A 103,779-nucleotide genomic window follows, 5' to 3' on the forward strand; every position below is an offset into this window, starting at 1 on the left:
AAGCTCTTTACAGAGTCTACAAAAAAATTGTGACTTCAGCTCTGCCAGGGAAAGAATGCCCAGGCGACCCGCCGTGGCGGGCTTCCCCAGGGACAGCCCAGGTGTGACCCATGTGGGCTCGAGGCCACCGTATTTGAGGCCACCTGCAGAGCTGAGGGCAGCTGTCTCCTGTTAAGCCGAGGCTGTACCAACCAAGCCACGTTCCCACATAATATTGGTTTCCAAAGTACCTTTTTCCCCAGAAGAGAAGAGACGTGGACTTACTAACCTTCAATATGTGTAATTCCTCCCAGGTGGCAAAACCAGTGTAACAGAGAACACCGCGATTCTGCCACTGTATCCTAATCTCACGTGCCTGTACACAAACTCCCAAGCATTTTAGCAAGCTTTTGGACATGGAGCTCAAAAGAATGACCTATAAATATTTTCCAATACATACAGCATCTTAATGTGTTTTTCTTTCTTTTTTTATTTTTTGTAGACACAGAGTCTCACTATGTTGTCCAGGCTGCTCTGGAACTCCTGGGCTCAAGCGATCCTACGGCCTCGGCCTCCAAATGCACTGGAATGACAAGCATGAGCCACCGTGCAGGAAGCACAGCACCTAAATTCCAAAATAACCTTGAACCCCTGACCTTCCGCCCGCCCTGGTGACTTCCAGAGATCGGTTCTTCTTCCCGTGCCAAAGGTTTCTTGTCTTTCGCGGCCCTTGCCACATCCACTTCGCCCTGTTCTCCCCTTCTCCGTCCGTCCCTCCCTCGCCGCCGGTAGGGGCGCGCGCACCTTGAACATCCCCGCCGCTGGTCAGCATGCCCATGGCCTTGCGGGCCCCGGAGAGGTGCTCCAGAAACTTCCGCAAGGAGCCCTTGGGGGCCCGGGAGTCGTCCGCGTCCATGGCGAGAAGGCCGAGGGCAGCCGCTAGTCCGGCTGCGCAGCAGGCAGTGGGGACCCTGCCCGCGCGCGCCCGACTCGGAACCGCCGCCAGGCCCGCGCCCCTGCTCCGCCCCAGCGCCAATGGGCGGGGCCCGAGCGCACTGGAGGGGCTGCGGGGGCGGGAGAGCGGCTAGGGGCAGGGGCACGGCTAGGGGCAGGGGTAGGGGCAGGGGCTGGCGGGGGGACACGTGTGGGCAGGAGAACCTACGCGGGGGTCGTCGTAGGTGGGGGCCGCGCTAGCGGTGGGGAAGGCCGCAGAGGCGGGGGTAGAGCCACAGGTGGGCGAGGTCCATGCGGGTGGGGCCGCGTTGCTGGTGCGCGACGCTCGCGGGTGGGTTGGAGGACTCTGGTTGGGGGCTTTAGAGATGCCCCGAGCACCACAAGTGGGGGCAGGGGCAGCGTCCTGGGGAGGGGAGACTGCAGGGGGGCGGGGTCACATCGTTTACCTGGCGCGCCAGGGCGGGGCGGGATAGAACGCGGGGAGCATCTCCCGGGGGGGCGAGGGAGACCCTGAGTGGGCGCGAACGCCAGGACGGGTGGAAACCCCGCACTTGCGGGGGGCGCCGATGGCGGGGCGGGGTGGAATTGGGGCGCGGAGACCCCACCTGGACGCGGAGGCTCGCGCCCGGCCGCGCGCACAGCTTTTGGTTGCCGGCAGGATTCCTCCTGTGGCTGCGCTGGGAGCCTCGGGGCGCGGCTTCCTTGATCCCCGCCCCCAAGTTTTCTGTGCAGCCTGAGGTCGGGAAGGACGGACGGAGAGTGGATCCTCCAGGTGGTGGGAAAAGCTGAGCACGGCGGGCTTAGCTTTGACGAAGCTGCGATTTCCCGGGCCTACGGAGGCTGTGGCGCTCCTGGGCCCCCAACCTGGCCCCTGGGGAGAAGAAGCCTTGGGGTGGAGGAGGGTATCGGGGCGCGACCCTCAGAGACGCCTGGGTGCGCGAAAGTCAGAGTGAGGCAGGAGGAGGCGCAACAGGACTAGCCTGGAGGGGAGGCGGGACGACCCTTCCTCCCCACGGACAGGCCCGCTGCTGTACGCTGTGCCGACTTCGGCCAGCTTCAATGACCAACTCCACGTGCTGAAATACGCACACCCAATGGGATGTGCGGTTGCCCATCCGCAGCTTAACAGCCTGGTGCCAGTTACCCTGCGATGGGAGAGGGGGCAACCCCCACAAAAGCACGGGCTTATGGGGCCCCGGTTCCTTCAGGGCTCACCCCACGAAGACGGGCTCCCAAACGGCCCCACTCGACGGCTTACCGGAGGATGGTCCTGCGCAGTGGGTGTTTGTTGAACAGATAAGAGACAACAAAAGAGACTAAGAAGAGGTTTGTTCTATGAACCGGGGAAAGTGAAGCAGTCGCAAAGGAGAGTCTCGCCAAAGGGCAATCCTGGGGAAAAGATGGAGAGGCATGGATTTTTCTTGGATGTGTGCCTCATCCTGGGGCTCATCCCGCTGACAATCAAATATTCATTGCAAAAGAGGGAAAAGAAATATGCTGCGGACTATGCTGGATGGTCTGATCTCTCCCTTGGCCAGAATTAACGGGGCAATTCCTAACCCCTTGTGGTCCTCAGAATCACCTGGCCTATGCACACCCCCACTAAACCACTGAAGTCCAGTTTCTGCGAGCGCAGCCAGGGAATGTGTATTTTTAAACAGGCCACCTAGGTTACTCTGATGAATGCAAAGTCGGAGAGCGCTGCTCTCATGGACTGAGCCTGAGCATTATTCTATTAATAAAAAAGAAGAGGAGAATCCTGGGTGTCTTAAGGTGGCAGTTGAGTGGCCTTTGCCTTCTGGCGGGTAGGAGAGGAGACCGGTGCTCTAAGCACCCGCACCCACCGCTGGGCTCAGGATCTGTGCTGGAGAATAGAAGGGGTAATTTAATTACTCACGCCTTTTTAGAGCATAGTACATGTGGAGAAGGTGGGGCACGCTAAATTTTATTTTAGCCAAATACCCCTTATCTCCTTATATAATTGATATTTTATATTGAACATTAGGGGATGGGTCATTTGTCATCAAATTGCCTGTATTACAAAAAACGATAGATACAACCTAACAGTTCAAACATGATGAGTTAAATAAATGATGGTAAAAATAGACACTGTAATAATATTTAATTGCTGTTACTGCTACGAGGATAAATGTCTACTGACGTGGAAATATGTTCAGGACATAGAAATAAGTGAAAAGGCAGTCCTAGACACAGTGTGAGCCTGTGCGTGTGTGTGTGAGTGTGTGTGTGAGAGTCTGCATACATATGTAAATGTTTCTGAGCATTTTATTTCCTTTCTTTTGCTTAGTATAGGTAATGCTATTTTTCTCTCCGATGAACAGGTATTGTTTAGGGAATAGAAATAGTTAATTAAAAACAATAAAATTTAGAGTGTCAAGACCCCCAAGGTTACGGCTTATGTTGAAAAGTTTGTCTGTGTATAAGGGCTGGGGTCAGGGCGGTCACTGACGGTCCTCACACATCTGTGCTCATGAGTTTGGCCCATTGCTCAGTCAGTCAAGGAATTAACATATATTAATATATTCCTGTAGCTAAGATGGAAGAGAATAGCTATGGCTCTTTTTTAGTCTTTGTGTTTTGTTTTGTTTTTTGCAAGTCATGTATTTTAATGGTGCTACAACTAGAGGTATTTTTTTTTTAATCGTTGGCCTTAGCAATGAATCTTCTAATTCAAGAGGAAGATATTACATGCCGTGCTGACCGTACAGCTTCCACCCAGTAGGACCTGAGGTGTGTGTTTGTTCTTTATTGTCCCTTGACAGATTACTCCAAACTGTGGCCCACACCAGCACACAGTTATACCACAGGAATGATTACTCCTGGGGCCAGGAGTGCAGGCTTCACTGAGCCCTCTGCCCCAGGGGCTCTCCGCGGCTGCAGCAGGTGTCTGCCCAGGGCTGCCGTGTCTTCTGAAGGCTCAGGCTCATCAGGGGAGGAGCTGCTTCCACGCTCGCTTCTGTGTTGCTGGCAGGATTCTGTTGCTTACAAGCTGTTGGACTGAAGGCCCCAGTCTCTCCGTGGCATCAGCTTCAGGCCACCCTCTGCCCTGGGCAGGTGACTGGCTTTGCCAGAACTAGCAACTATCAAGAGCCAGGGGGAGAGTTCCAGTGGACGGAACTTGCAGCGCCCCCCCCCCAGTTCAATCTCAGGAGAGACCGCCATCTCTTTTGCCTGGTTCTATTCATTAGAAGTGAGCCGCTGAGTCCAGCCCTCTTCGAGAGTCTGTCTGTGAACACTAGGGGCAGGGGCCAAGGGGAGCCACTTGGGAGGGGAGGTGCTGCCTGGGACCTGCCTAGGACAAGGTGAAGGAGAACATGCATAGGCACAGATGCCTTTCCCACTTCCCCTCTGTGGTGGGCACAGGAGCTGCAGATGTGCCCTAAAGGAGTTGTGGCATCCCAGGAGGGAAGCAGCTCCCAGCCATGAGGGCACCAGGACCCAGTGCCCCAGCATGTCGGGCTGCCCATTCCAGGGCTACCTGAGCTGCAGCCTCTTCCCCTCCCCTGCCGTCTCTGCCTGTGCACGGAGTGGGCGTCTCAAATCTGCAGGGGCCAAACTGAGCTCAGGCCTCTGCACCCCCGCACAACCCCCCACCGCTCAGTCTTCCTCACCTCAGCTCCTGGTGACTCCATTCTCCGGGGACTCAGGCTGAAACCTTGCAGTGCTCCTCCACCCCGGCATCTAAGTCCCTCAGGAAAGTCCCTCTTGGCTCTTCATTGCATCTGGAGCCACTGGGGCCAAGCCACCACCTCTGACCTGGACCGGCACAGGCTCCCTCCCCATCCCCTGCTCTGCCCCCACCTCCACCCCACCTCCATGCCTTAGGTGTCCTCAGCTTCAAAGTCAGGGTGCATCTATCAGGATGTAATTCAGGCATATTCTCTGCTGACTCAGAGTCACAGGCCCCACACGGCCCACTGGCCTGTCCTTTGGTCCCATCAGATCCTGGTGCTGTCCAGAGGCCCATGCGGGCACCCGACAACCTCAGGCCCCCGACAACCTCAGGCCCAGCCTGCTCTTTCCTCAGGCCAGGCCCTCCTCTCCCTACCCACTCTGCCCACCTGCCTCAGGTCTGTCCTGAAAGGTCTCCGGCATGACGAGGCTGAAGCCTGTCCCCTAGTGGCTGACATACAGTGGTGACACTCTCTGTGTGGGGGAAAGAAAGAGATCAGACTGTTATTGTGTCTATGTGGAAAGATGAAGACATAAGAAAGTCCATTTGGATCTGTACTAGGAAAAATTCTTCTGCCTTGAGATGCTGTTAATCTGTAACCCCAGCCCCAACCCTGTGCTCACAGAAGCACGTGCTGTATTGCCTCAAGTTTTAATGGATTTAGGGCTGTGCAGGATGTGCCTCAGTAAAAATGTGTTTGCACCTCCTGGGCTCCAGGCTGCCGGCTGCCTGCCCAGGGTCTGAATGTCCTACTGTGACCTGTTTCCTCACCTGGCCCAGAGGACATATAGGGAAAGCTTGTTTTGAGGATTAGGCAGGGTAATCCCAGTCAGCCCTCATTGGCTTGCCTATCCTCCTGGTCTTTTTGATTTCTTTTTTCTCTTCTTTGTTATGAAACTCAGAGAATTGTCCTCCAGCATGTCTTCAGCTGGGGAGGTGGAAAGACTGGACCATGCCCTTGACTTCAGGGCCCTTTGTGTTCCCCTCCTCCTAGGGTTTTTAAAACCATATACTTAGCAACACACTCTGTACCTGAGGGAGCTGCAGAGAACATCCTGCGTGTCCAAACCAGAACACTTTTTTCCCTGACCCCAGGCCCTCATCACACCCCAAAGCCCAAATACGTTCATGTGGCCAGCTTCAGACAAGAGTCTGAACTCAATGCTTGTTTTCTGGGGTCTACACAGGACCATATGATGGGGCTACCTCCATTCTACCCCTGTGCCTCCCCCAATCCATTAGGGACCTCAGCTCCAGTGATTCCTAACTGGGAGCAAGGTTCCCCAGGCAAGGAATGCAGTCCTCCCCAGGATGCTGGCCTGCCCGTGTCCCAATGGACATCAGTCCTGAAGCAAGAAGTCCAAGGCAGGGAGTTTCACCCCCCATTTCACCAGGTGTGGTGACCTTTCTGGGTTCCTAGCCTTTAAGATGGGATTTTTACAGTGTGCCACAGTGGGGGAAACCGAGGCCCAGGGCCAGGAGCGGTAAAGAAAGAAAACCTCTGTGACTAGGAAACGTGTCACTTGCCCAGCACAGCCGCTCCAGGATAGCACCCTTTGGGATGTACCGCTGAGCTGTTCCTGGCACGTGGCATGGCACTGTGGTGGAGGTCAGCAGCTGGTGGAGTTGGGGGTGGGGGTACTGGCAGGAGCGGGTAACTTTGGACCCACCATGGGGAGGAAGGGGACATTGCCCCTTTCCCCACACCTTGAGCACAGCAGTAATTTTCTTCTCTGATGTGTGTGGGCACCAATGCCTATATGGGTGTGGGTGCGTCCTCCCCTTTTGTTGGTGAGGAACCTTCCTGCAGCCATTGGGGTGGGTATGGGCACCACACGTGCCTGACAGCAGGGTGGTGCCTGCGGAGGCTTGGCTACTCTATGTCTCACTGCCACCTCTCCAGGGGAAGCAGACCCTGTGCCCTAGTGCCCCTCATACCCAGTCCCTCACATTCTTCACTTGGCATCTCCCTGCCTGATTCTCCCAACTCAGCCCCTGCCAGGTTTCTCCAGGCCCTGTGGGCCCTAGGATGGGATCAAAGGAGACAGCAACTGTGCTGTCTGCCTCTGCCTGAAGTCAGGGATCCCTGGCCGCTACTGGCATCTGGTGGGCAGGGTAGGTGGGGAGGTCAGGGCTCAGCTTTTCCACTCCCCAGCCTGCACTGGCGAAGTCACCAGGTGTAACTGGCCTGGAGGCTGATCTGTGTCCTCCACAGTCCCTTGATGCGTTATATTGAAGCCAATCCTTGTGTGAATGACTTGACCTGTTGTTACCGCCCAGATCAAACCAGAAGCGAAAGACTCTTGCACTTGGGCCCAGAGCCTGGGGCTGAGGCCGCCATGACCACCCTGTTCTCTTCCTTCTGGGGTCCCTAGGAAGCTCCCAGGACTGAATGATCCCCACAAAACACAGTGACCAGGAAGGGAGGGCTGGAGGTCAACTCCCCCCACCTCTACCACCACAACCAAGAGTCCCCATGGAGGTTGGCCCTGAGCTGTGGGTCCCTGTGGGATGCAGGTTCCCACGGATACTTCGGGGGACAGCACTGGGCCTAGCCAGGGAGCCGGGGACTGGTGTGGCCAAAGTGGGTAGCAATATGTTGCCAGAACAAAACTACAGTGCAACCAGCCCAGCTGGTAGGGAGAAGGTGGCCTGCCTAGCAGGACCGTCCACCCCTGTCCTGGCCCCAAGCCCAGACTGCCTGCCTGTATTGGACATTGCCTGGTCCAGGAGGCCTGGGCATGAGGGTCAGGTGGTGTGTCCCTGGTTTCGAGACTTTGGTGGTCCCTTGGGAGCTGAGTATCCTCTGGGCAGGAGGAGGGCCAGCGGTCCACTGTTTGCATCGGCCCCTGGGGCTGTGCGCCTACCCCAGCTTCTGAGCCTGCACAGGGACGTGGCCAGGGCTCCTCCCCTGCTCTATGGCTCCAGCTCTGAACAGCTCACTGATGACTCTGACAGCTTCCTCCCCAAAGCTTGGGTCCTCGTCTGTGGGAATGGGGTGTCCCAGGCCCCCTGCAGGCAGGAACCCACCCCCAGCCCCTCTGGTGGGCCCTCCTGGGTTTTCTTACCTACTGGCTTGTGAGACCCGGTTGGCCAAACTTGGTGTCCTATTTTTATTTTGGCCTTTTTCTTAGTGTGTGTTTTCTGTAACTATTGCTGTGTAGATCTTCTATTTGAGTTTTAGGTAGAGAATCTTGCCCACCCAGAGAGCCCCCACCCCAGAGAGCCTCCACTTCAGCCCCCCCTGGGCTGGTCCTGCCTGTGCTCCGCTTGGTGTGAATGTTGAGTGTGATGGATCCACACGGCTGCTTGACCCTGCATCTCCTTCCTTCTTGTTGCTGAGGCCGGTTCTGTTCTCTCTTTCTCCACCTGAGCTGCACTTGAAGCCAAGATGAAGGATGAGAAGTGGTTGCTACGCCGGACCCTCCTGCAGCGAATCTGCTGTGAGGAGGCTGCACTGGCCCAGCCTGTCATTTCCTTCTCTAAGCTCATTCCAGAGGTCGGCCAGGGGCAGCCCGTACCTGCCTGCTCTTGTGGCCCGTGAATCAAGAATGGATTTTACATTTCCAAATGGCTGAACAAATAAAAAAAATAACAATTCATGACACTGAGAAGGTTCCATGTCCATAAGTAAAGTTTGATGTGGGTGCAGTCATGCCCATCTCTTCACAGGCCACCTGCAGAAGGCTGCTGTGGTGTAGCCATGGCAGAGTTGCATTCTTGAGGCAAAGATCAGTTGGCAAAGCTGAAAATACTGACTCCTGGCTCTTTAGGGAAACAGTTTCCAGTCCCTGGTTTAAAGGCTGTGTGGCAGGACCCCAGGATCTTGGTCAGCTTGTTCCTCCCTCAGGGCCTGCTGTGGCCTTCGCTAGTATGTCTGCAAAGTCTGCGTGCTATGGGGTCTCTCATGGGGGCATTGAGCTCTGTCGTGCTAGATTTCAGGGTATCTGCCTCATGGTCACCTGTCTCACCAACAGAGACCCTGTGGCCAGATTCAAACTAGCAGGAGCAGTTGGTCTTTGGCAGCAGGGATACCTTCAAACTGAGCTGCCACCCGCCCTGAGGTGGTCCCATGACACTCACTGTCTTGGTCAAGGTTGGGGCAGGGGTGGTGTCCTGGACTGCCCTGCGATGTGGATCGTAATAGCCAAGGGGGAGAGGGGGTTGCTATTACTCCCCATATCATGGGGAGTGCCTCACCCCCTGCGATGTGGATCGTAATAGCCAATTACTCCCCCCTGCAACGTGTGTCCATTATTAGCAGTCTCTTTTATTCAGGATATTAGGAACAATTTCACAGGTTGTGTATACACAGCCTGCGACAGGAGAACGAACACCATCCTCTGCACCTCCGGATATTAGGAACCATATCACACAATGAGGGTACACTTTTTGGGAGATTTGGGGTAATGTCGCCCTGTGTTTCCCTGAATATTCGGAGACATATCACAGGGTAGTTGTACACCCACTACTCTCTTGGCAGGAACATCATACTTTACCTACTGGAAATTAGGAGAAATATCACAGACTGGGTATCAAGCCACTGTCATACTGGAAGTAATATCATGCTCTCCCCCACAAGTTATGAGGAATAATATCACAGGGGGGTGTGTACCTTCTCCGGTAGTGGGAGTAGTAATATCATGTCTTCCTTTAGATGACAGGAACAATATTGTCCATCCCTTCAATATTGGTACTAATACCATCTTCTCCTTTCCTGGACATAAGAAATAATATCACAGGAGGGGTGTACACCCCTTGCAACGTTGGTAGTAATATCACCTCTTCCCTGTGGTTATTAAGGATAAAAATCCCAGGGTGGCTGTACGGTTCCTACTTTATTGCGAGTAATATCATCCGTTCACCCCCTGGATAAGAGGAACCATACCACTGAAGAGGTGTCCACCCCCTTCGATATTGTCAGCCATGTCATCTTCTTCCTGCCTGGATATTAGGAACGATACCCCAGGGTTGGTGGCCGTGTATACCCCCTGCGATATCGAAAGTAAAATCATCCTCTTTCCCGCTGGATATTAGGAACTATATCACAGGTGTATGTGCACCTTCTGGGATATTGGGAGTACTCTCAGCCTCCACCCCGCTGCATATTAGGAGCAATATACAGGGGGCAGGGTGGTCACACCCCCTGCGATATTGAGAGCAATATTCTTCTCTTTCTCCTGTACATTAGGAACTACATCACAGGGGCCTGTACACCTTCAGCGGTATTGGGATTCATGTTATCCTCTCCCCCACTGAAAGTGAAAAACCAAATCACAGAAGGGTGCACACCCCCTGCGATATTGCCACTGGTATCATCGTCTCCTTCCCAGGATATAGGGAACAATATCCCAAGCGGGTGTACATCCCCTGCAATATTGGGAGTAATGTCTTCCTCTCCCCCGCTGGCTATTACGAACAATGTCACAGAAGGAGTGTACACCCCCTGCTCTATTGGGGGTGATATCCTCTCCATCCCTGGATATTAGGAACAATATCACTAGGCAGTGTACATCTCCTGCAATACTGAGACTAATCCTCTCGCCCCCTGGATATTAGGAATCATATCACAGGGGTGGTGTACATCCACCGCGAAATTGGAAGAAATATCATCCTCTCCACCTTTGGATGTTAGGGAAAATATCACGGGGGAGGTCTACAACCCCTGTGATATTGGGAGTCATATCATCCTCTCCATCCCAGGATATAAGAAACAAGATGACCGAGGAGATATACACCCACTGTGATAGTTTCAATAATGTTATCCTCTACCCGATGGCTATTAGGAATAACATCATAGAGGGGTGTACACTCTCTTCGATATTGGGACTAATATCATCCTCTCCCCGCCGGATATCAGGAACAAATCTATTAATTATTAATATTAATAAATATAATAAAAATTAATAATAATCATCAATATTAATAATCATAATAAAGATAGTAAAAATTAATACTGGTTAAAATGTTAACAAATAGTATTAATAATTAATAATAATATCACTATTAATAATTAATGATATCAGCAATTAATATTGCTTAAGTCAATAGTAAGAGATGTTGGTAATAAAATAATGATTAATATTAAGAACTAATAATATTGTTAAATGACATTAATATTAATAATTAATTTTAAGTGTGCATAATCATGTATGTAAAATAATTATCCGTAAGTAATAATGGTATCCAATTAATTAATAGTGTCATTGATAATTATTAAAATCAATCATTGATGTTTAATAATTAATCATATTATTACTCCTAATACCGCAAGGGGTGTACACTTACCTATGATGTCGTTCCTAATATTCAGGGACGGACAGCATGATATTAGTTTTAATATCATAGTATGTGTACACTCACGCTGTGACACCGATCCTAATATCTAGGGTGATACAGTATGACATGACTCCCAACATAGCAACGAATGGACAGCCACCTGGTGATATTGCTCCTAATATTCACGGAAGAAGCATATGATATCACTCCCAATATCGCAGGGAGTGTACAACTCTTCTGGGATATTGTTGCTGGTATCTGGAGGGGGAGAGGATGATAATAATTCCAGTATCGCAGGCTGTGTTCATCCGCCCTGTGATATTGTTATTAACATCCTGGAAGGGAGAGGATGATATGACTCCCCATAGAGCAGGAGGCGTACACCCAGCCTGGCATATTGTTCTTAATATCCATGGAGTGGAGAGGCTGATATTACTCCCAATATGGCAGGGGTGAACATTCACCCTGTGATATTCTTCTTAACATCTCAAGGCCGAGAGGTTCATATTACTCCCAGTATCGCAGACACTGTACATCCCCGTGTGATACTCTTCCTGATATCCGGAAGGGGAGAAGATGGCATTAATCCCCATATCGCAGGAGGTGAACACTCACTCTGTGATATCTTTCCTAATTTGCAGGGGGAGAGAGGATAATTTCATTCCCAATATTGCAAAAGGTGTACACGCTCACCCCGTGATATTGTCCTTAATATTCCAAGGCAGAGAACATGATGTTACACCCAATATTACAGAAAGTGTACACCCCCAGTGATGTTGTTCCCATGACCCGGGAGGGAAGAGGATGATATTATTTTCAATATCGCCGGGGGTGTACAGGCCACTGGTGATACTGTTCATAATTTCCACCTGGGAGAGGATGATATTACTCAGAATATTCCAGGAGTTATAAACACTACTTTGATTTTGCTACTAATAGCCAGGCAGAGAGAGGATGATATTCCTCCCTATATTGGAGAGGGTATACACCCGTCTTTGATACTGTTCGTGATGTCTAGAGGAGGACATGACATTACTCACAAAATCGTAAAAACGCTGTGGATCCATCGTGGATTCTAATATCCAGGCAGAGATATTACACCTCAAGTCGAGGGGAGTGACTACCGCGGCTGTCATATTGTTTCCTATACCCAGTGAGGAGAGGATGACTTCGCGACGAATATCGAGGAAGCCAAAAGGCCCTCTGTGATATAGTTCCAAATACCTACCAGGGACAGGATGATACTACCTTCAATAAAAGGGGTTGTCCAACTCGCCGGACATATTTTTTCAACTATCCAGAAGAAGAGAAAATGATACTACTCCCAATATTGCTGGGGGTGTCCTCCGTCATGTGATATTGTTCTCAGGGCTAAAGGGAGAGAAGATAACGTCATTCATTGAACTACAGGTGGTGCACACGCAACGGTGATATTGTCCGCAGGGGGGTGAGCCACCCCCCGCGAGGTGGGGACCAATAGCCACCCCCTCTCCCCCCCTTGGCTATTGGGAGCCACCTCGCAGGGGGGTGAGCCACCCCCCGCGAGGTGGGGACCAATAGCCACCCCCTCTCCCCCCCTTGGCTATTGGGAGCCACCTCGCAGGGGGGTGAGCCACCCCCCGCGAGGTGGGGACCAATAGCCACCCCCTCTCCCCCCCTTGGCTATTGGGAGCCACCTCGCAGGGGGGTGAGCCACCCCCCGCGAGGTGGGGACCAATAGCCACCCCCTCTCCCCCCCTTGGCTATTGGGAGCCACCTCGCAGGGGGGTGAGCCACCCCCCGCGAGGTGGGGACCAATAGCCACCCCCTCTCCCCCCCTTGGCTATTGGGAGCCACCTCGCAGGGGGGTGAGCCACCCCCCGCGAGGTGGGGACCAATAGCCACCCCCTCTCCCCCCTTGGCTATTGGGAGCCACCTCGCAGGGGGGTGAGCCACCCCCCACCCCCCGCGAGGTGGGGACCAATAGCCACCCCCTCTCCCCCCTTGGCTATTGGGAGCCACCTCGCAGGGGGGTGAGCCACCCCCCACCCCCCGCGAGGTGGGGACCAATAGCCACCCCCTCTCCCCCCTTGGCTATTGGGAGCCACCTCGCAGGGGGGTGAGCCACCCCCCACCCCCCGCGAGGTGGGGACCAATAGCCACCCCCTCTCCCCCCCTTGGCTATTGGGAGCCACCTCGCAGGGGGGTGAGCCACCCCCCACCCCCCGCGAGGTGGGGACCAATAGCCACCCCCTCTCCCCCCCTTGGCTATTGGGAGCCACCTCGCAGGGGGGTGAGCCACCCCCCACCCCCCGCGAGGTGGGGACCAATAGCCACCCCCTCTCCCCCCCTTGGCTATTGGGAGCCACCTCGCAGGGGGGTGAGCCACCCCCCACCCCCCGCGAGGTGGGGACCAATAGCCACCCCCTCTCCCCCCCTTGGCTATTGGGAGCCACCTCGCAGGGGGGTGAGCCACCCCCCACCCCCCGCGAGGTGGGGACCAATAGCCACCCCCTCTCCCCCCCTTGGCTATTGGGAGCCACCTCGCAGGGGGGTGAGCCACCCCCCACCCCCCGCGAGGTGGGGACCAATAGCCACCCCCTCTCCCCCCTTGGCTATTGGGAGCCACCTCGCAGGGGGGTGAGCCACCCCCCACCCCCCGCGAGGTGGGGACCAATAGCCACCCCCTCTCCCCCCCTTGGCTATTGGGAGCCACCTCGCAGGGGGGTGAGCCACCCCCCACCCCCCGCGAGGTGGGGACCAATAGCCACCCCCTCTCCCCCCCTTGGCTATTGGGAGCCACCTCGCAGGGGGGTGAGCCACCCCCCACCCCCCGCGAGGTGGGGACCAATAGCCACCCCCTCTCCCCCCCTTGGCTATTGGGAGCCACCTCGCAGGGGGGTGAGCCACCCCCCACCCCCCGCGAGGTGGGGACCAATAGCCACCCCCTCTCCCCCCCTTGGCTATTGGGAGCCACCTCGCAGGGGGGTGAGCCACCCCCCACCCCCCGCGAGGTGGGGACCAATAGCCACCCCCTCTCCCCCCCTTGGCTATTGGGAGCCACCTCGCAGGGGGGTGAGCCACCCCCCACCCCCCGCGAGGTGGGGACCAATAGCCACCCCCTCTCCCCCCCTTGGCTATTGGGAGCCACCTCGCAGGGGGGTGAGCCACCCCCCACCCCCCGCGAGGTGGGGACCAATAGCCACCCCCTCTCCCCCCCTTGGCTATTGGGAGCCACCTCGCAGGGGGGTGAGCCACCCCCCACCCCCCGCGAGGTGGGGACCAATAGCCACCCCCTCTCCCCCCCTTGGCTATTGGGAGCCACCTCGCAGGGGGGTGAGCCACCCCCCACCCCCCGCGAGGTGGGGACCAATAGCCACCCCCTCTCCCCCCCTTGGCTATTGGGAGCCACCTCGCAGGGGGGTGAGCCACCCCCCACCCCCCGCGAGGTGGGGACCAATAGCCACCCCCTCTCCCCCCCTTGGCTATTGGGAGCCACCTCGCAGGGGGGTGAGCCACCCCCCACCCCCCGCGAGGTGGGGACCAATAGCCACCCCCTCTCCCCCCCTTGGCTATTGGGAGCCACCTCGCAGGGGGGTGAGCCACCCCCCACCCCCCGCGAGGTGGGGACCAATAGCCACCCCCTCTCCCCCCCTTGGCTATTGGGAGCCACCTCGCAGGGGGGTGAGCCACCCCCCACCCCCCGCGAGGTGGGGACCAATAGCCACCCCCTCTCCCCCCCTTGGCTATTGGGAGCCACCTCGCAGGGGGGTGAGCCACCCCCCACCCCCCGCGAGGTGGGGACCAATAGCCACCCCCTCTCCCCCCCTTGGCTATTGGGAGCCACCTCGCAGGGGGGTGAGCCACCCCCCACCCCCCGCGAGGTGGGGACCAATAGCCACCCCCTCTCCCCCCCTTGGCTATTGGGAGCCACCTCGCAGGGGGGTGAGCCACCCCCCACCCCCCGCGAGGTGGGGACCAATAGCCACCCCCTCTCCCCCCCTTGGCTATTGGGAGCCACCTCGCAGGGGGGTGAGCCACCCCCCGCGAGGTGGGGACCAATAGCCACCCCCTCTCCCCCCCTTGGCTATTGGGAGCCACCTCGCAGGGGGGTGAGCCACCCCCCGCGAGGTGGGGACCAATAGCCACCCCCTCTCCCCCCCTTGGCTATTGGGAGCCACCTCGCAGGGGGGTGAGCCACCCCCCGCGAGGTGGGGACCAATAGCCACCCCCTCTCCCCCCTTGGCTATTGGGAGCCACCTCGCAGGGGGGTGAGCCACCCCCCGCGAGGTGGGGACCAATAGCCACCCCCTCTCCCCCCTTGGCTATTGGGAGCCACCTCGCAGGGGGGTGAGCCACCCCCCGCGAGGTGGGGACCAATAGCCACCCCCTCTCCCCCCCTTGGCTATTGGGAGCCACCTCGCAGGGGGGTGAGCCACCCCCCGCGAGGTGGGGACCAATAGCCACCCCCTCTCCCCCCCTTGGCTATTGGGAGCCACCTCGCAGGGAGGTGAGCCACCCCCCGCGAGGTGGGGACCAATAGCCACCCCCTCTCCCCCCCTTGGCTATTGGGAGCCACCTCGCAGGGGGGTGAGCCACCCCCCGCGAGGTGGGGACCAATAGCCACCCCCTCTCCCCCCCTTGGCTATTGGGAGCCACCTCGCAGGGGGGTGAGCCACCCCCCACCCCCCGCGAGGTGGGGACCAATAGCCACCCCCTCTCCCCCCCTTGGCTATTGGGAGCCACCTCGCAGGGGGGTGAGCCACCCCCCACCCCCCGCGAGGTGGGGACCAATAGCCACCCCCTCTCCCCCCCTTGGCTATTGGGAGCCACCTCGCAGGGGGGTGAGCCACCCCCCACCCCCCGCGAGGTGGGGACCAATAGCCACCCCCTCTCCCCCCCTTGGCTATTGGGAGCCACCTCGCAGGGGGGTGAGCCACCCCCCACCCCCCGCGAGGTGGGGACCAATAGCCACCCCCTCTCCCCCCCTTGGCTATTGGGAGCCACCTCGCAGGGGGGTGAGCCACCCCCCACCCCCCGCGAGGTGGGGACCAATAGCCACCCCCTCTCCCCCCCTTGGCTATTGGGAGCCACCTCGCAGGGGGGTGAGCCACCCCCCACCCCCCGCGAGGTGGGGACCAATAGCCACCCCCTCTCCCCCCCTTGGCTATTGGGAGCCACCTCGCAGGGGGGTGAGCCACCCCCCACCCCCCGCGAGGTGGGGACCAATAGCCACCCCCTCTCCCCCCCTTGGCTATTGGGAGCCACCTCGCAGGGGGGTGAGCCACCCCCCACCCCCCGCGAGGTGGGGACCAATAGCCACCCCCTCTCCCCCCCTTGGCTATTGGGAGCCACCTCGCAGGGGGGTGAGCCACCCCCCACCCCCCGCGAGGTGGGGACCAATAGCCACCCCCTCTCCCCCCCTTGGCTATTGGGAGCCACCTCGCAGGGGGGTGAGCCACCCCCCACCCCCCGCGAGGTGGGGACCAATAGCCACCCCCTCTCCCCCCCTTGGCTATTGGGAGCCACCTCGCAGGGGGGTGAGCCACCCCCCACCCCCCGCGAGGTGGGGACCAATAGCCACCCCCTCTCCCCCCCTTGGCTATTGGGAGCCACCTCGCAGGGGGGTGAGCCACCCCCCACCCCCCGCGAGGTGGGGACCAATAGCCACCCCCTCTCCCCCCCTTGGCTATTGGGAGCCACCTCGCAGGGGGGTGAGCCACCCCCCACCCCCCGCGAGGTGGGGACCAATAGCCACCCCCTCTCCCCCCCTTGGCTATTGGGAGCCACCTCGCAGGGGGGTGAGCCACCCCCCACCCCCCGCGAGGTGGGGACCAATAGCCACCCCCTCTCCCCCCCTTGGCTATTGGGAGCCACCTCGCAGGGGGGTGAGCCACCCACCACCCCCCGCGAGGTGGGGACCAATAGCCACCCCCTCTCCCCCCCTTGGCTATTGGGAGCCACCTCGCAGGGGGGTGAGCCACCCCCCACCCCCCGCGAGGTGGGGACCAATAGCCACCCCCTCTCCCCCCCTTGGCTATTGGGAGCCACCTCGCAGGGGGGTGAGCCACCCCCCACCCCCCGCGAGGTGGGGACCAATAGCCACCCCCTCTCCCCCCCTTGGCTATTGGGAGCCACCTCGCAGGGGGGTGAGCCACCCCCCACCCCCCGCGAGGTGGGGACCAATAGCCACCCCCTCTCCCCCCCTTGGCTATTGGGAGCCACCTCGCAGGGGGGTGAGCCACCCCCCACCCCCCGCGAGGTGGGGACCAATAGCCACCCCCTCTCCCCCCCTTGGCTATTGGGAGCCACCTCGCAGGGGGGTGAGCCACCCCCCACCCCCCGCGAGGTGGGGACCAATAGCCACCCCCTCTCCCCCCCTTGGCTATTGGGAGCCACCTCGCAGGGGGGTGAGCCACCCCCCACCCCCCGCGAGGTGGGGACCAATAGCCACCCCCTCTCCCCCCCTTGGCTATTGGGAGCCACCTCGCAGGGGGGTGAGCCACCCCCCACCCCCCGCGAGGTGGGGACCAATAGCCACCCCCTCTCCCCCCCTTGGCTATTGGGAGCCACCTCGCAGGGGGGTGAGCCACCCCCCACCCCCCGCGAGGTGGGGACCAATAGCCACCCCCTCTCCCCCCCTTGGCTATTGGGAGCCACCTCGCAGGGGGGTGAGCCACCCCCCACCCCCCGCGAGGTGGGGACCAATAGCCACCCCCTCTCCCCCCCTTGGCTATTGGGAGCCACCTCGCAGGGGGGTGAGCCACCCCCCACCCCCCGCGAGGTGGGGACCAATAGCCACCCCCTCTCCCCCCCTTGGCTATTGGGAGCCACCTCGCAGGGGGGTGAGCCACCCCCCACCCCCCGCGAGGTGGGGACCAATAGCCACCCCCTCTCCCCCCCTTGGCTATTGGGAGCCACCTCGCAGGGGGGTGAGCCACCCCCCACCCCCCGCGAGGTGGGGACCAATAGCCACCCCCTCTCCCCCCCTTGGCTATTGGGAGCCACCTCGCAGGGGGGTGAGCCACCCCCCACCCCCCGCGAGGTGGGGACCAATAGCCACCCCCTCTCCCCCCCTTGGCTATTGGGAGCCACCTCGCAGGGGGGTGAGCCACCCCCCACCCCCCGCGAGGTGGGGACCAATAGCCACCCCCTCTCCCCCCCTTGGCTATTGGGAGCCACCTCGCAGGGGGGTGAGCCACCCCCCACCCCCCGCGAGGTGGGGACCAATAGCCACCCCCTCTCCCCCCCTTGGCTATTGGGAGCCACCTCGCAGGGGGGTGAGCCACCCCCCACCCCCCGCGAGGTGGGGACCAATAGCCACCCCCTCTCCCCCCCTTGGCTATTGGGAGCCACCTCGCAGGGGGGTGAGCCACCCCCCACCCCCCGCGAGGTGGGGACCAATAGCCACCCCCTCTCCCCCCCTTGGCTATTGGGAGCCACCTCGCAGGGGGGTGAGCCACCCCCCACCCCCCGCGAGGTGGGGACCAATAGCCACCCCCTCTCCCCCCCTTGGCTATTGGGAGCCACCTCGCAGGGGGGTGAGCCACCCCCCACCCCCCGCGAGGTGGGGACCAATAGCCACCCCCTCTCCCCCCCTTGGCTATTGGGAGCCACCTCGCAGGGGGGTGAGCCACCCCCCACCCCCCGCGAGGTGGGGACCAATAGCCACCCCCTCTCCCCCCCTTGGCTATTGGGAGCCACCTCGCAGGGGGGTGAGCCACCCCCCACCCCCCGCGAGGTGGGGACCAATAGCCACCCCCTCTCCCCCCCTTGGCTATTGGGAGCCACCTCGCAGGGGGGTGAGCCACCCCCCACCCCCCGCGAGGTGGGGACCAATAGCCACCCCCTCTCCCCCCCTTGGCTATTGGGAGCCACCTCGCAGGGGGGTGAGCCACCCCCCACCCCCCGCGAGGTGGGGACCAATAGCCACCCCCTCTCCCCCCCTTGGCTATTGGGAGCCACCTCGCAGGGGGGTGAGCCACCCCCCACCCCCCGCGAGGTGGGGACCAATAGCCACCCCCTCTCCCCCCCTTGGCTATTGGGAGCCACCTCGCAGGGGGGTGAGCCACCCCCCGCGAGGTGGGGACCAATAGCCACCCCCTCTCCCCCCCTTGGCTATTGGGAGCCACCTCGCAGGGGGGTGAGCCACCCCCCGCGAGGTGGGGACCAATAGCCACCCCCTCTCCCCCCCTTGGCTATTGGGAGCCACCTCGCAGGGGGGTGAGCCACCCCCCGCGAGGTGGGGACCAATAGCCACCCCCTCTCCCCCCCTTGGCTATTGGGAGCCACCTCGCAGGGGGGTGAGCCACCCCCCGCGAGGTGGGGACCAATAGCCACCCCCTCTCCCCCCCTTGGCTATTGGGAGCCACCTCGCAGGGGGGTGAGCCACCCCCCGCGAGGTGGGGACCAATAGCCACCCCCTCTCCCCCCCTTGGCTATTGGGAGCCACCTCGCAGGGGGGTGAGCCACCCCCCGCGAGGTGGGGACCAATAGCCACCCCCTCTCCCCCCCTTGGCTATTGGGAGCCACCTCGCAGGGGGGTGAGCCACCCCCCGCGAGGTGGGGACCAATAGCCACCCCCTCTCCCCCCCTTGGCTATTGGGAGCCACCTCGCAGGGGGGTGAGCCACCCCCCGCGAGGTGGGGACCAATAGCCACCCCCTCTCCCCCCCTTGGCTATTGGGAGCCACCTCGCAGGGGGGTGAGCCACCCCCCGCGAGGTGGGGACCAATAGCCACCCCCTCTCCCCCCCTTGGCTATTGGGAGCCACCTCGCAGGGGGGTGAGCCACCCCCCGCGAGGTGGGGACCAATAGCCACCCCCTCTCCCCCCCTTGGCTATTGGGAGCCACCTCGCAGGGGGGTGAGCCACCCCCCACCCCCCGCGAGGTGGGGACCAATAGCCACCCCCTCTCCCCCCCTTGGCTATTGGGAGCCACCTCGCAGGGGGGTGAGCCACCCCCCACCCCCCGCGAGGTGGGGACCAATAGCCACCCCCTCTCCCCCCCTTGGCTATTGGGAGCCACCTCGCAGGGGGGTGAGCCACCCCCCACCCCCCGCGAGGTGGGGACCAATAGCCACCCCCTCTCCCCCCCTTGGCTATTGGGAGCCACCTCGCAGGGGGGTGAGCCACCCCCCACCCCCCGCGAGGTGGGGACCAATAGCCACCCCCTCTCCCCCCCTTGGCTATTGGGAGCCACCTCGCAGGGGGGTGAGCCACCCCCCACCCCCCGCGAGGTGGGGACCAATAGCCACCCCCTCTCCCCCCCTTGGCTATTGGGAGCCACCTCGCAGGGGGGTGAGCCACCCCCCACCCCCCGCGAGGTGGGGACCAATAGCCACCCCCTCTCCCCCCCTTGGCTATTGGGAGCCACCTCGCAGGGGGGTGAGCCACCCCCCACCCCCCGCGAGGTGGGGACCAATAGCCACCCCCTCTCCCCCCCTTGGCTATTGGGAGCCACCTCGCAGGGGGGTGAGCCACCCCCCACCCCCCGCGAGGTGGGGACCAATAGCCACCCCCTCTCCCCCCCTTGGCTATTGGGAGCCACCTCGCAGGGGGGTGAGCCACCCCCCACCCCCCGCGAGGTGGGGACCAATAGCCACCCCCTCTCCCCCCCTTGGCTATTGGGAGCCACCTCGCAGGGGGGTGAGCCACCCCCCACCCCCCGCGAGGTGGGGACCAATAGCCACCCCCTCTCCCCCCCTTGGCTATTGGGAGCCACCTCGCAGGGGGGTGAGCCACCCCCCACCCCCCGCGAGGTGGGGACCAATAGCCACCCCCTCTCCCCCCCTTGGCTATTGGGAGCCACCTCGCAGGGGGGTGAGCCACCCCCCACCCCCCGCGAGGTGGGGACCAATAGCCACCCCCTCTCCCCCCCTTGGCTATTGGGAGCCACCTCGCAGGGGGGTGAGCCACCCCCCACCCCCCGCGAGGTGGGGACCAATAGCCACCCCCTCTCCCCCCCTTGGCTATTGGGAGCCACCTCGCAGGGGGGTGAGCCACCCCCCACCCCCCGCGAGGTGGGGACCAATAGCCACCCCCTCTCCCCCCCTTGGCTATTGGGAGCCACCTCGCAGGGGGGTGAGCCACCCCCCACCCCCCGCGAGGTGGGGACCAATAGCCACCCCCTCTCCCCCCCTTGGCTATTGGGAGCCACCTCGCAGGGGGGTGAGCCACCCCCCACCCCCCGCGAGGTGGGGACCAATAGCCACCCCCTCTCCCCCCCTTGGCTATTGGGAGCCACCTCGCAGGGGGGTGAGCCACCCCCCACCCCCCGCGAGGTGGGGACCAATAGCCACCCCCTCTCCCCCCCTTGGCTATTGGGAGCCACCTCGCAGGGGGGTGAGCCACCCCCCACCCCCCGCGAGGTGGGGACCAATAGCCACCCCCTCTCCCCCCCTTGGCTATTGGGAGCCACCTCGCAGGGGGGTGAGCCACCCCCCACCCCCCGCGAGGTGGGGACCAATAGCCACCCCCTCTCCCCCCCTTGGCTATTGGGAGCCACCTCGCAGGGGGGTGAGCCACCCCCCACCCCCCGCGAGGTGGGGACCAATAGCCACCCCCTCTCCCCCCCTTGGCTATTGGGAGCCACCTCGCAGGGGGGTGAGCCACCCCCCACCCCCCGCGAGGTGGGGACCAATAGCCACCCCCTCTCCCCCCCTTGGCTATTGGGAGCCACCTCGCAGGGGGGTGAGCCACCCCCCACCCCCCGCGAGGTGGGGACCAATAGCCACCCCCTCTCCCCCCCTTGGCTATTGGGAGCCACCTCGCAGGGGGGTGAGCCACCCCCCACCCCCCGCGAGGTGGGGACCAATAGCCACCCCCTCTCCCCCCCTTGGCTATTGGGAGCCACCTCGCAGGGGGGTGAGCCACCCCCCGCGAGGTGGGGACCAATAGCCACCCCCTCTCCCCCCCTTGGCTATTGGGAGCCACCTCGCAGGGGGGTGAGCCACCCCCCGCGAGGTGGGGACCAATAGCCACCCCCTCTCCCCCCCTTGGCTATTGGGAGCCACCTCGCAGGGGGGTGAGCCACCCCCCGCGAGGTGGGGACCAATAGCCACCCCCTCTCCCCCCCTTGGCTATTGGGAGCCACCTCGCAGGGGGGTGAGCCACCCCCCGCGAGGTGGGGACCAATAGCCACCCCCTCTCCCCCCCTTGGCTATTGGGAGCCACCTCGCAGGGGGGTGAGCCACCCCCCGCGAGGTGGGGACCAATAGCCACCCCCTCTCCCCCCCTTGGCTATTGGGAGCCACCTCGCAGGGGGGTGAGCCACCCCCCGCGAGGTGGGGACCAATAGCCACCCCCTCTCCCCCCCTTGGCTATTGGGAGCCACCTCGCAGGGGGGTGAGCCACCCCCCGCGAGGTGGGGACCAATAGCCACCCCCTCTCCCCCCCTTGGCTATTGGGAGCCACCTCGCAGGGGGGTGAGCCACCCCCCGCGAGGTGGGGACCAATAGCCACCCCCTCTCCCCCCCTTGGCTATTGGGAGCCACCTCGCAGGGGGGTGAGCCACCCCCCGCGAGGTGGGGACCAATAGCCACCCCCTCTCCCCCCCTTGGCTATTGGGAGCCACCTCGCAGGGGGGTGAGCCACCCCCCGCGAGGTGGGGACCAATAGCCACCCCCTCTCCCCCCCTTGGCTATTGGGAGCCACCTCGCAGGGGGGTGAGCCACCCCCCGCGAGGTGGGGACCAATAGCCACCCCCTCTCCCCCCCTTGGCTATTGGGAGCCACCTCGCAGGGGGGTGAGCCACCCCCCGCGAGGTGGGGACCAATAGCCACCCCCTCTCCCCCCCTTGGCTATTGGGAGCCACCTCGCAGGGGGGTGAGCCACCCCCCGCGAGGTGGGGACCAATAGCCACCCCCTCTCCCCCCCTTGGCTATTGGGAGCCACCTCGCAGGGGGGTGAGCCACCCCCCGCGAGGTGGGGACCAATAGCCACCCCCTCTCCCCCCCTTGGCTATTGGGAGCCACCTCGCAGGGGGGTGAGCCACCCCCCGCGAGGTGGGGACCAATAGCCACCCCCTCTCCCCCCCTTGGCTATTGGGAGCCACCTCGCAGGGGGGTGAGCCACCCCCCGCGAGGTGGGGACCAATAGCCACCCCCTCTCCCCCCCTTGGCTATTGGGAGCCACCTCGCAGGGGGGTGAGCCACCCCCCGCGAGGTGGGGACCAATAGCCACCCCCTCTCCCCCCCTTGGCTATTGGGAGCCACCTCGCAGGGGGGTGAGCCACCCCCCGCGAGGTGGGGACCAATAGCCACCCCCTCTCCCCCCCTTGGCTATTGGGAGCCACCTCGCAGGGGGGTGAGCCACCCCCCGCGAGGTGGGGACCAATAGCCACCCCCTCTCCCCCCCTTGGCTATTGGGAGCCACCTCGCAGGGGGGTGAGCCACCCCCCGCGAGGTGGGGACCAATAGCCACCCCCTCTCCCCCCCTTGGCTATTGGGAGCCACCTCGCAGGGGGGTGAGCCACCCCCCGCGAGGTGGGGACCAATAGCCACCCCCTCTCCCCCCCTTGGCTATTGGGAGCCACCTCGCAGGGGGGTGAGCCACCCCCCGCGAGGTGGGGACCAATAGCCACCCCCTCTCCCCCCCTTGGCTATTGGGAGCCACCTCGCAGGGGGGTGAGCCACCCCCCGCGAGGTGGGGACCAATAGCCACCCCCTCTCCCCCCCTTGGCTATTGGGAGCCACCTCGCAGGGGGGTGAGCCACCCCCCGCGAGGTGGGGACCAATAGCCACCCCCTCTCCCCCCCTTGGCTATTGGGAGCCACCTCGCAGGGGGGTGAGCCACCCCCCGCGAGGTGGGGACCAATAGCCACCCCCTCTCCCCCCTTGGCTATTGGGAGCCACCTCGCAGGGGGGTGAGCCACCCCCCGCGAGGTGGGGACCAATAGCCACCCCCTCTCCCCCCCTTGGCTATTGGGAGCCACCTCGCAGGGGGGTGAGCCACCCCCCGCGAGGTGGGGACCAATAGCCACCCCCTCTCCCCCCCTTGGCTATTGGGAGCCACCTCGCAGGGGGGTGAGCCACCCCCCGCGAGGTGGGGACCAATAGCCACCCCCTCTCCCCCCCTTGGCTATTGGGAGCCACCTCGCAGGGGGGTGAGCCACCCCCCGCGAGGTGGGGACCAATAGCCACCCCCTCTCCCCCCCTTGGCTATTGGGAGCCACCTCGCAGGGGGGTGAGCCACCCCCCGCGAGGTGGGGACCAATAGCCACCCCCTCTCCCCCCCTTGGCTATTGGGAGCCACCTCGCAGGGGGGTGAGCCACCCCCCGCGAGGTGGGGACCAATAGCCACCCCCTCTCCCCCCCTTGGCTATTGGGAGCCACCTCGCAGGGGGGTGAGCCACCCCCCGCGAGGTGGGGACCAATAGCCACCCCCTCTCCCCCCCTTGGCTATTGGGAGCCACCTCGCAGGGGGGTGAGCCACCCCCCGCGAGGTGGGGACCAATAGCCACCCCCTCTCCCCCCCTTGGCTATTGGGAGCCACCTCGCAGGGGGGTGAGCCACCCCCCGCGAGGTGGGGACCAATAGCCACCCCCTCTCCCCCCCTTGGCTATTGGGAGCCACCTCGCAGGGGGGTGAGCCACCCCCCGCGAGGTGGGGACCAATAGCCACCCCCTCTCCCCCCCTTGGCTATTGGGAGCCACCTCGCAGGGGGGTGAGCCACCCCCCGCGAGGTGGGGACCAATAGCCACCCCCTCTCCCCCCCTTGGCTATTGGGAGCCACCTCGCAGGGGGGTGAGCCACCCCCCGCGAGGTGGGGACCAATAGCCACCCCCTCTCCCCCCCTTGGCTATTGGGAGCCACCTCGCAGGGGGGTGAGCCACCCCCCGCGAGGTGGGGACCAATAGCCACCCCCTCTCCCCCCCTTGGCTATTGGGAGCCACCTCGCAGGGGGGTGAGCCACCCCCCGCGAGGTGGGGACCAATAGCCACCCCCTCTCCCCCCCTTGGCTATTGGGAGCCACCTCGCAGGGGGGTGAGCCACCCCCCGCGAGGTGGGGACCAATAGCCACCCCCTCTCCCCCCCTTGGCTATTGGGAGCCACCTCGCAGGGGGGTGAGCCACCCCCCGCGAGGTGGGGACCAATAGCCACCCCCTCTCCCCCCCTTGGCTATTGGGAGCCACCTCGCAGGGGGGTGAGCCACCCCCCGCGAGGTGGGGACCAATAGCCACCCCCTCTCCCCCCCTTGGCTATTGGGAGCCACCTCGCAGGGGGGTGAGCCACCCCCCGCGAGGTGGGGACCAATAGCCACCCCCTCTCCCCCCCTTGGCTATTGGGAGCCACCTCGCAGGGGGGTGAGCCACCCCCCGCGAGGTGGGGACCAATAGCCACCCCCTCTCCCCCCCTTGGCTATTGGGAGCCACCTCGCAGGGGGGTGAGCCACCCCCCGCGAGGTGGGGACCAATAGCCACCCCCTCTCCCCCCCTTGGCTATTGGGAGCCACCTCGCAGGGGGGTGAGCCACCCCCCGCGAGGTGGGGACCAATAGCCACCCCCTCTCCCCCCCTTGGCTATTGGGAGCCACCTCGCAGGGGGGTGAGCCACCCCCCGCGAGGTGGGGACCAATAGCCACCCCCTCTCCCCCCCTTGGCTATTGGGAGCCACCTCGCAGGGGGGTGAGCCACCCCCCGCGAGGTGGGGACCAATAGCCACCCCCTCTCCCCCCCTTGGCTATTGGGAGCCACCTCGCAGGGGGGTGAGCCACCCCCCGCGAGGTGGGGACCAATAGCCACCCCCTCTCCCCCCCTTGGCTATTGGGAGCCACCTCGCAGGGGGGTGAGCCACCCCCCGCGAGGTGGGGACCAATAGCCACCCCCTCTCCCCCCCTTGGCTATTGGGAGCCACCTCGCAGGGGGGTGAGCCACCCCCCGCGAGGTGGGGACCAATAGCCACCCCCTCTCCCCCCCTTGGCTATTGGGAGCCACCTCGCAGGGGGGTGAGCCACCCCCCGCGAGGTGGGGACCAATAGCCACCCCCTCTCCCCCCCTTGGCTATTGGGAGCCACCTCGCAGGGGGGTGAGCCACCCCCCGCGAGGTGGGGACCAATAGCCACCCCCTCTCCCCCCCTTGGCTATTGGGAGCCACCTCGCAGGGGGGTGAGCCACCCCCCGCGAGGTGGGGACCAATAGCCACCCCCTCTCCCCCCCTTGGCTATTGGGAGTCATGGTGGACTCACAGCCTGTTGACGCTATTGTGAGTAGTATCGTCTCCCTCTCTGGAAATAATGAACTGTTTCACATAGGGGTGTACACTCTCAGTGTATTGCTCCCGGGACAATCATATAATTAATTATTATACATCAAGGATCCATTTTAATAATTATCAATAATAGTATCAATTAATCGTTTACCATTAATTATTAATAATTGTTTGAATAGGTTATGATCTACTCCAAGGATTAATTAATATCAATGTCATTTATCAATATTAATATTTCTTAATAATTATTATTATTTTATAGCCAATATCACTTAGTATTGATTTAAGTAACGTTAATTGTTGATATTATTTCATTATATATTGTATTATTATTAATTATTAATTATTAATTCTCATCATTAACTTTTTTAACCAGTATTAATTTTAGTATCTTAATTGTGATTTTTAATATCTACAATTAATATTTATTATTTATATTTATTAATATTAGTAATTAATAGACTTTTTCCTGATATCCGGCCAGGAGAGGATGATATTACTCCCCGTGTCGCAGAAAGTGTACGCTGCTCTATGATGTTATTCCTAGTAGCCAGGGGGTAGAGGTTATTATTAAAACTACCGCAGTGTGGGTATATCCCGTCGGACATCTTGTTCCTTCTTTCCAAGGTGGGAGAGGATGATATGACTCCCAATATCACTGTGGGCGTGGACCTCCACTGTGATATTTTCCCTAACATCCAAAGGTAGAGAGGGTGATGTTTCTTCAGATTTCGCAGGGGTTGTACACCACCCCTGTTATATGTTTCCTAATATCCAGATGGCGAGAGGATGACATCAGTCTGAATATTGCAGGAGGTGTACACTCCCTGGTGATATTGTTCCTAATAGCCAGGGATGGAGAGGATGATATTACTGCCAATAAAGCAGGGGGTGTACACCCCTTCTGTGACATTGTTCCTAATAGCCAGCCGGGGAGAGGAAGATATTACCGCCAATATCGCAGGGGTGTACACCCCCTTGGGATATTGATCCTTATATCCTGGGAGGGAGGCGATCTTACTAGTGGCAATATCGCAGGGGTTGTACACACCCACTGTGCTATTGTTCCGACTAACACGATATGACTCCCAATATCACGGGGGGGTACATCCTCCTGTGATATTGTTTCTTATATTCAGGGGGAGAGGATGATATGACTCCCAATATCGCAGGGGTTGTACACACCTCCTGCGAAATAGTTCCTAATATCCCGAAGGGGAGAGCATAATATTACTCTCAATATCTCAGGAGGTGTACACCTCCTTTGTAATATTTTTCTTAATATCCATGATAGGAGAGGATGATAAGACTCCCAATATGGCAAGAAGTGTACAGCCGGCTGTGATATAGTTCCTTACATCCAGGTAGGGAGAGGATGATGTTACTGCCCATATCGTACAAAGTGTAAAACCCCTTCGATATTTTGCCTACAATCCTGAGGGGAGAGGATGATATTACTCCCAATATGGAAGAAGGCGTACACCCCCCTGGGACACTACGCCCAATATTCACGTTGGGAGATGATGACAATATGCCCAATATCGCAGGGGATGTACACCCACCCTAGCATATTATTCCTTATATCGAGAGTGGGAAAAGAAGCTATTACTCCCAATAACGCAGGGGCTGTGGCTGTACACCCCTCCTGTGATGTTTTTCTTTATATCCTGGGGAAGAGAGGATGATATTACACCCAATACCGCAGGGAGTGGACACCCACTCAGTGATGTTGTTCTTAATGTACTCCACCTCCCACCACCAGGGATATCGTTCCTAATATCCAGGGGAAGAGAGGATAACATTATGCCCAATATTGCTGGGGAGTATACACACCCTCTGTGATGTTGTTCCTAGTATCCAAAGATAGAGACGATGATATTACTGGCCATATCGCAGGGGGTGTACACCCTTCTGTGATATCGTTTTTGACGTTCAGTTGGGGGAGACAATAACATTAACCCCAATATCGAAGAAGGTGTACATACCCCTGTGATGTGGTTCCTAATGTACAGGGGAAAGAGAAGAATATTGCTCTCAATATCGCAGGGGATGTAACCACCCTGTCCCCCCTATATTCTCCCTAATATTCAGTGGGTTGGCGGCTGACAGTACTCCCAATATCCCAGAAGGTGCACACACACCTGTGATATAGTTCCTAATATCCAACGGGAAAGAGGCTGAGTTTACTTTCGATATCACAGTGGGTGTACACCGCCCCCAACCCCAGGGTATTGTTCCTAATATCCAGGCGGGAGGAAGATTATATGGCTGACAATATCGAAGGGGGTGGACACCTCTTCTGTGATATGGTTGCTGATATCCAGGGGGTGAGTGGATGATGTGTACACCCCACCTGTGATATGAATCGTAAAACCTAGAAGAAGAGAGAATGATATTGCTTCCAAAAACACACGGGGTGTACACCCACCCTGTGATATTGTTCCTGTCATCTAAAGGAAGAGATGACGATACTACTCCCACTACCGGAGAAGGCACATACCCCCCCCCCCCTGTGATATTGTTCCTCATAACTTGTAGGGGAGAGCATGATATTACTTCCAATATGACAGTGGCTTGACACCCAGTCTGTGATATTGGTTCTGCACACCAACTCTGTGCCCCTCGTTTCCCATGTGTTCTCTCCTCACTGTTGGAACCTCGGGGGAGGCTTTGTCTTTGGTTACAGATGAAGACACGAGGGGTCTGAGAGGTTAAGAAAGTTTGTTACTGGAAAGGGGTCCCAATCCAGACCGCAAGAGAGGTTTCTTGGATCTCACGGAAGAAAGAATTCGGGGTGAGTCCATAAAGTGAAAGCACCTTTATTAGGAAAGAAAAGGAATAAAAGAATGGCTACTCTGGCCGGGCGCAGCTGCTCACTCCTGTAATCCTAGAACTTTGGCATGCCGAGGCAGGTGGATCACCTGAGGTGAGAAGTTCGAGACCAGCCTGGTCCAACATGGCAAAACCCTGTCTCCACTAAAATACAAAACATTAACGGTGTGGTGGCAGGTGCCTGTAATCCCAGCTACTAGGAAGGCTGAGGCAGAAGAATCACTTGAACCCACGAGGTGGAGGTTGTACTGAGCCAAGATCATGCCACTGCATTCTAGTTTGGCCAACAGAGCAAGACTCCATCTCAAAAAAAAAAAAAAAAAAAAAAAGGAAAAAAAAGAATGGCTGCTCCATAGGCAGAGTGGCCCGAAAGGCTGCTGGTTGCCCATTTTCGTGGTTATTTCTTGATCAACAAGGGTTGGACTATTCATGAGTGTTCCAGGAAAGGGGTGGGCAATTCCCAGAACTGAGAGTTTCTGCCCTCCCTTCCGAGACCATGTAGGGTAACCTCCAGATGTTGCCATGGCATCTGTAAACTGTCGTGGCGCTGGTGGGAGTGCCTTGTAGCAGTTAACGCATTATAATTAGCACATAATGAGCTCTGAGGGCAATCAGAGGTCACTCTCGTGGCCATCTTGGGTTTGCGGCTTTGGCCAACTTCTTTACTGCAACCTGCTTTATCAGCAAGGTCTTTATGACCTGTATCTTGTGGGGACCTCCTATCTCATCCTGTGACGAAGAATGCCTAGCCTCCTGGAAATGTGGCCCAGCAGGTCTCAGCCTCCGTTTACCCAGCCCCCATTCAAGATGGAGTCGCTCTGGTTCACGTGCCTCTGACAAGTTGGCCTGGGTTGAGCGTTCCCTAGTGTGCGGTTGTTGGAGCTATTCCTAGGAGTAAGAGGGATTGTCAGTAGGAAACAGGCCTGTTAGCCCTGGGGCTGGCACTCTGCCCCAGTATGTCGGTCTCATTTTAGTGGTGACAAAACTGGGGCTCAGAGACATCAACTCCCTCATCTCGAACCCCCAGACTGTCAGTGGTGGGCTGGGGTTGGAATGTGGGGCTTGAAGACCCATCATCTCCTCTGGTCCCCCAGTCTCTGCTGCCCAAGAGGAACAGGATCCCAGGATCCAGGCCCCTCATGGCACCAGCCAGGGTGGGTGGAGATGGGAAGGCACAGTTCCAAAGCCCCCCGGACTCTGAGGCAGGTCGGGGGCCGAGAGCAAGCCGGACCTGCGGACCCTACCCCGAGAAGAATGGCTGCAGGCCCGGCCCAGCGGGCAGAAGGTCTGTGTCCTCAGTCAACGTGACGGCGCTTCCCACTCCTCCAGCCAGGCCGTGCTGTCTTCACGTTTCCAATCATACGGCCTCCTCTCCAATTCCCAAGCCCAACCCACAGAGACAGCGATCTGGGGTCCACGTGAGGTTTGTCAGCAGCTCTGACCCGCTGCTTCCCGCCAGTCTCGCGGCCGGTTCTGGAAAGCTCTCTGCTGCCCCCTGGTGGGGAGGCTCGGGGCAGGGCTCTGGCTGCAAGCATGGGGTCCGAGAACCTCCTGGCTCTGTCACCTCTGCTGGGTGGCAAACCAACCCAGGACTGAACCAGTGACACCTGTGGCGCTCCCAGAACCTCCCGGCTCTGTCACCTCTGCTGGGTGGAAAACCAACCCAGGACTGAAGCAGCAGATGGCTGCCTGATTCCCTATGATCAGAGCTCCGCCCACTGGCAAGTCTCTCTCCGGGCCTCAGTTTCCCCTTCCATTAAACGAGGGGCTTGGGGGATACCAAGGAGGGGTAACAGCTTAGTGAGGATGGCAGGTTTCTTCTGGGGAGATGAAAACATTTTGAAACTAGATGGCGTGAGTGGTTGCACAGGACTGTGAATCCACAAATGCCACCACATTATTCGCGTTGAAATAGTTCATTGCATGCGATGTGAATGTCACCTCATTTAAAGTGTTTAAAAGAGGGGCCTGGGAGAGTGCAGTGTATGTGAGAATCACGTGGGACACCCACAGTCTCTGAACCTCGGTTTCCTTGCTGTAAACTGGCAAAGAGACCGTGTGAGCTGTGTTCCCTAAGGCCAAGAGATTCCAACAAGGAAAACCTGGGATTCCAGGGACTGGGATGAGGGCCGGGGACCGGAAGGGGAGGGGTATGTGGGGATGGCTTGGGGGCAGCCCAGATAAGGCTTTCAATACTGGGTAGCAGCGTCTACACAGGCAGAGATCCCTGCATCTCACTTCCCGCAGGGCTGACCAGTGGCCAGAGGTGGGACTGGCCAGGCTCAGCCCAACCAAGTCTGGGAGCAGAGGACACTGAGTGAGGGATGCCCGGGGCCACCCTCACTGGCCTGTGGCTCTCCCGACACCACAAGAGAGGTCCAGGAGCTGACCTTGGGTCCTAATGGGGGACACCTTCCTGGCTGCAGGCTGGCAGGGCGGTGTGGTGGTCAGTGTACTGGGCTCTGCGTCTCTGCCCCTACCTGCTGTGTGACGGTGGGCCAGACACCTAACCTCTCTGTGCCTCTATTTCTTCAATGGCAAACAGGGACACTACCAGCCCCCACATCCGGGCACAGTGGCCTGAAGGTTAAAGTCAAGGGCGGCACGAGACCTACAGCAAAAGCTCTGAGCAGGGAGAGCAGGGAGCTGCCTAGAGAGTTCCACCACCATCTCCCCTCTGGCCACCGAGGAAACCGAGGCTTATGGTGACCTGGCCCAGGTCTGTTGAACTCACGGTCCTTCTCATCCCCAAGATCAGAGGGCTGCCACCAGGGAAGGAGCTGGCCCCTAGACACAGCCCAGGAAGCACACAGGGAAGGATGCCCTGGGGACTTCGGTATGTTATTGCAAAGAAAAATTTATTGCTATTTGAACCCTGCTTTCATGCCCCATTTCCCAGAAAATGAGCCACGGGAGACACCAGGAGAGGGAGGAGACCATCCTCCTTGCACAAAACCCACTCCCTCGGATGCTGTCCTCAGCGAGGGTGGCTGGGGGCAACCAGGGGGCCCACCCGCAGAGTGGCAGAGGAGGCAGGTTGACCCTGCGGACGTTGAGCTCTGTGGCGAAGGTCCTGGCCTTCTGGTAGAAGAGGAGCGACTTCTCACGGTCCAGGAGGAAGTTGTGGGAGACGGTGGCCGGCCGCGTGTAGATCTTCAGCTGTGCCTTCTTGTTGCCCAGGTCCACGGCGGCTGCCAGTGCCAGCTGGTAGTACTCAAACGGGTCCTGAAGGGGACAGGTCATGCTCAGCAAAAGGGGGACTCGGAGCCCATCTTCCCAGAGGCCGTTCCTGTCTCCAGGTCATTCCACATGTCCAGCCAATGCTGGCTCACCCCATGAGCCCCGAAACCTGTTACACTGCTGTGGTCTCAGCTGCAGGAAGTGGGGACGACCCTGACACCACTGGAAGCCTTCCTGACTGCCCCTACGCCCCACTCACCCCAACCGTCCTGCCCCAGTGCCACCCTCTCTGCAGGCAGTGGCTGCTTTCCCCATGGGCCGAGGTCAGGGCAGATCCTGCCTGCTCTGAGAGTTCCATGCAGGACCCGTGGCTCCGAGCCACAGCAGGGGCACAGCGTTGAGTGACCCAGGCTCCCCTCTGGCCCCTGTCCGTGCTGACCATTTCCAGGCCCTCCACGGGACAGGCCAGGTACAAAACCATCTCACAGGTGTCCTCTCTGGCAATATTCCCTGAAATATTGACGGAGTGTGACGCCCCAGACATCCACTCCCATTTTCAATGCATCTTTGGCCCAAACTCACCATCCCTGGGTTGGGATGCCGCCTCCCAGACCTCCTCCTTCACCCTCCCATCCCCCACCCGGCTTCTCCCCAGGCGCCTCCACCACATGGAGCCACCCAAGGGACCTCTCTAAGACCCATGCCTGGCCTGTCCTTTACCATCTCAAGATGGCTCCCAGGGTCAAGGACAAAGTCCAAGATGCAGCAGTCCATTCCCCCACTGCCCCGCCCCACACACGGAGCAGGGGCATGAGAAGGCCCCGAGTCACCGCCACTGCTCATCCAATGCCCCCGGCCCAGCCGAACACTGGACTCTGTGCTGGGTGCGTGGCTGAGCCTAACGTCCTTGCTCCCAGTCTGAGGGACCTGGGAGTGAACACTGACCACACAGGGTGGCCCAGGCTGTGGCAGAGGGAAGCCCAGGAGCCTGTGGGGGGCCCAGGAGGCCCCAGACTCAGCGGGGGGTGGAAGGCAAAAGCTTCCTGAAGGGGTGGGGGCTTCCCAACTAAACAGGAAGGAGCCAGCCAATGCATATGTCTCTGCGTGTGCCTGTGCCTTTGTGTGCCTGTGTGTGCGTAGCCTGTGTGCGTGTGCCTGTGCCCGTGTGCATTTGTGTGTGCATTTCCATGTGCCTGTAGTGTGTGCAACAGCTAGTGAGTGGCAGGCTGAGCCAGGACACACTTAATCTTCCCTATTCCAGGGCTCACTCTCACGTGTACACTAAAGGGGACCCCGTTTTAGAGGCAATCGGCAAAGATGCCCATTTACCCCTGCCTCTCTGCCAGCCTTCCAGGCCCCATGCAGCCCGGCGTTTTCTCCTACTCCTCTGGGCCCTGGGTCCAGAGTCTCCTATACAAGGAGGAGGGTGTAGCCTTGGAAAGACAGCCGCCCTTGGGGAATTCCAAGGGGGCCTCCCTGTGGGAAGCTGGCCTGCGCTGACAGCATAGTCACGATGAGGCCCAGAGGGCTGTGCATGGGAAGGAGGTGAAGGAGGCCTCTGCCCCTCAACCCCAACCGTGGACTTTGGCCTCTCAGGTACTACTTGGCCCTTTCCTTCCTCCTGGGCAGGCGGAGGGGGCGGCAGCCTTGACCAAGAGAGATAAAGGCCTCTTCTGGGAGGCCCGTCTCCCTGGGTCCCAGGCGAGCCCCTGAGCGGTGAGTAGCATCCCTCTGGGTCTGACGCTTGGCACCTCCCTGTCTGGCTGGGACTTGGGAGGCCACAGGGACCACTTCTGACCACCAGGTGTCGCCAGCACTGGGTGGGGGCCTTCCCGGCAGCCCCAGGCCTGCGGTGGGGGATACGATACGGGGCGAGGTCGTAGGGCTGCCCCAGCTCCTCATGTTGTTCTAAGGACCCCAAGATCTCGGCCCCTGGACTGGAGTGCCCTGGCCCCTCAGCCCATAAGGAGCACTGATGCGGTGCCCGTGCGATGCTGAGGAGGGGCGGTGCCTGCCGGGCAGAGGGGTGGAGACACGCCAGGTCTGAGTCTGACAGTCCCAGCTCTCCACCCCTGCAGGGCTGGGGGCAGAGGGAGCACAGCACCTCCGCTCCAGACAGACGCCACCCAGCAAGGCCTCAGCCTGGCTGGCTGGGGCCCCGCCCCACTGCACCTGCCCTGAGCTGGGGTTTCCCTGTCTGTGAACCCGATGGTAAGACACTGGTCCCACCCCACCCTTCCTGGGTGATGTGAAGATTCAAGGTGTCTCGGGACTCCAGGAAGGAGTTGCTCAGTGCAGGCTGGCACCCTGGGCAGGCTTCCTAGAGGAGGCGCCAGGATTTGGGTTGGATCTTGCAATGTGGATTCAATGTGAGGATGATGCCGTCCTCCGAAATGTCCTTCTCCCGACCCTGTTTTCTTTGTTAAATGCAACTTGACACTTGACTGTCAAGACTCAGTTTTGGTGTCACCTCCTCCAGGAGGGTCCCCCTGACTACAATCCCCCTTCTTTACCCAGAGGCCACCATTGCCCACTCATGTGTCAGCCTCCCTGGCTGAGACTGAGTTCTTGAGGGTGGGGCCTGGCCAGCTTGGGAGCTGGGTTGTATCTGCTAACATTGCCGGTTCCTCCAGCCGCGTGCAGAGCTCCAGGGAGGCCACTGGGCCATTCCTAAGGCAGGCTGGAACCCAGGCCTCTGGGTCAGGGTAGAGATCCCACTCCAAGGGGGCCGGGAACACCCCGAGCCCTGCCCCTCCCCACCCACCTTCAGGTCATAGAAGATGATGTCACCGAGCACCAGGTACACCTTCACGTAGTAGAGGGTCTCCTCGTCGAACTCCAGTGGCGAGTTGCAGAGCTACAGGGCCTTGAGGTAGAACTGCTCTGCCAGCTTGCCCTGGCCCAGCTGATGGTGCAGGGCGGCCAGCCGGTGGTAGGCCACGTGCTCATTCAGCCGGTCCCCTGGGGTGCAGGCCAAAGGGGCAGGTGTGAGGACGCGGCTCCCTGGGGCAGGGAGGGCACAGGCCCCTCAGGAGCAGGTATGCAGACCCCGGGCAGCACACCCGGCTTGCCTCCAGGCACCTGCGGTCCCCTGGGCAGCTCTGGCCAGTCCCTTCCAGGTTCCCAGACTCACTTTCCCATCTGCAAAGCAGAACTAATAAGGCCTGCCCCTGTCTACTGTGAGGCTTTGGCAAAGTCGGACTTGGATGGCCCAGCTCTGTGCCTACACATAGCCACCTGCCTTTGCTCACTGGTTTTAACCAGGGGAGCCCAAAAGCCATGCAGTCCAGGTGCTCCCGGGCACCCCGGCTCCAGGCAACCCACAGACGTGACATCCGACTCCTCCTGCGTGTGTCACAATCAGAGCCCCCTACTTTGGGGAGTCAGCTGCACACCTACTGTGTACTGGGCCACGGGGCACAAGGTGCTGGGGCATGCGGCCTGCCTAGGGTTCCCTGTCTCTGGAGGGGGACAGATGACCCTGGCACAGCACCAGGGGATGCCCGGCCTTAAGGGGCAGACTGCTGGAAGGGGAACTGGGATTTTATCAGCCAGAGAGCCGTGTGGTTGATGAGGTTGGGAAGGGCACAAGATAAAGGGAATGTGCCACTCAGCCTGGCACATACAGGGACCAACGAGATGCCTGGCATGTCTGGAAGGCAGAGGGCACACTGGGCGGCCCTTGTGGTCAGCAGCGGGAACAGGCAGAGGAAGCAGAGCTCAGTCAGGCAGGGAGCTCTGCACTGTGTGAGAGACCTCGGGCTGTGCCCCACAGCCGGATGGGGAAGCCAGTTGGGCAGATCTGCCTGCCTGGACAGGAGACCAGGAAAATCCAGCAGCTGTTTCAGCTCCTGCCCTGCAGACCTGGAGGCTGGGCTCTGGCAAAGTGTGGGTCCTGGCAGGGTGGGGGCTCAGGGGACTTACCCAGAGTGATGCTGAGTGCTAGGGCCATGTAGGCAAACTCCAAGTCCTCCTGGGGCTCCTCCAGGGTGGACAGGAGTGCCACCAGCTTTTTGCACAGCTGTAGCTGCAGCTCCGCCTTGCAGTTGCCCATAGTCACTGCCAGGGCCAGGGCCAGGACCCGGTCCTACCACACAGGCAGGTGGGGTCAGGTTTCCCGCAGCACCCACCTTGCGCAGCGCCCTCCTCAGAGCTCAAACATGTGCTTGGAGCTTCCCACGCCCCAGCTACCCCTGTACCTCCACACAGCTCTGTGCTCTGGGATAACACACAGTTCAGACACCCAAGTTGGGGGCTGAAGAGTCACCTGAGGCCCATCCAGCTACACCCAGCAGCCTCAGACCAGCCTCTCCCACCTGGGCACCAGGGGTCTGACTGGGGGGAGCCAGCACTCCTCTCTCCTCTAAAAACACCACATTTATCTGTGCCCAGGGCTGAGCCACACCGTGAGCTCAGAGGAAGGGAGAAGCCGTCCCACTTCGGGGTGCAAGCAGACTTGGGCCTCCCACTGACATGCTGTGTGTCCTCTGACATGTCCCTGTGCCTCTCTGAGCCTCAGTTTCCTCATCTGGAAGATGGGGACAGGACTTCTCGCTCATGGTTGCTTGAGATCATCAGGTACAAGGGTAGAGCCATTGTCACATCCAGGCCCCAAACGTTTGTCCCGGGCAGGGGCACGGTCAGTATCATTCCCGGTGAGAACACTGGGAAACTAAGCATGTGCATGGGTGGCCCTGCCTCCAGGTGGGAGGCCTCTGCCCTGCCACAGCTGTGCCTCAGCCCTCCAGGTGCCCCCCTGAGGCCCACCCACATCAGCCCACAGGCCAGCTCACCCGGTAGAAGGACACGGCTTTCTCCCGCTCCCAGGCCCCATTGAAGAAGATGTCTCCAGCTGCCTCAAACAGCTCCAGCCCCAGGCTGGGGTCGCCTGTGTACAGGACCACATTCTGTGCCACCTGAAAGGAGACAGAAGTTCCCTCAAGACCCACATCTGGCGAGGTGGCCACGCCCACCTTCTCCAGCCTCCTTCCTCTCACACACTACAGGTACACCTGAGCATTTTTCAGGCTCTGTGCATTAGGGATGCCCCCACCACTGGCATGAGGACAATGAACTGATGCACCTGAGTGCCAGGAGGTGACTGAGCAGCTGCAGCCCAGGAGCCCGACACCTGTGAATCCTACCACCAGGGCTAGCCCTAGCCCACTTCCCCTGCACTCAAACCAGTCTCCGTGGCCCCCAGACTGCTGGGAGCCCATCCCCTGGCTCCTTTCTGGGTTGCCACATCCCTGCCACATCAACAGTGTTTGTGGGTGGGCCTGGTCCCCTCTTGGCCATGAGCTCTTGATCCCTCTCCTCAGCTCATGGAGGTATATAGCAGATGCTCAATAATGAAAGCTTCACCAGGCTCGTGGGCTTCACAATTTGTTCCAGATCACACTGTGTTTGGGAAAGCCTCTGAAAACAGCCACTATGATAGATCCATTTTGTAAGGAGATATGCCATGTGTCACTTGGAGCAAGTTCTTCTGTGTGTTAACTGAGTGGTCACATTATTTGAGCATGTGCTGTATACCAGCAGGTGCTGGGCACTGTGAGGGGCCGCGCCTCTGCCCTCAGGGAGAAGATGCTGGCCACTGGGGGAGGATGTGCAGGAACCAGTTGGAGGGAGGGAAAAGGCACACAACAGGTGCTCAGCAGTGGCTTAGGAATGAGTGGATGGATGGATGAATGGATGAGGAGATGTAGACACATGGATGGATGGATGGGTGTGTGGATAGATTAATGCTGGGATGGATGGACAGACGGATGAATGGATGGATGGACGGACGGATGGGTGGGTGGGTGGAATGATGTGTGTATGTCTGCATGTATATATAGGTGGGTAGATAATGCATGGATGGGTGGAGGGTAGATGATGTATGTGCATATTGATGGCTAGATGGTGGATAGACGAATGTATGGATAAACCAATGGACAGATAGATGAATGGAGGGATGGGTTAATGGGTAGATTAGTGGGTGGATGGATGAATGATGGATGGATGGATGAATGAATGGGTGGATGGATGATGGATGGATGGAAGGACGAACAGGTGGATGGATGGATGATGGAAGCATGGATGGATAATGGAAGCATGGTTGGATGATGGATGGATGGATGGATGAATGGATAAATGGATATGTGGATGGATGATGGATGGATGGAAGGATAAACAGGTGAATGGATGGATGATGGAAGGATGAATGGATGGATGCATGGATGAACAGGTGAATGGATGGATAGACGGGTGAATGGATGGATAAAAGGATGGAAGAATGATGGATGGATGAATGGACAGATGGATGGACAGATGGATGAATGGACAGATAGACGGATGATGGATGGATGGATGATGGATTGACGGATGGATGATGGATGGATGGAAGGATGAACAGATGAATGGATGGATGATGGAAGGAGGGATGGATGGATGGATAAATGGATAGATGGATGAATGATGGATGGATGGAAGGATGAACAGGAGGTGAGTGTGATGGATGGATGAATGACGGATGGATGAATGGTGGATGGATGGAAGGATGAACAGGTGGATGGATGGAAGGATGAACAGGTGGATGGATGAAAAGATGAACAGATCGATGGATGGAAGGATGAACAGGTGAATAGATGGTTGATGGAAGGATGAATGGACGGATGGATGGATCAACAGGTGAATGGATGGATAGACGGGTGAATGGATGGATGATGAATGGATGGATGATAAATGGATGGATGATAAAAGGATGGATGATAAAAGGATGGATGGATGAATGGACAGATGGATGGATGATGGCTGGATGGATGATGGATGGATGAATGGATAAATGGATGGATGGATGGATGATGGATGGATGGAAGAATGAACAGATGAATGGATGGATGATGGAAGGATGGATGGATGAATGAATGGATAAACGGATGGATGGAAGGATGAACAGGAGGTGAGTGGATGGATGATAGAAGGATAGATGGATGATAGATGGATGGATGGATATATCAATGAATGGATAAATGGATGGATGGATGAATGATGGATGATGGAAGGATGGATGTATGAATGGACGAACAGGTGGATGGATAGTGGCTGAATGAAGGGATGATAAAAGAATGGATGAATGATGGATGGACGGATGGATGGATGGATGGATGGATGATGGATGGATGAATGGAAGGATGAACAGGTGAATGGAAGGATGAACAGGTGAATGGATGGATGCTAGAAGGAAGGATGGATGGATGGATGGAAGGATGAGCAGGCGAGTGGATGAATGATAGAAGGATGGATGGATGATAGATGGATGGATGGATGATGGATGAATGGATGGATGGAAGAATGAACAGGTGAATGGATGATGGAAGGATGGAAGAATGGATGCAGGGATGGATGGATAGGTGAATGGACGGATCATGGATGGATGGAAGATGGTTGGATGGATAATGGAAAGATGGATGGATGGATGGATGGATGGAAGGATGGACGAACAGGTGAATGGATGGACGAAGAGGTGAACAGAAGAATGATGGATGGATGGATGGATAGAAGGATGAACAGTTGGATGGATGATGGAAAGATAGATGGAAGAATGGATGGATGGACGAACTGGTGAATGGATGGACGACTAGGTGAATGGGTGGATGGACAGGTGAATGGATGGATGATAAAAGGATGGATGGATGATAGATGGATGGATGGATGGAGGGATGGATGATGGATGGATAGATGGATGGATGCTTGGAAAGACGAACAGGTGAATGGATGGATGATGGAAGGATGGAAGGATGGATGGATGGATGATGGATTGATGGATGGATGGATGGAAGGATGAGCAGGTAAATAGATGATGGAAGGATGAATGGATGGGTGGATGGAGAGTGAACAGCACAGGGGTCCTCCTGCATCCCTTGCCACTCACCTGGATGTACAGGTCCACCAGCTCACTCTGCTGCAGGATGTAATAGATCTTCCCTGCTTGCAGCCAGGCATGCGCCTCCTTCTCTTCCTTCTGAAGGTCAATGAAAATCCCCAGACTTCCTTTGGTGTAGTCCAGAGCGGATCTGCAGGCCCTGGAATCACACACAGGTGTCAGAACAAGGGTTCTCATCCTCCTGGAACCAGTCTGCCTCCTCCCGTGGGTCTGGTGACAGATGAATCTGGAATGTGCAGACTGGGAACGGCCCTCTTGTGTGTGCAGTGTTCTGCCCTTCCCAGGCTGCTGGGAGGGCCAGGGTGAACACACACGGCGTGGAAAAGATGAAGGACATCCTTCTGAGGGAATCGAGCATCATGCTGCCCTGTGGCAGGAGGAGTGTGCTAGTCCATCTCCCCTGTCTCCCAGACATGACCTGTGTCTTCTCCAGATGCACCAGGAGCCGTTAGTGTTCAGGGGCTATCTGGGCCGATGGTTCTCAAGGTGTGCAGGCATCACAGTCACCCGGAGGCCAGTCCTTATAACTTGCTGGCCCTGCCCCCACAGCTTCCGGCTCCACAGGCCTGGGGCAGGCCCTAGAACTCCCACTTGCCACAAGCTCCTACGTGACACGGATGCTGCTCTACTGGTCCAGGGACTACACTTTGAGAAGCATGGCTCTAGCACACTAGCCCATTTTCCTTCTGTGAACCTGAGACCAAGACTGGAGGCAGTCTCCCGGGTCCCCATGGAATCTGGCTCCTTCCCTGCTCTCTCAGTAAGTCTGACACTCGAGGGGGTGTGACTGCAGCAATGTCACTGGGCCCTGTGGGTGGGGTGGCCAGGGCCATGGTTACCCCACCAGGTCAGGATGCTGGGGGGAAACCGAGTAGGCCACATATGGGACGTGAGACCTTGAAACCCTGCCACAGGGAAGCAGGTGACACAACTGGCTCTGTCTCCTGTGGGAGAGAAGCCACAGGTGGCTGCTGTGGTCACATTTAAGGGGACAGATGAAGGCCAGGAGTGAAGATTCGGGGCAGGCAGAGGTCAGAGGACAAAAGCCACCATAGTAGGAAGAACAGCCCAGAGTGCACGTACTGCCTCTGCTGGGGTGGAGATGACCTTTGACCCAACAAGCGAGGCTCAAGCTGGGACTCACGGGCCAGCAGCAGCCCTGGGACGACCCCAGGCCCACCAGCTCAAAACATCTGATGCCAAGGAACCAAATGATCAAAAGGAGAGGGGCTGCTGGGGTCCTGGGCCAGCTTCCCTGTGCCCCCCTCCCTGCCCTGCCCGCCCCTACCTCCACCACTGCAAAGCCAGCCCTTACCGCTTGTTGCCCAGGACAGGTAGAGTTGACTGATGGTCTCCAGGAGCTGCCCCTCCAGCACCTTGTCGGCCACCTTGCGGGCCAGGGAGAGCTGGAGCTCATGGTAGATGACACACTGGGCCTCGCTGGGCATGACAGTGCTATAGAAGTAGCACAGCCAGTGAACGGCCCGCAACTGGCCTGGGCAGAAGACAAAATGGAAGACGTTCGTCTCCCAGCATCGAAGCGAACCTGGCTGGGCTCTGAGGCCCCTGTGCCGTGCTTGCCTCTTTCACACCTCTGTGAGCCTGGGCCCCATAGGCGGGGAGACTGAGCGCAGACAGGCCATGCACCCGTGCCAGGGCAGACGCCGAGCACACAGTCACATGGGCACACCTTGGTGCAGATGCTCACGGTAGAGGCCGGCCTTCTTTACAACTCCCAGGGCCGAGGTCCTGGCCAGGCTCGGCCCCTGCACCAGGCCATCTATTTCTGCTTCACAAAGCCCCTCTGGCCAGGACCAGGGCCACCTTCAGCCTGAGCTGATGAGGCCAGGGGCACAAGTAGACCCTGTAGCAGATGGAACCCTGAGAGAGCAAAGCCAAGTGTCATGTCTGCCACACACGGCATCATGTTGGGGGAATGGGGTTCAAAACCGGGCCACGGCGTTCCCACACATGCTTCTCTCATGTAACCAGGCTCCCAAGCCACACGCTCACTGGCCTCTCCCAAAGCCAGGGCGCTGGGAACGGTGGAAAGTTTCTGATTTTCTAGTGCCAGAAACATTCCGGAGATTAACACAGGAAACCAGGTACGCCGAATGGACATCTGTTACACACGCCACCCAACGACAGCTGAATACACAGTCCTCTCGAGCACCGAGGGGACATTTCCCATGACAGACCATGTGCCAGGCCACAAAATGAGCCGCAGTGAATGGAGAAGGACTGAGACCGAAGCAGAGGTGTTCTTCAGCTGTACTGGCACAAAACTGGAAATCAACAGTGAAGGAAATGTGGGACATTCAAAAATATGTGGAAATTACACACTCCTAAACAACCAGTGAGTCAAAGAGACCATCAGGGAAACTGAAAACTAATTTGTGAAGAATGCAAACAAATGCACAGCCCGGGCCAGGGTGGTGGCTCACGCCTGACATCCCAGCACTGTGGGAGGCCGAGGCGGGAGGATCGCTTGAGTCCAGGAGTTTGAGAACAGCCTGGGAAACATGGTGAAATCCCGTCTCTATAAAAAATAAAATATAAAAATTAGCCGGGTGGGGTGGTACATGTCTGTAATCCCAGCTACTCAGGAGGCTGAGGCATGAGAATGGCTTGAACCTGGGTAGAAGTTGCAGTGAGCCAAGATTGCACCACTGCACCCCACCCTGGGCAATAGAGCAAAACTCTGTCTTTAAAAAAAAATATAGCAGTGTATCAAAAATTCCAAGATGCAGCTAAGGCAGTGCTGAAAGGGAAATTTATAACTGTAAATGTCTACATTCAAAGAAAGAAGAAAAATCTCAAATCAAATACCTAACCTTCCACCTTGAGAAACTAGAAAAAGAATGAACTAAACCCAAAGCAAATAAAAGAAAGAAAATAATGAACATGAGAGTGGAAATGGGAAGTAAAAATACAGAGAATGGAAAAACAAAAGAGATAATCAACAGAACCAAAAGTGGGTTTTTTGAAAATAATAACAAAATTGACAAATCTTTCACCAGACTGACCAAGAAAAGAAAGACGGGACACAAATGACTAAAATCAAGACTGAACACCATGGCTCACGCGTGTCATCCCAGCGCTTTGTGAGGCCGAGGTGGAAGGATCGCTGAGGCCAGCATTCAAGACCAGCCTGGGGGAACATGATGAGACCCCATCTCTAATAAAAAGAAATAAATAAAAAATTAAAAACCCAAGTTTCTAAAATCAGAAATGAAAGAGGAAACATTATTGCCGACCTGACAGAAATAAAAGGACTCCATGAAAACACTACGAACAATTGTACACCAACAAATCAGACCATCTAGACACAACAGCCAAGCTCCTAGAAAGACACAAACTACCGAAAGTGACTCAAAGATGACCCCAAGTAAGCATGTGGGGTAGCAGCCCCGCCCTCGGTCTCCTCGACCTTTCAGCGCAGGGTGGGGAGATAGGGAAGCATGATCCCCGTTCCCTGGCCTGCATTTCCAAGTCTGAATCCCCCAGCACCCTGGGGAGGGCCTCGTAGGAGGAGGTGCCACAGGCTATTGTGCCAGGAGCCACAGGAGGCTGCAGTGGGGGTTGGGGCGCTGGATTCCTGGAGGGTCTCCTTCCAGTCAGAGAATGCCCCTGGGGAAGAAGCCTGGGTCTGAACCCCCCACCCCTCCTTGGGCAGATGTGTGGGACCGGGGCCCCTTCACACGGTCCTTCCCAAACTCTCATCCCTCCTAGGGCCAGGAGTGGGTGCCAGGCCTGTGATGGGAAATGGGCAGATTTGGCCACAGCCCCTGGGGCTCTGGTCCAGGCCACAGGAGGCACTTCTGAGTGGTCTCACTATGCCATGACAAAGCGCTGCAAGGCAGAGGGGACCCACAACAGGATCCCTTGTCTCGGCCATTTCCCTGGACTCAACTTCCTCATCTATCCTCTGCGGCCTAGATTTCGGACAGCCCTGCCCACTGACTGTCCGTTCACTGCTCAGTCTGCAGTGACTGTTCGATAGCACTCCATGGCTCCCCAGTGCTCTTGGGGAAAAGGCCAAGCCACAGCCTGAGGCCCCAGGCCCTGCTTAGCTCTCCAGAAGAGCTTCTCACCATCCAGCACCCAACTCACCCACTCCTAACTCTGCACCTCCCTGCATAAGCCCTGCTCACTCACCCCTGCTCACACCCCACTTATCCCTGCTCACACTTCCGCTCACTCACCCCCACTCAGTCATCCCTGCTCACACTCCCACTCACTCACCCCATCACACCTCCGCTTACTCACCCCCACTCACACCACCACAACCCACTCATCCCCGCTCACACTCCTGCTCACTCACCCCATCACACCTTTACTCACTCACCCCCTCACTCATCCCCGCTCACTCTCCCGTTCACTCACCCCCACTCACTCAACCCCACTCACCTCCACTCAATCACCCCTACTCACTCACCCCCACTCACCCCCACTCACTCACCCCTGCTCACACCCCCTTCATCCCCGCTCATTCACCCCCACTCGCTCACCCCTGCTCACACTGCACTCATCCCCGCTCACACTCCCACTCACCCCCATCACACCTCCGCTCACTCACCCCCACTCATCCCCGCTCACTCACCCCCACTCACTCACCCCCATCACACCTCCGCTCACTCAGCCCCACTCACTCATCCCCGCTCACTCACCCCCACTCACTCACCACCACTCACCCCCACTGGCTTATCCCTGGTCCTTCACACAGGCTACACCAACAGCCCCTCCCCCACCACCTATTACTTGACTAAATCCTCTCAACCCTCTGGTCCCGGACTAAAGAGGCTTCCCTAACCCGGGGCCAAGTGCTGCCCCGCCATCACGCCACTCCCCCTTTTGTGGCTTCTCTGGCCTAAAGCTCACATTCCCACGCTCAGTCCCTGTTACCCGAGGACCCCACAAGCCCCATTTGTGGGTAGGGCCTGACACACACTGCACAACGAGCTGCTTTTGCATGAACTGCTCTGCGGCTTTAGGCAATCACCCGCCCCGTGTCCTCTGTGAAGTGGGATGACAGGTGCGCAGGCTGTCAACATACCAAGCAGATAACACGGGTACAAGAACCGGCGTTCAGGGCCTGGCTCATGGAGGGGCCCCAAGTCCCAGATCAGCAGAGCCTGCCTTGATCCCAGGGTTATGGCTAGGGATTCCCAGCACGCAGGACTTTCCGTGCTCAAGGCAGCATGGTCCCTGGGCAAACTGGGAAGAGCTGGCTGCCCCAGTAGGGCAGAGGGCCTGGCCCTGTGTGGGAACCGCCTGTCTCCAGGGCGCTTGCCAACATCTGCTGCTGGCCATGACTCAGCACTTTCGATGGTGGAAAAACCACCACTTGTTTCTGAATCACAAACCCCAGGTGTGCCCTGACCCGAGTGGCCCCGGGAGGCGCACAGAAGGAACAGGGGCACTCACTCTCCACATGGCCCAACCCCACAGTGACCAGAAGGGCCCACTCATATTAGCCCTTGCCCTGCTGGGCCGGACCCTGGTGGGTGCAGAGGTGGCCCAGCTGCAGGAGCACGTGGTGAAGTCCCGGCCACACTCCCTGCAGGGCAGCCTCGATAACAGCCGCACGGACTCCAGGAGGTAGTGCTGGGCCATGCTGCTGGCACCCGCGTGCAGGCACAGGGTCCCGAAGTTGGCCAGCACCACTGCCTGGTTCCTCCGCTGGCCCAGGTCCTGAGCTGCCCGCAGGGTGCTGTAGTAGCCCTAGGCTGCCTGTCTCGTCCGGCCCAGCAGGGCAAGGACTACTATGTCTTCAGAGCCACGTCTCTCTCTTGTCATCTAACCCATTTAAACTCTCCTTTCAAACTATATGCCAGACCTAACCACTTCTCACCTTTCTCATCATTTCCAACCAGGTCCAGCCCTCATCATAGCGCTCTGGGTTACTGCAAAAGCCTCCCAATCACCAGGCACAGTGGCTCATGCTTGTAATCCCAGTACTTTGGTAGGCCAAGGCGGGTGGATCATCAGAGGTCAGGAGTTCAAGACCAGCCTGGCCAACATGGTGAAACCCCTCTACTAAAAATACAAAAAATTAGCCAAGCATAGTGGTGGGCGCCTGTAATCCCAGCTATTCGGGAGGCTGAAGCAGGAGAATCACTTGAACTCAGAAGGCAGAGGTTACAGTGAGCCGAGATCATGCCATTGCACTCCAGCCTGGGTGACAAGAGCAAAACTCCATCTCAGAAGGTTTAAAAAAAAAAAAAAAAGCCTCCCAACCCACCTCTCTCCTTCCACCTTTCACCCTGACCTGCATTCTACCTTCCACTCTCAAACATTTCAGAAAAAAAATTATATCTACAGAGAGAGAAAGAGAAAGTACAAATGGGGTGAAATGTTTGGGGAATCTGAGGGAAGAGTATATGGGAATTCTCTGTACTATTTTCGCAACTTTTCCATAAGTCTGGATTATTTTGAATTCAAGAGTTAAAGAAAAAACAAAAACAAAAACAAAAACAAAACACTCTCTCCCTTTGTGAACCCATCTTGTCTCTCCCCTGGTAACTGACGGACGCTCTCAACTAACACATCTATTTTCTCATGAACACGAAAAGAACCCTTGCCTAGTTTTGACTTTCTGTGCTTGGCAGTAGAATTTCATATATATGTGTGTGTGTACATATATGTGTGTGGTGTGTGTGTATATACAGAGAGGGAGAAATATATATGTGTGTATATATATATAAATATATATTGTAAATTTACAATGGTAATGTGTATATATATAAATATATGTGTGTGTGTAAATATATATAATACATACCCCATAGCCTGTCCTTAACCAGTTCTAAACTTAGTCGGAAAAACACATACCTAAGCAGAGAATTTCAAAATAATATGATGAATATTTTGATAGAGGGATGTATTGCTATGGAACACGCTGCTAAGACACAAAACCTCCTAGATGGGGCAATGAATGAATGAAGTTTTGCACCTATAGGCACCCCCTCTGATAGCCCCTCAAACATTTATACTTATATGCATTTGCTTCCCCTAGGACCCCATTTCATAAGGGTTAGTCCTAGAGCCTAGCGAGTTCCTACTACAGCTGGCACACATATGCCATTCAAGAAACAGTGGCTGAGTGAATGACGAGTTAAGAACCATTTGTCAGCCAGTGCTCAGTAATACAACATGCACTGGTATGCAAATTATATTTTTGTTGAAAGCAAGGGCAGGATCACAAATTATCTTTCCAGAGAAAGCAAACCTCAAAAGCTTCTTTAGCCTACTAAAGCACGTTCTAAGAAGCTCCCCTTATATAAAAGAAAACTTCCTCATTCGTTATCAATGGCATGTAAACCTAATAAGCCTTCACCTCTGATGACATCTCTTCCATCCCCAGGGCTAGATGAAGGAGGTTCTGGAAACCCTGGTAGTTGTGAAGGTGGCCCCCAGCTCTGACAGTCTTGAACCCTGTGGGCGCGGGGGTCACACAGCAGAACAGAGGAAAGCATCATCTGGCTTCGAATATGTTTGAACCAGAGATGGCAAATAGGCTGCAGCCAACTGAAAACACCAGAGATTCCTGGTGGCCACCTGAGGGGTTGTGCTCTTAAAAAACAAAAATTAAAATTAAAAATTAAAAAATTAAAAAAGGAAGGGGTCAAGAATCCATCAGGTCTGACTGAGATGTGTATCAGTGACTAACACCCCATATGGCAAAAGTATTCCGGTGCGCTTTGGGTACTCACAGCTTCTGCAGTATTCAAAGGCGTGTGCTTCCCTAAGACTAAGCCACAGGAATACCCCCCCAGCAACAATGCCAGGAGAAACGTCTAACATGCATTTGGCTAGAAATACAGTTGTCTTTAACAAATTAACACTGAATACATCCTGACTTATTAGAGCCTGCGAGAATGACATTCTCAATGATAACAGTTATCACTACAATCTCCAAACATCTGTGATCCTACAAGGAGGAACTGTGACAGCGCAGGCCACGTGTCCAGACTGCTTCCCAGACCGCCTGTTACAGAATGAAAGAAATGAAATCCCCCCTAAGAATGTCTTCACTCACATTTAGCCAGTTGTTCCTTTGTGTGCATCTCTGTGCTGAAATGGCCATTCTTCCCCACAGCCTGAAGTCATATGCTAAAATAAATGAGACTCACATGAAGCCAGAAACATGCAGATGCCAAGGAAACCAACACAAATGAAATGGGCTGGAGAGTGTGGCCAGGAGGATGGTACTTCCCAGGAAGCAATTACTTCATCTCTGCCCATGAAGCAGGCAGCTGTCACTGTCCCCCAGGCCCACGCCAGCCACTCGAAGTAGGTTCTAACCAAACTACCTCCAACAATCAACGTAAATACACCACACAATTGGCTTCTGAAAGGACACCTTGCAACCAACAAGAAACTGTAAGCACAACTTTGAAAAACTGTGCAAGTAAAATCCTTGGAAAGGGATCAACACTGCCACATTTTGACTCAAATACTGTTTCGTGGTAGCACTGCAATAATTCACTGAAACAAAAGAATGAATGAGGAACATTATATAAATGAATATAAAAGAATGAATGAAGAATGAACATTATATAAATGAAGGTTTATATAGGAATCAGAGGAAGCATGACTAATCATTTAAAGAAATAGGTCAAGAAACTGCTAGGTTCAGATGCTACCGTGAGACACTGTCAGGGCCTTAGGCAAATTCACTTCTCTTGGTCCTGTTTCTAGGTTCATCAAAAACCAGCTTTGGACTAGGGAATCTGTTGCTTTCCAATGCCTTCCTTCTGTGATTCCAGCCCAGATTTTAGGACTGCTCTCCCACTTGGTATATGAAAGCACTTTCTATGTATAATAGCAAGAGTACATTTCTGTGTTGAATGCGCTTTGGGACCTACTCTATGAGGCAGAATATCATCATGTAATTTTAAGCATGACGACAAGGCTCACTCTAGATAAGAACAACACATAAGACGTGGCCTTACACCTGCGCGTGCCTGGCAGGGAGATGGGGAAGTCTCATTTAATGAAGCCGGGGTGCCTGTTGCACCTTAACATCCTCAGTCCACATCAAGTTCACAACGTCCTTCTGACATCCAACTACAGGTATCACATACTTTTCCACACTTTCCACCCAAGATTAAAATATGCAGAGCACCGTGATAAAGACGCCTCCATCCCCAGCATGTGGGCTCTCATTCTGTAGAATTACATACTTTCGGGGCAAAATGGTGACCAGGTTGTAGCGGCAAGAAAGACTGGGCTCCGTGGGGACAGCAGGCCCTGCAACAGCCACCACTCCTGTCGCCACAGTCTGACGCAGCTGCAGAGAAGCCGTGGCTGAGGCCATTCACTTTGTGAGAAAACCGCACAGGAGGGAAAAGCTAGGGAAGGTAGGGAAGAGGGCAATATCAGGCTTCTGAGCCCAAGCCAAGCCATCGCATCCCCTGTGACTTGCAGGTATTTGTCCAGATGGCCTGAAGTAACTGAAGAATCACAAAAGAAGTGCAAATGCCCTGTCCCACCTTAACTGATGACATTCTACCACAAAAGAAGTGAAAATGGCCGGTTCTTGCCTTAAGTGATGATATTATCTTGTGAAATTCCTTTTCCTGGCTCATCCTGGCTCAAAAAGCTCCCACACTGAGCACCTTGTGACCCCCACTCCTGCCCACCAGAGAACAACCCCCCTTTGACTGTAATTTTCCTTCACCTACCCAAATCCTATAAAATGGCCCCACCCTTATCTCCCTTCACTGACTCTCTTTTAGGACTCAGCCTGCCTGCACCCAGCTGATTAAAAAGCTTTATTGCTCACACAAAGCCTGTTTGGTGGTTCTTCACACGGACGCACATGACAGGCAGGTGCAGAGCCAGGGAAGGATCTGTGATGAGAACAGAAAGGAATGCGCCTCCCTGTACACACACTCGGATTTTATGACAATGTGCGCAGGGGGCTGAACTGGATGCCTGAGAACATTCCTCCAAGTTCCTTTGCTGATTTTCTAAATATTGGTGTGAAATCTGAACTCAGAAAGTTTTTTTAAATCGCTTCAATCAACATCTTTGTCTGGTGCTCAGCATCATGTCTACATGATCATCTGGAAAACCAACTTCAGTTCTAAGGCTCACATCCTCCTACAAAGTCCCAGGGATTTCACCAGGGAATGCACCTCTCATTCGCATCAAGAACACACATAACTACCATTAAAGAAATGCTTAATTTGCTTACACAATTTTTTAAACACCCAGATTTGAAATACAATAGAGAAGACAACTTTTTGATAGCTCTGCTTTGCAACTGGGAACTGCAGGTAGAGAAAATAACCTGCCATGATTTCTAACCAGCCAACCACCTGTCTTCCCTGGCTGCAGTAGGAGCAATCTTTCTGAGCTCAGGAGGAAAAAGAACCCAGCTGGTTAAGGGACAGATAATCATCAGTTCTCAGCAGGCCTCCCGGGTCCCAAATCCCCATGTGATACGTGGAAGTAAAAAGCTATCAATGACCAAGCATCTGAACGCTTATCCCACCTTGCCATCTGCTTCTCCTGCCATGCAAATATAAAATTAATAAGCCTGGTATTAGAGAACAGAGTTGGTGCTGCATCTGTCTTCCTAAAATTACGGATAATTACCAGCCCACAATGGCTTCTAATCAGATTTGAGTAGTCCCTTAGACAGGAAGCTAAAGTGCCTCAGCCCTAAACTGAGAAGAAAACAGAAACTGGAATGTTCTAGGATTGATTTTTTTCCCCTAGTTCTAAAGTTGCTGTTCCCAAATCTCCTTCTACTGTCTTCTTCATAAAATGTATGAGAAACAGGGAAATTTAAAGACACTACAGAAATGGCCACTTTTTCTATGTACAAACCTTGTGAACATTATTTTCAGCTGCTGGGCTTTTTCTCCACAAACTGTGAGCCTGGAGTACATTTTCTCCCTCGTGGTTACACATTCAGAGTCAGGAAAAGTGGCTTTAGCAATAAAGAGGGGAGTGCAGTGAGAAGTGACCGGGCACTGAGAAGGGCAGACAGGGAGTCCACCTCGGTGGCCTGCAGCACTCCTGGGCCTTGACCTTTACTTTTCTATCTGTACAAGGGATCTAAAGGCCCGTGATTCTAGGCCATGACAGCTCTTCATACACACATACACAAACATCACACGCCTATGTGAAAAGCTGTGACACTTGGCTGATTTCCTGAAGAAGTTGTCTTGTATCATTTCTACTCAAGTATTTCACCTCCTTCCAGACAAGTATCTGAGGATGATGGGCGATCCCACAGCAATGGGTGTAACCTCTCCTGCTTATGATCCCCGTTCACACAGCATTTTCCAAAAGCATTTGGTGTGAAGTGACAGAAGAAAGAAGAAGAAGGTTCTTTCAGCCCATTCATTCATTCATTCATTCATTCAACAAATATTGACTGACTATCTACGTGCCAGGCACTGGTGATATACCAGGGAACATATATTTTTGTAGGTAGAGACAGACAACCAAAAAGCATGTTCAAGAGTGATCAATGCTGTAGAGGAAATACACCAGGAAACAGGAAAGAACAATACCCCTAGCCACCCTACACTGGGGTGATGCTAGCGTTACAAAATGGAAACAGCGGCCGGACGCGGTGGCTCACACCTGTAATCTCAGCTCTTTGGGAGACTGAGGCAGGCAGATCACCCGAGTTCAGGAGTTCAAGATCAGCCTGACCAATATGGCGAAAATCTGTCTCTACTAAAAACATAAAAATTAGCTGGACGTGGTGGCACACGCCTGTAATCCCAGTTACTCAGGAAGCTGAGGCACAAGAATCACTTGAACCTGGGAGGCAGACGTTGGAATGAGGCGAGATCGCGACACTGCACTCCAGCCTGGGTGACAGGCCAAGACTCTGTCTCAAAAAAAGTAAAAATAAAAATAAAATGTAAACAGAGAATAAGATACCAAAAGAAAGAACATGAACGATTAATTGTAACAAAAGCCTTTGTGAGCTGATACTTTCCTTCCTGGATCCTTGTCCCTTACAAATGGAAAAAAAGGGCGGGTAGGAGGTAGCATCAAAATGATGTTTTCAGATGGCTTCGGGTTTCCGATGTCTGACAGCCATACTCATGTACTTCAAGGAAAAAGCTCTAGCTCTATAAGCCATCTGGGCAACGGTTTAACGTCTTTTTTTTTTTTTTCCCAGAGAGTTTTTAAAATACAGGAAAACATGTATGTTTATTTGGCTGCTCTTTGTCCGCACACATGCAAACTGTGCTAACAGATTTTTTCCATGTTTTCCTGAATTTGCCAGCTTGCCATAAACAGGCTTCCATGTCTTGTCTATAAATAACACAAACACACAAAAATGCAAATCAAGACAAGCTCTCCCTTCAACTGCCGCTGCCATGATGACAGCGAATGACAATTGGCCAAATCAATACGCGGAGACTGAAGCTGTCCAGCAGACAGCACAGGGTCCACTGCTTTTCCCATAGCATTTAAAGAAACAAGCGGAAACAACTCTCCACACAGGACACACACGTCCTTTGTTCTTTGAATAAATGCTGCCAATGCCCAAAATACTTTCTCCATCACACTATCTATATGGAATTCAAGTTCTTTCCAACACCATGAGTAACGCCAGTGATAGACTGTGTTTAGCCATAGTGACCCATTAGCATTCTTTTTCCTCTAAAATGTTGAAATAATAACATTGAGTGAGCACTCACGAGGTGCCAGGCTCCCAGTTTGATCTCATTTAGTTCTCATTGAAATCCTGTAAGATCAGTACCATATTCTCTCATTTTTCATAGATGAGGAAACTGAGGCACAGAAAGGCTAAGTAAGTTGTCCATGGTCACAGGTTATTTAGGAACTTTTCTCCAAACTTTCAAAAGTTAACTACTGCCACTATTACAAATGGGTTTCTATTTGTTTGTTTTTGTTTTTTTTCGAGACAGGGTCTTGCTCAGACCAGGCTGGCGTGCAGTGGCATGACGATGGTTCACTGCAGCCTTGACCTCCCGGGCTCAAGTGATTCTCGCACCTCAGCCTCTCCAGTAGCTGGGATTACAGGCATGAGCCACCACACAGGGGTAATTTTTTAATTTTTATTTTTTGTAGGGATGGGGTTTCACATGTTGCCCAGACTGGTTCCGAACTCTGGGCTCAAGAGATCCTCCCAGGTCAGTCTCCCAAAGTGCTGGGATTACAGGTGTAAGCCACTGTGCACAGCCCTACAAATGTGACTTGTACAAACTCAGAGCAGTGAGCAGGAGGAGAACAGAGACTTCAGCGAGTCTCCTGGCTGTTGCAACACCATATCCCTCCTCCATACCGTAATGTGTCCACACCCACCAAGCTCCTAGACGTTGAAGGCAGGCCAGCTCAGAGACGAAACAGCAGTCAAGAAAGAGAAGATGCAGACATGTGTCCTGATTTCAGCTCGAGCGTGCCTCTCTGCCCTGCAGCTGCACAGGCAGAAACCAGGGGCCGTGAGTCTGAGGCAGTGTGTTTGGTTCCTGGCAGGTAATCTTTTGGGAGACCATCTCATACAATTAGTGTTACACTTCTCAAAAAGGAAGTGTGACTTTTATAGAAAAATCGATTCCATTTGGGAGAAAGGTCTAATAAAACCACAAAAGGATAATACATTCATAGAACAACAAATTCAATTCATCTGTCACAAACTGAAATCCCAAAGCCCTCTGGGCACACAGCTGCTTTTCTGAGCTGAAATTCAGCTCCAGTTGAGAAACAGGTCAACTTTTCTAAAACGATTTCTTTTCCACATGCCTTCAATAAAAATTCCTTTCCCTCACTTGTCATTTTCCAGATTTAATGGCTCTGTTGGCCTTCCTCTCATTTAGGCCATGAGCACTGACTGAATGTCTGCCACAGCCGGGACTCCAAGGGAGGCACCCTAGGGAACACAGATGACCGCAGCACAGCGACACCCTCAAGGAGCACACACGGGGAAGGCAAGATGATACCATCGCAGCCTTCACACACAAAAGAACTTGGCATCCATACCCCGTCCCATTTCTGGAAAACAACGATGCTGTGTCAGTAACATTTACGGAACAGCCTGCAGTGTGGAGGCAGGCGCGAGGGGGCTTCATGCGGGGACGAGCACCTTCAGAAGGGGGCATGCAAGCAACGTGGAGGCAGGAGACGCCCCCACACACAAGGGCCAGCCTGAGGACCTGCAGAAATGCCCATGCATCTGGGAGGAGGGAGAGAGGACAAGATACTTAAATGCTCCAAAATGAATAGAAGCCTCCCAAGAACCTCCCCCAAAATGGGGCAGGGATTTACAAAAGACCAAACTGAGCATGCGCAGTTGCCTGAGCAGAGCGCCACCAGAGCCAGCTATCCAGGAAGAAACAGGGTCACTAGAAGCCTGAGCCTCTACTCCCAGCTCTGCGACTCATTCACCCTATGACCTTGGTGAAGGCTCTTAGCTTCTGTGAGCCACAAGAGAATCACGGGAAAACAGAAGATATGAAAACTGCTCTGCCTTTTTCACTGAACTGCTGAGGGAATAAAATCAGATAATGGATTTTTAAATTCTCTGTGAGTTACGAAGAAAAATACAAACGCATGAAATCATTCTTACCATTAATAACAGCACTGTCAAATTAAGAGCAGAGTTAAGACCACAGCATTTCCCACCCCCCGACTCCCCAGAGAAATAGTGAGTCCAGCCGATGTATTTGGGCAACCCCAGTATCTAGGCTTTGAGAGCCTCAAACAGCTCATGAACTCTGACAGTATCGCTCCAGCCCAGTGCTCACTAAGTTCTCCAAGAGAGCCAACTGACAGAAAATACTACAGATTTTTCAGCTGGGCTTGAAGGCCTCCAAGCTGACAGCACAGCTCAACAATGAAGAAGAGGTTTTCTGCCACTAGGCTCAAAAGCTGGCTTTTGTAGATTCCCATAGAAAGAACATTCAAGGCCAGGCGTGGCGGCTCATACCTGTAATCCCAGCAATTTGGGAAGCCGAGGCAGGAGGATCACCTGAGGTCAGAAGTTCAAGAACAGCCTGGACAATATGGCGAAGCCCCGTCTGTACTAAAAATACAAAAATTAGCCAGGCATGCTGGCGAGCACCTGTAATCCTAGCTACTTGGGAGGCTGCGGCAGGAAAATCGCTTGAACTCAGGAGGCCGAGGTTGCAGTGAGCTGAGATCACGCCACTGCACTCCAGCCTGGGTGACAAGAGCAAAACTCCATCTCAAAGAAAAAAAAAAAAAGAAAGAGCATTCTTTTTTGCTGATGTTAAATTTCCTGTGCTTAACACAGAGAAATCATACAACACTGAAAAACTGAAAAACATATCATAAGAAGCATTTAGTGACTGAAAAGATATTCAATATGACCTGTAACAGTGAGTTCCCCTCCCCTTTCCAGCCAGCTCCACTAACGCTGTGACCCTTAACAATGCTTTCCCTAACACAGAGGAAAATTAATAGGACCGCTTACCCCTCTCAGCTGACAGCTAAACCAGTGCTTCTCCATGGGCTCACTAAAGATGACCTTAACCCAAAACCAGGCTGCAACGAACCTGTACATGTTGACTACCAATTTCAAAATTCCCATATTCTTTGTTCACCCCTAAGGAAGATGAACTAAAGCCAGGTGTCTCCAAGTCAGAACTGACAGAGACCTTAAACATCAGATGGCCCATCCCCTTCTTTGACAACCGGGGAATCTAAAGCTGAGCTTATGGAAGAAAACAGCCTGTTTAGTAACAAAGTGAAAACCAAAGCCTAGTCACCTAACCTCTGGTCCAGAACTCCTGCGACAACCCAGCACCCACATAGGATGAGTCTCCCTAACCAGAAACTCTGAAATCCACAACTTTTTCAGTGCCGACGTGACGCTCAACGAAATGTTCATTGGAGCAGCTCAGATTCTGGATTTTTGAATTCAGGATGCTCAACCAGCAAGTATAATACAAATATTCAAAAATCCAAAAATGCAAAAAAATCTGAGACACTTCTGGTTCCAAGCAGTTTGAATGAGAGATTTTTAACCCGCATTTTTTTTTTCCTCTAATGAAGGAAATTAAAAACGAGGCCCGAGCATAGTCATTCAATCCATACTAAAGCCATTCAATACTTTAATTAGTACCCATTTAAAGTTAAGTGCTACCCACAGATATCTAAAAGGATGAAAACATACATGCCTATAATCCCAGAACTTTGGAAGGCCGAGGCGGGAGGATCACCTGATGTCAGGAGTTCAAGACCAGCCCGGTCAGCATGGTGAAACTCCATCTCTACTAAAAATGCAAAAATTAGCCAGGTGTGGTGATGCACACCTGTTATACCAGCTACTCGGAGGCTGAGGCACGAGAATCACTTGAACCTGGGGGGAGCACGTTGCAGTGAGCCGAGATCACAGCACTGTACTCCAGCCTGGAGCAGAGAGCAAGATTCTGTCTCAAAAAAAAGAAAAAAGAAAATTAATTTAAATTGTGTTTTCACATGGAGCCCATGTTCCCAGAACACAAGCCCTGCTCTATGCTCCAAGGGCACAAAGTGTGCCCCTTTATCTTAATACTCACCATATTCCATGGCAGTCATTGGCACATGTCTGTCCATCGCACTAGACTTCCTGCGCATGAGGCAGGGATCATATATTATTACCTTTCTGTCCCCAATGTCTGGCCTAGAAGACACTCAGTAAATGATTCCTGAACTAAGTCAGATACTAAGATACGTTAAACTTGTATTAACAAAATTGATTTAATAAGTTTGACAATGCAGCATTCATACCACACAGCTTAAATCTCAACCTGCAGATTTATCTTGTGTTCTGTTAGATTATCACCTATTAACATTCAGGAGGCACCTAGTATTTGCTGGGCATTACTAATTGCTGGGGACCTAGCAGTGACAAAACAACATTCCTTGTTCAAAGAGAAGTTCTAGTATAAAGAGGAATAGAAGGAACAGGCTAGATTGATGAGAGAGCTAAGAAAAGGACAGGCTGCCATGGGAAGCACCTGGTCTTGTCTGGATGGTACACAGTTAACGAAGTCTGAGTGCTTCGTATAGCATAAGATCATCTCGGCCGGGCGCGGTGGCTCAAGCCTGTAATCCCAGCACTTTGGGAGGCCGAGACGGGTGGATCACGAGGTCAGAAGATCGAGACCATCCTGGTTAACACGGTGAAACCTCGTCTCTACTAAAAGAAATACAAAAAACTAGCCGGGCGAGGTGGCGGGCGCCTGTAGTCCCAGCTACTCGGGAGGCTGAGGCAGGAGAATGGCGTAAACCCGGGAGGCGGAGCTTGCAGTGAGCTGAGATCCGACCACTGCACTCCAGCCTGGGCGACAGAGCAAGACTCCGTCTCAAAAAAAAAAAAAAAAAAAGATCATCTCCTCCAAAGAAGCGAATGAAGCTTTGATTCCCCAGTACCAGAAGTCACCAGAAAGGTGCCCACAGCCACATGCTTAGTGTAGGAAGTGAAACCAAACAAACAAACAAAGCCCCAACTTCCAGAGGCAACGGTCCAATTATGAAATCCTCTGGCTATGTTCAATTGAAATTCAAGGTATTCAAGAGGCCAATATTTAAGTGATAAATTAACCCAACCACTTAAAACTAAAGTAGTCTTTGGTTTAAGGGGTAAGGGTATACTACCTTTTACAAACTTATTAGCTCTTAATATTTACATTTGAATATGATGATGATGGTGTAATAATAACTTTACTGAGTAGTTACTATGTGTTAGGCACCAAACTAAGCACTTTACACACACATTTGCACGATCCTGTGAGATGATGATGACCCCTTGTCATCCCATTTCATAGATGAAAGTCAGGTTTATATAAGCTTAAAAACTTGCCCCAAATGACACAGCTAGTTAGCAAAACCCAGGCAGCCTGACTCCATAGGCCTTGTTTAAAGAAGTAATATTTATAAACTGTCCAGCACAGAGGTGGTACAAACGAGAGTTCAATAAATGCCTAAAGAGCACTTCATACCCAAAATCGTTCCCCGCCAATCAAACTAGACTTTCTCTGGTTCTGCACAACCAACTGTCAAATTATTGTTCCATGAAGAAAAGGTGGAATGGGTAGAGATCAGAATAGAGTGAATAACTGGTAAATATACTTCATGGCAGGTAGTAACAGGATGTGGCATTTAGGCTATTTCCACATTTGTTTGCATAACACTTTTTCACAGTTCTAAAGCACAAGAACCATTCTAAGCTGGTGAAAGCATCAGGCATGTCTATGATCCAGGACTCCAATTCACTGTGGATCAGCGGATCTCAGCCTTTACGGTATATCAGAACCACCTGGGGGGTTTTTAACAGCACTAGAGCTGCCCAGGCTCCATTCCTGCAAATTCTATTTCAACTGGTCTGGAGGAAGCACGCATGCTTTTTTCACAGCCCCCCAGGTGCAGCTAGGTTTACACACCACTGTCCAAGATGCTCTCACACTTCCGCTCAGTTCAATACACACTCACTGAGATTCTAAACACTACCAATCAGGTTAAGTTAACAAGTCAGGCTCCACTCCCTAATAATATTGGCAAAGAAACCAATATCAGAGATTTATTCCGGTCCAAAACAAATAAATTGCCGGGTGAAAAAAATGCCCTGGCATAGTTTGCCATACAAAACAACTTCCTGTATCTTCCCGGTCAGTAGCCTAGAGACTGACTCTGAGCCATGAGAATTCAGAATCAGGGGAAAAATCCAGTCTGAGGCATCTGTCATACTCCTAGCACACCCCCAAAAGCGCCCAGCTACATTTCACATCCACTGTCCTTACAGGGGTCGAAATAGGGAAGAGCAGTGCAATATAGAAAACAGAGCCTGCTGGGTGCCAAAAGGCTGGGAAATACCAGTCCTAGCCCTACAACCAATCGGTCTGGTCACTTCTCTCTGGTCCTGGTGTGGCCAACAGTTACATGAGAGGGTGAGCCATAAAAACACAGATGTCAGGCAAGCTCCAGCATCCAAAATACATAGAAATTAAAAAGCATTAAGGTGATATCAAGGAATGTATGCCATCAACCAGAAAAGTAACTGAAGTATTCCTTTTCCCATTCATAAGAAATCAAAAGTGGAAGCAGAAAATTGAGCAATCAGCCTACCAAGTTGACTGGGGCAACAGAATACACTCACGGATTCTGCTCACAACAGCGTGGGTGACAGACCAAAAGAAGAACAGCAGAGCGTCCCTCTCTCCTCTATACACCCATGCCACCAGCACGTGAGTGCGTCCACATGCAGAGCCCAGTCTCCTGTTCCACTGACGCCAGCGTCCACTCTCCGCAAGCGTACTAAGTGCCACATGTGCTATGATGCTCCCTCATCTCATCACCATAGACATCCCTGCTGGAGGTGAGTATGTGACAGACGAAAATCACGGAGGCCTAGGGAGGTTGAGACCCGCATTCTCACTGCGGTGAGGGCGTGCTTGAGAGGGACCCCACGGCTGGGCCCTCCATGCTGCTCTCCTCAGTAATCACTCTCAGACCAGAGCAGCGAGGGGGAATTTTCTTCCTCTCACTATTTTCAGCCCCTTGGCTGACCCAGCATTCCCCAGAAAGCTATCGAGTTCTGGCAGCTCTGAGGCCACAAAGCCATAAACGCATGGGACACACAGCCCATCTGTCTCTAACGGGTCTTTTACTTGTCATGCTGGTCATTTCTAAGAGCAGATGGGTTAAGAAAGACTTGGCAAGTTACCACGAAATGACCCCTCCACTCCTCCCTGTGGGAAGGCTGACTAGCGAGCAGTCAGGCCGGCTTTCTTCCCCCACTCCCTGCATTCCTGTCCCTAAGGAGCCACAGACAATCCCACCAAATATAGGCAGGAGACAGCCACCTCCTTCCTACAGCTGGAGGGGGGAAGGGTCCTCTCGGGCCTTTCTAACTGCATGAAAACCAAACTGTGAGCTGTACTGACCCAGGGCTCACCCATGTTACAGGCATGTACAACACAGGTGCCCAGTGGTATCATCACACAGAACTACGAATGTGCTTTCCATCGTTTTCATACAATGATTCCAGAACCGCTATTCACACAGCTCCACTTCTCACACATACGACGTGCTTCACGGACTACACAGCATTTTCACCAAGCCCCTCATCCGCTCCTCCCAGCAGCCTTGTGTGATCCCTTCAGTATGCTTCCTCATCTCCATTTCTTAAGAAATGGAGTTTCTGAGGTTATGAAACCAAAACTTTCCCAAGAACATCCAGCTAGTGTTAGAACCAGGATATGAGGGCTTCTGATTCTAGAACCAGTATTTGTGCCACTGTTCCACATGGGCCCCTCCAGGGATTTCTGCCTGATCTTGAAATGCAGACAGGAAATTCATGTCTCTACAGTCCTGGGGTTCCCTATAGACAAGAAGTCAAACTTCTAACAGAAAGCTTGTACTTATTTGGAAGGATACCTGGGATATTCCTTTTAAGTTAGTTTGTTCGTGTTTTGGAAAGATTGTTCCAATGGCAATGCGGGACATGAAGTGTAGAAAGGATTCCATGATGAGGCAGAGAAATAATTCGGTGGCTCTTACAACAGTTCAAATGAGGCATGAGGTGCAACTAGAAAGGACAGAGGGAAAATGCATTGGAAAGAAATGCAAAATGAAGTCCACTCAGACCCAGGATGGAAAAAAGGGGAGTAGGCATGATGGTGGTTTCTAGTTTGAAAGACTGATGAACAAGGATGTCATTAACTACTGCAGAGTCGTGTCTGGGGCCCGGGTGCACCAGTTTGTTTAACCATTCACCTGCTGAACAGTCTCTGGGCTGTTTCCAGTTTCTAGCCTTTATAAATAATGCTGCTATGAACAGATACATAAAGGCTGTTGTGTGAACATAAGTCTTCATTTCTCTGGGATAACTGCCCATGAATGTGAGTGCTGCATCCTATGGCAATTGCACATTGAGTTTTTTAAGAAATTCTCAGCTGTTTTCCAGAATGGCTGTGCCATCTTCCATTCCCACCAGCCAAGTGTGAGTGATCCCGTTTCCCCACATCCTCACCAGCATTGGCCTTGTTACTACTTTTTATTTTAGGCATTCTGATAGGTGTATAGTGACGTGGCTTTAGTGTGCCTTTTTCTGATGGCTCATGATGTTGAACATCTTTTCATGTGCTTATATGTTATCTGAAATGTCTCCTCAGGTCTTTTATTCATTTTCAAAGTAGATGGTTCAGTTTCACTGCTGAATTTTCATAGTTCTTTATATATTATAGATATGAGTCCTTTATCAGATATATGGTTTGCAAATAGTTTCTCCCAGTCTCTAGCTCCTCTTTTCATCTTTATTTTGCATTTTACATTTTAGTCCATGATCCATTTTGATTTAATTTTTGTATGAGGTACGAGGTTTAGATCAGAGTTCAGGTTTTTTTTCCTATGAATAATCAGGTAGCCAGTAACTTTTTTTAAGAGACAAAGTCTCACTCTGTCACCCAGGCTGGAATGCAATGACAAGAACAGAGCTCACTGCAGCTTTGACCACTGGGCTCAAGTTATCCTCCTGCCTCAGCCTCCTGGAGTAGCTGGGACCACAGGCAGGTGCCACCATGACCAGTTAATTTTTTTAGTTTTTGTAGAGACAGGGTCTTGAGCCATGTTACCCAGGCTGGTGTGGAACTCCTAGGCTAAAGTCATCATCCCACTTATATGGGGCCAGGCAGTGGCACATGACTGTAATCACAACACGTTGGGAGGATGAAGCAGGAGAATCACTTAAACCCAGGTATTCCAGATCAGCCTGAGCAACAGAGGAAGGCCCTGTCTCTGCAAAAAATTTTAAACATTAGCTGGGCATGGTGTTGTACACCTGTGGTCCCAGCTACTTGGGAGGCTGAGGTGGGAGGATCTCTCGAGCCTATCAGGCTGAGGCTGTAGTGAGCCATAATTGCACCACTACCTTCCAGCCTGGGAGAAAGTGAGACGCTGTCTCAAAAAAAAAAAAAAAAAAAAAAAAAAAAAAAAGAAACAAACAAACATACAAAAAATGCCAGAGCATCACCCATATTAGACAGGTATTGTCTTTTTGAAAATTGTTACAGTTATATAATAGACGTGTAAAATGTCCACTTTGAAAGCTTGAAAAATATATAACTCTAAGTATTCTTACCTTAAAATTCTGATTCCTACCTAAGATATCGCATACTGTTTACATAAGTATCACAATGCCTGGACAACAACTAAAAATGTGTACGAGGGAGAAAAATGAGCATGTATGCCTATTAATTAAGGTATATTTCCCCCTCATTACACAAAAAGTCATCACGGCAAACCCCTGTGACTGTATCTAAAGCAAGCCTACAGTTTTACTTCTCTGTATAATAAAATGCAAGGCTAAAATTCAAATACTAAACATTTCCTGAAGCCGAGGGTAGTTTACTTAAAATAAATGCCCAGGGTCTATATCAAAAATATGAAAAAGCTAGCTACTTAGCCATTCCAATCTAAGTTCAGCTTTTTCTTTTTTAATTGACACATAATTGTGCACTCTACATATGTATGGAGTACACATAGTGATGTTATAATACATGTAATGTATGTGATCAGCATAATTAGCATATCCAACATCTCAAACATTTATCATTTCTTTGTGTTGGTAACCTTCAATACCCTTCCTCCAATTATCTGGAAGTATATATTCGTTTTTTGTTTTTTTTGAGACAAAGTCTTGCTCTGTTGCCCAGGCTGGAGTGCAGTGGTGTGATCTCAGCTTACTGCAACATCTGCTTCCCAGGTTCAAGCTATTCTCCTGCCTCGGCCTCCCTGGTAGCTGGGGTTACAGGCACCCACCACTATGCCCGGATAATTTTTGTATTTTTAGTAGAGATGGGGTTTCACCACATTGGCCAGGCTGCCCTCAAACTCCTGACTTCAGGTGATCCACCCACCTCAGCCTCCCAAAGTGCTAGGATTACAGGCATGAGCCACGGCGCCCAGCCTGAAACTATATATTCTTGTTAACTATAGTCATCCTATGTTATAAAACTCTAGAACTTACTACTTCCCGGGTTCCAGTGGTTCTCATGCCTTGGCCTCCTGAGTAGTGGGGATTACGGGCATCCGCCACTGCATCTGGCAAATTATTGTATTTTTTAGTGGAGATGGGGTTTCACCACATTGGCCAGGCTGGTCTTGAACTCCTGGCCTCAAGTGACCCGCCCACCTCAGCCACCCAACAGTGCTGGGATTACAGGTGTGATCCACCACTCCCAGCTAATTTTTGTGTTTTTAGTATAGACAGGGTTTCACCATGTTGGCCAAGCTGGTTTCAAACTCCTGACATCAGGTGATCTGCCCTTCTCGGCCTCCCAAAGTGCTGGGATGTCCACGTGCACCCCGCACCCAGCCAGCTGCTGTAGTTTACAACCCCCTACACCCCGTAAGAGCTCCCTTGTCTCCATATCCTCGCCAGCACTTGTTATTTTTTGTCTTTTTGATAATACCCATCCTAATCGGTGAGATGATACCTCACTGTGGTTTTGATTTGCATTTCTCTGTTTATAAGTGATACTGAACATTTTTTTCACATATTTTTTGGCCATTTGTATGTCTTCTTTCAAGAAATGTCTGTTCGGTTGGGTGTGGTGACACTAACCTGTAAGCCCAGCACTCACAACGCTAAGGCAGGAGGACAGCTTGAGCCTAGACCAGCCTAGGCAGCATAGCAAAACCCTAGCTCAAAAAGAAAAAAAGAAAAAGAAATATCTGTGTCTGTTCAGCTTTTTGACCTCCAAAAATTAAGAGCCCATTTTGGAATCGGACGACCTGCCTGATTCAGAGACAATCTGTGTTTGGTTCTACTCTGCTACTTCCTATGTGACTTTGGGAAGTTCCTTTAGCCACTTTGAGCTCAACTTCCTCAACATTAACTAGGAATAAGTAGCACCTGCCTCTGCTGGTTAACGCTGAGGACTGAAAGGAGAACCTCCACAACGCCACTTGACAATGCCGCCTGGCGGAAGCCCCTCAATGCGGGGCTGGTAGGATCATCTGAAGCCAAATACAACTTTCTTTTCCACTGTCCCAGGCTCACTCTGCATGCGATTAGCAAGGAATAGCGAATAAAGGAAACCAAAATAATTGCTTAATTTTTAATAAGAAATTATTAAAAAGTGGGGGTGGTGGCAAAATAGGAGGGAGAGGAGGGGAAGGAAAAGCAGCCAGTCACAAGTTCTAGTCCAGGGCTCATCCCTGGCCTCCTCACTCAGGCAATCACCAGTCCCCACCTCCTGGGGAGGGGTACTTTCTCTGCTGGCTTCACCTACAGAGAAGGCACTGCCACAGGTGTTCAGAAACCAGGAGCACCTTGAAATGGGCAATGTGCTTTGGGTAGGAGACCTACAATTTCGCCAAAGGAACCATGGCACAAAAGTGACCCACATAGGAGGGACCAACGGCTGTAAATACTTGGAGGCAAAAACGGATGTAACACCTTCTGTACAGGAGACACACACCCAAATAAAGTTGCCAAAATAGCAGAGAAAAAAATACAGCAGACACCCAGTGCCATTCTGTTACAGAAATATTTATATCCCAAAGCCAGGGACCTCTCTGGAACACTGTCTTTATTTCCACGTTTCATGGAAGATGTTTGAGTGCACTCACGTGTGTCTCAACAAACCTCCAGCCCCTGCTCTAAACCCTGTGACTCCTCAGCAAAACCCAAAAACAAGTATCAGTTTTCCTTCCAAATGGGAAATTTCCTGACCTAGCGAAACCAGCATCAAATCCACTTATTATGAGATAGCTGATTACAGGCGAAGTCCTCTAGTCCAAGATGACTCCCCTCCTGCAGGAGCGGGAAGGATGGGCAGAGCACTGGCCTGCCAGATCACATCTCCAGGCAGTTTGAAACCATGGCTGCTCAGGTGAGCCGTGATAAAAATCAAAACCAAGTATCTCTGAAAAGTGTACATGGCAAGACCCAGACCTTGGACCAGACTCAGCAGAAATGGATGTTGCAAGGTTTGTTCAGAGACCTCCTCTCCATATCCCCTCTCCCCGGGACCTCCCTCCTTGCACTAGGGTTCCAGGGCCAATGGACCACTCCCTTACCTCTAGCCCAGTGCATTTTCAGGACCAGCTCCCAGACTGTACCAGACCCTGAAATGTATTCGCTGAATGCACTATTTCTTGAAATGATCGTAAATCACCTGATTATAACAAAAATTGTTTTAAAAGTGTTCTCTCTCTGTCTCTCAGGAATCGTGCCATGAATTTGAGCAAGCAGCTTTGCTTCTCTCTACTGCAATTCTATCATTTGCAAAATGTTAACAATTACTGTGTTCACCCATAGCATTGTTGTAAAAAGCCTTAAGACCCACTTCATGTAGCCTGCCTGGAGCACAGACCCTGTCACATGGTAAATGCCCACCGAAGGTGAGTTATCTGTAGCTATTATTACCTGCCACTCCAGCGAATAAAAGGAGTCCATCAGGTCTCATCGTATCACCATGAAAGGATGTCCATGTAGACTGCGGAGTGGGAGTAGGGGAACTCAATGTTTATCAGGTACTATTTTGCTTTTTAGAATGTGTACATGTATATTTGTGGGTAAACTGGAAAAGATCTGGAAGGAAATACACCCAGTGTTAATAGTGACTACCCCAAAGACACATTCATCCAAACACACAGGAGAAAAACACTCACTATCTTTCTGTCTTCCATATCATTTGAACTATTTTCAATAAGCATCTATGGCTTTTGTAAAGTTTTTGAAAGGAACTTATTGCATTTTTTTTTTCTGGAGAAACAAGCAGGAGCACGAAAAAGGTGGAAATAGAAGGTAAAATGGAATGGGACTCAATGGAATTGAGTCCCAGCCAGGCTCAGCACGCACACGAACCATGCACCTCTCACTACAACTCAACACCAGCTCTCTCTTCTCTTGGTCCAATGGCCCAAGACTTAGAGATAAAATGTTTATTGTGAGCACATCATTCACACCAAGGAGCTTGGAACCACCCTTTCAAACTCCTCTGGTTCTGTGTACCTGCCCGGGGCTGTTAGCTTTCCTCCTGTGTCTTTGGCTGGCCTGTAATCCCCTAGTGGTGGAAATGTACCCTGACACTTAGCCATCATCCCCACAACACTCAGCACCGCATAGAGACCAGGGCAGTGATGCCCACTCGGACTGTGATTCTACTTATAAAGCAAAGGACCAGGGGCCAGATGCGACTTGTCTTTGGTAACTCACCAGCTGTTGCTTGAACCAGAACAAAGCCAGGTCTCCTGATGCCCAGAAAAGAGCTAGTGCCTGTCCCGCTAGAAACGTGGTGAAAATGTTTTGCTTGCTGTGAAAAGACGCACTACTGGAGAAGATGGGTGCAACTTCTCATGGAGCCACTCAGCCCAGATCACCAGGAAACAGGGCAGCCGGATGAGACACTTGGCCCAGATCACCAGGAAACAGGACTGCCGGATGAGACACTAAGCCCGTCCACTGGAAAGGAAATCTGGCTGTGCAGTAGAGGGAAATTCACACAGGTTACCCTGGCCCAACGGCAGCAACAACATGAACAAAACAAAAAATACCTGACTGGAAAGCCATAGCCTGGCTAGCAAATTCAAAACAGAGCCACAATCCTAGCAGCACATATCACTGCAACACAGAGCTTCAGTCAGTGTGCGCACACTTTAAGTAGAAAGGTAAAATGTCCATGTTTTTGAAACAAAGGGCTATTTTTATGTGTGTGTGTGTGATGTCAGAAGAAACTGTTGGCAAGGAAATAGAAATAGGCTCCCTTACACATTGACAGTGAGATAACGGTATGGCCCTAACGGAAGGGAATCGAGCAACACTCATCAACATTTAAAATGTACAGAACCCTGGATCTCACAATTCCATTTCTAGCAATGCATCCTATGAACATATTCACGCAAATATGCAAGAATTACGTATAACTCAGCATTGATTAATCCAAACGGTTGGGAATAACCTAAATATTTACCAGTGGGGAACTGATGGAGAACACTGTTTATCTTATGCCAACATCTGTGTTTTAAAAAGAAGATACATATGCTGGGCGCAGTCGCTCACACATGTAATCCCAGCACCTTGAGAGGCTAAGGCAGGTGGATCAAGAGGCAAAGATATCCAGGCCATCCTGGCCAACATGGTGAAACCCTGTCTCTACTAAAAATACAAAAATAATCTGGGCATGGTGGCGTGCGCCTGTAGTCCCAGCTACTCAGGAGGTTGAGACAGGAGAATCACTTGAACCCAGGAGGTGGAGGTTGCAGTGAGCTGAGGTCACACCAGCCTGGTGACAGAGCAAGACTCCATCTTGGAAAAACAAACAAGCAAACAAACAAAAAAACTGGCAACAGTGGTCACAGAGCAGTGATGGGAGTAGGACTGCCTTTCACTCTCCAGGACCTTTTGAATGTCGCTCATATTACATATTCAAAATATATGACTACAGTAAACATTTTCAGAGTAACTATGAAAAACTGGGGAAATAATGATATCTAACACACAGGACTGCTGCATAATTAAAGGATGAAAAACATTAATCACTATCAGAGTTCAAAGGAAGAAAGATTAATTCTAGCTTGGATGTCAGAGCGGGGATCATGTAAAGGAAGTGAGTATTTCAAGTCTTGAAGGATGGAGAAGATTTAAAGAGGCAGAAGTGTGGAGATGATGTCCCAGATGGAGATAAGAACATAGGCAAAGAAGATGAAGAGATGAGAAGGTATAAATTCTAAGTGCAGCTCTCAGGCTGGGCTTCAGAACAGGGCTTAGGCAACAAGTTGGAGTGCAAGGCTGACAGCGGGAATGGAAACACTGAAACCCAACTTGCATATCACGCCCAGATCATGAGCCTTGAATGCCAAGCCAGGGAACCCGTCCTTGATCTTAACAACAAAAAATCACTGGGGTGGCTGTGGAGGCTCATGCCTGTAATCCAGTGCTTTGAGAGGCTGAGGTGAGAGGACTGCTTGAGGCCAGGAGTTTGAAACCACTCTGGACAACATAGCAAGACTCTGTCCTTACAAAAATTTAAAAATTAGCTAGGCAGGATAGCACACCTGTAATCCCAGCTACTCAGGAGGCTGAGGCGGGAGGATCACTTGAGCCCAGGAATTTAGGGTTACTGTGAGCTATGATGGCATGCCTGCATTCCAGCCTGAGCAACAGAGCAGGGGCATGTCTCAAAAATAAAATAAAATGAAATAAAATCACTAAAAGTTTGTAGAGACACAAAGTATAAAATCATACTTTTATACTTTATGTCTGCCCACCCAGGAAACCAATCCCCTATCTACAGTCAACAGCCACGAGGCCAGCCAGGCTAGCACATCAGACAGGAAGCCAGACTGCTCTCTCTCCACAACCCAGAAACTAAACCACAACTCTGTCCCACGTGGCCAGGACTTGACTCAAAACTGACAGCCACCCTAATTTTGGCCCCTATTTCCAGTTAGGATAATTCACAGAAAGCCATATACGCCCCTAACCAATCCCATAGGACACCGCACTTCTGTACAGCCGCCTCCAGCCCCCACAACAGCCTCCACTGGGAGCCGTTCTTTTCCATACTGAAGCTTCCCCACTCCTCATCCGCCACTCACTTGCATGTCAGTCTCTGCCACATGCAAGTGACGGTGCCGACTCCCTTGCCACAGCAGCTCTGAGAAAGTTGCCTCTGCCTGTCTCATGTGGGCGGCCTTCCCTTATTTCCCCCAAAGAATAAGTCTTAAATGAGGGGCTTCTCTCCATATGGCCCAGCTATACAATTCAGAAGCCCAGCATGGCATATTCCAAGCCTGGAAAGACCATACACCCCTCAGGTCTTCTTTCCACAAAACACAGCTTCCTTGAGTTCCTCAGTCATTCCCCACCAACCAGGGAAGGAACCACGTGTTATGGAAAGATCAAGGGTCTTGAAGTCAAACTTCTGAGTTCATCAAGTACCTCATCTTTCCACTTAAGAAATTACATGGCCTTGGCCAGGCGTGTTGGCTCACACCTGTAATCCCAGCACTTTGGGAGGCCGAGTTGGGCAGATCACCCAAGGTTGGGAGTTCAAGACCAGCCTAACCAACATGGAAAAACCCCATTCCTACTAAAAATATGAAATCAGCCTGGTGTGGTGGCGCATGCCTGTCATCCCAGCTACTCGGGAGGCTGAGGCAGGAGAATCACTTGAACCTGGGAAGCAGAGGTTGTGGTGAGTCGAGATCATGCCACTGCACTCCAGCCTAGACAAGAAGAGCAAAACTCTGTCTCAAAAAAAAAAAAAAAAAAAAAAAATGACGTGACTTTGAAAAATTTTCTTAACTTCTCTAAGCCTCTATCTTCATCGTAAATAAAATAATTTTACCTCCAAGATTGCATTAAATGGAATCTCACATGTAAAACAGCTGACAAATATTAGGGGCCCAACAGCTGTGTGCTCCTACTGCCGCCCCACTTTACCCCAAGGGAGAAGCACAAGATGTCCAGAAAAAGCCTGTTGATCCCTACACCTTAGCATCCTGTGTTCACACAAGGCGCAGTGGCATCCAGACTTACCAGGGTCACCCAAATACAAGCCATGTTCTGATTTTTCAACTTAGGTACACATGGCTTCTAACGTTCACTATATATGATCCATAATTTAGAAGAGATTTTCCTACACTACCCGATGGTTCTATTTTGGCAGACTTAGATGTGCCATAATAGCTCACTCTCTTAAGCCCTCTTCAGTATCAAAAACAAAACTTTAATCTGTAACACAGTTATCAGCAGTGAAAGTGGAAAATGTACCTATGAGTCAAAATGACCCTCTGCCCCGCCCCACCCAACAAAAAGCTGTTCAGGAGGATTTGGGCTGCTTATGAGAATGCTGTCTGCATTCCCAGGGACAGACAAATGCCTACCCTGGTTAGAAGCTGTGCTGCTCAGCCTCCAGGGTAGAAAGCTCCCCACACCCTCTACCCAAGGAGAAGAGAAACAAACGGGGTGGCCAGGCTCTAGGACGTGGATGTGTAGTGTGGTTTCTGCAGTCCAGGTCACCGCCCTGGGTGAAGCTTTTCCTTCCTTCTTTTCCACCCAAGTGGCCAAGGTCCTACGGCTGCTGTAGGGCCTCTTCCCTAGGATGAGTCAGCCCAGCCATTCCCCTTCCCTCTTTTTTTTTTTTGAGATGGAGTCTCACTCTGTCACCCAAGCTGCACTGCAGTGGTGCAATCTTAGCTCACTGCCACCTCTGCCTCCCAGGTTCAAACAATTCTCCTGGCTCAGCCTCCCTGGTAGCTGGGGTTACAGGCGCCCACCACCATGCCCAGCTAATTTTTATATTTTTAGTAGAGACGGAGTTTCTACTTGTTGGCCAGGCTGCTCTCGAACTCCCGACCTCAGGTGATCCACCTGCCTCGGCCTCCCAAAGTGCTGGGATTACAGGCATGAGCCACCACATCTGGCTTTTTGTTCTGGCAAAATTACTCTCTTCCACGTCTACCTTCTAAGTAGCTAAATCAGAGATCTGGCCTTGGGGCAGGCTGGAAGAATCCCTGTTTTTGGTCCTCAAGAGGTCCTACCAGGGTCTGGGACAATTCCAAGACTTGTGTTCTTAAAGAGGAAAGAAACCTCACATACACGGCTCTCGCAGAGCTCAGGCAGAGCTCAGGCAAGGCTTGGGAGGTGGCTCTAAGGTTTGGGTGTGCCATCTATGATAACAGCTAAGAGATCCGAAGCCAGCTGTCTGGGTTCAAACCTCAATTCCAACAGCACTGGCTGTGTGATGTTAGACAACGTCCCCAGCCTCTCTGTGGTTCCATTTCCTCACTGTAAAAGGGCCACAATAATAGAGCTGCTCTAAAAATTAAGTGAATTCGTGCATATAAGGTATTCAGAACAATGCTTGGCACATGGGGGAGTTCAATAGACACGTATTGAACAGAGTAACTTAGCAATTAGTAAATATTCTCATGCAGGCCAGGCGCGGTAGCTCACGCCTGTAATTCCAAAACTTTGGGAGGCTGAGGCAAGAGGGTCACTTGAGCCCAGGAGTTTGAGACTAGCATGGGCAACACAGCAATATTCCATCTCTAAAAATGTGTTTCTGTAACATATATGTATATATACATTCATATATTCAGTGTATTTATAATATACAAAATAGCTGGAATACAGACTTAACTATTCACAATGGTTACTTCTAGAGAAGGCGGAATGCAAATTTCAGCTTTTTACCCCACACATATATTCTTGTATCATCTGAACTATTTAAGCAAATTGTATGTATAAATTTGCCCCAACACACATAGCAGAACAATGTAGTTTTGACTCAAAAATCTTCAAATCATGATGGAATTGTCCTGTGAAAGTAAAGTTATAGAGATGAAAAGTCTCCCTCCAGCCTAAATGCTCTTTCATCTGATCTATATTACACACACCAATGCAGACGCCCCAATCCTTTCCCCACTGTCATAAGAAGTTTTCAGTGAACTGCATTCCCCTTTACAAACTAGATGATAGTTAGAGTTACCAGGCAAGAACGTGGGTCCAGCTCTGCTTTTTCAAAGCCCAATGTTCTTCACATAATAGCAATGCATTCTTCAACCGGTCCACTGCCCCCAACACCTGAGCTCTCTGTTGTACTCAACTCAGCGAGGCCTGGGAGAAAGCAGGTGCAAATTTCACTTACTCAGTAACAACACATCCCGCCTGATTCCTCTGCTGGGCTAGTTCTCAAGTCATTTTTTTTTCTAAGCTTTCATTCGGCTCTACCACACGTAACTAGGCTGGGTAAAACACTTTACCAGGGTGTTTTTTTTTTTTTTTTTTTTTTTTGAGACAGAGTTTCACTCTGTAGACCACACTGGAGTGCAGTGATGCCATCTCAGCTCACTGCAACCTCCACCTCCCAGGTTCAAACGATTCTCCTGCTTCAGCCTCCCAAGTAGCTGGGACTACAGGCGCACCCAGGACTACCACCACACCCAGCTAATTTTTGCATTTTTAGTAAATATGGGGCTTCACCATATTGGCCAGGCTGGTCTCAAACTCCTGACCTCATGATCCGCCCGCCTTGGCCTCCCAAAGTGCTGGGATTACAGGCGTGAGTCACCGCACCTGGCCTACTTTACCAGTTTTATTCCTGAATTAAACCTATTATTACTATCAATAATGTCAATCAGTGCCATTTCATTCACCGTATGACACACACATAAAGCACTTCATACTCGCTCCACCTATCTGCTCTTCTGCAATGGCCACAGTGTTCCCCATCTTACATGAGAGGCACAGACAAAGACAACGACTTCTCCAAGGTTTTGTAATTCACAATCAGTGGCAGAACCAACATGCCCAACCAGGTCTGGCCAAGGCCTGTGTTTCAGCCACACCACCTGGTTGCTGCCCCGAAGGTTCAGTGGGCAAGTAACAGATCACTCCGATTGCAGAGGCTTCAGAAATGCCCTCCGCCATGGTACAATGGACGGTTCGCTCTCAGGAGGGGAGGCAGGGGTGGGAATCAGCACACAGTTCTGCTAGGTTTCTCATGCAGGACACAGACCATGTATTTTGTGCCTTGCTTTGCAGGTGAAATGTCTCCTGCCCCCTGTACAACAGCTTTCTTTGTCCTCTCCACATAAAAGTTCAACTGAGTTCCTCAGGGGAAGGTAGTGATCACTGCCCTGTACCACACCTGACTGATGTCCAAACAAGTGGACACACAGGCTCTTCTCTTATGGCCCAGGCTACCCCCATCTGCTAAGCATCGAAAACTACACACAGGATTCGCAGAACATGAATGACATGGAGGTGACTGCTTTATCTCTGTTGAAAACTTACTGCACTCTCTTAAAAAAGGGAATTCAGGAAAAGCTGAACGTTTGAGGCTGGCTGGCTGTAATCTTCAGCTGCTGAGAAAGCCTCAGCTGCTCGGTTCCACTGAGGAAATCCAACTCCTCCCTCAAAGTCCAACTCAAGTACACCTCCTCTGCAGTGCCTGCCCCTTCCTCCCTTTCACAAGCACTGAAAGGAGCTGGGCACATTCCTCAGCCCCGGGCTCAAAACTCCCTGAGCCTAGCACAAACACTTCCCATCCTCCCATCCCACCACCATATATCTCTCAAACTCCCTGAGCCCAGTACAAACACCACCTGGAAAGTCTCCGATAAGGAGACAGCCGTTCAAGGTTACTGAAAGCGCAGGAGCCAAAAGAATTTCTTTGTTCCCCTGCAACTTTCGGGCTATAAAAAGCAAACGCTCGCATTGTTCGGGGCCCTCTTGTATACTGTGTAAAGGAGGGACCAGGTTCGAACTTGTAGTAAAGACCCTTGCCGCTTGGCTTTGACTCTGGACTCTGGTGGTCTTCTTTGGGGAACAAACAGTCTGGGCATAACAGCATGTGTTCCCTCTGCAGTCCCAGAGCATTCTATTGCCACCACTGGAGCCACGCTGTCCCAGCCTACAGCCAGCTCAGTGCGCAGCTGCGTCTCCCTGTGTGTACCTGCAGGCCCCACCTGGGCTGGAAGGCTGCCTCCTTCTCCTCCGCACAGAGGCCGCACTGAGGAACTACTGAATGAGGGATGGAGTGGATGAGCAAGATCAGCCAAGGGCTACAGGGAGTGACCTGCAGCTCCCAGCAGGAACAGCCCCTGCCCTGCCAATCCGGAGGTGCTGGCTCTGTTCTCAGCAGGGCCGCTAAAAGCTCCGTTATAACAGCTCTAGACTACAACGGTCAACTTGGTGTCAGGCCCTAGAGACACCGAAACTCCTAACAAATAAAGAGGCCGCGTATGCAGCATGCTAGTTAAAAGCACAGGCTTCGGAGTCAGAGCTTGAATTCCACTTATTATGTGACCTTGAGCAAGTTATTCAAGGCATCAGTCTCATTTTGTCACCGGCAAAATGAGGACATTATCTGCCACACAGTGTTGCTGAAAAAGTAAGAGAGGTGACACACGCAAAGTGCTTGGCACTTACTCTTACTGGTTTATTACAAAGAGAACACGGGAACAGCCAAATGCAAGAGATGCACAGGGCACACCATGGGGCAGAGATGTCGGAGCTCCCATGCCATCGCTGGAAGTGCCACCTCCCCAGCACCAAATGAGTTCACCAAACCAGAAGCTTTCCAAACCCAGTATTTAGAGGGTTTTATGGAGTTTTCATAACATAGACATGATTAAGTCATTGGCCACCTGTGACTAGCTCAATTTCCAGCCTGTCTCATCTCCCCTCCCAGAGGTAGGGGTGGGGCTGATATGTCCAACTCTTTAATCATGACTCATCTTTCTGGCAACCAACCCTAATCCTGAATCTGTCCAGGTGCCCAAAGCCATCTGTCATCTCATTATCATACAAAAGACACTCCTATCACCCCAGAGATTCCAAAAGCCTTGGAGGCTCTTGTGTCAGGTATTGAAACCTAAGACCAAATATTATAACCAATGATGTCCCTATCACTCAGGAAATTACAAGAGTTTTAGAAGCTCTGGGCCAAAAACCAGGAAGAATACTAAATATACACAGTATTGTACTATGTATCCCACTATCACAATACTTTTTTTTTGAGACAGGTTGGAGTGCAGTGGTGCGATCTCAGCTTATGGTGTGATCTCAGCTCACTGCAACCTCCACCTCTCAGGTTCAAGCAATTCTTGTGCCTCACCCTCCTGAGTAGCTGGGACTACAGGTGTGGGACACTACAACTGACTAATTTTTGTATTTTTTAGTAGAGACGGGGTTTCTCTGTGTTGGCCAGGCCGGCCTTCAACTCCTGGCCTCAAGTGATCTGCCCGCCTCGGCCTCCCAAAAATCTGGGATAAGTCACGAGCCACCGTGCCTGGCCTCACTATCACAATAATTATACTGAGAGGATGGGGGAGAAAAACCTGGGCAGCAGGAGGAGCGGGGAGGGTGAGCAACCTGAATCCTTGTCTTCCACAGTAGGACATCTCCCTGTCTTTCACACAACCTAGAATGAGCTAAAACATAAACACAGTAACCTCCAAGGAGCAGGGATCAGAGTGGAGAAGGGTAAGGTAGGGGATTGCTGGGTTTTATTGTAAGCCTTGTTAATTACTGACTCTTAGAGCTATATGCCTGTACAACTTTGCTGAAAATGAGTATTTACCTATAATCCCAGCACTTTGGGAAGCCAAGGTGGGCTGATCACGAGGTCAGGAGATCGAGACCATCCTGGCTAACACAGTGAAACCCCGTCTCTACTAAAAATACAAAATATTAGCCGGGCATGGTGGCGGGCGCCTGTAGTCCCAGCTACTCAGGAGGTTGAGGCAGGAGAATGGTGTGAACCCGGGAGGCGGAGCTTGCAGTGAGCTGAGACCATGCCACTGCACTCCAGCCTGGGTGACAGAGCAAGACTGTCTCAAAAAAAGTTTTTAAACAAAATCTGATACTTGACCAACAACAATAGCATATTAAGTAATATGGTTTTTTGTTTTTGTTTTTGTTTGAGAGAGGGTCTTGCTCTGTTGCCCGGGCTGGAATGCCGTGGTGTAATTCTAACTGACTACAGCCTCAAATTAGTGGGATCAGGTGATCAACACCCCCCCACCCCAGCAGCTAGAACCACAGTTGTGCACCACCACGCCCAGCATTTTTTTTTTTTTTGGTAGAGGTGGAGGTCTCACTATGTTGGTGGTCTTAAACTCCTGACCTCAGTGGATCCTACTGCCTCAGCATCCCTAAGTGCTGGGATTACAGGTGTGAGCCACCACTCCATAGCCAGGATGGTCTCAATCTAATGACCTCGTGATCTGCCCTCTTCGGCCTCCCAAAGTCTGGGATTACAGGCATGAGCCACTGCGCCCGACCCTAGATTCTGGTTTATTAAAGGAAATGTATTTCAAGTCAGAGTTTGTCATTTATTGCACAGGAAAATAAAAACTTCGTTAAGAAAATCAAAAACACCCACATGATAAAATGAGGTCCTGCTTGGTTTTAAACTACTTGGTGACCACCATCAGTTGTTTTCTTGACCACAGGATGCACCTAATTCCTAACTATGAATAAAGTGCAAACATTGTTTATTGGGCTTTTGGCTTCAGCCTTGAAACAATCGGATTCTCTCAAACTCAGGAATGTGAATCGCTGTTGGGTTCATGCAGCTGTTTCCATTCTAGAAATGGACCTGGAATCATGTACTTTTCACCCATGAAGAGTCCTTTGGGTAAAACTTGAAAAGGCAAGGTCCCAAATTCCCCATATGGGTGTTTCTTCCAGTAGAGGAATGACTCTAATGACTTCTTAGCAAAACTTACATAATCAGGGCAGGCCATCAAAATACTCCAGAACACAAAGTTTAGCTCTGTTTCTGATGGACCTGTCTCCACAGCTATCAGTCTCACCAACAGCCTCACATCAAGTCAGAGGAACGGTTTTTTCATTTAAGAAGGATCTTCACGGCTGGGCACGGTGGCTCGTCTGTAATCCCAGCACTTTTGGAGGCCAAGGCGGGCGGATCACAATGTAAGGAGTTTGTGACCAGCCTGGCCAACATAGTGAAACCCCATCTCTACTAAAAATACAAAAATTAGCCAGGCTTGGTGGCATGTGCCTGTAGTCCCAGCTACTCAGGAGGCTGAGGCAGGAGAACTGCTTGAACCCGGGAGGTGGAAGTTGTGAGCCAAGATTGCACCACTGCACTCCAGCCCAGTCAAGAGAATGAGACTCCGTCTCAAAAAAAAAAAAAAAAAAAAAAAAAAAAAGAAGAAGGATCTTCATGTTCCTGCCAATTTGCAAAAAAAAAAAAAAAAAAAAAAAATGGTATCTGTTAACCAGAGGCAATGAAAAGCACCTCCCAGGCTGCTGTAGTAAGTGGATCGGTAACTGTGGTGGGAGATTCCAACCCCCAAGACCTGTGACTATGTTATGCAGCAAAAGGGCTTTGCCACAGGCCTTAGGAAGAGTATCCTGGGCTGTCCAGGGATGTCCAGTCTAATCCCATGAGCCTCTAAGAGCCTAGAACTGGCCAGGCGTGGTGGCTCACACCTGTAATCTCCACACTTTGGAAGGCTAAGGCAGGCGGATCATGAGATCAAGAGATGGAGATCATCCTGGCTAAAATGGTGAATTTCATCTCTACTAAAAATACAAAAATTAGTCGGGTGTCATCGCGGGCAACTGTAGTCCCAGCTACTCAGGAGGCTGAAGCAGGAGAATCACCTGAACCTGGGAGGTAGAGGTTGCAGTGAGCTGAGAACACGCCACTGCACTCCAGCCTGGCAACAGTGCGAGACTCCATCTCAAAAAAATATTTTAAAACAGGGCATAGAACTTTCTCCGAGTGGAAGAAGAGAAATGCACACAGGGGAATTGGAGAGCCTGACCAGGTCCCTGGGTTAGCTAGTCCTGAGCTGATGGGACCACGTGCAAAGACCAGATAGAGGCCTCAGGAGCTGAGGGCAGCCCCCAACAGATGGCCAGCAAGGGAACTGACACCTCAGTCCTGCAACCACAAGGAACTATATTTGGCCAAAAGCGCTTGGAAACAATTCTCCAGTGAGGAATGCAGCCCAGCCCACATGCTGATTTTTGCCCAGTGACACCCACGTCAGACTTCTGCCCCACAGAACTGTGAGATGATACAATTTCAATTGTTTTAAGCCATGAAATTTGTGGAAATGTGGTAAAGCAGCAACAGAAATGAATACAGTGATTTACGTGGAAACCCCTAGAAGAGTGTCTGGCACAGTGTTGACACCTGACAAGCGTTTCCTGATTTCCTTACATGGCAAAGCAGGGCTGGCCACACTCCATCCAAAACAATAGATGATAGACTTGTTCTGACAAAACAGATTCAGTGAATTATAAATGGCCCAGAACACCTACAAATTTTAGGTTTCAGATAAGTGATTGCCTTTCCTTTCACTTAGAAACCTCCCAATGCTCATCTTACTGATAAACTCTACTAAACACCAGACAAACCCAGCCCCAGATGCCCCGAGGGAGCCCGTCCCAGCACTCACTCCGCTGCACTGAGATGATGTCCAGGTCAGTTGATCCCACTAGACCAAGAACTCCAGCTCTCCATGTGTGAGTCACCAGTGCTGCCTCTGCATCTCCGCTTCTAGGATGGTGCTTCTGCACTTCACAGGAAATCTGTATCAATGTTTGTCAACACTATATATGACAGTGTCACTTTTTTTTTTTTTTTTTTGAGACGGAGTCTCACGCTGTTGCCCAGGCTGGAGTGCAGTGGCGCGATCTCGGCTCACTGCAAGCTCCGCCTCCCGGGTTCCCGCCATTCTCCTGCCTCAGCCTCCTGAGTAGCTGGGACTACAGGCGCCCGCCACCGCGCCCGGCTAATTTTTTGTATTTTTAGTAGAGACGGGGTTTCACTGTGGTCTCGATCTCCTGACCTTGTGATCCGCCCGCCTCGGCCTCCCAAAGTGCTGGGATTACAGGCTTGAGCCACCACGCCCGGCCTGACAGTGTCACTTAATATCTGCACAGAAAACATCAATTCTTTGAGGACCAGGGCCGGGTTTATTAGCCTTTGTACTCCCACTGCCACTGTCTGGGACATCAGAAGCACTCGGTAGAAGTTGGTGAAGAGAAAGAAAAGGCAGAGGAGAGAGAGGAAAGCAGGGCCAACACCGCAGACACAGATTCTGAGGTGGCTGGAGGAGAGGCAGGACAGAGAAACTTCCTGGATGCTGGAATGGGGTTCACTGTGATACCTGCTGCTGGATTTCAAATGTCAAAGGTGACGCTTTGCTGACCTTGACGTCTGACTGCCCCTTAGCATTCCCAACCTCAAGACAGGGCACTTAGAAACTGCAATGTCAAGAAATTATGCTTCATTAAAGCATGGGAATGTTATTTACATGGACGTTCATTACTGCATTTTTTATATGGGAATGTAAATAATTGAAGAGATTGTTAAAGACTAAATCATGCACATTCAATAACTTTGTAAAATATTAATGATAACTGAAACACAAATTTTGATGTTCCCCAAAAATGCTAAAATATAAAAAAATACTGGCCAATTAAAGATAGAAAACAATCCTAATGAAGCTCCCCGACAGACACATTAAAACTTCTCAATACATTAAACATTTAGGATTTCAAAGGAAAACCCAGATTCATTCCATTCTTAATACAGCATTAAAAAAAAAAACTTAGGTAATACAATATTTCATTTAAAATTTACAAAATTCCATTATATTCATTATTTCATTTGATCCTCAAAACAATCTCCTGAGTTAGGCAGAACAGGTATTACTAACAACTAACTCCATTTTACAGGTTAAAAAAACTGAAGTTCAGCAAGTACTTGGGCTTAACAAAAGCTTTAATAGGGCCACATATCGAAACCAAATCCTCTGCTCAAAAGAACTAGAATAAGTTATCTTTTACATATTATTCATACTGATATCCTGTCAATATCCAAAAGCGTTTTGAGGTAGCCTGCAATAATAGACACCTATCCAATAAAAACATTAAAATGAAAAACAGGGGGAAAAAAAACAGCCGATGATATGGGAGACAGACGAAGGTAGATAGCAAAGACTGAGACTTATAATCTAACAAAACTTCATCTCTGACCTTCCAGTTCCAGGGAGATAACGCTAAAGGAAACAAGATGCTTTATAGACTCATAAACTGACAAAAGAGAGGTTGCATCAGTTCTTAACCCTGAAACACTCCTAGCAGCCACAGCAAATCTCTAGGACAACATACCAATGGCATCAAAGCAAGAGTATACTTCAGTGATAGAGTGAATTAAGTTCCCTGTTTGGGACCCAGGCCAGGGCTATAGAAAAGAACTCTGAAATGTAGAGCTCAGAAATACATCCTCTGTCGGCCACGGGCAGTAGCTCACACCTGTAATCCCCAGCACTCTGGAAGGCCGAGGCGGACAGATCACGAAGTCAGGAGATGGAGACCATCCTGGCTAGCACAGTGAAATCCCATTTCTACTGAAAATACAAAAAATTAGCCGGGCGTGGTGGCAGGCGCCTATAGTCCCAGCTGCTTGGGAGGCTGAGGTAGGAGAATGGAGTGAACCCAGGAGGCAGAGCTTGCAGTGAGCCGAGATCCTGCCACTGCACTCCAGCCTGGGCAACAGAGCAAAACTCCGTCACCAAAAAACAAAAACCAAAAAATTCTTCTCCATACCCATGTGTCCCCTTCTGCGAGAGACTTCCTTACACAATTGCGGGGAAGAGAATTTTTCTCTGCTATATTTACTTGAAAGAATTAAAGGTGTAGGGCAAAAATTCTTGGAAATTATGTAGTTTACAATTCTCAAAAGTGAGAAAAATGAAGCCCAGAAGTGAAGGCCTTCCAGGAAAATTCCAGAGCCGGAGGTAGACCCATTACATTGTTTTTGTTTTTGTTTTGAGAGGAAGTCTCACTCTATGGCCAAGGCGGGAGTGCAGTGCAGCCATTTCACTCACTGCAACCTCCGCCTCCTGGGTTCAAGCTATTCTCCTGCCTCAGCCTCCTGAGTAGCTGCGATTACAGGCGCCCACCACCACGCCCAACTAATTTTTGTATTTTTAGTAGAGACAGAGTTTCACCATGTTGGCCAGGTTGGTCTCCAACTCCTGACTTCAAGTGATTCACCTGCCTAGACCTCCCAAAGTCCTCGGATTACAGGCGTGAGCCACCGCGCCCGGCCGACCTGGTAAGTTTTAATCAAGTACTCTGAACTATGCAACAAACACTAGGAAGTAATAGGAAAAAAATTAATCTAAAAGCCCTCTGGAGAGTCAAAGAATTGCAGATTTAAAATAGCATGAATACTTGGATTCATGGTATTGAAAAAGGACCTCGCATTTACCCGTATGTACAAACTGCCTGCGCACTTCTATCAGAGCATTTTTCAAGCTGTGCTACAGTTAACTATGTACTGCCCAAAGCCAATCTATCCCTGCGGATCATAAGCTCTTAAAGACCAGGACTTCAGGAGAACAAGCAAAACTTCAGAGAGAAGGGAGCCACCAAACAGTTCATAGCAATGGGTCAGCAGGAGCTGATGACTGGAGGTGCGCGGTAGCCTTGGGGTCTGGGACAGCGGAGGGCAGAGAAGGCAAAAGGGCCTGCATGACACGCTACAGGGCTAGGAACCACAGCTGTGGTGATTAGTTCAGTTTTGTCTCCTATGCCTGTTACTTATACACCAACTCTTGTTCAGAAAGAACTTCAGGTTGAGTATTTGGACTCCTTGAGCCTTCTGCTGTTTGTCTCCGGGACGTTTAACACTCTTAAAAGGGGAAAACTGTCCAGTTCGATTTTCCTTCCTGGGACATTACAGGTTTTTCAAAAGTTTGATGAAAGCATTCACTAAGGAGTGACTCCACTTTCTTTGGTGGCTGAGAAATACGCGTCTGAGGGGGCAGCATCAGGTCTTCCCATCAAGCTGAGGTCTGAGTCTCCCCACCCACGGACCTCACCCTCGCTCTCCCCTCATAAATCTGACCTCTAACTGTAACTGCCTTGGCCTCATTCCGTGGGTGTGGGTGCTCCTGCTTGAAACGCATTTTCCAGCCCGCCAAATTCTTGGGAGAGTTTCTTCCACTCTCCAAGCGCTGAGAGCTACAAAGTTCAATCTGGCTTTCCAGATTCTTTTTTTCTTCCCATTACTAACGGAAGAAATCAAGAAGCGCCAGGCAGAAGGGCCCTGCTCCCTCCAATAAGAGCCCAGCCCGGGGCCAGAGCAGGAAGTGCGGCGGTGGGACGCGCGGTGGGACGCGCGGTGACGGCCCCTCGCCCCCCCGGGACCCGCCAGCCAGGGCAGAGGTCGGTGCGGCCACTGCGCGACAGCTCCGGGCCGCGCCTCTCGCTTCCTCCCGCCAGGCAAGTGAGAGGATAAACCATGGGGCGGGGGCAGTGCGCCCCCACTCACCGCGCCCCCCGCGCACGGACTCCCACTACACGCGTGTCCCAGGCGGGGTCGACCCAGACGAGCCACGGGGCGGCGCACGGCACCACTAGCAGGGCGGCCAGGACCCACGCGCGCGGGTCCACGCAGCCACCTATATAGGTGACAAAACACTCAGGAAGCCGTCATGCGGGGCCGGGAAAGAGCTCCCACCCAGAATCACGGACTCCCTCGTCCGAGGGTCCGCACAGTCCCCTCGGTGAGTCTAGCGAAGCAGTCTCGCTGCTAGGGAGGGCGGGGAGGGCGGCGGAGTCTCCCACTCGCGGTGACCCGGGCCCCGCCACACGAGTAGGCCCTCCCAGGGCCCCCTCTGCCGCACGCGGGGACCAGCCACGCTGCGGGGGACCGGGCAGAAGCCAGCGCCGGGTCCATGCAGTCCCCTGCGCGGCAGACGCGGGGAGCCGGGGAGCAGGAGGGACCGGCCCCCACCCGCAGGGCGACCGGGACCCCCCCGCGGGCCCACGCGGCACCGCAGCAGGCGCTAAGCCCCCGGTGCCGCCCAAGGCCGAGACAAAGCCCTGGCGCAAGGACCCCGGATCCCGACCTCGGACCCTGCGGAGCCCAGCTCGGAGCCGCCACGCCCGGGGCAGAGACCCCCGCCCGGTCAGGAGACCCCGTCGCCCATCGCGCCTTCTCACCTCAGGCTGCCGCCTCGCAGCGCTCGCTCCTCGCCGCGGCGCCTGGGCCGACTGAAGCGCAACTGAGCAGCCGACAGAGCCACGGCAGCGTCAACAATGGAGCCCCGGGGCGGGGCCGCCGCCGCCGCTTCAGCCCGTGTTCCCCGCTCAGGATCCGGCTCGGATCAAGGAGCTGCAGCTGGCGCAGGGCTGCGGCCGGGAAACACACCGCGCAGGTGCACACGGCCCCGCCCGCCGCCCGCCGCCCGCCGCCCCGCCCCCAGCGGAGCCGGGCGCCCAGGACCCGCCCCCCGGCCAATGGGGAGCGAGCTGCGCGGAGAGGGCGGGGCCTGGAGGAACAAAGGGAGGTTGGGCGGGGCGGTGCTGGGACTGGGCGTGCGGGGTCCCGCGGGAGGACCAGACCCAAGAGCTGGCCGGATCCTGACCTCCTAGAAGACCCAGCTCAACGTCCACCTGGAGTCTGCTCTACAGGACGCGCTCATCTCAAGCCCAGAACTCAGGCTTTTAGGGCAGAGAGCGAGAGACAGGTTTGCTTTACAAAAAGGGAAACTGAGGTCGAAAGAATAGGATTGCCTGCTGACTGAACTCACGTAGTCCCATTCACTCGTTCACCTTGTCATTCAGCAAACATTTGGAAGCACGGATGGTGGGCGTTAGGAGTGAAGTAGGGCCGGGCGTGGTGGCTCGCGCCTGTAATCCCAGCAGTTTGTGGGGCCAAGGCAGGTGGATCACTTGAGGCCAGGAGTTCGAAACCAGCCTGGCCAACAAGATGAAACCCCATCTCTGCTAAAAATACAAAAACTTAGCCGATCGTGATGACTTGTCCCCATGGTCCCAGCTACTGGGAAGGCTGAGGCAGGAGAATCGTTTGAACCCGGGAGGTGGAGGTTGCAGTGAGCTGAGATGCTGCCACTGCATGAGCCCCAGCCTGGGCGACAGAGTGACACTCTGTCTCAAAAAAAAAAAAATTAATAGATGAGAAGTAGAAGCGAACTTAGGCCTTCCCTGAAGGAGCTCGGCCAAGGAGTACCTGAAATGTCTCTGCATCTCTTTAAGGTCTGATAAAGGAACCAGGAGCGAGCGCTAATCACTTCCCTTTCCTACCTCAGAGCTTTACATGTGTTTGCTGTTCCCCGCCTGAAATGCCAAGTACCAATGGTATTTATTTATTTATAGAAATGAGGTCTCCCTATGTTGCCCAGGCTGGTCTCAAACTCCAGGCCTCAGGCTATCCTCTCGCCTCAGCCTCCCAAAGTATTGGGATTGCAGGCATGAACCACTGTCCCAGCCCTGATCGTCTTTAAAACGTCTTTCCTCATCTTATTTGAGTTTCCTGCTTCATGTGACCCCACACCCTTGGTTTCCCTGTACTTCCATAGCTGCTCCTCGGTGGGTCCCAGGGACCCACCCCCTTCTCTGCCCAAATTGTATATGTCTGGGCTCAGGCCAAATGCCCTTCCATTTGCAGTGGGCACTGCCACAAGAAATCTCTTGCTCTTCCGGGCTTCACAAACCATCCACATGCTCTGCTGCCTGCCAGAGACATCCATCCCAGTCAGATGCCCAGCCCTGACCTTTCCCAAAGGCCCAGCTGGACACAGGGAAGCATCTCAAATTTTCCGCGGGCCAAAACAGAGTGCTTTATTAGTGCCCTAACCTGCTCATCCACATTCTTGTGATTCTCTGTAAACAGCCCCTCCATCCACCCAGCTGCTCAGGTGAAAATCTCAAATCCTCCTCCAGTCCTTCCTCCCCGAACCTCTCATGCAGCCCTCTGCCTTCCTAGGACGCTGAGCACCCCTCACTCCCAGCGCCAGCTGGGGTGCTGTCTGAGTGGCTGCCACCCACTTGGCATGAAGTGGGACCTCTCGCCCCGTGTAGTGGCTTACGCCTGTAGTCACAGCACTTTGGGAGGCTGAGGCGGGCAGATTGCTTGAGGCCAGGAGAGTGGGACCAGCTGGGCCAATATGGTGAAACTAAAATACAACAATTAGCCAGGCATGGTAATGCCTATCATCCCAGCTACCCTACCCGGGAGGCTGAGGCAGGAAAATTGCTCGAACCTGGGAGGCAGAGGTTGCAGTGAGCCAAGGTCACACCACTGCACTCCAGGCTGGGCAACAGAGTGAGAATCTCTCGCAAATTTAAAAAAAAAGAAAAAGAAGAAGAAGAAAAAGAAAGAGAAGAAGTGTGACCTCTCTAAGGCAAGGCAGTGTCCCATTCTGATTCAATTCCATGTGCAAAACAGGACCTGCGCCCTGAAGGCACTCACTCAGGGAGGCTGCTGGGATGGGTGGATGCACAGTTAAGGTCTTCATGGTGGCTGGGGCTGACCCCATCCCCATCGCTCTTCCCACACACACCTGCACACTCATCACTCCCACGCTCACACCCACCACTGAAAGCCTGGCCCCTAATCTGATTTGCCTAACAAAGTCCCCAGATGAACAACACATGCTTCCCTACCTCTCCCCTGCTAGGGCCCCACTGTGTTGTGGGATGTACTCAGGGATCAGGAGAACAAAACCTCAGGGAGTGAAAGGACATTCCAGGGTGCAGGCCTCTGCATCCCCCTCCATGCCCTCACCCCTGCCTGACACACCCTCACCTCTGTACTTGGCCAGCTCCTACCAACCCTTAAAGTCTCACCAAGTTCAGTGGTGGCAGCCACACCCTAAAGTGACTGACCCCCCAATGACCTATGACCTTGCATAGTCTTCCTGACCTTGGGTACGAGCAAAACCGGTGACTGGCTTCTAACCCATAGAGCCTGGCGAAAGCAATGGGATGTCACTGTCACAGTGCATCACCTTCGCACACTAGAGAGAGAGGTTCCGCCTGCAGGCGCTGCAGGAGGGAGATGCTGTGCTGAGAAAAGACCTTGGAGGGGCCCCGTAGGCAAGGAAGCAAAAAGCTGGGCCCTTGCCAAGCGGGTCCGAGGAAATGAATTCGGCCAGTAACCTCGGCGGACCTGGAAATGGATTCTGCCCTGGTGGAGCCTCAGATGAGGATGCAGCCCAGCTGCTTAGCGTGAGATCCCAAGCACAGGACCCGCTAAAATGTGCTCAACTCCTAGCTTGCCAAAATTGGCTTAAAGGTGTGTGTTGTTTTTAGCTTCTAAGTTTATAGTTATTGCCTATGAAAGTGTTAAAATATGAGACAATAACTGAAGTCCCCTCCCCATCACACACATTCTTCTTTCTGGCATTCATCACAATTATACTTACTGATTTAAAATCGCCCTCTTGACTGGGTGCAGTGGCTCAGGAGTTCCAGACCAGCCTGGCCAACATGGTGAAACCCCATCTCTACAAAAAATACAAAAATTAGCTAGACATCGTGGTGCAATCCTGTAATCCCAGCTACTCGGAAGGCTGAGGCAGGAGAATTGCTTGAATCCAGGAGGCAGAGATTGCAGTGAGCTGAGATTACACCATTGCACTCCAGCCTGAGTGACAAGAAAAAAACTCTGTCTCAAAAAAAAAAAAAAAAAATTGTCTGTTGTCACCAGCATGAATGTCCCAGGAGAAAAAAAATGGAAACTCTTGCTCATAACAGTGCCCCAAATGCCCAGCACGGTGTAGCTGTAGGGCAGTTGGTCGATGGTGGATGCTGCTGGTTGGAGGGCCCAGCTGGTCCTCCCAGCTGCCTTCTCCCGGTCACGTTCCATTATAGAGAACAGAATAGTTTCTTGCCTTTCCAGAGTCCCTCTTAGTGGGGATTGGCCAAGTGACATTGTCCTGCCCCGGGAGACATAAGTGGAAGTTGGCTGAAAGGTTTCTAGCCTTGGTGTGCTGGGACGATTTGAACCAGGACATGACAGCTAACCGTCCATTGTTCAGGAATTCTGCAAGTTAGTTGTTCAACACATTCAGTACTTCAAATTTTAAATAATATCAACTCACAAATTAAAAAATGCATTAGACCAGATGCAGTGGCCCACGTCTAACACATTGGAAGCCTGAGGCAGGAAGATCACTTAAGCCCAGGAATTCAAGACCAGCTTAGGCAAAAAAGGAAGATCCTGTCTCTACAAAAAATTTTAAAATTAGCTAGGCATGGTGGTGTGTGCATGCAATCCTAGCCACTCAGGAGGCTGAGATGGGAGGATCGCTTGAGCCATCTGTTCAAGGCTCCAATGAGCTATGATAGTGCCACTGCACTCCAGCCTGGGTGACAGAGCCAGACCCCGTCTCAGAAATAAATATATTTCATATATTAATAAATTTATAATAAATATATACACATTTATGTATTATAATTATATATTTAGACATAAAGATGTATTTCTTGTTTTATTTATTTATTTATTTATTTTGAGATGGAGTTTAACTCTTGTGGCCCAGGCTGGAGTGCAATGACACAATCTGGGCTCACTGCAACCTCCACCTCCCAGGTTCAAGTGATTTTCCTGCCTCAGTCTCCTGAGTAGCTGGGATTACAGACACGCACAAGCACGCCTGGCTAATTTTTGTATCTTTAGTAGAGATGGGGTTTCTCCATGTCGGTCAGGCTAGTTTCGAACTCCTGACCTCAGGTGATCTGCCCACCTTGGCCTCCCAAATTGCTGGGATTACAGGTGTAAGCCACTGTGCGCAGCCTATATGATATATTTACATATTATAATTATGTGTATTAATTTTATATAATTATATATAAATATAAAAATATAAAAACTTTCCTTGCCTTCTCTTGTTTCTACCTACAGTCAGTATATACCCATGACTTCAAATACTATCTACATGTAATAATTTTAAATGTATATTATATATATATATATATATATATATTTTTTTTTTTTTTTGAGACGGAGTCTCACTCTGTCACCAGGCTGGAGTGCAGTGGCGCAGTCTCAGCTCATTGCAACCTCTGACTCCCAGGTTTAAGCGATTCTCCTGCCTCAGCCTCCCAAGTAGCTGGGCTTATAAGCGCCCACCACCATGTCCAGCTAATTTTTGTATTTTTAGTAGAGACAGGGTTTTGCCATTGTGGCTAGGTTGGTTTCAAACTCCTGACCTTAAGTGATCGCCCGCCTCAGCCTCCTAAAGCGCTGGGAATACAGGCGTGAGCCACCTTGGCCAAAATATTTTTCTGTTTCCAAACATTTTACATGAGAGGAAAGTGGAGAATAAATCATCTGACACTCTACTGTAAAAAAAAAAAATCTTTGTGCCTCTCTTCTTTTCATCTTTCCTAATTGTACATATGACCAAAATGTCTTTAGGTTGAGGTCCCCCCGTGAAAACTTTACAGGGTATTGTGTCCTCAGCCACCCTCCTGTCTTTTCCTAGTCCTGGCATTTTAGAACTGTCTGGGGATGACCCAGGATACCCACTGTGGCCATGTCTATTGGAGGGTCTAGTGAATATCAGCCCCGGGGTCATCTCATCCCCAAGGACAGCCTGAGGTAGGGGGTAGAGTCTCTCAGGGGAGCAGCTGGATGCTCTTGGCCTTAGAGGAATCTCCTGGTATAGTTTCATCTAAAATGGTGACCCCTTAGGGTTATTAAAATTTTAGGACATTAAAATGAATGGACAATACAACGTAATGTCATTAAAGATAGGTCATTAAAACTGTTCCTCTAGCTGGAGGTTTTATTCCTCGGAGACACATTGATGGTCTGCCAATGGAATGCTGATATTGAGAGGAAAAGGCAGAAATGATTTCTGCTCTCTAGATTGTCTCCCACTTGTGAAGGGAGAAAAACTCTCCCAAAGGATGAGGAAAACCCACCCCAGAGATGATGTGCAAGAACCTGAATATGGAAATGCACTGAAGGCACACAGGAGGACAAAGAGCACTGCCAGTGCCTCCTAGGTGGTCACTGAGGACTTTACTGAACAGGTTGGGTGTCCTGAGGAATAGAATGGCCTGCCGTGACACTTAGAAAGGTCTGTGTTGGAGTCAGCACTGCCTCTCCCTGAGTTTGTTACCTTGATAAGGCTTGTCCGCTTATTTGAGTTTCAGTTTTTCATTGAGTGTAAGATACATTTTGTCAGTACAGCTTGAAAGATAAAATACTATTTGTAAAGAGACAAGATAAAATGATGCATTTTATTTGCTAAAAATTCGTATTTATTTCTTCCCCAGAGTGAGTGTAGTAAGTTTTAAAGGTCTGTTCTTTTTAAGGGTAATTTCAAATGGAATTGTAGGACTTAGTTTGTCAATGCTACTGGTGAAATAAAAGTGTGATAGATAAACTGATGATTTACAAAGATTCACCAAAATGTCAGTTCCCCTCTTGTAGCATGGTGAAGAATTTATGACAGCGGACACATCTGTATCCTCTTATCTGGATATCTGAGGGGGGTTTTTCATGTTGTTTTTTGTTTTTTTGGAGACACTGTCTTGCTCTGTAACCCAACTGGAGTGCACTGGTGCCATCTCTACTTACTGCAACCTCTGCCTCCCGGGTTCAAGTGATTCTCCTGTGTCAGCCTCCCGAGTAACTGGGATTATAGGCACCCACCACCACACCCAGCTAATTTTTGTATTTTCAGTAAACACGGGGTTTTAGGCCTGGCACGGTGGCTCATGCCTGTAATCCCAGCACTTTGGGAGGCCAAGGTGGGCGGATCACGAGGTCAGGAGTTCCAGAGCAGCCTGGTCAACGTGGTGAAAAACTGTCTCTACCACAAATACAAAAAAATTAGCTGAGCCTGGTGGCAGGCACCTGTAATCCCAACTACTCGGGAGGCTGAGGCAAGAGAATTGCTTGAACTCGGGAGGTGGAGGTTGCAGTGAGCCAGGATCTTGCCACTGCACCCCAGCCCAAGCAACAATGCAAGACTCCATCTCAAAAAACAAACAAACAAACAAACAAACAAACAGCAAAAAGACGGGGTTTTGATATGTTGGTCAGGCTGGTCTCAACCTCCTGACATCAGGTGATCACCCGTCTCATACTCCCAAGGTGCTGGGATTACAGGCATGAGTCACCATGCCCGGCCCACTCTATTTTCTTTTTATTCCCTAAATTTTAATATGTTTGAGTTTGTCTGTTCCTTTATCACTGTTTTCTTACATAAAAGAAATTCTGCCTAATCCTTCATAAAAAAAAATCTTCCTGTGACTTCTGAAATTTTTCTGGTTTTATCTTTCATATTTGAATATACAATAAGTTGATTATGGATCATGGAATGGAGAAGAATGCAATGCATTTTCCCAAGTAGATGCCAGCCTGGTTTGCCTCATATTTTAAAGTACATGTGATTTCTTTTTCTATTCTACAGTGCCTACTCTATTATTCATCAACTTTCCTTATAAATGCTGGGTCATTAAGACTTTTCTTCCCCTTGGTCTGCTTGCTCGTCTCTCTGCTAATACTGTGCTGTCCTGAGTATTGTCGTTTGAAAATCTTAGAAGTATGTTAGACAAGTCATCACTCTTTTTTTAGATGACTAAAAAGCATTAGACATTTGTCATTTTTACTACGCATGAAAAAGTAATTTTTCCTTCCTAAAAAAAACCTGATTTGGGAATTTATGTGATTTCATAGGAATAGCATCTGGAAGTGCTGACATTAATGTCATTTTAAAAAACATGTGTCGTATTTCCTCTTATTCCTTTCTGCCTTGACATTGTGCAATAGAAATTTTAAAAATTGTTGTATTAGTATTGTTAAATATCAATTATTGGTTTTGTTTACTACTCAATTAAATTTAGTAAGCCTACTTTCTCTTGGTATAATCACATTGAATGGGCTCAACTCCCCAGTTAACAAGTGACAGCACATGTAAAATATTGTCTTCCAGGGAAACTCGTTGAACACTTAGTGTTCAGACTGTGTTTTAGTGTCTGGTTCCCTAAGCACCACTGCAGTGAAAATAATAGACCTTTGGCAGAAAAACTTTTGGCAAATATATTGCATAAGCCATTTAGATGCAGTGAGTCATTCTTATTACTTGGGTTGGTGGAATCCCTTTCAAAATGTAAGTTACTATTACAAACAAAGGTGGAATTTTGTGAGCAGGCATTTTTAAGAATAAGTAGTCTCAGGACTGATAATATTAACTCCCTTATGCACATCAGGTAGGACTTTATTATGACAGATAGTAAAAATGCACAAAGTGAAGTTAAAAGGTAACGCCTAGCATCACATCTTACTCCCTGGATTCTCTAATGAGATGGGTGTTTCTACTTTGCTGTTGCCTTTCTGAATAGTTCAATTCCAGCATTAGTACTGCTGTGTGGGAGGGAGTATGTGTGAACAGAGTAAGAGTTGTGACAATCAAGTCATAGAAAAAATGCTTGGAAATTTTAGAATCATGTAAACAGCTTATGGATTGAGTATAGATTCCCAGTGCAGTCAGTCTCACCCATCCTTCTATCCACATGTGTGGAATGTTCTAGGACTCCATGGCTTTTGAGGATGTGGCTGTGAACTTTACCCAGGAGGAATGGGTTTTGCTAGATTCTTCTCAGAAGAATCTCTACAGAGAAGTGATGCAGGAAACCTGCAGGAACCTGGCTTCTGTAGGTGAGAATGACAACACATTTCACTTAATTACAGAAGTATTTCCCTATTATCAGTGCTATTTGTGATTTGGAATGTGGCAAGGGAATGATTTGGTGAATAAATCAGGCATGGGCACTGTGTACAAAGAACATTAAATCTAGTAATGTTTCTGTAGTTTGTAATAATTCATGATAATTTTGTGGGTCTGCATTTTAGGAAACAAATGGAAAGACCAGAATATTGAAAATCACTTTGAAAAACCTGGGAAAGATACAAGATAATTTGTACTGAGAAGAGGAAATAAAGTCCTCTGAAGGAACCTTATCAAGTCATGAACTTAAAAACAAGCAATCAAAACAAACAAGAGTCACTTGAAATTTATTTGTTTTTAGAAAAAAAATTTATTTTTTTTAGAAAGTGGGAATGTTTCATTTCTCTCATACCCACTCAAGGACATATGAAAATGCACACTGTAGCTCCCTGGACCTTATAAATACAAGAACGTACACAGGATTAAAACTCTAATAGTTTAGAAACTGCAAGAATATTTTCAGTTTTCACATTTACTTGAAAAGTCATGTGAAAAACCCCACAGGAAAGAAGTTCTGTAAGTGAAGCTTTTCTAATTTGGAAAGCCTGATGCAAATTAATTACGGTGCAGTGCTTGAAAAAATGTATGAAATGTTACACAAGTTACAAGTATATTGTTTTTATCAGTGGCTCATTCTTAAGGAGTCATGAGTATGCAATTCACCTTGTTTTTCAGGGAAACCTTGAGGTGAGAGTTCTGTAAATGCTCTTTAAGCAGTAGTACTTGATTTTCATAGATAATGATATTCAGTTTATTGGTAGAATTTTTGTCTATTCATTTAATAATGTGCTGGATTCATGGTTGAATTTTAATGTTTTTCTAATATGTAGGTAAGTTTGATTTTTTTTATTTCATTATTACCCTTTTTTGAAATGGAGTCTCAATGTGTTGCCGAGGTGGAGTGTAGTGGTGCAATCTCGGCTCACTGCAACCTCCGCCTCCTGGATTTAAGTGATTCTCCTGCCTCAGCCTCTGTAGTAGCTGGGACTACAGTTGCCTGCCACTACATCCAGCTAATTCTTCGTATTTTTAGTAGAGACAGGGTTTCACCATGTTGGCTAGGCTGGTCTTGAACTCCTGGCCTCATGATTTGCCCACCTCAGCCTCCCAATGTGCTGGGATTACAGACATGAGCCACTGCACCCGGTCAGGTAAGTTTCGCTTTTATGTATTGTCCTGTGATTAACGGACTAGTGAATAATGATTGTGAATTGTTGGGATTGTCTTACTAGCCTCATTTGGCAAATTTTGATTATCCCTTGTTCATTATACACATTCCACCTTTCTTTATTAAAGGAAAAACTACTCTTGATGTAAAGATGTTTATTTTTTGCTAATAATGAGTTGGTATTAATTCCTAAGTACATAAATTTTACCGTAGAGTATCATCTCGTGAGTTCTTTGCATTTGTTGCCCTTTATTCTTTATTATTTCTGTCTATTATTTGGGTCATTCACTTTGAATGAAGGAGAGAGGACTGTGATAGGACAATATGTTGTAACCAATCTGAGGGAGGAAGCATTCAATCTCTCAGTCACATATGATAGCGTTGGGCTTTTCATCAATGCCTTTCTTATTGTAGTAGATAGTATTGCACCATTATGATATGATAGTTTATATACTGTATTTTAGAGTATTACAGTCTTACCAGTCAGTGTCACATGATTCAGTTCCCTATCAGCCAATAGACAAACCAATCACATACTCCTGTAGGAACAAGGAACATCCTCGGCCGCGTGGGTGGATCACGCCTGTAATCCCAGCACTTAGGGAGGCCAAGGCCGGTGAATCATGAGGTCGGGAGATCGAGACCATCCTGGCTAACACGGTGAAACCCCATCTCTACTAAAAATACAAAAATTTAGCCGTGTGTGGTGGTGGATGCCTGTAGTCCCAGCTTCTAGAGAGGCTGAGGCAGGAGAATGGTGTGAACCCGGAAGACGGAGATTTCAGTGAGCCAAGATCACACCACTGCACTCCAGCAAGGGTGACAGAGAGAGATTCTGTCCCCACCCCCCCCCAAAAAAAGAAAAAAAAGAACATCCTCACTTTTTTAATGCTATACCACTGCTATACCACTCTCTACTCCAAGTTAATCCCTGTTTTGGCCTGTGGGAGCTTACACCATCCTCCTATATGTAATTAATAACTGATGTCTGGCTTATCTGTTTAGTAATAGATGTTATGTGTTTAACGGTGCCAGTAAACGTAGGGTGCTCATTCCTTCCTCACCAGTGGGGTGCGTGAGACGCTGTTGAAACAATTGGCAACACAAATGGAACGGACCAGCCCTCATGAAGGACACCTGCTCAACTTGACCTACCTGCTGTCGGCTGACGGTTCAGTAACACATCAGCAGCCGCCTGAGTCAGAACCGTGAGCTGATGATGGGCCTTCCCTTTGGTCTGCACAGTGTTTTGTGGTCTTCAGGTGTTGTCATCTTCTCCCACACTAAACTGCTCTCATCTCCTAGACATGAATGTTTACTTGCACCCAGCATGACATTTGGCCTGTGCTTAGCAGGCAGTTTTGAGGCCCTGGCTTATTAATGCACAAAAGCGCAGCACATAAGCCGACACTTAAGTCCTAATTAGCAAGGATCAGGCTGTATCTCTGTAGTCCCTGCATCTACTCTGGTCACCATCTCTGTATGCTTAGGGCAGCCATGTGAACATTATTAATTATTGTATACTCCAAGACAATAGTTTTTATGTAGGCAGAAGTAGTGGCCTTGTTTGTTTCTTGTGCTGCTGCTCCCCTTGCCGCTGTCCCCTACACCCTCCTGATGAGGTGTACATCTATGGTGCCTCATGGTTCAGTCATGGATGAGTAAAGAAAATGCGAAGAAAGAGTTTGATATTAGCCCCTATCAAAACATATGAAGAAGAGTCTCAGCTGCTTTCATTGAAAAATTCCTAGCGAGTGTGTGGGCTTTTCTTATCACTGCTGCTTATCAGCTTGTCAAAAGTCAAATCTTCGGACTGCAAGTCTTGCCGGCCTTAGACACAATGGCCTTACTGCATGTGGAGCTAACCCCAGGAAGATGGAATGACAGTCTCTGGAGGATTAGCTGGTCTCCTCCAATGTGGCTTGGTGGGCTCCTGAACTCTTTCCTGTAACCATGCAGAGAGTCTACACTGCCAGCAATCATGTGCCTCAACTCTGTAGATGTAGAAACTCAAAGTATTCAAAATATTCTGAAACAGTTTCCATTGAAAGGAAAGAGAAAGGCAGTTAGGTGCCATGCTCCAGTCAAGAGAACTAGTGAATGACTCACAAGAACACTCTGTCGCTACTGTCTGTGCCTCTGTCACAACAAATATCCTGATCCTTCAGTTTGAAGGGTGCAGGGCCATTTTCCTCCCTTTCTTACTGGTAGTTCTCAAGATAACTGTATGATATGCTGGGAAGACAATATCCTGATAATCAGGTGACATTGGTCAGAACAGCCCAGGCTCTGTTATAGTCCCTGCTCAAAACAGAATGGTCTTCAACGCTTGTGTCCAGCAAACCACATCATTGGAGAAAACCCAAGGTGGGCTGCTTTCTGGGGTCCCTCAGTTGTAGTGCAAGTGAAGTGTTTACATCAAAACTCCATCCATCTGCTCTGGGTAGCCTTCCTGATCTTGTGGTAGTGGTTCATATTGAATCCTAGGCTTCTGTTGTCTTTTGTTTGCTATTTGTAAGTAATAAATTCACTTCATGGAATTTATGTATGAATGTGTTTGGTCTCATTGTACTCAGAAAAGTTGGTAGCCATTGCACAGTGAACCTGCTTCATAATTGGTGAAAACGCCTATGCCCCCCTTGTGCCACAGCAAGGAGGTTCATTCAGCCAAACATAAACTTCATGTGCGTAAAACCCTGTAGCACAGTTATTACCATGTGGAAGGCCTTTAACAATGGTGATGCTGATTTGCAGAACTCTGAAGGAAGAAATTTACACAAATGGGTTGGGTACACCGGAGTCCCTCCTAACTTAAAGCAACCCTTACTCCCCTCTGCCTAAAAAGAGTGAAGAGGCCAGGCACGGTGGCTCAGACCTTTAATCTGAGCACTCTGGGAGGCCGAGGTAGGCAGATCACAAGATCAGGGGTTCAAGACCAGCCTGACCAACATGGGGAAGCCACATCTCTACTAAAACTACAAAAATTAGCTGGGCATGGTGGTGGGCACCTGTAATCCCAGCCACTTGGGAGGCTGATGCAGGAGAATTGCTTGAACCTTGGAGGTGGAGGTTGAAGTGAGTCAAGACCATGCCACTGCACTCCAGCCTGGGTGATAGGGCAAGACTCTGTCTCAGGGGAAAAAAAAAAGTGTATAAGAACTGAAACAGGTTTAAAATTTCACCTAATTGGAAATGCAAAGTTTACAAAAATAATATTAAAATAAAATGCTAAATGAGTGCTCATTGAATTTTATGCCTCCACAAAGTGGATTGTGAATTAACTTCCACATCTGTTGAAAGCCACCAAAGTTCGGCAGCCTCCGTATCTGAAATTCACATGTGGCTCAAATAAGAATTATACCTGGGGATACCCCAAAGTTTAAATATGGTATCCCCTGTGATATTATGAGGAATTGCTGTACATAAAACAGGTTGTCTTCCTTTAACTCTGAAAATAATATTATCTTACCTAAATTCTCCAAAACGCATCGCTCTGCAGTATCCTATAGAGGACATAGGTTCCCTGACCAATGAGCACTGAAAGTAAGTGTGTGCGACTCACCTATGTTCTTATCAAAATGGAAATCCCCGAATCCCACCAGTTAGAATAACATGACAGAATGTCAGATTTTTGGAATATATAGGTTTTCTGTGAGGTTATTAAGTATTGATTCCATTTTTAAAATAGATATCAATATATTTAGATTACCTATTTCTCCTATGTTTTAGTATTAATAGATTGTGTCTTTTAATTCATCCAGTTGGTCTAAGTTACCAAGTTTGTGCATTATGGAGATTGTAATATTCTTTATTATTTTATCATCCATGGGCTCTCTAATATAAAGGCCTCTTTTAATTCTTCTATTATTAGGTTGGTGCCAAAGTAATTGTGGTTTTGGACCATGAATTTTAAATTTTTATAACTAGGCTTCAACACATCTTTATTAATCAAAATAGAACCCATTACAATGGACTGGGCACAGTCGCTCACGCCTGTAATCCCAGCACTTTAGGAGGCTGAGGCGGGTGAATCAGGAGGTCAGGAGTTTGAGACCAGCCTGACCAACATGGTGAAATCCCGTCTTTACTAAAAATACAAAAAGTAGCCGGGTGTGGTGGCATGTGCCTGTAATCCCAGCTACTCAAGAGGTTGAGGCAGGAGAATCTCTTGAACCCAGGAGGCAGAGGTTACAGTGAGCTGAGACTGCACCTTTGCACTCTGGCCTGGGTGATAGAGTGAGACTTGGTCTTTAAAAGAAAAGAAACCATTACATTGAGCACATTTTTGCCAATGAGAAATAAACTTGTTTATTCCATGCTTTCAGGGTTCGATGAACTCTTGGAAAGCATTTTCTGCATCCTGCTGGTTGTGTAAGTGTTTTCCCTGCAAAAAGTTGTCAAGATGCTTAAAGAAGTGGTAGTTGGTTGGCGAGAGCTCAGGTGAATATGGCAGATGAGACAAAACTTCATAGCCCAGTTTCTTCAACTTTTGAAGCCCTGGTTGTATGACATGTGGTCACGCATTGTGGAGAGCTGGGCCCTTCATGTTGACCAGTGCCAGCTCCAGGTGCTGCAGTTTTCCATGCATCTCATCGATTAACTCGGCATACTTCTCAGATGTAATGATTTCACCAGGATTCAAAAACTGTAGTGGATCAAAAGACCGGCAGCTGACCACCAAACAGTGACCGTGACCTTTTTTTGGTGCAAGTTTGACTTTGGGAAGTGGTTTAGAGCTTCTTCTCAGTCCAGCCACTGAGCTGGCTGTTGTATGAAATCCACTTTTCGTGGCATGTCACAATCTGATCAAGAAATGGTTCATTGTTGTTTCATAGAATAAGAGAAGATGACACTTCAAAAGGATGCTTTTTAAAATATTTGGTCAGCTCATGAGGCACCCACTTATCAAGATTTTTCAGCTTTCCAATTGGCTTCAAATGCTGGATGACCATAGAATGGTCGACATTCAGTTCTTCACCAACTTCTCGTGTATCTGTAAGAGGATCGAATTCAGTGGTTGCTCTCAATTGGTCGTTATCAACTTCTGGCCCAGAGCCTGGGCTGAGGCTGCCATGACCACCCTGTTCTCTACCTTCTGTTGCGCTTGGTCCCAGAGCCTGGGGCTGAGGCTGAGGCTGCCATGACCACCCTGTTCTCTTCCTTCCGGGGTCCCCAGGAAGCTCCCAGGACTGAACGATCACCACAAAATACAGTGGCCAGGATGGGAGGGCTGGAGGTCAACTACCCCCCCCGCCCCTGCCACCACAACCAAGAGGCCCCCATGGAGGTTGGCCCCGAGATGTGGGTCCCTGTGGAATGCAGGTCCCTGTGGGATGCTTCAGGGGATGAGCACGGGTCCTCCTGGCTGACAGGAGCCTGGTGGGCACTGGGTGTGTGGGGCCTATATAGATGGGTTGGACAGAACTGGGCCTGACCAGGGAGCCAGAGACTGATGTGTCTTCCCGATTTCCTATGAGATCCCCTATCTGGTCATAGATGATGGTGATTTCTCTTTGAGTACTGAATCCCTGTAAGGTGTTAGGCACTCCATTCTTACCAAGTTTATTTTGTTACCTGGTAGAACCTGGCTCATAAAGAAGAAAACTGTGAAGAGGAGGACAGGAATCCTCATGGCTGAAGAAAGAAGAAAGTTTGGCTTCATTTCCAGGAGGCAGAGAAAACTTCCGTCTGTGGCTCTCTAGCACCAGTGGAATGTCTCTGTTTGAATAATGAGAGCCTTTCTGTACCTCATTAGGAATATTCATAGATAGAGGTGTTCTATGCATGCAAAATTGCTTTTATGGGAGGACTGATGTGGGTGCACAGTTTTGGCCAGAAAACCTTGTTCAATGGGAACATAAGCTACAAACATTTTGGCAAAAGATGAAAGTTTATGAACAAACAACCATTTATATTGTTACAATAAATTAGACTATGTTGAGAAACCAGTTGCTTTCGTTAATGACCAGACATTTTGTTAGTGAACACTTCCCAGACTTTACTAGCCCTGCTAAGAATTAATCACTCCACTTGCTCCTGGTCTGAAACCCCAAAGTGCTTTGTTGATGTTACAGTGCTTACTGCCTTGTATGTTAGATTAGTGAATGTATATTTGCCTCTTCCGCCACTGTATGAGCTTCTTGCTTGCTAGGACAAGGCTATATTCCTCAGAGCAGAGGAGGGAGTTGAATCATGCGGCCATTTATTCTCAAATCCTCTTCACCAAGTGGAACAAAACAGAACAGCGAAAGACCACTGCACATGGAAGCAGGAGGTCTGGATTTGGGTTCTAGATCTCTAGATCTATTACTAACTGGAGGTATGGATATAGTCAGGAAAATTGTCTTCCTTAGGTGCTTCCTTGATAGCACCTATAAAGGTTGAGATCTGTTGGATCTAGATCAGGGGATTCTCAATCATTACTATGCATAAAGTCAACTGGGAGAGTTGCTTTGCAATACAGATGCTTAGTTCCATCTCATGATATTTTTACTGTTTTTTGAAATTGATCTAGTATTTTTCATTAAATAATGTAAACTTTCTTAGTCTACATCTAATAAAACTCCCACCGGCATACAAATACATTGAATGATATTAGCAGCAGAATCTTTAAAGAAAGTAACCATATACAACTATTAAACCATTTTTTTCATTACTTATTATTTCATGCTGTTTGTCACCATTGTCATGATAATCAGCATCACCCTACATTGCTGAACACCCATTATGAACCATATGGCATAAACATTTTTCCTACTCGTAAGGAACATACTTTCTCTATACGCATATGAAATTAATGTCTGAACAAAGTGGCTTAAACAAGGCAGAAGTTTATTTCTTTCTCACTTAAATCTATAGTTACACGTATCATGGCTGGTACAGATGCTTGCCAAATTCATTAGGGATGCAGGCCCCTTCCAGCTGTCTGCTCTGCTGCATTTTAGAAGAGGCTCCAGTTTGGCTGCTAAATGCCCACCTATCATTTTTTAATTCCAGGCAGCAGGAAAGAAAATAACCAAGAGAGAAAAACAAGGGAACGTCTACCCCTCCTTTTAAATTTTTTAACCAACCCCCTCTTTTTTTTTTTTTAACCCAATTTGTTGAGCTATGATTACATTTAAAAAGCTGTCCATGTTTAAGGTACGCATCTCAGTGAACCTGGGGATAAGTATACATCATGAACACCACTAACCTTAAGATTATAAACACATCCTTCACCTCCCAAAGTCCCTCCCATTATCATTATTATTATTATTACTGGTAAGAAATTTTGGTAAGAACACAAAATCCAGCCTTTTAGCAAATTTTAAGTATGCAAGAGAGTATTCTTAGCTTTAAGCACCATGCTGTAAATGAGACCACCAGAACTTACTTATATGGTATATCTGAAACTTTGTGCTCTAACCACATCTACATATTTCCCCTGCACCACAGCCCCTGGCAGCCACCATTCTACTCTCTGCTTTTGTGAGTTTGTTTATTTTAGATTTCAAATGCAAGTGAAATCATATAGTAATTGTCATTCTGTGGCTGGCCTATTTCATATAACGTAATGCCCTCGAAGTCCACCCATGTTGTCACAAATGACAGGGTTTCATTATTATGTAACACTGAATAATATTCCAGTGCATATATGTATTAACCATTTATCCTGATACTCTCCCTCCACCTGCCTCCCAACAGGCCGCAGTGTGTGTTGTTCCCCTCTCAGTATCCATGTGTTCTCATTGTTCTGCTTCCACTTGTGAGAACATGCACTGTTTGATTTTCTATTCCCGGGTTAGTTTGCTGAGGATAATGGCTTCCAGCTCCATCTATGTCCCTGCAAAGGACATGATCTCATTCCCTTTTATGGCTGCATAGTATTTCATGGTGTATATGTACCACATTTTCTTTATCCAGTCTATCATTGATGGACATTTGGGTTGATTCCATGTCTTTGCTATTGTGACTAGTGCTGCAATGAACATGTGTGTTCATGTATCTTTATAACAGAATGATTTATATTCCTTTGGGTATATACATAGTAATGAGATTGCTGGGTCAAGTGATATTTCTGGTTCTAGGTCTTTGAGGAATCACCATACTGTCTTCCACAATGGTTGAACTAATTTACATTCCACCAACAGTGTAAAAGTGTTCCTATATCTCAACAGCCTCATCAGCAGGTAGTTTTATTTAAAAATTTTTTGAGAAACCTTCATACTATTATCCAAAATGGCCATAGTAGTTTGTATTTCCACCACGAATATACAAGGGTTATCTTTTATCCACATCCTCACTAATACTTGCTATTCATCTTTTCGATAACAGCTATTGTAAGAGGTGTCAGGTGACATTTCATGGTGGTTTTTATTTGCATCACCCTGACAATTAGAGGTGGTAAGAATTTTGTCATGTATTTGTTGGCCGTTTGTATCTCTTCTTCTGGGAAATGTCTATTCAGATCTTCACCTATTTAAAAAAAATTTTCAACTTTTATTTTAGATTCAGTGAATGCATGTGCAGGGTTTTACATTGGCACATTGTGTGATGCTGAGGCTTGGAGTATGAATGATCTTGTAACCCAGGTAGAAAGCATAGTATTTCATGGTGTATATGTTTTTCAGGTTTTGGTCCCCACCTTCCCTTCCCCTTCTTGTAGTTCCCAGTATCCGTTGTTCCCATCTTTACATCCATGTATAATCAGCGCTTTGTTCTTACTTATAACTAAGAACATATGGTATTTGGTTTTTTCTTCCTGCATTATTTTAGAATAGTGGCCTCTAGCTGCATCCATGTTGGTGCAAAGGACATAACTTTTTAAATGGTTGCATAGTATTCCATGGTGTATATATACTACATTTTCTCTATCCAATGATAGAGAAAATATTCATGTCTTTGCTATTGCAAATAATGCTATAATAAATATATGAGTGCACGTGTTTTTATGGTATTTTCTTTTGGATACAAGGGTCAGTCCCCATGGCTGCTGTCAAGGGCTAGCATTGAGTGCCTGCAGCTTTTCCAGGCTCAGGGTGAAAGCCATCAGTGGATCTATCATTTTGGCGTCTGGAGGATGGTGGCCGTCTTCTCAGAGCTCCACTAGGCAGTGCCCCAGTGAGGACTCTGTGGGGGCTCCTACCCCATATTCTCCCTCTGCACTGCTGTAGTAGACATTTGCCATGAGGTCTCCACCCCAGCAGGCTTCTACTGGACATACAGGCTTTTCCATACATCTTTTGAAATCCAGGTGAAGGCTTCTGATATGGTTTGGCTCTGTGTCCCCGCCCAAATCTCACCTCAAATTGTACTCCCACAATTCCCACATGTTGTGGGGGACCCAGTGGGAAATAATTGAATCATGGGGGCAGTTTCTCCCATATCGTTCTTGTGGTCGTGAATAAGTCTTACGAGTTCTGATGGTTTGATGAGGCGAAACCAGTTTTGCTTGGCTCTCATTCTCTCACTTGCCTGCTGTGATGTAAGACATGCCTTTCGCCTTCTGCCTCCCCCCAGCCATGTGGAACTGTAAGTCCAAATAAACTTCTTTCTTTTGTAAATTGCCCAGTCTCAGGTATGTCTTTATCAGCAGCGCACTCCTGTACTTTGTGCAACTGCAGGTTTAATATCCCATGGAAATTGCCAAGGCTTAAGGTTTGCACCCTCAAAGCAGTGACCCAAACTGTGTCTGGGGCCTTTTTAGCCATGGCTGGAGCTGGAGTGGTTGGGAGGTAGAATGCTGTGAGCACTGTCCTGCGCTTGCCCGAGGTGGTGCAGCCCTAGGCCTAGCCCACAAAACCAGTCTTCCCTTATAGGCCTCCAGACCTTTGAAGGGAGGGGCTGCCACCAGCCAAGGTCTCTGAAATGCCTTTCAGGCCCTTTCTTCATTGTCTTCTATTAGCATCTGCTTTCCTTTTAGTTATGCAAATGTCTTCAGCCTGCTTGAATTTCAGAGGATACCAATGGCCTTACAAGTACCATATGACCCCTAACACTTCCTGACTTCATTTCTGCAATATATTTTATTTTTTTACGTCATCATGAACATTGAAACTTTTTATATCTATTCACTTTCCATTTGTTTTCAAGTCCAGTTTACTTCCAAATAATTTTAGAATATAGAGTCTCCATAAGACTCTAGTTTGTCTGGTTTCTTGCTGTACCCCATGACTGCGAATGCTTTCTAGTACATATAATACACTCAAAAGTACTTATGAAGCCGGATGCGGTGGCCCACGCCTGTAATCCCAGCACTTTGGGAGGCCAAGGTGGGTGGATCACGAGGTCAGGAGATTGAGACCACCCTGGCTAACACGGGTGAAACCCCGTCTCTACTAAAAAAAATACAAAAAAATAGCCGGACGTGGTGTCGGGCACCTGTAGTCCCAGCTACTCAGGAGGCTGAGGCAGGAGAATGGCGTGAACTCGGGAAGCGGAGCTTGCAGAGAGCCGAGATCTCACCACTGCGCTCTAGCCTGGCCAACAGAGCAAGACTCCATCTCAAAAAAAAAAAAAAGTACTTATGAATGAAAAAAGGAATGAATCTTCCTATTTTTCCTTCAACATAGCCTTAACTTTTTGGTTTCCAACTTTATGTGGGGTTTTCAGTAGCTGTCTCAAAAATCCAATCAAATTGAACCAGGTGTGTCTCCAGAATGCAGTTTTGGTTAGGTTCAGTATCTGTGCAATCAGGGCATGTCTCTTGGAATGTAGTGCTGATTAGGTTTATTAATTGTTTTTTCCTGTATAAGGGGAAGCCAATCAGAGGATGCGTTTTCCCAGAGAAGGAGCATCAGAAGAGTTTAAGACCTTGGGGAAAGAGAGTCTTGCTGCTTGCTTGTGGGACTTGCCTTGGAAGGTAGATAAGTTCACAGCATCCTCCAACTTTTTATTTTTGGTGAGTTCTCCGAGCACTGAGATGTGAACTGGCCTCATTCCCTTACAATGATACTGTTTCCAGTAGAAGAGATTCGAGTTACTGGCAGCATATCTGCATGGGTCCATAAGCAACTTCAGTCCTTGCCTCCTCAGAAGAAAGAATTCGACTGAGGGGCATACAGCGGAAAAAGAGACTAAGTTTCAGAGCAGGAGTGGAAGTTTATTTAAAAAGGCTTTAGAACAGAAAGGAAAGGAAAATTCTCCTGGAAGAGACCCAAGTGGATGCCTGAAGGTCCAAGAGAGAAAAGAGAAGGGCCTTTAACCTTGATCCTGGGATGGGCTTGCCTCTTTCCCACGATTCTTCCTTTAGGGAGAGTTTCCAGCATGCACAGTGCTTTCCTTACCCTTTGGAATTGGCATGCACGGTGTGTTTAGGGAGTTATATGCGTGTCCGTCTGAGGCTTTCTTTCCTTTTCCAGTGGAGTGTGTGCCCGGAAGATTATACTTTGCCATTTTTGTCTCTTAACATGCATGCCCAAGAAGTTGCTTCTTCCTGGGGTCTGCATTTAATTAACATTTTTGATGTTAACAGGTGTAGACCACCAGGAAATGGCCTGTCTCTGGTGCTGCCTAATTGTCATTGTTAGAGAGGCAAAGTGATCATTAACAGGCCATCACCTGACATTTCTAGTGGGTAGGGGAA

The 103,779-nt window shown here is 51.3% G+C and overlaps 1 protein-coding gene, 1 long non-coding RNA gene and 1 pseudogene across 5 annotated transcripts; 2 read left to right on the plus strand and 1 right to left on the minus strand.

Moving 5' to 3' along the window:
* Nucleotides 1-31,762: 31,762 nt before the first annotated feature.
* On the minus strand, nt 31,763-82,722 carry LOC106999673 (SH3 domain and tetratricopeptide repeat-containing protein 1). Of its 3 annotated transcripts, XM_077942946.1 has the most exons (11): nt 82,500-82,722; nt 77,936-78,068; nt 71,482-71,609; nt 66,204-66,466; nt 65,412-65,576; nt 41,346-41,525; nt 40,019-40,169; nt 36,897-37,019; nt 36,028-36,190; nt 34,868-35,064; nt 31,763-32,148 (listed from the first exon to the last, which is right to left on the minus strand). In XM_077942946.1, the coding sequence occupies exons 5-9, from the start codon at nt 65,449-65,451 to the stop codon at nt 36,160-36,162; spliced, it is 525 nt and encodes a 174-aa protein (XP_077799072.1). In that variant the 5' UTR covers nt 65,452-65,576; nt 66,204-66,466; nt 71,482-71,609; nt 77,936-78,068; nt 82,500-82,722; the 3' UTR covers nt 31,763-32,148; nt 34,868-35,064; nt 36,028-36,159. The 3 variants fall into 3 exon arrangements, with proteins under 3 accessions (XP_077799072.1, XP_077799073.1, XP_077799071.1); XM_077942947.1 differs by lacking the exons at nt 36,028-36,190; nt 66,204-66,466 and having other exon boundaries at nt 77,936-78,050; XM_077942945.1 differs by lacking the exons at nt 36,028-36,190; nt 65,412-65,576; nt 66,204-66,466; nt 71,482-71,609; nt 82,500-82,722 and adding an exon at nt 81,400-81,562 and having other exon boundaries at nt 77,936-78,055.
* On the plus strand, nt 71,761-76,679 carry LOC144330673 (uncharacterized). The gene is made up of 2 exons (XR_013397038.1): nt 71,761-74,532; nt 76,624-76,679. It is a non-coding gene; the product is annotated as an uncharacterized LOC144330673 (long non-coding RNA).
* LOC144330672 (uncharacterized) lies at nt 81,646-84,999 on the plus strand (annotated as a pseudogene). Its single transcript, XR_013397037.1, has one exon. The product of XR_013397037.1 is annotated as an uncharacterized LOC144330672 (transcript).
* The last annotated feature ends 18,780 nt before the right edge of the window (nt 85,000-103,779 follow it).

Source organism: Macaca mulatta, chromosome 8 (genome assembly GCF_049350105.2).
Source record: "Macaca mulatta isolate MMU2019108-1 chromosome 8, T2T-MMU8v2.0, whole genome shotgun sequence".
In the NCBI taxonomy this organism is placed as follows: Eukaryota; Metazoa; Chordata; class Mammalia; order Primates; family Cercopithecidae; genus Macaca; species Macaca mulatta.

What these genes read in the sequence shown, in the direction of transcription:
- LOC106999673 (XM_077942945.1), bottom strand. Translation starts at nt 81,460, where the DNA reads ATGCGTTTCAAGCAGGAGCACCCACACCCACGGAATGAGGCCAAGGCA. An exon ending in CAAGGCAGTTACAGTTAGAG is followed by an intron (nt 78,056 to 81,399) that starts GTCAGATTTATG and finishes TTTCCTGTGAAG; the next exon opens with TGCAGAAGCACCATCCTAGA. An exon ending in CATCATCTCAGTGCAGCGGA is followed by an intron (nt 41,526 to 77,935) that starts GTGAGTGCTGGG and finishes TCTTCTGCCCAG; the next exon opens with GCCAGTTGCGGGCCGTTCAC.